At 41.9% G+C, this 131,357-nt stretch overlaps 1 long non-coding RNA gene and 1 pseudogene across 1 annotated transcript; one reads left to right on the forward strand and one right to left on the reverse strand.

Moving 5' to 3' along the window:
* The first annotated feature begins 80,780 nt into the window (after positions 1 to 80,780).
* Positions 80,781 to 120,305, forward strand: LOC123457441. The gene is made up of 3 exons (XR_006635016.1): positions 80,781 to 80,895; positions 117,152 to 117,216; positions 120,268 to 120,305. It is a non-coding gene; the product is annotated as an uncharacterized LOC123457441 (long non-coding RNA).
* Positions 119,396 to 119,739, reverse strand: LOC123457440 (annotated as a pseudogene).
* Positions 120,306 to 131,357: the final 11,052 nt, after the last annotated feature.

Here is a 131,357-nt window from a genome sequence, read left to right on the forward strand (position 1 = left end):
ACACCACAGAAATATGTGGTTTTCTGTATAATGTTTGTCTTTCTCTGTATTTCACTGGGTGTCCCAATCTCTAAGTTTACTTTTCCAGTAAAAATTGGTATTGGTGAAGTGTTGGTCAATGTATGTGAAAGAAGCTCTGGCATAGAATTGGAAAAACAAGAAAATGAGTCAGAGATAATTGTTTTCCTTAAAGGCCTTAAAGAAAGTCAGGCATGGAGTACAGTACACTTAGTAGAAAAGAATAAACCTCCTGGAACAATGTAAAAATTGTTCTATGACTAATTTTTCTAAATGGTGGCAATTGCAATTGACTCTTTACCAGGAATCCTTACAGAAAAACAACCGAAGTCAGAAATAGTTCAATCGGGGAGACCAAAGTCTAAGTATTGGAGGGACATGAAAAGGAAAATTCAAAATAAATAAAGGACAAATGGATCTACTGGATTGGTGATTAATGATGGGAAACCACATTTGTGGTTGTTTTGCCTCTCACCTTTAATATAGTAATTGAAAGTAAAAGTTCAGGAAATCACAAGTGCTTGACCACACATACATGGGGAAAGTGTGAAAATAGTTAATCATTATAGGGGCCTGAAGTCTTTACTTGAGGTGAATAATTATGGGATTGTTTGATAAAAAGGAATAACAGAATGTTTCTATGAATTCTGTGAAATTGTACCTTTCTTGAAGTTTGTTCTTACATGACGTGATCAGAAAATAAAAGACTGAGGCTAAGAGCTGTGGCAGCAGAGAAGCAGAGAAGCAGAGAAATACAGAAGTATGGAAGCATAGAAACAGGGAAAAACAGAACAGAGGGAAAAAAAACAACAAAAAAATAGAAGAGAAAAAAATAGAAAAATAGAAAAAGAAAAAAAATAGAAACAGAGAAAGAGGCAGAGAGAAAAAGATGAAAAAACCTCAGCTGCCCTCAGGATTAGCCTGTCATCTTGCACCAGAACTTGACTTCGAGTCGTTATTTCACCGCTCCCTTTCACACCTCTCTTTGGGGACCCTCCTTCAAGGCAGGGCTGGACCCCAGCACTCACAAGAAGAACTGGAGATGACTTTTTCAGAGACATCTTCAGGAACCTTGAGTTGCAAAGGTATGCAGTCATCACATTTGTTTTTGTCTCAGCGTGCTTCAGTGCAAAAGGCTGTGTGAAAGGCAAGCTTATTTTCGGCTGTCTATGGCTCATCAGCTGCTCTCACCCCAGGATCTTTCACAAGATATTTCTTTTTTGTGGAGAAAAAAATAAGATGGTTTAATGGTGTCACTCTCCAAAGTCTTGTGTTCTCAGACCTCAGCCTAGGCTGCACTAGCTTCTGTCAGAACCCCAGCAGTTGGATATAGAAGAGACATGCACATATATATGTATACACACACACATACACGTATAGATAGATAGATAGATAGATAGATAGATAGATAGATAGATAGATAGATAGATACATTTATAGATACATCCATCCATCTATCTATCTATCTATCTATCTATCTATCTATCTATCTATCTAGTATTTTAGAGAGCAAGACAGAGAAACAGAGAGAGAGAGAGTGGGTGCACTAGAGCCTCCAGCCACTGCAAACAAACTCCAGACGCATGCACCACTTTGTGCATTTGGCTTATGTGAGTACAGGGGAATTGAGGTTGGGCCCTTAGGCTTTGCAGACAAGCACCTTAATCATCTCTCCAGCTCACATACATATACTTTTGTTCAAGGAATATCAACTTGTAGGAGAATAAGGCATCCTCTGAAATGTATGCATTGCACATTTATTTATTGCTTCTGAATGTGTGTTATGAATATACATGTTCATGTGTAGGGGTACACATGTGTGTGTGGAAGCCACAGGTCAATGGTGTCTTCTTCAACCACTTATGTTAGGATACAGTGTCTCTCACTAAACCTGGAGCTCACCAGTTAGGCTACACTGTCTGGACAGCAGGTATGGAGGGATTCCCTGTGTCCAACTCTCCCAGAGCTGGGATGATGGGTATGTACCACCATGCCTGGCTTTTACATGGGTACTGGGAATTGGAACTCAGGTCCTTGAGCTACCAACTGTGCCATCTCCCAAGCCCCAAATGTCTGCATATCTTTCTAAAAACTTTTTTTTTAATTTGAGAGAGAGTGAAAGAGGGAGAGAGAGAGAGAGAGAGAGAGAGAGAGAGAGAGAGAGAGAGAGAGAGAGAATGGGCATGCTGGGGGCTCTTCAGCCACTGCAAGCAAACTCAAGACACATGAACCACTTGTGTATCTGTCTTTACATGGATACTGGGGAGTTGAACCTAAGTCCTTTGGCTTTGGAGGCAAATACCTTAACTGCCAAGCCATCTCTCCAGCCCTGTTTGCATATCTTTAACTTGGTGGGCAGTGCCTGCAAAACCTAGCCAAGAAGTTTTGGTTGTGCCCAGTGTTCATAGATGAGATATTGATGTGTGTGTGTGTGTGTGTGTGTGTGTGTGTGTGTGTGTGTATGCACATGTGTGTGAAGATGAATGCACCCCAAGTATATGCATCTGGCTGTCCTTTATCTTTCTTCCATCTTATTTCCCTGAAACAGTCTCTCACTGGACCTGAAGCTCCTCATGTTTTACTTAGACCAGCTGACCAGGGGCCCACAGTGGTCTTCCCGTCTCCATGGTCCTTGGTGCTAGGGCAACCGCCATGCACAGCCAGGCCTGGCTTTTCACATGCATGCTGGGTATCTGAACTCAGGTCCTCATACTTGCATGGCAAGAGCACATACCTTCTGATCCACCTCCAGAGACCATGTATAAATTACTTATGACATAAAAAGCAGAAAAGGCACAAGAGAGATGGCTCAGTGCTTAAGACACTTGCCTGGAAAGTCTAGGGACTGGGGTTTGATTCCCCAGTACTAATCTAAAGCCATATGCACAAAGTGACGCATGCATCTGGAGTTCTGGATATCTGGATACCCTGACATGCCAATTCTCTCTGCCTATCACTCTTTTACCTCTCTCTACTTGCAAATAAGTTTAAAAATATATTTTAGGGGATGGAAAAATGGCTTAGCAGTTAAGGCACTTGCCTGCAAATCCCAAGGACCCAGGTTTGACTCCTCAGTACCCATGTAAAGCCAGATTAACAAAGTGGCACATATATCTGGAGTTCATTTACAGTGACTGGGGGCCCTGGCACACCCACTCTGCTTTCTACCTCCCTGTGCTTGCAAATAAATAAAAATCGTTTTCTCTCTCTATGTGTCTGTCTGCCTATCTCTCTCTCTCTCTCCCTCTCAAATGAAAATTAACTATTCAAAAAGGGTGAGGGGGGTGGGGTTTGGAGAGACAGCTTAACTGCTAAGGCGCTTGCCTGAGAAGAAGCCTAAGGACCCAGGTTCAATCTCTTTTCCATACTCACAAAGGTGAGGCAAGCGCAAGAGCGCACATGCCCACTAGGTGGCGGAAGCGTCTGGAGTTCCAATGCACTGGCTGGGACCCTGGTGTTCCAATTCTCTCCCTCTCTCTCTCTAAAATAAAAAATAAAAATAAAAATAAAAATTAGCTTAAAGAAACAGAAAAATTCGTTCTCTAAAGGCCACAAGTTTGAACACAGTGTGTGATCTTTCTGAAGATGGTATGAGAGAGTCCTTCCTTGACTGTAGTTCTTGTTAACACCTGTATTTGGTATAAAACTGATTTTTTTTCATTTGATTTTGAATTATCAGATACTAATTTGGAATAAGGTAAGGCTATATTAAAGCATTTGAAGATCCTTAAAACCATCATATCTGTGGTGGTTGGATTCAGGTGTCCCCCATAAACTTAGGTGTTCTGAATGCTAGGTTCCCAGCTGATGGAGATTTGGGAATTAATGCCTCCTAGAGGGAGTGTATTGTTGGGGGCCGGCTTATGGGTATTAAAGCCAGTTTCCCCTTGCCAGTGTTTGGCACACCCTCCTGTTGCTGTGGTCCACCTTATGTTGGCCAGGGGGTGATGTCCACCCTCTGCTCATGCCATCGTTTTCCCCTGCCATCATGGAGCATCCCCTCCAGCCTGTAAGCCAAAATAAATCTCTTTTTCCCAGAAGCTGTTCTTGGTTGGGTGATTTCTAACAGCAATGCGAACCAGACTGCAACAATATCTGAAAACGTTTTCCTACCATTTAGCAGTGGAACCATGTACCTCTTGGGTATTTTGAGGTATTTACTATTAACTAAATGTATAAAGGTTTTAGGTTTACGTAAGAGTGGTGAGGGTTGCCAGCATTGACTACAGTGGGGTTTACTGTAGATTTTACTTGGGAGAAGGTAAGTATGAAGCAATCTGTAGTCACTATTGTGGTGACAAGATTGTACGCGTACAGATTCAAGAGTCCAGCTTCGAAATTATAAAGCCGCTGGTAAAATTATTGCTGAGGTTTTTGTTTTGTTTCTTTCTTTTTTTTTTTTTCGTTTTCTGTTGCCAACAGAAAATTGCTTTGCCACTAATGGAGAATTCATGCCTTTCAAGCATTTTATTTTATTTTATGTTTAAGTTTTTTGTTTATTTTTATTTATTTGACAGCGACAAACAGAGAAAGAGGCAGAGAGACAGACAGAATGGGCGCAACAGGGCCTCCAGCCACTGCAAATGAACTCCAGATGCATGCGCCACCTTGTGCATCTGGTTTACATGGGTACTGGGGAATCGAGCCTTGAACCAGGGTCCTTAGGCTTCACAAGTAAGCAATTAACCGCTAGGCCATCTCTCCAGCCCTGTTTCCAGCATTTTAAGTGATGATATTTATAAACCTAGTTTGACTGAGTGTGGTGGCGCACGCCTTTAATCCCAGCACTTTGGAGGCAGAGGTAGGAGGATTGCTGTGAGTTCAAGGCCACCCTGAAACTACATAGTGAATTCCAGGTCAGCCTGGACTAGTGCGAGACTCTACCTCATAAAACCAAAACCAAAAAAAATAAATAAATAAATAAAAAATAAAAATAGTATAAATGTGTTTTGGAAGAATTGTTTAAATTCTTTTTCCTAATTTTCTTTCACTTCAGAATACATTCTTTCAAGTAACTTGTAGTAATGACTGTGTTGCCTTCAATTCTGGAGTATGGTAGCTATGATAGAGATTAACTATTTGGTCATATTGAAGCCTACACGGAGCTTGCTGGTTTTTTGTTTTGTTTTTTTTTTTGTTTGTTTGTTTGTTTTGTTTTCCTTCAGTGATAAAAATAAAATACAGAATTTGAAAAAAAAATCTGCAGAGACAACTGTTCTCCTCAGAGCCAAGAACAATAAACAATCACAGAAATTAGAACAAGAGAGGAGAGAGAAAGGATAACAGGATCAGGAAGTGAGGACAGGTACCCCAAGATTCACCTCAGGGGTGTGCATGAGACTATCTGCTGACTCCCCTTCTTTTGTAGCTGTCACTGGATATTGTCGTCTGTCTGAAACCTAAGCTCTGTACTGCTTCTGTGAAAGTTGTTGTTGTTTTGTTGTTTTTTTCCCTATACTCCTCCTTCTTCTAACCTGTCTTCCTCCCTCTCTTCTCCTCCCCCCTTTCCTTTGCCTGCAGGAGGTGGGTCCTCCAGCCTGTCCCGTACCAGGCATGCCCCCACGAAGGGTTTGTTGCTGTATGGCTGCCTGCCAAGTCCACAGAGAGGTGTCCCAGTCCCAAGCTCCACTCAAAGGAGATGATCTCCACTTTCCGAGGAAGCTGTTAGGGCCTAGGGCAGTGTTCCCAGAACTTCTTCACATCTGCTGCTGGCCTAAGATGGCAATGGTTAGAGCAAATGTCTGGTGGACAAGCAAGGAGAGAGATGATGAGTGTTAGGCCCAGAAAAACTACAGTGTGTGCCTCCATGGCATCTCTTCTCACCGTGGGCAGAGAGACTGGCACAGCTACCCCATCTCATCCTGCACTAGTACCCACCCATTCAGTCCAACCTCAGGAGCACACATGTTGAAAGATATAAGTATCAGGAAGGAGTAAGGCACCTCATAGATATCTTTCAGCTTTTGTGAGAGTAAATACCACAGAAAATATGCTGATCATAATGATTATGGGAAAGTTGTGAGACTTAATGGTGACTTTATTATTTATTTATTATTTAAAATTTATTTGAGACAGAGAATGGACACACCAGCACCTCGAGCCACTACAACCAAACTCCAGATGCACGTGCCATCTTGTGCATCTGGCTTACATGGGTACTAGGGAACAGAACCTGGTTCCTTAGGCTTCGGAGGCAAGCACTGCTAAGTCATCTCCCATGATTTCACCAAAAATGATGTTGGACTAATAGGAAACAAACTCAAAAGCAATATGGGGGGAGGGTGGAGAAATGGCTTAACAGCTAAGGTGCTTGCCTGAAAAGCATAAGGATCCAGGTTTGATTCCCCAGTACTCACATAAGCCAGATGCACAAGGTGGCACATGAGTCTAGAGTTTATTTGCACTGGTTAGAGGCCCTGAAGCACCCACACCCACTCTCTGTTTCTCTCCTTCCTTCCTTGAAAGAAAAATAAATACTAGAAAAAATGAAATATATGTCTCCAGAAAAGCAATGAATTAGGAAGTTACAGTCTCTTGACTCCAGTGTTATTTTCCAACATATTTCTCTGTAACATGAAACTAATTAAATGTGATGTGCGCTGTTCTGGTAAAAGTAGGTGGCTTTATCTCCATCTAATCAAAATTTTGGGGGCTTTGAAATAAAAGACAAATACATTCTACTCTAATATATTGATATGTATTCAAGCAGATTGAAAGTTAATTTTCTGGGCTAGTGAGACAGCTCAGTTGTTAAACGTTCTTGCTTGCAAAGCCTAACAGCCTGGATTTGATTCCCCAATACTCAGGTAAAGCCAGAGGCACAAAATGGCACATGTGGCTGGAGTTTGTTTGCAATGGCAGAAGGCTCTGAGTATGGTCTCTCTCTCCCTTGAAAATACATAAATATATATACACATATATAATTTTTTTTGTTGTTTTTTGAGGTAGGGTCTCACTCTAGTTCAGACTGACCTGGAATTCACTATGTAGTCTCAGAGTGGCCTTGAACTCATGACGATTCTCCTACCTTTACCTCCCACTTGCGCCACTACGCCCGGCTCACATAAACTTTTATTTATTTATTTATTTATTTATTTATTTTTTTTTTTTGGTTTTTCAAAGTAGGGTCTCTCTCTGGTCCAGGCTGACCTGGAATTGACTATGTAGTCTCAGGGTGGCCTCGAACTCATGGAGATCCACCTACCTCTGACTCCCAAGTGCTGGGATTAAAGGTGTTCAACCACCCCATTCTGGGCAAATATTTTTTTAAAAAAGAAAGTTTTCTGGGTTGAGTAGGAATGACTCCTTTATATATTATTTATGTATGAGTGTACCAGGGTCTTTTATAACTGCAACCAAACTCCAGACCGATGTGCTATTTTGTGCATCTGGCATGATGTGGGTACCATGGAACTGTGGAATTGAACCCCGGCCATCAGGCTTTGCATGGAAGTGAGTCATCTCCTTGGCGCTCCAAAGTGAAAACACATTTTATTTAACACAGTAGTTGCATCCATTTTGTGAGAAGGGCCTGGTGTGTTGCAGACTTGTATTTCTGAGACATTCACAGCATGAAAGGGCTGGTGCAGGTTAGGCTCCTGAATTTTAGCAAGTTATCACTTCTAATCAGTTGGGATGTGGGGAACATATACCCACACTGGTGGCCTCGTTGCTACTCATATTTATTTATTTACTTGACAGAGAGGGAGAAAGAGGTCAAGAGAGAGAAGGACTGGGCCCACCAGGGACTGCAGCTGTTGCAATTGAACTCCAGATGCATGTACCACCTTGTGCATCTGGCTTAAGTGGGTACTGAGGAATCACACCTGGGTCCTTAGGCTTCACAGGCAAGCACTTTAACCACTGAGCCACATCTCCAGCCCATGAATTTTGATCTTTTCCTGGATGCATGATGTACAGTGTGATCTATGTGGATATGGGTCAGGACAAGTGAAACTCAGATGCCAGGGATAGCCAGCTCAAACTTGGTGAGACCTCTAATCTGATGTAAAGATGTGACAACCAGATGTCCACTCTCACCCCCATGATGAAACTCTCTCTTGGCACTGTAACCCAGAAATAACCCCTTTCCTCCCATAAACTGCTTCTGTAAGGGTAGTTTATACCACCAACAAGAAGGCATCTGCTACAGTCATCTGTGCTCAGAGATGCCATGGTAGAAGGAGGGATAAGAATGGACAGGTCAAGAGCTTGAGTCATGACTCAGCAGTTAAGGTGGTTGCCTGTAAAGCCTACGGAAACAGGTTTGATTCCCCAGTACCCATGTAAAGCCAGATGCACAAGGTGGCACATGTGTCTGAAGTTTGTTTGCAGTGGCTAAGAGCCCTGGCACACCCATATTCTCTCTCCTTAGAAAGAAAGAAAGAAAGAAAGAAAGAAAGAAAGAAAGAAAGAAAGAAAGAAAGAAAGAAAGAAAGAAAGAAAGAAAGACGGCTGTGTGTGGTGGCACATGCCTTTAATCCCAGCACTCAGCACTCGGGAGGCAGAGGTAGGGAGATTGCTGTGAGTTTGAGGCTAGCCTGAGACCTACATACTGAGTTCCAGGTCAGCTAGAGTGAGACCTTACCTCATTTAAAAAAAGACAATTTGCCCTTGAAGTGATTGGTCAAAAAAATAAATCCCTATTTATCATCTTATGTGTATACATGAGGGGAAATGAATATGTGTTGTATAGACTACACATTTGTGCAATGTCCTAAGTTTCACTAAACAACCCAACCATTCCTGTCCTTAGGGGTAGGTTCCTCACTCTGCCTAATTTCATAGAAAGTGCCCCAGGAAACTTCTGGAATCTCAACATTGCTGGAACTGGCTCTTTCCCTGTGGAGTGTATTCTATGCTTTGACTCTCATTTATTTATCTATTTATTTAGTTTTAGAGTGAGAGCACAAAAGAGAGACAATTGGTGAGCCAGGGCCTCAGCTACTGTGATCAAACTCCAGATGCTTGCACCACTCAGTAGGCATTTGCAACTTTGTACTTGCCTCACCTTTGTGTGTCTGGCTTATGTGGGATCTGAAGAGTGAAACATGGGTCCCTAAGCTTTGCAGACAAGCACCTTAACCACTAAGCAATCTCTCCAGTCCACTTTTATTTGTTTTTAAAAAATAAAAAAAATTGAGAGAGACAATGAGTATGGATGAGCCAGACCCTCCTGCCACTGCAAATGAACTCCACTTTGTGTGCCATTTTCTGTATTGGCTTAAATGGGTATAGGGGAATCAAACTCAGACCTGCAAGCTTTGCAAGCAAGTGCCCATAGCCACTGAACCGTCTCTACAGACCCATGAAAATTTAAAAATATTTTTTAAGTTTTATTATTTCTTCCCGTCTATTGATTTTTGGTTTGCCTTGGTCTTCTTTTTCCAAGGCTTTAAGGTGAAGCATTTAGTCGTTTACTTGCGACCTTTCTAATTTCTTTTTAATTATGTTTTTTAATTTTATTTATTTATTTATTTGAGAGCGACAGACACAGAGAGAAAGACAGATAGAGGGAGAAAGAGGGAATGGGCGCGCCAGGGCTTCCAGCCTCTGCAAATGAACTCCAGATGTGTCCACCCCCTTGTGCATCGGGCTAACATGGGACCTGGGGAACCGAGCCTCGAACTGGGGTCCTTAGGCTTCACAGGCAAGCGCTTAACCACTAAGCTATCTCTCTTGTCCCTTTCTAATTTCTTAATATAGGCACTTAAAGCTATGAATTTACCTCTTAGAACTGCCTTCATTGTGTCCCAGAGATTTTGGTATGTCGTGTTCTCATTATTGTTTGACTCTATAAATTTTTTGATTTCCTTCTTGATTTCTTCATTGACCCATTCATCATTTAGTAGTGTATTGTTTAGTTTCCATGATTTTGTGTGTGGTCTATAGCCTTTCTTGCTACTGATTTGTAGTTTAATTCCATTGTGGTCAGATAGAATGCAAGGAATTATTTCAATTTTCCTGAATTTGTTAAGATTTGCTTTGTGTCCTAATATATGGTCTATTTTAGAGAATGTTCCATGTGCTGCTGAAAAGAATGTATATTCTGCAGCCTTTGGATGAAATGTCCTGTATATATTTTATATCTGCTAGGTCCATTCCTCTATGACCTCATTTAGTCCAGATGCCTCTCTGTTTATTTTTTCCCAGGATGACCTGTCAATTGATGAGAGTGGGGTGTTAAAGTCACCCATCACCACTGTGTTTGGTGTTATCTGTGACCTTAGTTCTAATAGTGTTTGTTTGATGAATTTGGGAGCCCCCATGTTAGGTGCATATATGGTTAGGATTGTAATGTCCTCCTGTTGGAGTGTGCCATTAATCAATATAAAGTCACTTTCCATATCTTTCTTGACCAACGTTGGACTGAAGTCTACCTTGTCAGATATTAGGATGGCAACCCCTGCTTGTTTTCTAGGCCCATTTGCTTGAAACACCATTTTCCAACCTTTCACCCTAAGATAATGTCTATCCTTTGTAGAAAGGTGAGTTTCTTGGAGACAATAAATTGTAGGATCCTGCTTTTTAACCCAGTCTGAAAACCTATGTCTTTTGGTTGGGGCATTGAGGCCATTGATATTAAGAGATATTATTGAAAAGTGTGTATTTATGTTTGCCATTTTTTTTGTGGTTCCAGTCCTACCTTTAATATCTTGTGTTAACTGGTATTTGAGTATTGTTTGTTTTTTACAGGTTCCTTATATGTGTGCTTTTCCTTTTCTTCAGCATGGAGGATTCTTTCAAGTATTTTCTGTAGAGGTGGTTTTGTCTTCAAATTCTCCTTTTGCCTGCTTTTGTCATGGAATGTCCTTATTTCTCTGTCTATTTGAATGGATAGCTTTGCAGGATAAAGTAACCTTGGTTGACAGTTGTTATCTTTCAGAACTTGGAATACGTCACTCCAAGACCTTCTGTCTTTTAAAGTTTGTGTTGAATAATCTGCTGTAATCCTGATGGGCTTGCCTTTGTAGGTAACTTGATTTTTCTCTCTAACTGCTTTCAGTAATTTTTCTTTGGTTTGTGTGTTTGGTAGTTTGATTTTAATATGGTGAGCAGAGGCTCTTTCCAAGTTTTGTCTGGCTGGGGTTCTAAAGGCTTCCTGTATCTGCATTGGCACCTCTTTCCCAATTTGGGGGAAATTTTCTTCTGTGATTTTGTTGAAGATGCCTACTATGCCTTTGGAGTGAAATTCTTCTCCTTGTACTATGCCCTGAATTCTTATATTGGATCTTTTCATAGTGTCCCAAATATCTTGAAATTCCCATTCATACTTTTCTATTAGTTTGTCTTTCTCTTTTTGGACTGTAATTAGATCTGTCACCTGGTCTTCTAGCTTCGATATTCTGTCCTCTCCTTCATCTGGTTTTTCCTACGGCTCAAGCCAAGCCTGGAGGCTTTCTAGTGCACCTCCACCACAGTCAGCAGACCTTCCAGGGCCACTTTTGCTAGCCTGTGTGGGCTCTGGATGCTCTGGATCTCTTCTACTTCTCCACTGACATTTCAATTTCCTATACACCTTACTTTGTAGTAGAAGTGTGTATTTTGCTGAGTTTTTTTGGTATTCCCCCCTCCCCACCTCCTGGGCTGCTTTGGCGTGGTACCTATGCCACCATCTTAACCAGAAGTCTTTTTTAAGCTTTTATTTATTTATTTGCAAGCAGAGAGAGTGAGAGAGAGAAGAGAAGAGAAGAGAAGAGAAGAGAAGAGAAGAGAAGAGAGAAGAGAAGACAAGAGAAAACTAAAACAAAATCCACCCTCTGAGTCCTCTTTTGGGGTAAAAAGGATATGCTTTATGGTAAGAAGTTGTTCTGTGACTTACATTACTATTGACTTCACTGCAGGATGGATGCTGGGGCTCTAAGGACTCATCTTCTCTCTCTCTCTCTCTCTCTCTCTCTCTCTCTCTCTCTCTCTCTCTCTCTCTCTCTCAGCATCAGCAGGAGGCTTTTCTATTTTTGGCCTCGGTCTTCAGCATCTGAAAGCAGGGCTGTTTTCATCTTCAGTGGGAAAGAATCTGGTCAAGGCAAGGGAAACTCAGAGGAAAACAGCAAGGTCCTGAGTCTACTTGATTTACATAATCTCCTACCTAAATGGAACTCAGTAGGACTCCCAAGAAGCCCTTGGAGGAAAGCTTGGTGTTGAAGCTAGTTTTTTAAGGACCCGGAGATTCAAATACATTGGTCCTCTCAGATCCACTTTGAACTACATGTTGCCTTTAATGAAGTTACAAATGGCTTAGACATTCTCTGATCCCTTAGTATGCAGTTCCTTTGGAGAGAGGAGGCTTGGGTTTTCAAACAAGCTAAAGATGAGAAGCCACAATTGATCATTTAAAGTTTTCTGAAGGTCTGAGAAAGAAAATTGTTTCCTAAGTCTAAAAAGTTAGAAGAGGGCTGGAGAGGCCTTGATGGTTAAGGTGCTTGCCTGCAAACCCTAAGGACCCAGATTTGGTTCCCCAGGACCCCCGTAAGCCAGATGCACAAGATGCCACATATGTCTGGAGTTCATTTGCAGTATCTGGAAGCCCTGGCACACCCATTCTCTCCCTCTCTATCTGCCTCTTTCTTTCAAATAAATAAATAAAATGTATTTTTTTCTTTTTTAATTTAGAAGAGCAAGGACAACTGTGCATTGAAAATAAGCACTCTGAAAATTAAAAGCACATTTTACCTGTCTGTTTTCATCTAACATGTTAGGTAGCATCTTCACTTTGCAAATGTCCATGCTGGTAAGAAGTCTTGCTATGTGTTGTGTGGCATGAAAGTATTAATAAGTCTGAGGGGAGTGTGTTCCCAAAAGGGTTCAGGAGTCACAAAAGTTATGGTACATGCTGGCCCTGGAATAGGTTTTTAATACAAGAGGAGATCCCTCTGAGTTGTAACTAACTTTCCAAACCACAGCCTGGTAAGGTCACCTAAGGCACAGGAACCTTTGTCCCATGCTACACAGAAACCATTGCCTCCAAGTCATGCAAACAGGTCTATAGTTAAGTAGTCAAAGCCTGGTATGGTGGCACACACCTTTAATCTCAGAACTCTGGAGACAGAAGTAGGAGGATTGCCATGAGTCTGAGGCCAGGCTGAGACTACATCGTGAATCCGCGCCCCCGCCCACACCTTTGACCAGAGATAAAGAGAACAGCTCCAGGTTTTTTTCTTATTTTTAGGTTTTAACAATTTCGTAACTATATATAATATAGTTTCAACTTATTTCCTAATTATTGCCCTCTTTTACCCCCTTCCCCTCCCACTAACATCCATTTCTTTTCTTACCAACTCCATCTCAGTTTTATACCTTCCTCCCCCACAACTATTGAGTTAACTGAAGGTTTCTTGTATGATCATGGGTGGGAGGTGATGGACTGTGTCATGGGAATTTTACCAGTGGGTACACGACTGATGAACCTGATTCCCTGTCTCCCAGACAACCATTAGCTTCTGAGGGAGATAAGAAGTCTCCTGGCAGGTGTGGTGATGCACTTGAATCCCAGCACTTGGGAGGCAGAGGTAGGAGGATCACCATCCATGTCAGTATGAGTTCAAGGCCACCCTGAGACTACATAGTGAATCACAGGTCAGCCTGGACTAGAGTGAGACCCTACCTCAAAACACATTAAGTATATATTGATATTTAAAATGATAATAATAAATAAATAAAAGCAAGGGGAAAAAACCCTGGTATGTCCATTTGTATTCCTCTCTTCTAGCCAGCTTCAGATAGATAGATAGCACCTCCTAGTTAATTATATTCCCCTTGATGCACCGCATAAAACCAGAACTTATTCTCCTATCAAGAACTTGCTTTTCAGGCCGGGCGTGGTGGGGCACACCTTTAATCCCAGCACTTGGGAGGCAGAGGTAGGAGTATTGCTGTGAGTTCAAGGCCACCCTGAGACTACATAGTGAGTTCCAGGTCAGCCTGGACTAGAGTGAGACTCTACCTCGAACCCCCCCCCAAAAAAAAAAATTGCTTTTCAGCTGGGCGTGGTGGCACATGCCTTTAATCCCAGCACTCGAGAGGCAGGAGGACTGCCATGAATTCGAGGCCACTCTGAGACTTTGTAGTGAATTCCAGGTCTGCCTGGGCTACAGCAAGAACCTACCTTGAAAAACCAACAAAACAAGCAAAACAAAACAAAAAAAGAACGTGCTTTTGAGCCTGGCCTGGTGGCACACTCCTTTAATCCTAGCACTTGGGAGACAGAGGTAAGAGGATTGCCATAAATTTGAGGCCACCCTGAGATGACATAGTGAATTCCAGGTCAGCCTGGGCTAGAGTGAGACCCTGACTTGAAACCACCCCCTCCAAAAAGGAATTTACTATTAATTACACAGTGAAAGGTATGATGAGTTAGCTGGTAGTAAAACTTGGGGCTTTGAATAAATTTGCATCACCTTGTTTTTTTCTCAATATATTTTCCATTTGAATTAACTTCATCCAAATCATAAGGTTATGGCCAAACAATATTTTCATGTATTCAGAGACACAATTAGTTTTTACTGGGCAAACAGAACATAATTGACTAGGTAGCTATGGTGCTAAATTGAAGGATCTTAATATTTTGGGGGGGTGGTCTGGTTTTCTGTGCTTAACTAGTGTTGCTGAAAATAAATTTCAGCTGTATAATTCTCCTTCTCTGTGAGTTTATCTATTTTGGACCTTGCCTGTCTCCCAGGGGATCTGCTAATGAGCCACCTATTGGGAACCTGCAGTAGAAATGACTTCTCACGAACAATATATAGCTCTCAGCCCTTCCTCATGGCTGTAGGTGTACAGGTTTCCCCATTTACACAGAGATGAGTATTACTGGAGGCATGTGAGTTTTATGGATCAATACAAATGTTACAGAGTTAATCTGAGAGCATTCTTTACTGTTTTGCTTTGTTTTCTTTCTTTCTTTTTGTTTTACTTTTCAAGGTGGGCTCTTACTTTAGCCCAGACTACTCTGGAATTCACTCTGTAGTCTCAGGGTGGCCTCTATTTTACAGTAATCCTCCTACCTCTACCTACCAAGTGCTGAGATTACAGGCATAGCCACCATGCTGACAGACAGCATTCTTTTCCATCTGTCCTTATATCTCTGTTGTCAATATCTGTTTGTCAATGAAGCATCCATAACCCCAGTACTCATTACTTATGGATCATCTATATATCTGCATATGCATGTACCTATCATGCATTGATCTGCCTCCTTAACTACATATCCTCTGTGCATCTGGCTGTAAGTGGGTACAGGGGAATTGAACCCAGGTCTACTGTTGCATTTAAAAAAATATTTTATTTAAGAAAGAGAGAGAAAGAGAGGAGAGAATGGACACACCAGGGCCAATAGCCACTGTAAATAAACTCTAGAAACATGTGCCACCTTGAGCATTTGACTTTACATGAGTTCTGGGGAATCAAAACTGGGTCCTTAGTCTTTACAGGCAAGTACTTTAACTGCTGAGCCATCTCTCCAACAACAGGACTTGTGCACATTTGTTTTGTAAATTTTGCTTCTTTTCATTAAACCTCAGGTAGAACTGGAGAAATGGATCCTTTTATTTATTAATTTATTTATTTATGCATTTATTTATTTATTTACAAAGATGACTTTGATATCCCAGGACATATGTGCACAAATCCTGATTAGCGATGCCAGATTTTAGTCAGCCATGATGATCACATCATCAGTGTCACTGGAACATTCCAAATGTTATGAGAACAGCTGGCCTTCCCCGTTGTACTGCCAAGAATTTAATACTTTGACTAAAGTCTCAGGATGTGTGGCTCTGTCATAGTGTCTTCCTACAGTGTGAAAAACCCTTCCAAACTGCTAATCTTGCCAGGTGTTTTATGCCAGCAATAAGAAAATAACCACAGCCGGGCATAGTGGTGCACTCCTTTGACCCCAGCACCCACCCATGTAAAGGCAGATACACAAAGTGGCACATGCATCTGGAGTGCATTTGCAATGGCAAAAAAAAGCCCTGAAAAACACATTTCTTTCTCTCTCTCTCTTCCTTTTTATTATTGAGAACTTCCATAGTTATGGAAAATAATTCCCTCCTTTCACTTTCCCCTTCACAACTCCACTGTCCATCATATCCTCTCCCTCCCTCAGTCTCTCTTTTATTTTGATGTCATCATCTTTTCGTCCTATTATGAGGGTCTTGTGTAGTTAGTGTCAGGCACTGCAAGGCCATGGATATTCAGGACAATTTGTGTCTGGAAGAGTACATTGTATGGAGTGCTACCTTCCTTTGGCTCTTACATGCTTTCCACCATCTCTGTGACAGTGGGTCCTGAGCCTTGGAAGTTGAGATAGAGATGTTTCAGTCAGTTCTGAGCCCTCCTCTGCAACTTCTTCTCATCACTATGATACTTTCTGAGACATCCCAGAGGTCATGACCATCTGAAAAGAGAAGCTTCTCCATCCAAAAGTGGAGAGATGGCTTAGTGGTTAAGGTGCATGCCTGCGAAGCTGAAGAACCCAGGTTCATTTATCTAGGTCCCATGTAAGCCAGGTGTAGATGGTGGCACATGCATATGGGGTTTGTTTATTGTAGCTGGAGGGCCTGGCGTGACTATTCAAACTCTATCTCTCTGTCTCTAATAAATAAATAAAAATGAATCTTTTTTTTTTTTTAAAGTATCTCTCCCTTAGAAATCACCAGTGAAGATACCCAACAGTGGATGCTGCAAGCCTTATATTTGGCCAGACACGCCAAATAAGCCAATGGGTGCAATGGTGACACATCTGGTATTGGGAAACCAACTGTCCTATAATTTGACTGGAGGCCTGTTCCATAGGAGGGAGTATATCCCTGATACAGAAAACCTACAACAGGGTAGTCATGAGCCCTAGGAGTGTAACGACTGCTGCTGTCTGGCTAAAAGTATATACTATGCTCATCAAATTGCCCAGTAAGCACTTCTCTTAATGTTCATAGCTATATATTAAGGCTACTCTCACTTTTGGTTTTCTTCTCAGATGGCAATGAGCTTGGGATGACGTAGAAGGCACCATGGTGCTAAGAAGAAGTGACAGAGGAATGCTCAGCACTGAAATATCTCAGTCACACCTTCCATGGCTCAGGGTCCATTGCGGAAGAGGTGGCAGAAAGAATGTAAGAGGCAAAGGAAGGGTAGGAGTCCTTACAACGTGCTCCTCCAGACACAAAATAGCCTGGATATCCATGACCTCACAGTGCCTGACACTACCTACACAAGATCATCATAAGAACAGGAAAAGATTATGACATCAAAATAAAAGAGAGACTGATTTAGAGGGTGAGGGGATATGATGGAGAGTAGAGTTTCAAAGGGGAAAATTGGGGGAATGACAGGAATTACCATGGTGTTGCAGTCAAGTTCACATTGCTGGTAGAAATCACCCAACCAAGAGAAGCTTCAGGGAAAATAAAGATTTATTTTGGCTTACTGGCTCGAGGGGAAGCTCCATGATGGGAGGGGAAAATGATGGTATGAGCAGAGGGTGGACATCATTCTCTGGCCAACATAAGGTGAACAATAGCAATGGAAAGTGTGCCAAACACTGGCAAGGGGAAACTGGCTATAACACCCATAAGCATGCCCCCAACAATACACTCCCTCCAGGAGGCATTAATTTCCAAATCTCCATCAGCTGGGAACCTAGCATTCAGAACACTTAAGTTTATGGGGAACAATGGAATCAAACCACCACACATGGGATATTGTTTACAATCATGAGTTGTCAATAAAAATATTTTAAAAATTGTATCTCTCTCTAATCTCTTTAATTAAATAATTAAAAGTAAATGATGTACCTGAGAATGAAATCCAGGTTGTCCACACACACATGTACCCTCATAGGCACATGCAATCACCCACACATGGACACACACATGAACATATAGAAGTAAAAGTAAATAAACAAATCTGGAGAGATTGCTCAGTGGTTAAAGTGCTTCCTTGCAAGTCTGACTGCCTAGGTTCGATTCCCCAGTACCCATGTAAAGCCAGATGTACAAAGTAGCACATACGTCTCAAGTTTGTTTGCAAGGGCAAGAGGCCCTGACACATCCATTCTCTTTCTCTCCCACTCTTAATCTATCTCTAATTAATTAATTGAAGATGACTGGCATTCCTGAGAATGTAAGCCGGGTTGTCCACACTCACATAGGCACATGTACCCTAATACACAGACATACCCACACATGAACACACACATGCACATATAAAATAGGACTGGAGAGATGGCTTAGCAGTTAAGGAACTTGCCTGCAAAGCTGAAGGACCCAGGTTCAATTCCCCAGAACCCATGTAAGCCAGATGCATTTGGTGGTCCATGCTTCCAGAGTTCGTTTGCTTGTTTGCAGAGGCTGGAGGCCCTTGGTGTACCCATTATCTCTCTCTCATAAATAAGTCAAAAAATAAAAATAAATAAAAATATTAAAAAGTAAAATAATAAAAAGCAAATAAAATGAACTAAACATATAACTGAATTGAGGATGTATCTACAGCCCCACCCCACCCCCTAGATGGAGATACAAGTCATCCTCTCCCACCCTTCCTGTAATCCCATCATGTCCTCCATCAGCTTCTGGTTCCCGGTACATAGTCTAGATCCACCAGGAACTGCTGGTGACACTCGGCTGCTGTCATTATCATTAAGGACAATGAAATAAGCTTTGCACACCATATGATCATGGCAACTGATCACACACACACACACAGGCACGCACGCGCATGTGCACCCCCCCCCCAAATGGTACAGGAGCCGGTGGCTCCTTCTGAGATCAAACAAGGAAAACCCACAACTGAGAACAACACAGGCCCTGGGATCTTTGGTTAGTTTATAATTATGTTTACATGCTGTGTGTGTGCACGCACATGTGTGTATGCATATGTATACAAACACATTTGAGTGAGCAAACACATGTGAGTGCACAAGCATGTGTGTGGGAGGTTAGAAGGTGACATCATGCATCTTCCTGTATCAGTTCTCCACTTTTTAAAATTTAAAAAAAATATTTTAAGCCAGGTGTGTTGGCACACGGCTTTAATCCCAGCACTAGGGAGGCAGAGGTAGGAGTATTGCCGTGAGCTCAAGGCCACGCTGAGACTACATAGTTAATTCCAGATCATCCTGGACCAGAGTGAGACCCTACCTCAAAAAACAAACAAACAAAACTTCATTTATTTGAGAGGCAGAGGCAGATACATATCTGTATCTATAGAGAGAGACAGAGAGAGAAAATGGGCTCGCCAGGGCCTTCAGCCTCTGTAAACAAACTCCAGATACATGTGCCACCTTGTGCATCTGGCTTATGTGGATACTGGGAAAATTGAACGTTGGTCCTTTGGCTTTGCTGACAAGTGCCTTAACCATTAAGCCATCTCAGCAAACCTAATTATATGTATATTTTTTTTTATTTGATGGGGGAGATGGAGAGAGAGAGAGAGAGAATTTATGCACCAGGGCCTCCAGCTACTGCAAATGAACTCCAGGCTAAACTGTCAATGAATTAACACGCCAATGCAATGAACAGACCATTCTTGAAGGAAGAAATATAAATGACCAACCTTTTCGAAAACTGGTCATCATCCTTAGCCATCAGGAAACGCAAATTAAAACCACTTTGAGGTTCCATCTCATCCCAGACAGAATGGTTATCCTCAAGAAAAGTAATGATAAGCTGGCGAGATTGCTCAGTGGTTAAGGTACTTCCTTGTAAAACCTAAAGACCAGGATTCGATTTCCCAGTACCCATGTAAAGCTGGATGCACAAAGCGGTGCTTGCATCTAGAGTTCATTTGCAGTGGCTGGAGACACTGGCACACCCATTCTCATATTCTCTCTCTCTGTCTCTGCTTGCAAATAAATTTAAAAAATTTTCTAAAGAAATTAATAAATGCTGGTGAGGGCATAAGGAAAGGGAATTCTCATTCAGTGTTTGGTGGACTGTAAACTGGCACAGGGACTGTGGAAATCAGTGTGGCAGTGTCTCAAAAAGCTAAAACATGATCTACCCTATGACCCCACCATACCACTTCCAGGGCACACACCCATTTGATTCCATCCTTTGACAGATGTTGGCATGTCCATGTTCACTGCTCTCTCTGTTCCCAATGGTTGGGAAAAGGAATCAACCCAGATACTGGTCTGCTCATGAATGGACTATGACAGTGTTGTGGACATACATACACAAAGGCATTCTGCTCAGCTGTAAATAAAAATAAAGTTATGGAACATGCATGAAAATGGATGGAATTGGAAAAAAATATACTAAGTGGGGTAGCCCCAGGCCCAGAAAGACAAAAATTACATGTTATCTCTCATATGCAGATCCTAAATTTTAATATCCATATATATGTAAATAAGGAGATGTGAGAGCAGGTATAGGCAGTGATAGTAAATAGGAAAACACACACACACACACACACACACACACACACACACACACACACACATACACGTGTTTACAAATGTGGGTGAGGCCCAAAGGGCATGTGTGGCATGAGAACATTATGGGAGAGGGAAAAATAGGGGAAGAACATGGAGAAGGGGGAGGAGCCACATAAAAGCAAATTTTTGTTCAAAAACTATCATAATGAAACCCAATTCTTTGTATGTTAATAAAAACATAGACTATTTAAAAAATTTAAATAAGGGGTTGGGGCTATGGCTCAGTAGTTAAAAGTGCTTGGCCAAAGTGGGTTCAATTCCACAGTCACCTAAGTAAAGCCAAACTGGCATTTGCTTCATTTGCTTGCAGTAGCGAGAGACCCTGGCATAAACACACACACACACACACACACACACACACACACACACACACACACATAAATAATTGATTTTAAAAAATAAATAGGCTGGGCCAGGTATGGTGGCATACACATTTAATTCCAGCACTCGGGAGGCAGAGGTAGGAGGATCGCCATGAGTTTGAGGCCACCCTGAGACTACATAGTTAATTCCAGGTCAGCCTGGAGCAGACTGAGGGCTGGGCATGGTGGTGCACGCCTTTAATCTGGAGGCTGAGCTCCTGGGGAAAGGGGAAATGAACAAAACACATTTGCTCATGGAGACATGCACAAGCATTGACTTTGTAAAATAAATATCCAGCCGGGCTTGGTGGTGCACGCTTTTAACCCCAGCACTCAGGAGGCAGAGGTAGATGGATCATGGCCGTGAGTTCGAGGCCAGCCTGTGACTACAGAGTGAATTCCAGTCCGCCTGGGCTAAAGCAGGATCCTACTTGGGTAAAAATATTTCCTGTGAAGTGCTATGAGGCGAGGCACAATGTAACGAGAGGGGGTGCTGCCTGTGGTGCTGTGACGGGTCATGAGACAGCAGGAGAAAGGGGTTTGGACGGCTTTTCACGCAGTGTGGGCTGACGTCATGTGAGCTCTGTGGGAGAGGCAAATTATACCTTTCCCATTACTTCTTGAACTTTCTCTTGCACAGTATGGAAGATGAAGTTTGCCCCTTTCTAGTAGATACACGATGGTGTTTAATATTTTATTTTTATGTATTTATTTGAGAGAGAGCAAGAGGTCGGGGGGAGAGAAAATTGGTATTCTAGAGCCTCCAGCCATCGCAAACAAACTCCAGACATATGCACTACTTTGTGCATCTGGCTTACGAGGCTACTGGAGACTCGAACATGGGTCCTTAGTCTTCACAGGCAATTGCCTTAACTACTGAATCATCTCCCCAGCCCAAAGCATGGTTGTCATAAAAGGCAGTGTACAGAGTGTCTACCCAAGGTCCAGCTCCTGGCACCCTGCCTCATTTGCAAGCCCTGGTACTGTTTTTCTACATCAGTGAAGCTTGGCCAGGTTCCTTGCAACAGGGCTCCTCTCAAGGCCTGAATGCTAACAGGCAGTTGCTTCTCTGGCTCTGAGTCCTGTCTAGGCTGTGTGTAATGGGTGTCTGGAGGCCCCACATATAGGCTGTGTTCACATCCCCCAGTCAACTATGATCTCTAATTAGTTAATTTATTTATTTATGAGTGAGAAAGAGGCAGAGAGAAAAAGATTGAAAGAGAGTGAGATCACCACGGCATCTCTAGCCACTGCAAACGAACTCCAGACAGACATGCCACCTGTGCATCTGGCTTACATGGGTACTGGGGAATCAAACCTGGGTCCTTAGGCTTTGCAGGCAAGTGCCCTAACCATTGTGCCATCACTCTAGCCCCCATTTGCTTTTGAGGAATGGTCATGGCAGCCAAGAGTGATCAAGTCAATCCAGTGACATGGCATTTGACTCAGCACGTTCTTATTGTGGCAGGCTCATCTACATGACTCAAGATTAAATCTTGATTGAACATATAAAATTAAAAAGTGGGTGTGAGGAGGTGGATCCATCAGTAAAATCACTTTCTTTAAAGCATGAAGACCTGAGTCCAATTCCCAGCACCCATGTAAAAGGGGCTGGAAATAGCTCAGTGGTTATGGTACTTGCCTGCAATGTCTAAGAACCTGGGTTTGATTCCCAGGAACCTATGTAAAGCTGGATGCTCCAAGTGGCACATGCATCTGGAGTTTGTTTGCAGCGGCTGGAGGCCCCAGTGTGCCCATTCTCTCTGTTTGTCTCTTCTTTCTCTCTGCTTTTTTTTTTTTTTTAAGCCATGCATGGACACATGCTGTAAATACCAGTACTGAGGACAGGCAGATAGGAGGATGGCTGAGGGTCCCTGGTCAGCCAGTCTAACCAAAAACAAGGAACTCCAGTTTCAGTGGTGGACTCTTTCATAGGGGACTAAGATGGAAGAGGAATGGAGGTAGATACCTGACTTCTTCCTCTGGCCTCTGTGTTTGTGCACTTGGGGTGCATGCATATATGTGTACACCCCACACACACACACGCACATACACACACACACACCATAAAGCTATTTTAAAATACTCTTAACTTAGGGGATCAGCATGGCTTCAGAATTGAAGCAAGGCACTGCACCAAAACAGGAGGGGAGATGGCAAGTGGTCTGAAACCACAGTGGCAAATATTTTACATAACAAAGTTCTCCATGCTAGGCACACAACTTTAATCCCAGCACTGGGGAGGCAGAGGTAGGGTGATAGCTGTGAGTTCAAGGTAAGCCTGAGACTACATACTGAATTCGAGGTCAGCCTGGGCTAGAGTGAGACCTTACCTTGACAAACCAAAAAAAGAAAGAAAGAAAGAAAAAAAGAAAGATAGAAAGGAAGGAAGGAAGGAAGGAAGGAAGGAAGGAAGGAAGGAAGGAAGGAAGGAAAGCAAGTTCCCCAGGACATTTGTGTTGTCCTAATGTATAGCCATATGGGAATACTGGAAAGATAAGAGATGCTTCTCAGCAGGGGTAGGAGGGAGAGGAGAGGGGACGCACATCTTTAATAACTCAGCATACCGAATTAGGAGGAGGGCTGTAAGTTTGAGGCCAGACTGGCCTACAGAGTGGGTTTTAGTACAGCCTGAGCTAGGGTGAGACTCTGCTTCAATAAACAACAAGCCCTTCCCCGCCCCCAGTGAAAGCAGTGGTGGGCAATGAGAGATGGCTAAGCTTGCCTGTGGAGCCTAAGGACCCAGGTTCGACTCCCCAGTACCCATGTAAGCCAGGTGCAGAGTTGGCACATAAGTCTGGATTTGTTTGCAGTGGTTGTAGGCCCTAGTGTGCACATTCTCTCTTTCTAATGAGTAACAATAAAAAAGCAATCACTGAGGCAGACATGGAGGTGAACACCCATCAGCAGGCTCCTCAAGCCATGTAGAATTTGTTGGCATAATCCCTGGGTATAAAGAAAGCTTCTTGCTTTGATGTTTCATGATGAGTTTGCTAAAATTCCTGAATATGTTGCACCCTTCCATTCCACAGCAACACCATTTCAACCAGCTGGGCATCCTGGAGGGGGTTCTTGTGGTATCAATTTATGTATGTATGATCAATCAGGTATCCATTATCTAGCTATCTACCTACCTTTCCATCCATATACTTATCACCTATCCTTCATTGATCTACCTAATTATCTGTCCATCTCTCCAGCCATATGTCCTCTATTAATATAATCTATGTAAGTATAGAAATATTTATGTATCCTCCCTTCCTTCCATCCGTGCATTATCAACCTATCATACACTTATTTATCCATTTTGCTTGTATTATTTTCTCCTTCCTTGCTGGAAAAAAAAAAAAAAACTAACAAAAATCAAGGCTGGACAGCCGTGCATAGCAGAGCATACCTTTAATCCCAGCACGCAGAAGGCAGAGGTAGGAGGGCTGCCATGAGTTTGAGACCACCCTGAGATTACATAGTGAGTTCAGCCTAGGGTAGAGGGAGATCCTACCTCGAAAAACAAAGAGAAAACAAAACAAAAAATCAGGGCTGGAGAGACAGCTCAATGGTTAAGGTGCTTGCCTGTAAAGCCTGACAACCCAGGTTCAATTCCTCAGTACCCATGAAAAGCCAGATGCACGAACTAGTGCATGAGTCTGGAAGCTCACCTGCAGCAGCTGGAGGTCCTGGTGGGCCAATTCCCTGTCTGGCTGGCTGTCTCATACTCTCTTTCTTCGGGCAAATAAGCAAATACAATAAAATAAAAATTTTAAGGCTGGAGAGATGGCTTAGTGGTTAAGGCACTTGCCTGCAAAGCCAAAGGACCCATGTAAGTCAGATGCACAGGTGGTACATGCATCTGGAGTTCGTTTGCGGTGGCTAGAGGCCCTGGTGCAGCCATTCTCCCTCCCTCTCTCTCTCTCATAAACAAAAATAAAATATTTTTAAAATAAAGTTTTAAAACTCAGCTTAAAGAAGGAAGGGTTTATTTCAGTTTACAGTTCTAGGTTATAGTCATCATGGCAGGGAAGGAATGGTGGCAGGAGCTTGAGGAATCTGGTGCCATTCAGTGCACAGTGGGGAAGCAGAGAGAGAGGAATGCTGGTGTCCAGCCAGCTGTCTCTTTTTTATATATAGTCCATAACCCTGGCATATGGAATGGTGCCATCCACAGAGAGGGTGGGTTTTCCCACCTCAATTAACTGAAAATAATTTCATCATACATGTAACTCATGTATTATCTGTTCTCCAACATCAATTTTTGTCTATCATCCATCTTCTTTCCTTCCTTTATTCTTTTAATACACATATATATTTTTCAGGGACAGAACTGGCGCTCCAAGGCCCCAGCCACTTCAATAGAACGCCAGACTCTTCCGCCACCTACTGGTAATGTACGACCTTGCAATTGCCTCATCTTTGTGCTTCTGGCTTACATGGCATTTGGAGAATCAAACATGGGTCCTTAGGCTTCACAGATAAGTGCCCTAACCACTAAGTCATGTCTTCAGCCTCTTTTTTTTGGAGGTGGAGTTCAAGGTAGGGTCTTGCTCTAGCCCAAACTAACCTGGAATTCACTCGGTAGTCTCAGGCTGGCCTCACACTCATGGAAATCATCCTATCCTGCCTCTGCCTTCTGAGTGCTGAGAATAAAGGCATGTGCCACCACACCCAGCTCTATGTATCTGTCATCCATCTGTGTATCTTCTGTCATCTATTCATCTATATATACAGAACCATCCACTTCTACAACATGGGACTATTCCCCTGCCCTCAATCTTTTGGGTGATGGGGTGGAGATTAAGGTAGGGTCTCACTCTAACCCAGGCTGACCTTTAATTCACTATGTAGTCCCATGGTGGCCTCAAACTTATGGTGATCTTTCTACATCTGCCTCCCAAGTGCTGGTATTAAAGGTGTGTTCCACCATGTTTGGCTCCTCATTTCTTTTTTCTAATCTTCAAAATCAAATTTCTGAACACAGGGCCATGAAATGCAAAATAAAACAGCTTGTATTCAAGGGGCCAACATTCTGCTGCTTATGAAAACCTGCAACATCCAACTGTTTTTTTTTTTTTTAAATGTATTACATCCACAGGTTGAGCTTTCTAGCCTAATCAGATGGGGGTTTGGATTTACCAGGAAAGAAATCCTTCTTTAGAAACAAGGGAAGTTTTTAGGTGCCAAATACAACAACCTACTGGCGAAGTAAACAAGGTCATGCTTTGAGACCCTGGTATTTTAAATACAGTGAAATTCATCTCTTGTTTTTTTTTAATTTACTTTATTTTTTTATCTTTTTGGTTTTTTGAGGCAGGGTCTTGCTCTAATTAAAGCTGACCTGCAATTCACTATGTAGTCTCAAGGTGGCCTTGAACTCACAGAGATCCTCCTTTCTCTGCCTCCCAAGTGCTGGGATTAAAGGTGTGCACCACCGCATCCAGCTATCTCTTGTTATTTTTTTAGTATTTTTATTTTACTTATTTGAGAGAGAAAAACAGAGGTAGGAGAGAGTGAATGGGTTTGTCAGGGAGAAAGAATGGGCATGCCAGGACCTCCAGCTGCTTCAAACAAACTCCAGAGGCATGTGCCACCTTGGGCAACTGGTTTACGACATCCTGGGGAACCGAACTTGGGACCTTTGGCCTTGCAGGCAAACACCCTAAGCACTAAGCAATCTCTAACCCTCATGTCTTATTTTGAAATTATTTGGCTAAGAGATAAACGCTTCCCTAAAATGACATAAACTCCTAGTTGCAAACTGCTCATCCTGTGTATGGAACTTGAATAATTAGTGATTGATTTTTACTGTGCTGAAATAAAGTCTAAAACTTTCTGTAAGATAGACATTTTCCTTAAATAAGGGAAACACTTCAACTTTTTTTTTTCAAGGTAGGGTGTCAATCTAGCCCCAGGCTGACCTGGAACTCACTATGTAGTCTCAGGCTGGCTTTGAACTCATAGTGATTCTCCTACCTCTGCCTCCCAAATTCTGGGATTACAGTCATGTGCCACCACACCTGGCTTCAAGGATCCTTCTATCTCAGCCTCCTGTGTGCTGGGACTAAAGGTCTGCACCAACCCCAGCTCACTGTTTCTAAAATATATTTTTATTTTATTTATTTGAGAGAAAAAAAATGCAGATATATATAGAGAGTGGGTACACCAAGGCTGCAAATAAATTCCAGATACATGGGCCACCATTGCTTGATTTCTGAGGTGCAGCTGGAATTCACTATGTAGTCTAAGGCTGTCCTCAAACTCACAGTAATCCTTCTACCTCTGCCAAAATTAAAGGTGTGTGCCACCACACCTGGCACAAGAGAAGGCGAATAAATGGGCACACTAGGTCCTCTAGCCACTGCAAACAAACTCCAGATGCAGGTGTCAACTTGTGCATCTGGGGAATCAAACTGGGTACTTAGGCTTTGCAAGCAAGCATCTTAAGCAGGGAGTCATCTCTTCAGCCCCTTCCTTTGGCTTTTGATTTGACCACTGGATAATCATTTTCAAGTGGGCACTGTGATGTAGTTTTTAAGATAATCCACACCTCAGCTTGCTCCTTGGGCAAAGGAACATACACAGATCTGGAAGTCACTTAAGGGAGACACATTTATTTCTCAGAGTCCTGGAGGCTGAAATCTACCACTGGTGCATCCTAATTTCTACTCATAAGGAGCATTTTGAAGTATGTATAGGATCATGAACTCACTCAGGTAAATGTAAACTGTAGACAATAGGAATGATCATAATTCTTCAGCCTTATGTGATCCACAAACAAATCAAAGATGGGTAAGAGATACAAATGTTTTTTATCTTTTAGTTATTTATTTGATAGAAAGAGGAAGGGTGTGAACACACCAGGGTCTCCAGTGACTGCAAATGAACTTCAGATGCATGTGGCACTTTGTGCATCTGGCTTACGTGGGTCCTGGGGAACTGAAACTGGGTCCTTTGGCTTTGCAGGCAAGCACCTTAACCACTAAGCCATCTCTTCAACTCTGGCTTAGAATTTAAATGCTGTCCAGACAAGTATGAATAGCCAGCACTCACATAAAAACTGTGTGTGATAGCAAACATCAGAATCCCAGAACTGGGGAGGCAGAGACAGAAGGATCCCTGGTCTAGTTGGTCAGCTAGCCTAGCTGAATCAGTGAGCTTCAAGCTCCATGACAGACCTTGTCTCAAAGAATAAGGTGGAGAGTGAATACAACACCTGACTTTGACAACCGGCTGCCACATTTACCTGTACACAGCACCCTAAAACACACATGTGTGCCCACATGCATATGAATGCATACACATGCTAAAAATAACAAAAAGATGTTAAGGTGATTACCTGCAAAGTCTAAGGACCTAGGTTCAATTCCCCAGTATCCACGTAAAGCGAGATGCACAAGATGGTGAATGTATCTGGAGTTCATTTGCAGTGACTGGAGGCCCTGGCATACCCATCCCCTCTCTCTCTCTCTCTGTCTGCCCTTCTCTCTCTAATAAATAATTTGGTGCACATGCATCTGGAGTTCACAGAGACTGGATGCCCTAGTGGAAAGGCAGACACACACACACACACACACACACACACACACACACACACACACACACATGCTCTGTTTCCTTCCTGTACAGAATAACATGCAAAATGCCTTGTGACAAGGAAATGCGGTGACTATCTTGTGTGTATGTCTCTCTCTCTCTCTCTCTCTCTCTCTCTCTCTCTCTCTGTGTGTGTGTGTGTGTGTGTGTTTTGTATGTGTATGTTTTGCTTTCTGGGATACAGAGTCAGTGAGCAAATAGATTGCAGTGACATATTTATGAAGGACTCAGAAACTAAATGATGCCACGACAGGCTTCAGTAGAGTGCTGCCCTGGTTAGGCCTAAGTTACAAGTTCAGCTTAAACAAAGAAACTAAGGGGCAGCTGCCCTGCCCCCTGCCCAGGACACCAGAGACTGGCCAAAGACTTGACCCTCCTACCTCCCTGTCTCAGCCAATCAAAATACATACAAATGTTATTTACTGTTTGTTGCTTACTTACCTAGCTCCCGCCGGCCAACCTTGCCGCCAATGTCCTAAGAAATTCACCAATCATGTACCCATTCCCTACTTCTTTGTTCAAATCCCTATAAAAAACCTGGACCCTGCTGCTTGGGGCTCTTGTACAGACCCACTGCATTGGTAAAGTCAAGAGACCGAGCTTAAGCCCCAAATTAAGCTCATTGCCCTTGCATACACGTTTAGTTCTCCTTGGTGGTCACCGGGGGTGCTGAGAACTGTGCATAACATTTGGGGGCTCATCCGGATCTCTGATATCCTCAGAGACTGCTGAGGACCACCAACACGTGGAGCTCAGGTTGCCGGCTGGTAAGTGTGCTTCTGTCTTGTGCTTCTGTGTTTTGTCTTTCCTGAAAACTTGTCCTTCGCTCTTCTGTTCATTAGAAAATAGTGGTTGGGGTGGACGCGCCCCTAGAGGCAACTTTGTTTGAATGGCGAGTCCTGGGTGCCCCAGGCTCACCAGAAGGGGATTTTGCATGGCAAGTCCTGGGTGCCCCAGGCTGACCAGAAGGGGATTCTATCCCTTTGGTAGATTTGCAGAGGCAACGCGGATTGCACCACAGAAGGGCGAGAGCCCATTGTCTCAATTTGTTTTGTAGTCACTGGCCAGCTGAACTCTTTTGCTGTCTCTTTGTTCTGTTCTTTGTTGGAATTATTGTTTGTGTGATTGGACTGATGGGACAGACGCAGACTACCCCACTTTCTTTAGTGACAGACCATTTTCAAGACATTAAATTTAGAGCTCCTAGACTTACCATAAAGAAAAAAAAAAGTAAACTCATTGTTCTCTGCAGGAACAAATGGCCCACCTTTAACGTGGGTTGTCCACTAGAGAGCACCTTCCACCTACTGATCATACAGCAAGTCCAGAAAAACATCTTCCAAGAACCTCATGGCCATGCAGATCACAATCTTTATATCCTGGTTTGGTGGGCTCTGGTGGAAGACCCCCCCTTTTTTTTCCCCTTCAGGTACTCGGAATCCTTGGTCCCCCAGCAGTAGTCTGGGCCATTACCTCCATGTGTACTAGACAGACCCCTAGAGAGTGCCCCGCCCAGCTGCAACAGCGCACCAAAAAGCGGCAAGAAAAAGAAAGTGTCAACTTTGTTACTTTTGTTAGCATAAACATAATTGCTGAATTTATGTTCTAAGTTAACTTCACTTTCATAGAGGATTATTAAAAACAACAAAATTCTCTCTAAAGTGGTAATTTATAATGTGTCAGATATTAAAAAGTATTGTAATGTACTTAAAAGGAGAAAGCAACTGACCTGACTTCTAGGCCAGCCTGCCTCAAAATAGCAACAATATTTGCCTTAGTTTAGTGTCTTATTGGTATTAATGACATAAAATTGGCTTTAAACTACTTACTTGTTAGTGAGTAATAGGATTAATTAATTTAATGTAGTTTTTTATAATAGCCTTATAAAAAAGATGGTTAATAAGGGGATGAGATAAACTGATTAAAGGAACTGGGAAGGAATTTTTCAATGTTGGAACATAGAATGCTTGTTAAAAATGCTTTTTGAATCAACTTACCTAGAAAATCATTTGCAACATGTAGATTTTGTAGGATTTGAGCAGCTATTTGAATCACACTGAAAAGCAATTCTGCTACCATTAACTTAGTCTACGGTTCACTGAAAATGGCAAAAGTGATTTTCTTTGAATGCCATACTTATTTTAGCTTAAAAGCATTTCTTGTAAAGTTGCTTCTGTTTTCACAACCGGAGGGTTCTGACAGCAAATTAAGAGGCCAAGGATTTGATGAAAGAGTGGCTAATTTCCAGTCTCAACGTGGAATTTAAAACAAATTAGTGATTTTAAGACTACTCACTCCTAAATTTAAACACATCATCTTTATAACAATTGGGCATACTAGCAAAATATTTTTTAAATTTAAATTTAATTTATTTATTTGGGAGATAGAAAGGGAGAGAGAAAGTGGGCCCACTAGGGCTTTCAGCCACTGTAAACGAACTCCAGATGCATGCACCACCTTGTGCATCTGGCTAATGTGGGTCCTGGGAAATTGAGCCTGGGTCCTTTGGCTTTGCAGGCAAATGCCTTAACCGCTAAGCCATCTCTCCAGCCCCAAAATAATGTTTATTGGATTTAAAGTAAAGGGATGTATTTAAAACATGGAAGAGGAAACTTAGTGAAAGGCTGTTTCTTTAGCTCAGTCTCTAATTAAGAGGCAGATTATTGGATTGTGCCAAAATATAAATAAAATACTTGTACTTGCAAAAAAAAAAATGCTTTTTGAGTGGTACTTAAATAAAAATGTTAAAATATGTGGATAAAGATGTGAGTATGTAGGAAAGAATTTTCAGGCTAAACCTAAATGCCATGCCTAAAGTTAGAGATTTTTCAACTGTTTACAGACTTTCAAGGATACTCTAAAAGTTTTATATTAGACACAGGTGATGCCTATGCTAGGTGGGTCACAAAGTCATAAGTACAGATGTAATTGGAGGTTTAACCAGGTTAAACATAGACAAGAGTCTATCACCTTGTGTTTTGCAAATGGGTAAATTTACTATGTAAAAACAAACAACTTCAGAATAGAATAAGAAATGTCAGGATGCTTATCTCTCTGCTCTGTAATTTCATTTTACTCTTGCTTTCCAATATATGCTACTTAAATTCATAAAAAGCTGGACTCTTAAAAAAAATGGATGGAACCCCCTTTATCTCAGACCCCATGCAAGTTTAAGCCATGTGACCCCCAGACTCTGACTGAGACAAAATGGGCAATTGTCTCTGACAAGCAAAATAAGGAGTACAGCATATAACTGTGGTTCTCTTTAGTTCTTCTCTTTTAAATACCTAAAGTCACATCTGTTAGATAAAATTTCTCACTAGACAAAATGTTAAATAGGTAAACTGAGTCAAGGTTATGATCAGGTTATAAAGTCCTTACATAAGACAAGCATCAGACTTACCTAATGTGTATATCAGGGGAAGGGCCCCTTCACTGAAACATTTAATTGGATTAAATCTAATGTTTACCTGATGTCAAGGTTTTAATCAATGCAGAAACTGAGTCTTATGATAAGGCCTCACTCATTAGCAGGTCACTGATGCTAATTTGTTATGATTTAAAGGTTATAAAATGGCTTTAAGACTCTCTCAGTAAAGAAAATTAGGTTCCTCTTTTCATCAAGGTTTTAACTATTCTTAAGATATAGGCTCACATAGAAATGGTTAATTTCCAAAGGTGAAGTACTCATACCTAAAGACATTGTGACTTTACAGATAGCTTCTGTCTTATTTATGCTAATTCTATTGAATGGTCATAACTAGTAATAAAAATTGTTTTATGTTAATAAAAATTTCTGTGGTACATAAAATCAATAGCTATCAAATTCAAGCCCAAATCATTGGTTGTCAAATAATATTTTTTCTTTCAAAAAGATTTATCAAGGTTATATTTATATTCACCTAGTTGTTTTGGCTCAGAAAAGACCAGATTCTACTTTGGTGTGTGTAAAGTAACTGTCTCAGTTTTGGCATCTTAAGTCCAGTGCTTATGACAAAATTAATTCTTAAGACATATTCCTTACTTTAGGGTACAGCCTCATGCTCAAACAATGGTCCTCATCTGAGGAAAAATATATATATACACATTCAAGCTCCATGGTTCTGTTTCCAATGTTCTCTGGGTAATTTGTACCCACACAGGTATCTGAACTAATCAAAGATGTTTTCAAACACAGGTGCTAAGACCTTACACTGTCTTACTTGTTGTTTTCTGATAATTTCTAGGTTAAATTAGTTAAGTTTATAAATCAACTGGTACTGTTTTCAAGACTGGTAACAGGTTCTGCCTATAGTTAAAAATGTTAGATATTTAAAATGTAATATATGCTTACTTTCTATACTTCAGATATATGGCTTATGCTGCCACAGTACAACAAAAATTTTAAAGATAGAACAAAATGATTTTAGAAGCCCTTGTGCCATTCTTTAACTAAGTCTATTTCAGTAATCAAATGTGCTCTATATGTACATACATCCAGGCTGGTGTAACTTCCTTTCTAAGTGTGTTAATTACCTATGTAGAAGCCAAAGCCAGTTGGAATCATCAGAGCAAGAGGTGCCAATATTTTGTCCTGTGCTCCCAGGTCATGGGGCCACTGGAGATGATGGGACACTTCTACACTGACCCCCTGGTAAGTCACCTGTCTTCCTGAGCAGGGAGGATATGGAGACCCAAACCAAAATGGTGTATAGTCTAAAACAGGAAAGTCACAATTGAGGAGCAGTCAGTCCTCCTGACTTCCCAAAGAAGGAAAAACTACTTGGCCAGCATGGCCCTGACTCATCCTAACAGACAAAAGATACCAGTAAGCTATGGGGCTACTCCTGTGTCCCTAAAGTCTTTTTGGAGAGCCATTAGTGACCTCCAAAACTAATCCTTAATTAAATGTGGCTATCTACATGGTCTTAAACACTCAGAGAGAAATGTATAACTAAAGATTAAAAAATACCTTACATATATGAATGGCCTATTAAGTAACAAGAGCTTTCCAAGAGGGGAAACAAACATTAAGACACCTTTTCCCCATAGTTTTAACTCTATAATAAAGAAAAACAAGTATAGATGTTCAAGGGTTATTTTTAAATCTAAAATATGTAAATAATTTGGAAGGCTGGGTGTCGCTATCACCGTGAGACACTGGAACCCTGCTGGAAGGGACCCTATGTCTTTTTTTTTTTTTTTGGTTTTTGGTTTTTTGAGGTAGGCTCTCACTCTAGCCCATGCTGACCTAGAATTCACTATGGACTCTCAGGGTGGCCGAACTCACAGCGATCCTCCTACCTCTGCCTCCCAAGGGCTGAGATTAAGGGCGTGCACCATCACACCCGGCTGGGACCCTACGTCTTCATCCTGACCACACCTACTGCTTTGAAGATGGACAGAATTGCCATTTGGATTCATCATGCTCACATCCGACCAGCAGATCCACTGGCTGAACCTCAGGACTATCAGCCACAATGGAAACACAGCACCCCACTGCAGCACCCCACTCAAGCTTCAACTCAAATGCTCCTGATCCTGACTGTGCTCCTAACTATGTATTGTGGCAGCTACTCCCCACTAAATTTATAATCTGACCTGGATAATAACCAACACTGCCACGGGGGATATTCTTGCCCCACAGGGAACCTGGTTTCCTGATTTGATCTTCGACCTCCATCAACTAGTGGGTGACTCATGGGACTCTGTGGTGAATCAGGAAATTTCTTATTTCTCTGTATGCCCTGGGCACTTAGGGAAAGCAAGAATCAAAGGGGGCTGTGGGGGATCTGAAGCCTTCTTCTGTGCTGGCTGGCAATGTGTGTCTACTGGAACCTGCATACTAGGGGGACCTTATCACCATGGCACTGAACCAGACCAGGGACCAAAATGGACCATGTTACCTCCCTCCCTTGAAAGGAAATGAGACCTGTAATTTTGTTCCCTTCAAGTTTACAGAAAAGGGGAGATAGGTGTCCTGGGATAATGGAAAGACCTGGGGAATAAGACTGTATGTTACAGGTATGGTCAAGGTGCCTTATGTACTGTCTGGTTGGTGACAACATTTCCCAGTGCAGGCCTGGTAGGGGCAAGAACAGGCATTGCAGCACTCACCCTTCAAGAAAACATCAAGTATAGACTTAGACATTCAGCGGCTGAATTACTCACTTAGAGAAAAATGTAGATTCCTTAACTGAAGTTGTATTACAGAATAGATGGGGATTGGGCTTTTTATTCCTCCAGCAAGGGGGACTATATGTGGCCTTAAGGGAAAAACATTGTTTTTATATCAACCATGCAGGTATAATTAAAGATTCAAGGGTGAAGGTACGAGAAAATTTTTTTTTAAATGCTGATAGAGGATGGTTTGGGTCATGGTTCAGTCATTCCCATGGTTAACAACTCTACTGTCTGCTTTAGCAGGGCCATAACTTTTATTTTCGTTGCTAATCACAATAGGACCTTACATTATTAATAGATTAGTTACTTTTGTTAGGGAACACATTAATACAGTACAGCTTATGGTTTTAAGATCACAGTATATACCATTAGACTCCACTCACTAATTCAATTGGGATCCAAGACTGGCTCCTCATGGTACAAAGAGAGGGAGGAATGAAGGACCCAGAAGCTAAATGATGCCATGACAGGCTTCAGTAGAGTGCTGCCCTGGTTAGGCCTAAGTTACAAGTTCAGCTTAAACAAAGGAACTAAGGGGCAGCTGCCCTGCCCCCTGCCCAGGATACCTGAGACTGGCCAAAGACTTGACCCTTCTACTTCCCTGTCTCGGCCAATTGAAATACATACAAATGTTATTTACTGCTTATTGCTTAGCTACCTAGCTCCTGCCTGCCACCTTGCCGCCAATGTCCTAAGAAATCAACCAATCATGTACCCATTCCTTACTTCTTTGTTCAAATCCCTATAAAAACCCTGCCCCCCTGCTGCTCGGGGTTCATGTACAGACCCAGTGCATTGTTGAAGTCATGATACCGGGCTTAAGCCCAAAAATAAAGCTCCTTGCCCTTGCATATGCATTTGGTTCTCCTTGGTCACTGGGGGTGCTGAGAACTGGGCATAACAATTTAGAGCTGGTACACAAAGTTTCTATGACCCAGTGATGAGTTTCTGATAAAACTACCTGGCCTGCCAAAAGATTATTCACACACCAGGGCTGGCCAAAGTGATGATGTGACATGGTATTTGAGATCCTGGAAGGAAAGGTGTAGTGTGTGTCTCAGCCTCTCAGGGAGCAGCCCTGGTGTGACAGCCACTCAACACTGCTAAGTTGGATGACTATTACTAGTTTCTGTTTGTCTGCCATGAAGATCCCAAGCTAGGACACAAAGTACCTTCTGGAGCTATTGACTCTAACTAATCTTGTTCAAAGGATGCCTTGTGATTTCTGTTTCCTCTTTGAAGAGCAACATTGAGGTAGCTGGTGAGTGAGAATTAATCAAACAGAGGGAATCACTGTGTCTGAGCTGTGGGGAGATAGTTTTCACCTCTCCCTCCAAGTGGGCAACTAATGTGTGGTTTCTACATTTTTTTCAGCAGTCTTACATTAAAAGAAATAGGGCGATTTATCTAGCAAGTTTTCTTGTGTTCTTGTCCTGAAACAAAGTAGTTTTAGGGAAACAAAGCAATTATCACCTTCTCTTTCGATTGAGATGAAAGTAATTTCTTTTTCTCAGGATTAAAATAGTAGTTTGAAGACCAGCGTGGTGCCACATGCCTTTAATCCCAGCACTAGGGAGGCAGAGGTAGGAGAATTGCTGTGAGTTCAAGGCCACCTTGAGACTACACAATGAATTCTAGGTCAGCCCAGGGTACAGCAAAACCTTATCTTATCAAACCAAAAAAAAAAAAAAAGTAGTTTTAAAAAGTAGGCTTGGTTCATAATAATAATAATAAAAGAATATTAAGCTGGCTAACGCAAGGATATCTCTAAGTAAGTGAACACATACAGTTGAATTTCTGTGACAGCTTATGCAGATAGAAAATGAATTCCTTAACCTTACATATCACAATATTAGAATCACCTCCTCTGAATTGGAAATAATAAATGAATGTAAATAAGGTGTATTTGCCATGTGCTGTAGCCCATGAAAGACTGGTGTTCTAATTTTCATTGGTTTTTCTAAAAAAAAATTTTTTTTTGAGAAGGGATAAGTACTACTATTTCTTTTTACTTTTCCATTTAGGAATCTTCAATATATGTACATTATGTACAACATATATACATATAAATATACAGATTCCAAATCTATTAGGAAAGCCTGGGGAATTGAACTTGGGACCTTAGGCTGTTCAGGCAAATGCCTTAACCACTAAGGCACCTCTCCAGCCCTTATGTGGTATGTTAAATTCTGTCGAGGGGTGAGTGTGATGTTTGCCTTTCTAATATTCCCCGGGAAAAAGGAGGTTTTGTCTGTCTTTCAATGACCTCTCAACCTAATGTCTTCCATGGCACCTACTACTACATTCTTTAATTTTTTTTTATGTTTTTAATTATTTGTCTGTTTGACAGACAGACTATGTGTGTGCCATGGCCTCTTGATGCTACAAATGAACTCTAGATGCATGTGCCACTTTGTGTATCTGGTTTTATGTGGGTACCTTGGAATCAAACTTTGGCCACCTGGCTTTGCAAGCAAATGCCTTTAACTGAAGAGTTCCCATGCCCTGCTTTTTCATAGGTGCTGGGAACCGAGCTCAGGTCCTCATGCTTATACAGCAAGCACTCTTACCCATGAGCCACCTTGCCAGTCCCTGTGTTGCAATTTTTTAAAGTCCGGATTCCACACTAAGGCCTTATTTGGTTAAGAACACAAACCTGTTTTGATGAACATGAGGACTGTAGTAATTCCAGCTTAAGAATGGGACATATATTCCAAGTCCCCAAGTGGATATCTGTATCCTTATAGTAAACTGTTTTCTTCCTATGGACAAAGACCATTATTATTATTATTATGGTTATTATTAATTATTTTGGTTAGTTGAGGTAGAGTCTCACTGGAGTCCAGGCTGACCTGGAATTCATTATGTAGTCTTAGGCTGACCTTGAGCTCATGGTGATCCTTGTACTTCTGCCTCCTGAGTACTGGGATTAAAGGCATGTACCACCACACCCCACTACAAAGACTTATAATATTTGATTTATGACATACACACAGCTGGATCACCAGCAATGAAGAATCATGACATTGGGCTGGAGAGATGGTTTAGCAGTTAAGGTGCTTGCCTGCAAGCCTAAGGACTCATGTTCAAATCTCTAGCTGTCACATAAGCCATGCCCACAATGATGCAAATGTGCAAAGTCACACATGTGCACTAAGAGTGACATGCTTCTGGAGTTCAATTTAAATGGCTGGAGGCCCTGGTTTGCCTATCCTCTCTCTCAGTCTTGCATAAAAAAGAAAGTCTGTTGGGCTTGACTGAAAAGAAAAATTTTTAAAGGAATAATGGAACAGAACAATTATAAGAGTGCACTTCAGAGTTCACTAAATGGCTTGGTAGGTAACAGGGTTGCCGCGTGACTATGAGGAACTGAGTTTGAATCCCCAGTATCCACATAGAAGCCAAGCACATTGCTGTGTGCCAGTAATCCTAGTATAAGAGAGACACACAAGACAGATCCCTAAGGCTTTCAGTGGCTCCTCTAGCTGAGTTGGTGAGCTCTAGGTTCAGAGAGAGATCCTGCCTCAAAGACACAGGGAAAGTGGGCTGGTGAGAAGGTTCAGCAGTTAAGGCACTTGCCAGCAAAGCCAAAGGACCAGGTTTGATTCCTCAAAACCCACATAACCCATGATGCACAAGATGGCACATGCATCTGGCGTTCATTTGCAGTGACTAGAGGCCCTGGTGCACCCATTATTTCTGTCTCAAAGAAATAAATTAATTAAATTAAATATTAAAAAAGGAAAAGGAGCTGGGCATGGTGGCACATGTCTTTAATCCCAGCACTGGGGAGGCAAAGGTAGGAGGATTTCCATGAATTCAAGGCCACCCTGAAGCTACATAGTGAATTCCGGATCAGCCTGAGTTAGAGTAAAACCCCACCTCAGAAAAAAACAGGGAAGAGGGGAAAGGGAAAGGGAAAGCACCCAACATTCACTCTGCCCCCCATGACATACATGCACACAATGCATGAACACATGCATAAACACATATACATGCATCCATACCCACACACGTGCACAACACATGCACATACACACCACACATACCTGTGTGCAAAATACACACATGTGCACAACACACGCACACTCACAAAGCATCTAATCTAATCAAAAACACATGGATGTATCCTTTCTGTGTCTAGGAAGTTGTCAAGACAAATACTGGTATTCGCAGCCCAAGGTTGTCTATTACTGCAACCACAGGAAGTGACAACATGGATAATGACTGAGCAGCTACTGTACATCTAGGCCCAGGTTTCTCAGTGTTCGTACTGTGGATATTTGGAGGTGGATAATTAATTTCCCTTTGTGTGCATTTTGGAATATTTGCATTGCTGGACATTAATATGCACAGCTGCCTTCCTACTGGCACACCTCAAAATGCCTTCAGGCTGATGTTCCTTGTAAGGCAAAGTGCCCACTGGCTGGTTACCACTGGCTAGGAAAAGTTGGTCACAGTAAATGATGGAAATATTAGAGTAGGGGTGTCCACTGTAGCACAGTTGACAGTGGAGGTCCCTACCACACTGTGTTGTTAAGAATCAATCTCTGAATTAGAGGTTACTTACCAGGAGCAAGGTCTCCAATGATATATAGAAAATCCACTCTTTTTTTTTTTTGAGAAAGTTGCATGTGGATGTATATATGGTATGCATATGTGTGTGCATGCATGTGTGCAGGTGCCAGTACACGTGTGTGTGGAGAGCAGGGGTTGACCTTGGTGTCTTAGTTGATTGTCACACAAGGTTTCTGATTTAAACCCAGTGCTCACTGAGGCTGCTAGTTCAGTTAGCCAGCTTGCCCTGGGGATCCTCCTGTCTCCTCTTCCCCGGTGCTGGGATTACAGGCATATTTACACAGGGGATCTGGAGCTCAACTCAAGTCCTCACACTTGCATGGTCAGTGCTGTATCCCTCAAGCCATTTCCCCAGCCCCAATCCACTCATTTTTTTAAAGTTATTTATTTATTTCAAGCATAGAGAGATAGACAGAGAGAAAACTCCAGATGCATGTGCCAGTTTGTGCACCTGGCACATGTGGGTACTGGGGAATTGAACCTGGGTCCTTAGGCTTTGCAGGCAAGCACCTTAACTGCTGAGCCATCTCTCCAGCCTTGCACTCATTTTTACCATGAACTATTGGGCAGGAACAAATAGGTCTCCAGCCTGTGGCAGAGGAGAGGATAGCACAAAGGTCTTGGTATTAGTAACCTCTCTACTCACTGGATGTGATAACCAAAACTAACACCAGACATCACCAACAGTCCCAAAGGGAGGAAGGGGGTTATAAAGAGTGATGTGTTGAAAATTACTGAGTTAAACTTGTGTGGTCACATTTCTGTCCCTTTGTGTGCTAATGAATATTTTATAGAAATCAGTTTTTCCTATTTCAATTCATTTGGTTATCTGGCCTTTTCTGCCTTGTGATGTGGGCATTCTCATTTTTTTGTTAAAAATATTATTAAAAGAGAAGGGGGAGAGAGAATAGGAGGAACTGGGCCTCCAGCCACTGCAAACAAATTCCAGACATGTGTGCCACCTTGTGCATTTGGCTTATGTTGGTAGTGGGGAATTGAGCCTGGGTCATTAGGCTTTGAAGACAAGTGCTTTCACCACTAAGCCATTTCTCCAGCCCACGTGGGCATTCTAGACATCTGTTTTATAGGTAGGAAAGCCAAGCCCAAGCATGGATAGATAATGTTAGAGAGCAAAGTTTTTTGTTTTTTTTTTTTCGAGGTAGGGTCTCACTCTAGCCCAGGCTCACCTGGAATTCACTAGGAGTCTCAGGGTGGCCTCGAACTCCTGGTGATCCTCCTATCTCTGCCTCCCAAGTGCTGGGATTAAAGGCATGTGCCACCACGCCCGGTTTAGAGGCAAAGTTTTATTTCTAGCCTACCATACTTCCAAATATCATGTACCTGACTTACCCAGAGTTTGCTGATGCCATCGGCTTCCTTTGGCATATTGGGTCACATCAAGTACTTTTAAATATTACTAGGTAGCATAACCACAGTTAGAAATATGCAATGGCATCCAGGAACTCTGTCACTTGCAAATGAGTCTGGCTGACAAATGAATGCATTCAGTTTGGAGGTTAGAGTCAGAGCTGCATAGAACACATAGGTTGGAAGACTGAGAAAGTCTTTACTTGGAAGGGCAGATGGTGAGTGCTACTTTGCTCAGGGATAGAAAGGGATTCTTTTACTTGTTTGTTTGTTCTTGTTATTTTGTGGTAGAATCTCCTTCCAGCTTAGTCTGACCTGGGGTTGCTGAGATTTCCATGGGAACCCATGGCCACAGACACCCTAGGCAAATGTTCTACAGCTCCACTCCCCACCTCTCACAGGAGGATTATACCCAGCTTCTTTACTACTGACCTATATCCTTGCCCTTGCGTCTCACTATGTATCCCAGATGGGCCCTGAACTGGTCATCTTCATGTTCACTTGCCTGAGCAACTAAGATGAAAGGTCTGAACCATTAGGCCTTGTTCTCAATATCCTGCCGTTTTCAATGACATCTACCAAGCACTTCCCAGATTACAAGATTCCATTTGAGGCCAAAGACATCATAGAAAACCCTTTCCATTGATGAATCCCCTTAGATCTTGGTTCCTCACAGATTTGGGACATGAGTACTAGGATCTTTTTTAATCAAGATAGGAACTGAGGCTGAAGATGACTAAGTGATGTACCTGTCAGAAGATGGAGCAGGATGGGACCTTTCCCCCTGGGGTCCAGGAGATTACCTGCTTCTAGCTACCACAGCTTCCAGGAGTAGGACCTGCATCGGGTCCTGAGTGAAGGAGACTGATGTCACTTGGAACTCTGGGGGAAATTGTGGGGCTTAAGCAGGCTCAGTAATAAAGATCAGATTAGAGAGCTGAGCCACACCCCATGCACTTACGGTATCTTTCAGTGCCAGTTATACAAGGTCCTGTTAAGGACCTATGCACATTTTCCATTATTTATGTTACTGTGGGAACGTCAAAAATTCCAGGTCCCCAAGCTGAGGACGTTGCATAGATTCTGTCTTAAGCAGAGTCTTCTTTGTGGCTTCTGTAACCAGCAGCCACATTTGACAGGTCCTACAGCCCTGCAAAGTACCTTCTCATCCCCTGTGGATGGATTTCCTTCTCACTCTTGCCCCATGATACCAAGAGATGAGTTGGTCTAGGCCATTGTCAACGGGGTGTCCCAGGTGCCAAAGATGCAAGTGGGAACCTCATACACTGACTGGGTGACTCTAGATTGAGATGCTATGGGAAGTGCCTCTGTAGGCCCAGAAGTCTGCCTCACAGCCTTGGATAACATTATAGAAGAGGAAGTAGACATGTTCACCTCCACAAAGCTCCACCTGCCTTCTCTCACACCCCCATAGGGGGAGGCTCTGAAAGGCTGTGGATCCATCCTCAAAACCTGAACAGAAACATCACTTTCCTTGGTCACCAGCCTATTGCTGGGTGGGGAGGGAACATCTCATCACCCAGGGTCACCCAAAATCCAGTGATGCTTAGAAGGGATAGTTTGAGCCTAGCTCAGGTGTTGATCCAACCTCTAGGGTCCAAAGCAGGCTCTCACTGGGCTCTCTGCTTCTCTGCTCCACTAGAACATTCCCCCATGTTAACTTACTATTTGTCATTGCCACAGGACTTGATCTCCATGGTCAGTCCAAAGGAATGCACTATAGCTAGCTATGGCCATGTCCCATTCAGACATCCCAAGACAAGCTGGTCATTCCTGTTCCCAGCTTTGCCTCCATCCATTCTGCTAACAACCGGCTTTCTTCTGTCCCTTCAGCCTGGCTCTCATCAGCATCTCTGTCTCTATGCTGACCTGTTGGTCCTTCTCCATCTCAGCATCCATGAGCCTCCTGGAGACTGCAGTCCTCCCCTTCCCCACCTTTCTTCCTCTCAGTTCTCCTCTCTTGGTCCAATTCCTACTTCACTAGAGTGTTTTCTAGTATCCTCCACTGAGGGGATGAGAATGACTTAGTAGTGGAGCAGCTGTTTAGAATCCCCCAATGAGATGTCGTGGACATGGCTCAGCAGCAGAGGGTTTGTTTAGAATCTACCCATGAGGGACCGAGGGTGTGTCTCAGCCTGCTTAGAATCCCCCATTGAGGGGCTGGGGCATGGTAGAGTACTTGATTATTTGTGCAAGGCAGTTGGTTCTATGCTCAACATAAGAAGAAGAGAACCAAATGGAGAATGAGGAAGAAGAAAAGATTCTAATGTCCACCATGGGCTTTAATACCCAAGATATCCCTTATATTATTGTGGAAACTGAGGCACAGAGAGAGGAAGGCGCTTGTACAAGATTTCCTGGGGTCTGTGCTGATAGCAGGTGACCTAACAACTCTTATCCAGACCCTTTCTTGGTCCTGCTGCTCCTCCCCCACTCACTGTGGACCTGGGACGTCCCACCACATCATAGGGTCAGAGGTGTGTGTTTTCCCCCATCATATAGGACCAACTAGTTGTGGCCACTAATTAATGGCTAGGGATTTGGGTTTGTTTCTTTGTTTTGTTTCATTGAGAAAGGGTCTCATGTAGCCCTAGAAGACATCAAAATCAATATGTAGCTGAGAATGACCTTGAATTCCTTATCCACTTCCTGAGTGTTAGGATTACACACACGAGCCACCACACCTGCCTTAGTGGTTAGGTTTGGATGAGCATTAGTGGCTCAGTGCTATGAATCTATCTGAGTGCCCAGCTCCAGGTTGGCATCATTCCCACTTGGTCCCCTTCAGACCCAGTACACCCAGGTACTAGACAGGATACCTCAACTTAGCATACAGTTTCCATTCCTTTCCTGAGGCACCATTAATAAGAGAAATGGGATGTAACCACCCTCTGTGGACATCCAGGGTGTCCAGATCCTCACATGCGATTGAGTTTGGATGACCCTGTCTCCCCCACCTGGCTGGGTCAGAGCTCTCTGTGTCTTCCCAACAGGGTGGGTCAAGGTCTTCTATGCCTCCCCCACCAGACTGGGTAGGTACGTCTCCTCTGTGTCTGCCTCATTACATTGGGTCAGGGCCTTCTGTGTCTCTCCCATCCAAATGGGAGCCCCTGGAAGCACAGCATGGCTTCTCTGAGCAGGTGTTAGGAAGCTGTCCTCAACCCAGCAGCTCAGGCCAGGTGGAGTTGGCCCAGGGCTCCAGGCCCTCCCAGGTAGACCAAGCAGAAGAGTCGGGGGCTCTAACCCCTGACTAGAATGGTGCACTGGTCTTGATCAAGACTGAGTGGGGGTCTCGGCCTGCAAATCCACAGTACCCCTCTTTTCATCAACTAGCTGAAAATTCCACTTTCTGAAGAGGCCCTACTACTGTGACTGGCCCCTCAGCTCCCTGAGGACCAGGCACTGGACTCTAGCTCTGGCACAGCTGTAGGACACTCACATCACCCAGTAGCACCCTCCCCCCTCCCTCTGCTCTGAGCACTGTTAGTGCCTGCATCCTGTCTTCTTGCCATTGTGGGGCATCTCATGGTAAAATTTCTTTATTCTAATTAGGGCAAGACAGTGCCCACCCCAGCCTGCTGCCCTCCTGGCTGCTAGCCTCTCCCACCAGCATCGCACACAACCCTGACCCAGTTTGTGTACCAAGCTCAGCTGGATTCCAGACTGCATGTCCCTGAAAAACTATAGAGAAGCTGCTGTATTGTAGTTCCCACTAAGGCTCTGGGTCACTACTCCAGCTTAGCCAAAGCCTGACAGGAACATCAAAAACCTTAAGCTTCTACTTTCCCATCCACAAAACAGGCTCAGGGCCTTCAGAGAGGAAAAAAAAAATACTCTCCTCTTCCTATGAATATCCCAAAGGGTCCCAACTAAACTCCTGTTCTCCTCTAGTACACAACTCATATTAGAACAGAAGGTGGTGCCTCCTTATAGGCTATGCTCACAGCTCCTCAATGGGGGATTCTATGCAGACACACTTCCATTGAGCCACACCCCAGCCCTTCAGTGCAGGAGTCAAGGCAAGGACTCTGCCACCCAGCCACACCACACTCCCTCAGTGGGGTTTTTTTCTAGGCAAGAGCTGTATAACTGTGTCAAACCTCAGCCCCTCACTGGGGAATTTAGGCAAGTGCTGTACTGCTGAGCCACACCCCAGCTCCTCTCTGGGAGATTCTAGACAAGCATCCTACAGAAATATTAAGGTGTAAACAGAAACTCAGACTACACAGGATCACCCTGCAGTGTGTGGGAGTCCAGATTTTGATCTCCAGGGCCAGTCAGGGGCACCTTGAGGGCAGAGTGACCACACTGCCTACCTCACTGTACAGCTACAGCCTAGTCTGACCCTTCCTTTCAATCAGAAATGTCCAACTTGGAGATGACTATGCAGAGGATGACCCAGAGTCAGGAGAGAAAGAGAACAGAGATGGCCCCATTTTCTAGCCCCAGACAGTATATTGAGTCCCAGGAGAATGTTAGTGGCTCCATTACATATATTTTTTAAACATTTTATTTATTTGGGAGAGAAAGAATGGGCATGCCAGAGTATCCAGCCACTGCAATTGAACTCCACACACACATGCACCCACCTTGTGCATCTGGCTTACTTGGATCCTTGGGAATCAGACCTAGGTTCTTTGGTTTCACAGGCAAGTATATAAATCACTAAGCCACCTCTCCATCCCAGAAACTGATTTTCTTTTACATTGTTATGTACTCCAACCTAGGGAGGCAGTATAAACTGTTTTTTCCCTTGGCTTTTCAATGTAGGCTTTTGCTGTTGCCCAGGTTGACCTGGAATTCACTATGTAGTCTCAGGTTGGCCTTGAACTCATTGCAATCCTTCTACCTCTGCCTCCAAATGCTGGGATTAAAGGTATGCGCCAACATACCTGGCTTTAATTTTTTTTTTTTTTGCATCTATCCAGCCCAAGCTTATTAATTCACATGAAAATGGATGACTCACAAGCTTCATCCTCACTATAATTATTCAATTTGCATATGTTGCGTATAATGTAACAATATTTTCCATCCTACAGATCAAACCCAGACATATATACTAGGCAAATGCTTTACCATTGAGATTTGTCCTTAGTCGACTAAGTATTTTCATAATCAAGTAACTCTGACTTTTCTTGGGTGACCTTTAATTTTTGTTTTATTGACAACTTCCATACTTACAGACAATAAGCCATGATATCATATCCCCTCCCTCTCTCCATTAGTCTCTCTTTTATTTATTTATTTATTTAGTTTTTGTTTTTTTCTAGGTAGGGTCTCACTCTAGCCCAGGTTGACCTGGAATTCGCTTTGTATTATCAGGGTGGCCTCCAACTCACGGTGATCTTTCTACCTCTGCCTCCTGAGTGCTGGGATTAAAGGTGTGTGCACCACCACACCTGGCTTAGTCTCTCTTTTATCTTGATGTCATTGTCTTTTTCTCCTACAGTTATTTTTTTCTTGGGGCACTTGGAACAACTATCATGACCTCTGTCAGCATGCTCAGACTCCATATTGGTAAACACAGCTCTTTGGTCCTTTCACTAGGGCTGTGGTGACTACAGAACTGGACAAGGTAACTTGTCTGGCAGTGGACTCAGTCAGCCACAGTGGTTTTCAGAACCGATTTCCCTGATAGCACTTCTTTGCCTGTCACTCACCATCAACAAGGGGGCAGAGAGGCAAAAGAGGCAGGTAGATAAGGGAAATAAGTTGGGTGTGATGGTGTGTGTCTTTTTTTTCTCATTGCTCAGGAGGCTGAGGTAGGTGGAAATTGATGCAGGGCCTGGGATGATGTATGCTTTCAGGGCATGGTGTCTGGGGATCAGGGCCCCATAGGGAGACATGTCTACTCCCTCTTCCTAGACCCTCCCCAGCCTCCTGAGAGCCTCCCTTACTCTAAAGTTTCTCCCTAAACATGGTCAGGAAGACTGTGAGGTTGATGGGACCTGGGACCTCCTTCACCATAGCATCCACCTCCTCATTTTTGACAATGATGCAACCTGGAGGAGGGAGGTGAGGCAGGAGTATGATGGGCGCAGAAGAACACTCAGCTCACAAGCCCATCAATCAGTGCCCCACCTTGGTATGTCCCCAGCCACCTATTCCTGATTGATGGCCTGCATACAGCAACACCTCCCCTCCCCAACTCCCAACCTCAAGTTTTCCCCACTACTACCTCATCCAGCCAGTGCAGGAAAGGTGTCCCTCACATCCTCCTTGTCAATGAAGCCATTCTGATTCTGGCCCATGATGGTGAAGTCCTGACAGAGACATGGGTCCTGAGCAGCCATGATCTACCCAGTCTAGATGGCGGATCCCCAATGGTGTTCACCTGACATCTGCTGCCAAAAGAACCTCATTTCAGGCTCCTCCTTCCCCTAGCTCTGTGATCCACTCTCTCTGAGTGTTTACTGTAATTCTGCATGCTGGGAGGCTCCACACTTAGCCCCTCATTTCAAAACCACATCAACCCAGAGAGGGAAGCTGAGACTCAGAGAGGGAAAGGCCTTACCTGAGGCCACATGACATACAAAGAGGGGGCAGGAAGTCACATCTCCAGGCAAGGTGACATGTCATGATGGCCAAGGAGAATGAGGCCAACATGTGCAGCCCCTGAGGTCTCCTTGAATAATTTTCTTTTAGAAATATTTTTATTCATTTATTTGCAAGGGAGAGAGAGATAATGGGTGTAGCAGGGTGCACGAGGGCCTCTTGCCACTGCAAACAAACTCCTGACACATAAGACACTTCGTGCATATGGCTCCATGTGGATACTGGGGACTTGAACCCAGGCCTTCAGGCTTTGCAAGCAAGCACCTTAACTGCTGAGCTATCTCTCCAGACCTCCTTGATTAATTTTCATCTGTTCTGGTAATCCCCTCAAAGCTCCTCTCAGCCTCTTTAAACTCCTGGTTCTGAGTCTGAATGAATATTGCAAAGATACTGGAGCAGGCTCCACCTTCAGCTCTCTTCCAGGCTCTTCTTGGTACCTGTAGGGGACCAGCTGCCACTTTCACAATAGGTCAGCCAGAACCAGAGCCAGGACTCAAGTCCCAAAGTATCACGATGCTGGCTGACAGCCCTTCCCTCCTGATGCCCACAGAAATGCCATCGGCAGTTTTTTCTCACTGCCCTGAACTCACCAAACAGGCTAGACTGGCTGGCCATTCAGGCCCAGGGACTCTCCTATCTCACCTCCCCAGTGCTAGGATTACAAGCCTGCAGCATCACACTTGGCTCTTGTATTGGGTTCTGGGGATGAAACTCAGGTCCTTAGGCTTACAAGGCAAACAGTACCCAATGAGCCTAGTCCCCCAAAACATTCATTTTTTGGGGGGGGGCAAGTCTTCCTTTACACATCCCAGGCTGGCTTTGAAATTTTGATGCTCCTTGTCTCTGCTTCCAGAGTGCTGGGATAACAGGTATCACTGCGCCTATCTGCACTCCCGGCCCCCTCCTCTAAGAAGTCTTTCTGGATCCCAGAATTCAGGTTTCACCTACACCACACATGAAGCTATGCCTCCCATGTCTCTAGACTGACTTCCTGCTTCAAGATGTTTCTTAAAAAATATCCTGTTAATTCACCAAGTGCATTGTCTCCAGAGCCCACTGAGGGACTTTTCCCTAGAAATCATCATTCCAGCCTGCAGCCTTCAACAGTGAGAGAGGAATGTCTGGGATCAGCGCCCTCATCCCAGCCAGCAATGTCCTCCCTGGCCAAGCCCTGTCTAGTTTCCTCAGCAGGGGCTTTCCCCAAATTCCCCACTTCCACCAAAGCACCTGTGTGGTCTTCCCACTCACTTCTACTCCCCTTCACTTCCCTCAGACTCGGGTCTGGTAGGAGCAGCAGTGCCCAGCTACTTGTAATTAGCCTTTACTGGGTGATTTGTCTCTGCTATTCCTTTGAAAGGGGGCTGACAGGGCAGCCAAGGTCATGACATTAGAATGTTCTAAAGCTTCTGCACTATATATAAATGCCTTCAGATCTCATAAAGATAAAAACTTCCCTGTGAGTTTCATCTCTTGTAATTATATATAATGTAATTATACATACAACATAAATATACATTCCACACTGATTTAAAAGAATCACTTCTGTTGGTGAGATATTTTACTTGTTTCTCATGGCTGCTTTCCATCTCATTACTCCCAAAACACCACAGCACACTTTTCCATCCCAGCTTTTCATGTCTATCTCTTGACTTCCTGTGTGCCAGAACTTGGCAAGGGAGGAAGGCAATATTTTCAACCTGACTGCAGAAAGGAAACATGAGATGCAGTCCTCACCAGGCTTCTGAACTCCCAGTAAGCCAAGGATAAAGGGAGGAAGGGAAGAAAAGGGGAAAGGAAGGAAAGAAGAAAGGAAGGAAAAGAGATGGAAAGGGAGGAGAAGAATAGGAAGAAAGGGAGGAAAAGAGGGAGAAAGGGTGACAAGTGGCACGACACAAGTGTGAAGAAGGAGGAGCAAAGTGAGGGGAAGAATGGGAAGAAGGAGAGAAAGGAAGGAAGGAGTAAGGGAAAGAAGAAAGAATGGGAGAAAGAAGAGGAGTTAAAAGAGAAAGAATGGAAGGAAGGAAGAAAGGGAAGAAGGAAGAAAGGAAGGAAGGAAGGACAAGGGAAAGAGGAAAGGTCGGAAGAACTCTGGTCTGAGCACAGTCAATCCCTGTAGGCTGACCACAGTGCTGTCAGGCACAGAAAGTGGGCCTTGTGGGATCTTGTGGCTCCAGGAGTCACACCATCACACCAGGCCTCCTCAGGCCCCAGGAGTCCCCACACCTGTTCTGTGGGTAAGTGGGGCGGGGGTGGGGAGGTTGGGCAAGCTCTGTGAGCTGCAAAGCTTCTGCTTTATTATAGCTGCAAGCTAGGTACCAGGAACCCCTGCATCTGCTCTCTTGGGATGTGTGGGGTGGGGCACAGGCTCTGTGAGCTGCAAAGTCCCTGCTTCAGCACAGCTGCACCCCAGTGTCCATGCAAAAGACACAGCTGTCACCTCAAAAGGGGATTAGAGATGGTTTAGTCTAGGGCCAAATATGAGTGACCATGGCCCAGGAACACAGATTTAGGTTACCCAAACTTCCACGTTCAAATGTGTGAACAGTTTCATGAAGCTTTTATAATTTCATAAATCAGGTCATATATCAGGCGCTTTTCAAACACGTTGTTTGACCATCAGGTTGTCGAGTTTTAGCAAAGCAGGGACATCTGATGCTATCTGAAGACATTCGTAGCCCGTGGGTGGGTGGAAGCTGGCGGTCTGTCAGTGCACACAGCGGCACCTCAGGTCTCAGGAGCCCCTGCATCTGCTCTCGGAGTGTTAGCGGGGCGCACAAGCTCTGTCAGCCGCAAAGTCCCTGCTCGCGGCACCCCACTCACCTTCTGCCAGCCGCCCCCCCCACCGGTGGACGGCCCCGGCCTCCCCCGTGGCGGGCTCGTGGAACCTTCCGCGACGTCACAACGCGGCGCCGCTCGCAGCCCCCCGCGGGGAAGTTGTAGCTTTGAAAAGGCGGGAGCCCGCGTTCTTTCTCCTGAGCCTCTTCTCGGCAGCGCGGGGCGGCGGCGGCGGCGGCGGCGGCAGGGGCGTGTCTGAGGCCCGGGGAAGCGCTCAGCAAACCGTGGACTGAAAGGCGGGCGGCGTGAGCGGTGCGGAGGAGGCGGCGGAGTGCCTTGTCCTGAGGCCGCCCTGCGGCTCGGCGGAGGCGGCGGCCACGGCGGGTCTGTGCGCGCGCGGGAGCCGCGCTCCGCGGCAGGTAGGAGGACCGCGCCGGGCCGCGGGACCCAGGGGACCCCGTGAGGCGCTGCGAGGAACCCAGGGGATGCGCTGGCCGCAGCCCACACCCAGCTCCGGAGCTCCGCCCTGGAACATGAATCCATCCACACAGACCACTGAGGTGTACACACACTCGCAGAGAGAGAGAGGGAGAGACAGGGAGAGAGAGAGAGAGAGAGGGAGAGACAGGGAGAGAGAGAGAGAGAGAGGGAGAGACAGGGAGAGAGAGAGAGAGAGAGAGGGAGGGAGGGAGGGAGGGTGGGAGAGAGAGAGAGAGAGAGAGAGAGAATCCTCCTCCCCCCAAAAGCTGGGTGAGAGGGAGAGACAGGGAGAGAGAGGGAGGGAGGGAGGGAGAGAGAGAGAGAGAGAGAGAGAGAGAGAGAGAATCCTCCTCCCCCCAAAAGCTGGGTGCGGTGCACTCCTGTAACCCCAGTGGGAGGCTCAGGTAGGAGGGTTAAGGGTTGAGGGAAAGTCTGGATCATATAGAGACTTTGTGTCAAAACACAAGAGCAAACAGAAAAGGAGATTGGGAGATCAAGGAAGAAGGGAAAGAAAGAGGAAAGGGAGACAGGGAGAAAAACGGGAAAAAGGAAAGAGGGAAAACAGGAGAAAAGGAAGGAAGGAAAATGAGTGGCAAGGGGAGAATGGAAGGAAAAGGGAAGAAGAATGGGAAGAAAGAAGAAAAGGAAGGCAGGAGTGAAGGAAGGAGGGAAAGAGGAATGGAGGTAAGGGGGCAGAGTGGGAGAGAAAGAAGGGAGAAGAAAGAGAAACAAAAGATGAGAAAGGGAGGACGAAAGGAAGGAAGAGCAAGGGAAGCAGGGCAGGGCTGCAGAACCCAGGCCTGAGGGCAGTCAGTGCCTGTGGGTTGACTATGGTGCTGTCAGGCACACACAGTGGGCATGTGCGATCTTCTGGCCAGGAGTCACCTGGTCCCATGAGGCCTCCTCAGGTCCCAGGAGTCCTGTATCTGCTCTGTGGGTTGGTGGGAGGAAAGTTCCCTGTGAGCTGCAAAGTCCCTGCTTCAGTACAGCTGCCATCCCACTCCCCTCTGCAAGCTGCCCTCCATTTAGGAATGGTGGATAGCTCTGACCCCCTTCCCATGCCCAGGGCAGGTGGAACAGCCCGTGACGTCACCATGCTGCAGCTCTACTAGGACATTGGGTAAATGGTAAACTTAAAGGTAGGGAGGTGCAAATGGTGAGGAGGTAGCAGCAGGGTTCATTTTCTTAGGCCTCTGTTTGGTGAGATGGTGGTGGAGGAGGCGACCATGGTGATCTGCTTGCAAAACCAGGCAGCATCAGGTAGGAGGTTCCAGAGGGGCATGTGAGCTCCCCAGTGGCACTGCGAGGACACCTGGTGACAGGCCTGGCCACAGTCCAAAGCCAGCTCCAGTGTGCCACCCACAAGTGTCTTCACCTCTCCATGCCGATTTTCTAATCACAGTATGATGTGCTTACAGACACTGTCTTCATTTTCCTGTGTATATGGACAGAAAGTAAAAATCAACAGTGTTAGGTACTTAATGCTAGCAGGAAGTCTTTCCCACTTTGATACCATGGAGCATGCCTCCTGTTTTTTCTTCCAGTAGTTTAAGAGTTTCAGGTCTTACATTGAGGTCTTTAGTCCATTTGGACTTAATTTTTGTGTATGGCAAAATGAGTGGGTCTAGTTTCATTTTTCTACATATGGTCCAATTTGACCAGCACCATTTGTTGAAGATGCTGTCTTTTCTCCAGTCTATATTATTGGCATCTTTGTCAAAGATCAAGCAGCTGTAGTTACTTGACCTCAGGTCTGGGTCTTCAGTTCTGCTCCATCGGTTTATGTTTCTGTTTTCATTCCATTACCATGCTGTTTTTGTCACTATGGCTTTGTAACATAGCTTTAGATTGGTTATGGTGATACTGCCAGAGGTGTCCCTCCCCCCCCACCACCAAGGACATGTTTGGATATCTGAGGCCTTCTGACATTCTATGTGAATTTTGACATCATTTTTTCAAACTCTGTCAAGAATAATGCTGGGACTTTAGTGATACTGCATTAAATTTATATATAGCATTTGTAGAATTGCCACTTTCACAATATTAATTTAACCTATCCATGAGCATGGGAGGTCTTTCCATCTTCTCAAGTCCTCCTTGATTTCTTCTTGAGTTTTATATTTCTATTATATAGGACTTTCACATCCTTAATTAGTGTTATTTAATTTTTTGTTGTTGTTGATATTGAAAATGGGACAACATCACTGATTGCTTTCTCTGTATATTTGTCCTTTGAATATAGAAAACCTACTGATTTTTGTGCATTGATTTTATACCCTGCCATATACTAAAGGAATTTATCACTTTTAGAAGTTTTGAGATGGAAACTATTGGGTCACATATATAGGATCATGTCATCTGCAAATAGAGCTAACTTAGCTTCTTCCTTTTCAATTAGAATCCTTTTATTTCTTTCTCCTGTCTCAATTGCTGGGCTAGTACTTCTAGTACTGTGTTGAAGAGCAGTGGTGAGAGTGGGCACCCCTGTCTTTTTCCTGATCTCAGTGGGAACTCCTTGAGTTTTTCCCCATTAAGTATTATTTGGGCTTCAGGAGCTTTATATACAGCCTATATTGTGTTGATATATAAACCCTCCCTGCCTTTTCTTTCCAGTGTTTTGATCATGAAGTGGTGGTGTATTTTGTCAAAGGCCTTCTGTGCATCGATTGCAGATGATGTGGTTCTTACGGTTCAGTTTATTTATATGGTGTATTATGTTGTCTGATTTCCGTATGTGTAACCATCACTGCATCCCTGGGATGAAGCCTCCTTAGTTCAGGTGGATAATGCTTTTGATATGTTGTTGAATTTTGTTTTCAGGGATTTTGTTCAGGATCTTCGCATCTAAGATCATTAGGGATATAGATAGGCCTTGTAGTTTTCGTTCCTTGTTTCATTTTTGTCTAATTTTGGTATAGGGCGATGAAATGCTTCATAAAAGGAGTCAGGAAGGGTTCCCTGGTCTCCAATCATGTGGAGCAGTTTGAGAAAAATTGGTTTCAGTTCTTCAGTGAAGGTTTGCTAGAATTCATCTGAGAAGCCATCTGGTCCAGGAATTTTCTTTGATGGAGGGTTTTGATTACCTTGTCAGTCTCCATGGATGTGAAACATTTGTTCAGGAGATTAACCTGCTGAGTTTACTTTTGGTAGGTGGTAAGTGCCTAGGAATCCCTCCATTTCTTCAGATTATTCAATTTTGTGGAGGAGAGGTTTTGGTATTATGACCTGAGGATTCTTCCAATTTCATTGATGATTGTTGTGACCTCTCCTTTTTCATCTCTGATTTTGTTACTTTGAGACTTCTCTTTTTCTAGCTTGATGAAATTGTCAGGGGTTTGTCAATCTTGTTTGTTTTTTCAAAGTACCAGCTCTTTGTTCCATTGATTTCTAAAATTATTTTCTTCATTTCCAATGCACCAATTTTTCTCTAATCTTGAATATTTCTTTCTATCTGGAGCTCTTTGAGTTGGATTCTTGTTTTTTCCACTGGGTTTAGGTGGGCAGTCAGGTCACTAATTTGGTTTCTCTCTGTCTTTGTAATGAAGGCATAACTGCCTTCATTGTGTCCCATAGTTTTGGTAGGTTGTATTTTCATTATCATTCAGTTCTAGGAATTTTACAATTTCTTTTTTTATTTCTTCCATGACCCATTCATTGTCTAGAAGTATGTTGTTTAGTCTCCAGGAGTGGGTGGAGTTCTTGATGTGACTCTTGTTTTGAATTCTAGCATTAAAGTATTGTGGTCTGACATGATGCAGGAAGTTACTTCAGTTTTCCTGTATTTATGAAGGCATATGTTATGGCCCAATATATGGTCAATTTTGGAGAAGGTCCCATGGGCTGCTGAGAAGAATGTGTATTCTGTAGAGTTGGGGTGAAAAGTTCTGTAGATATCCATTAGGTCTAGTTGATCTATGATGTTGTTGAGCCATGTCCATCTGCACACTGTCCATTCAGGGAACCGAGACTGGGGAGGTATGATGAGTTAGGAGACAGGGGTCTAGCCTACTCATTACACTCTGCTGTGCCCGCGCACACACTGTCCACACAGGGAAAACAGACCAGAGAGGCCAGAAGACAGGGGTCTCCCCATTATCTCTTAATCAGTATGATGCAAGGAAGTGGATAGTCCAGCCTTCTCTGAGCCCTGAAATTCTTCTGCACTCTGACTGTGTTTTCTTGCCTGTTCCATCAGATTGAGGCTTGGGTTTGTCTTTAGGTTGTTCACTTGGTAGCCAGTTGGAATTGTTCATCATCTTCTCTGACATAATCAAATCAAAGTCACAGTATGCCAGACATTTCCATGTGGCCCCTGTGCTTCTCCTTGAACTGGTCTGGTATTTCCAACAAAATTGTACAAACTTGTTGCTGGGCTTGATCTCAAGAGGAATGAGTTTGCTTTAACCATTCAACATGCAATTTGCATGTCATGCCCAAAACAAAATCTGACTTAAATTGTCAATCGGGTGAAAAGAATGCTAAGTGCACTAGCATGGACACAAGAAAGAATCTGAAATTCTCATGGGAAAATATGTGTTGATATTTCATTTTCATTTTTTAATCTTGTGGTGCTGGGATATCAAACCCCAGTTTTTATCTCAAGTGCATGATAAATACTTACTCTGAGCCAAATATGTGAGCTGATGGCCTGGGAACAGGTCTAGGTTCCATCAAATATGATGTTTTAACAGGGTAAATTTTTCAGATTTTTTTGTTTCATTTAAGCCTGGTCTCATTCTAGCCCTGGCTGACTTGGAAGTCAACCTATAAACCAAGAAAGCCTCCAACTTACAGTGATCTTTCTAGTTTGGCATTTTTGTGCTGGGAGTAAAAATGTGGATCAACCTACCTGACTCATGCAATATTTGTAGTAATATAATGAGAAAGTTATAAATCTAGGCATTTTACGTATGTTCTTGGAAACATCAAGTAGGAGTTTTTAAAGCAGAGAAGTCTGCTAGAGTCCTCAGATGTTTTGTGATGCCATTCTTACCCCAGGCATTGGTGGAAACTAAGATGTTTGTTTGAACATTCCAATAAAGTTTTAAATATATTTGACAACTTCTATACTTACAGACAACAAACCACGACATTTCCCTCCCTTCTCCTGCTTTCTCCTTCATAACTCTGTTCTCCATCATATCCCCTCCCTCTCTCTATTAGACTCTCTTTTAATTTAATGTCATCACCTTTTTCTCCTATTATGAGGATCTTGTATAGGTATTGCTAGGCACTGCAAGGTCTTGGATATGGAGGCCAATTTCTGTCCGGACAGTTGTATGTAAGGAATTGTACCCTTCCTTTGGCTCTTACATTCTTTCTACCACATCTTCCGCAATGGACCCTGAGCCTTGGAGGGTGTGAGATGTTTCAGTGCTGGACACCATCCCTTCCTCTCAGCACTATGTTGCCTTTTGGGTCATCCCAGTGGTCATCACCATCTGAAATGAGAAGCTTCTCTTTTGGGGTGTTTTCCAATCTCACTAATGCTGAGTGCCCACTGGGATCACTCGGTGGTGTGCTGTGGAGCTGGGGCTCTGATCAGCTGTGCTGCCACTGAGGGCTGAATGCTGGAGGTTGGCAGTACTGATGGTGGGGATGGGCAAGCTCACACTTCTGGAGTCACTCAAGCACTTCCACCTCTATCACTTTCAGTAGCTCCTTAGTTGATCTCAGTTGTCTTTTCTTCAGATTTCTTAACTTTGCAAGGAAGCTGATGAAGTTGAAAAATCCCCTTGTTTGGTCTCTGTTGCTGCTTGGCGCTCCTGGTGGGGTGGGCCCAATATGAATTTTACATGATGGTAATGAGTATGTTAGATCAAGTGGTGAGGTAGGCTATAAGTACCTATTTATGAGACTTAAGGTCACCCAAGAAAATTCCCTTTTTTTTTAATCCCATCAAGTTAAATTAGGGTTTCTTGCATGATCATGGGTGGAGGGTGATTTAACAGAATGGGCAACTTACCAGCAGGTACACAACTGATGAACATGACTCCCCTTTCCCAGCAATCATTAGGTGCAATTAGCTTCTCTAGAAGTGTGGAGTCACATGTATCCTTCCCTCATGAAGGTGGGGCATTCACAGGCTCAATCTTTGCAGGAAATTAAAGCTGCTATGCATTCATGGGTGTAATGACTATGTGTATCCAAAGACAGTGTTTCACAGCCCTCCTCCCCATGACACAGGAATCTCTGTAAGACTCAGGAAGCAAGAGAAACCATGCTCAGGAAGTGGACAACATCCGAAAGTCAGAAAGCTCCTAAAATCCACAAGGTTCACAAGTTCCCTCCACAAGGTTATATAAACAGTAACAATTTCCAGAAAGAGGAGCCATTCCAAATGGTAAACCCTCTTCATGTTTTAAAAGTATCTCCAGGGATGCTGCTTTCATGAGTTGTCCCCCATGGGAGGGTGGAACTTTTACTGATGCAGGTATTTTTCAGTCATCCATAGGCCTGTACATATCTCCTCATCCATATTCCTCTAAATAACCCCAGTAAACTCACTGGGTCACTGGGCTGGACTTGAATGGCATTATTTCTTTATTCTGTCATTGGCACCTTATTTGGGGTGAATAAATATTTGATCACACCTCTCCAGAAGTTGATGGAATGATAGTTTGGCTGTACTATGGAGATGTGTATATTTTTACAGGACGTTGCCCAAGACTAAGGAGAAAAGGAGAATATTCCCTTGCCTTTCTTTTCTTGCTGTGCAGCCCTTGGTGTACACCTTTGGTCTCCCTGACAGCTGTGTCCAGTGTGCAGGAAGTAATAATGTCAGAACACTTGATGTTCTGTACACTCACCAAGGCTTGTGCTGCCAGCCTAAATGCTTTCTCTCTCCCAAACACAAAATATTTTTCCTCTTTTGGAGCTAAATTGGAGTAACTGTCAGTGTTTATCCTCTGTTACTGGCTGTCATACCCAGGGTCTGTTGTATACTAAGCAAGTTCTTTTGTACTGAGCTACACCATCAGGTCTTTGTTTTTCTTAGAGATGAGGTTTAATTATGTATCACTGGCTGGGACTGCAACTCAGGATGCTCCTACCTCAGCCTCTACTGGAATTACAGGTGTGCACCATGATGCTCTTCTCTCTCTGACATATACTCTTGTTTTTTAAAATCTTTATTTACAAAGAGAAAGAATGGGAATGCCAGGATCTCTAGTGACTGCAAATGAACTCCAAATGCACATGCCCTTTTGTACATCTGGCTTTATATGGGCACAAGGGTATTGAACCTGGGTTTTCAGACTTGGTAGGCAAGTGTCTTAACCAGTAAACTATCTCTCCAGTCCATATATTTAAATATCTTACTTATTTATTTATAAGAGAGGGGGAGGGAGGAAGATTGAGAGAGAGAATGGACACACCAGGGTCTCTAGCCACTGAAAATGAATGCCTTCAGATGTATGCACAACTGTGGTGGTTTTATTTTGGTGTCCCCAATAAACTTAGGTGTTCTGAATGCTAGGTTCCCAGCTGATGGAGGTTTGTGAATTAACATCCCCTGGAGGTAGTATATTGATGGGGGAAGGCTTATGGGTGTTATAAGTAGTTTCCCCTTGTCAATGTTTGGCACACTGTCCTGTTGCTGTTATCCTCCTGATGTTGGCAAGGAGGTGATGTCTACCCTCTGCTCATGACGTCATTTTCTCCTGTTAGCATGGAGCTTCCCCTTGAGTCTGTTAGCCACAATAACCCCTCCTTTTCCCCACAAGCTGCTCTTGGTTGGGTGTTTTCTGCCAGCAATACAAACCTTACTAAAACAGCCACTTTGTGTATCTGGCTTATGTGGGTACTGGAGAAATAAACCAGGGTCCTTATAGGCTTCACAGAAAAGCACTGTAATTGGTAAGCCATCTCTCCAGCCACACTACATCTATTCCTATACATGATGGTGATTAGTCATGGCATGTGAGATTTCAGGTAGTTCATACGTACTTCAGTTTATGTCATTATGTTAAAAATGATATCAGACTTATTTTTTAAATCATATTAAAAGTGGAAACTTCTGGATCTTGGGATATATAAGCATCTGTCGTGGTTTGATTCAGGTGTTCCACATAAACTTAGGTGTTCTGAATGCTTGGTTGTCAGCTTTTGGAGATTTGGAAACTTAACACCTCCTGGAGGCAATATATTGTTGGGGGAGGGTTTATGGTAGTTATAGCCATTTTCCCCTTGCCAGTGTTTGGCACACTCTCTTGTTGCTATTGTCCACATTATGTTGGCCAGAGGATGATGTCCACCCTCTGCTTATGCCATACTTTTCTCTACCATTGTGGAGCATCACCTTGAGTCTGTAAGCCAAAATAAACCATTTTTCCCAAAAGCTGCTCTTGGTTGGGTGCTTTCTACCAACAATAAGAACATGACTGCAACAGCATCACAACCATCTATCTCCCAAAGAGGAACTGTATAAATGTGCAATTTTTGCACACCTTTGCCAACACTTTATTTAAGTTGGTTTTTCAAGGTTGAGTCTCGGTTCAGCCCAGGCTGGCCTAGAATTCACTATGTAGTCACAGTGATCCTCCTTTCTTAGCTTCCTAATTGTTGGGATTAAATTCATGTGCCAACATGTATGATCATTTTTCTATTTTTGTTTTGTCCTTTTTTCTAATGATGGGGTCAGTTTTTTAATTTTATTTATTGGAGAGAGCAAAATAGCAACCGAGCAAATGAAAGAGAGAGAGGGAGGCATGTCAGGGTCCCCAGCCACTGCAAATGAACTCCAGATACATGTGCCACCTTGTGCATCTGGCTTATGTGGGTTCTGCAGAATTGAAACTGGGTCCTTTGACTTTGCAGACAAGTGCATTAACTGCTATGTGATCTCTCCACCCCTGGTATTAGTTTTTACTAAAAAATGGACACAACTAGTATTGAAGAATGTATTTGTAGTTCCAATATGCCTACAGTCATTTGTATTTACAACCACAGTACCAGGGAACATCCATGCATATCATACATAGGAGCCATGAAGGACAGCCTGCAGAGTGCACTATTGAGTGCAGGACTGTTCACAGGCCTGCCAGAGAGGATGGAGGGTTGAGAAAGAGAACCCAAGAACAAGAAGAGTGCCAGGGTGGAACAGTGCATGCATTGATCACTTATTGTTTGACAATATAATCTATATATAGTCATCCTTGCTTTCACAGGTAAGGAAGGTTTGAGACGGGACTCAGTTGCTAGAGTGCTTGACTAGCATTGCCCGAAGCTCTGGATTCCATCCCCAGTACTGCGTAAACCAGGTGGTGTGCACGCCTGTGATCATAGCACTCTGCAGGTGGAGGCAGGAGGACCAGAAGTCCAAGACTATCCTAGGCTAAATAATGAATTTGAGGGCAGAATGATTTACATGAGACCTGGTTTATAAAGGAAGGAGGAAAAGAAGGAAGGAAGGAAAGGAAGGAGACAAAGATGAGGAAAGAGTGAGAATGTTTAAGTAACTCCTAGAATTATACTCATTGGTTATCCAAGATGCACTTGCATAGAATTAGGCACAGTTGCCAGAATCCGAACCCAGAGCCTCTATCTCAGCCCCTATACTGTTGCCCTTTCCTGTGTTATAGCATCATAGTTCCCATTGAAGGCGCAGCAGTAATAGGGCTGAATAGGAACAGGCATATTGAATCTTTCTGCTCCCACTGCCTCCTCTTATGGACAATACTTCTGCAGGTGGACAGGAAAACTGTTCTTGTGATTACTTTGTAAAACAGCTTGGTGGATGATTCTGTTAGAGCAAAGAACAGTCAATATCCTGGTTGGGCTGTGAGGATAAGACCTGTATGTATCTCCATATCCAGCCCACTCTCTCAAGGCCTGGAGTACCTACAGTGAGCCTGTCCCAGAAGTCACAGTTCAGGGTCCCCTTCTCTTCTAGCAGAGATCTCATGTTGCTGGAAACCTCTCCCCTTTTTACTGGCTGCTCCCTTTTTTGCAATCTTTGCTGGCTGGCTGCTGCCTGTAATTGTTGTTAAACTTTGTGGGTCTTGTCAATGTATGTATGGGAAGCAAACATCAGGGACGCTGTGGCTCACAGTGTATTTTCTTGTTGTTAGCACAGTATCCTATATAAGATCAGTTTAAGAGAGGAAGAATGTACTTCAGTGTACAGTTACAGGTTACAGAACATCATAGCAAGGAAGGCACCATGGCAGGCTCTCCAGGCAGTTGGTTTCATCCAGTCCTCAGCGAAGAAGCAGAGTTTGGGGAGTGCTGTGTGTGCAGCTAGCTTTCCCCCTTTATAGTCTGCTGACCCAGCCCATGTCGTGGTGCTGCCCACAGTCAGGGGGGTTCTCTTATGGGGTATTATGCTCTTCCCTGCTACAGTTCCCACTCCACTTCGTTGGCCAGAGCAGAACGTTCTTTCCCATGTTCTCATTTTGAACTGGATTCTCTTGAAAGATAGACAATTTTCCATGAGCCCAGGGGGAGTCTCTGATCTGTGCTCCCTTTTATGGGACTGGGGTTACAGATTTTCCTGGACATTCCCAGCTGTTTATGTAAAGATCTGGCAATACAAATGTGAACTGTATGCCCTTCTGTATCCTCATGTTTGCATAGAAAGTGCACATAGAATAGAAAAAAATGGATTAAATAAGGGTTTAACTCAAAAAAGAAACTTTAGAAGGCTGGTGAAATGGCTCAGTGGGTAAAGAGCCCACAAATAGCAGTAGTGAGCATGTGTAATTTCACAGTGCCTACTGCAAAAGGGATGTGGATACATGAGAATCCTTTGAAAGCTCAGCAACCAGCTTGCTGGTGAGTGCGGTGGTGAACAATGGGGTCCTGGTACAGAGAAGATCTAACACAAGACTTGACAGGGAAGATTGTCCTCTAGCCCTTCCCCCACCCACACACACACTGTGGTTCATGTACCCCAGTTCACTCAGCAGTCTGATTGGAATGGTTATGTTCATCATCACAGCTGTGGACAACATGAACATAATTGCTTAGCTCTAAATCCTTAGTGATTGGTACACAGAACAAATCTATGCTGGGTATGTATGAATGAATGAGATACTTCATAGGTTAGCGAACCTTTTGATAGTGTAGCTTATGAAAGAATTAACACTTCAGAGCTGAAGAATTGAGTTCCACAAAAATTCTTATAAAATTTAAGTAACCATAAGAGTTTTTGTGTTGGGCCTCATTCGTATTCATCCTTGTCTATAGTTGGACAAGTCTTAAAGAGGGAAAATCTGCTTGATGGACACAGTTGAGTTGTTACTGCCGTCATAGGTGTACAGAATAATGAAAATGTACGAGGCATTGGAGTGGTGAGGCGGGCGTAGTTCCTGTGTGTTTATTTCAGTCATGTTACAGTGAATAAAAATTGTAGTGGAGAGTGGCTATCAAAACCAGCATCTTTGAATTCAGAGGTAGGAACTTGACTCCAGATGATAAAGAAAAGAAAAGAATGTGAATAGGAGTAAGAAGAAAAGAAGAGAGCTTGATAAAAAAAACATAAGTTACATTTAGAGAACGTCCATACCCCTTCATCATACTGACACATGTGCATTGTTTACTGCTGTGAGGGTTCATGTATTAAATTATCCTCGAGGTTTCTTATGGAGAACATCCATTATTTGATGAGAGGTGAGGGTGCCTACATCTTATTTATCACACTGTTCCTTACTTGTAAGGTTTTCTCCAACATCATATACAATATTATTAAATGTCATACATCCAAATTCCCCATGCTCTTTTTTTTTTTTTTTTTTGAGGTAGTATCTCGCTTTAGCCTAGGCTAACCTGTAATTCACTATGTAGTTTCTGGCTGGCCTCACACATCATTCCTCCTACCTCTGCTTCCCAAGTGCTGGGATTAAAGTTTGTACCACCATGCCTGGCCAGGGTCCCTGTGGCTAGGTATTTCTGGAATGTCCTTGGGTAGAGCATTTCCAGAAATCGAGGGGTGTGCTATAGTTAAGCAAGCATGGATACAGAAGCAAAAATAGCACATTAGTCAGCTAGTTTCTCATCTGAGCTGGGCCTGGGCTTTTTATTTGCTCAAAATGGCTATCTGTTTTAAAATGGCAGTACTGTTGTCTAGCTATTAAGTGAAGTTACAGAAGCCAGATGTAGCATGTTATTTTTGGTCTCTCATTTCCCCTTCTCTATGTACTCTGGGGACCTATTTAGGATCCCTATTTGGGAGTAGAAATATTTCTGTTTCTATGTTAGTGGTCAAGGGTTGGTAGGAGTAATTTCTTTGGACCATTAATTGAATGGTGCCCAATCTTTGTTTCATGAATTGTATTAGTCTATTGAGAATACAAGGGCCAAAGGTAAGCAGCAGTAGCAGAATGAGCAGAGGCCCTAGGAGGGTTGATATTAGGGTAGTAAGCCAGAGGTAGCTATTATACCATGACTCAAACCATCCTTTCTGGGCCTGTCATTCCCGTCAGTGTTTTTCTAGCCCTTCTCTAACCTTAGTCATGCTATCCTTTATGCGACCAGAGTGATCTCTATCAAAGCAACATTGTTCTCCTAGGGCAGCGCACAGTCCTCCCTGCTGAAGGAACAACATATCTAAGCCTCATCTATTTTGTAGGCTCACCTCTGCTAATGAGCTCAGGGAGTCCTGCCAATGACTTTAGTACTGAGTTTGGTCCTAAAGCAACACCTGGTCTGGTGTAGGTCTGACCCAACGAGTAAAGTCGGAGTCCCCAAGCTCTCTGTTTTCCTCAGTTTTTATCTTTCTTTCCTTTGTCAGTAAACTTTATGGAGATGGGGTTACAAAGAAAAGAGGAGCATCTTCCCTGGCAGGGGTTTTTACTCAGTTGGGTTTGGGTCATTTGTGACATCTGGATTAGGTCATCATGGTCGGGAGGGTCCCAGGATATGGTGCCTGTGGATTCACAACCCCAGGCCTTACAATAATAGTCGTCAGCTCCCCCACATTTATATGTTTGTTTCTCAGTCCTTCCTGATCTGGGACAGACTTAAAATTGTGTCTTTAGCAAGGCAGCCCTTTTCATTACGTGGCTCCACCCAGGGCTTCTCGGTGACCAGGAGAGCTTGAGATGACATCCATGGCCTGGTTTAGGCCATTCAGGTCTGCCTCCTGTTTCTAGATCATAGTCCCCTATATCCCAAGATCCTGCCACTAATCAGCAGAGATTGAACTGCAATTCTGGCCACCAGGTTCACAGGGGGTGTTTTCCTGTTGTTTGGTTGCCGTATTTTCTGTCTTCCAGGTAAGTCTACAGGTTCATGTGGGGTAGCATACCCATCCCAGCAAAGAAGGCAAACAATTAGGAGCATCAGGAGGCTGGAAGTTGGGAGGTGACATCTCAGTGGAGGCGGAGTCTGAGTGGATCCTCTAGGTAAGGGTGGCTTGTCCATGTGTCTCCAGTTTTCCAGGCAAATTGCCTTTACTTGTGCCCAGTGGATCCATGACGTGATGCCGTCTACCTTTATGGCCATGGGAGTGGTCATCAGCACGATGTAGGGATCCTTCCATCTGGGCTGTAGAGTTCTCTGCTGGCGTCTCCTGACAAGGACTTTGTTAAGTTTTGTCCCAAGGTTAGCTTGTCTGTGTCCTTGACTAAAAGGGCCGCAGTGGGTATACTTATCAAGCACGGGGGCCAACCTGCCACAACAGTATCCAGTTTCTTTGATAGGTAGGCATCAGGATGCTGCCAGGGTCCTAAGCTTTGGGTAAGGACTCCCTTTGCTATCCCGTTATCTTCTACAAAAAGCAGAAATGGCTTAGTCATGTCAGGGAGGCTTAAGGCAGGGGCTTCTAAAATGCATACTGTTAAGTCTTTAAAGGCTTGTTGGTGATGATCTGTCCATTGTAAAGGTTGGTTTTCCTTGGTGTCTTCATATAGAGGTTTTTCCAGTTCCACAAATCGGGGGATCCACAGACGTCAGAAGCCCACTGTACCAAGAAATTCTCTCACTTGTCTTGCTGAGGTCGGCATTGGGACCTGGGGGGCAGTTTCTTTTCATGCATCTGATAGCCAGTGTTGGCCATCCTGGAGAATATATCCCAGGTAGGTCATCTGCTGTCTGCAGACCTGAGCTTTTTGGGCAGATGCATGGTATCCCAATTCACCCAGAGTCTGCAAGAGGTCTCTGGTCCTCGCCAGGCATGTCTCTTGGTCAGTAGGTCCTATTAATAGATCATCTACATACTGTAATAAAGTCAGTCCTGTGTTACGTACTTGGAAGTCTGATAGGTCTTCATGTAAGGCCTCATCAAAGATGGTAGGGGAATTTTTGAATCCCTGGGGCAATCAAATCTAAGTGAGTTGACCGTTAATTCCAGTGTCTGGATCATGCCACTCAAAGGCAAAATATGATTGACTATGTGGGGCCAAGGGTAGGCTAAAAAAGGCATCTTTTAAGTCCAAGATGTATACCAATTTAGTTCAGGCATTAGACTCCCCAGTAGGGTATAGGGGTTAGGCACTGTAGGGTGGATGTTCATTACTCTTTATTAACTTCTCTTAAGTCCTGTACCGGGTGATAGTCATTTGAATTGGGCTTTTTTTTACTGGTAGGAGGGGGGTATTCCAAGCTGACTGGACTGTCCTCAAGATCCCTGATTGAAGAAGCCTCCTGATGTGGGGAGTAATTCCTTGTTTGGCCTCTAATGGCATGGGGTACTGGCGAACCTGACTGGCGTGCTTCCAGGTTTTAGTTCTATCAGTATGGGGGGCCTATGTTGTGCCCATCCCATTCCGCCTGTCTCTGTCCAAGCCTGTGGGTAGTCAGTCATCCAGGAAGGGTCCAAGGATTCTGGGCCTTTGGCGCACTTTTGGAAAAGTGTATATTCTTCTCTCAGGTTAGTGGTCATAAGGACTTGTATCAGAGTGTCTCTCATTGTTGAGACTTTTGCTTCCTGTTCTGAGAATGAAATTTGAGCTTTCATTTTGGACAACAAATTACGTCCCAATAGTGGGTATGGGAACTCGGTATCACTAAGAAGGAGTGGGTTACTTGGTTGATGCCTAAATTATTTAACAGCCCTTTGAGTTGTCCATTAATAGGGTTTTGTACCCGTGGCCCCTTGGACCCATGCGGTTTTCTTAGTCATAGGTCCTTCTGCTTGTAATAACACAGAATTTTCAGCCCATATCAACCATAAAGGCTGTGTTTTCCCCCTCCACTTCAAGGGTTACCCTGGGCTCAGGGAGGGGGGGCAAGCCCCATCTCCCTCAGTCACTGTCTTCCTGTGTAGATGCCAGGATGTTTGCCTGCTGTTTTTTCTTGGGGCAATCCCTTATCCAATGTTCTTCTCCCTTACAATAAGCACATTGATTCTTTCCTAACTTAGGTCTTGCAACGGTATTGTTTCCCTTTTGATAGATGGTTTCTTTGGTGGTAGGATTTCCCGTGGCCATCAGGATTTCCTTAAGTTCTTTATGGTGCTTCATCTGTTGTAACTCTAAAATCTTAGTTAAACTTTTTTCCTGTCTTTTTTCTCATTTATATAGTTTTCTTCTGAATTTTCTCTCCTATCAAAAACTTTTTCTTCCACTGCAACTTGTTCTCTAATGTTCTTTTCTCCTAGTCTCTCTAGGGACTGTAATTTCTTTTTAATGTGAGGAGCAGCATGATTGATAAAGGCAAATATAACAGCAGTGTCTGCCTCCCCTGACTCAGGATCATAGGGAGTGTATCTATGAAAGGCTTCCTGAAGTCTCTCCAGGTATGCTGGGCTCCCCCGGCAGGTAGTGCTGAGCAAGAACCAGGCACGCTGGTTCCTTCCAAAGGGTTAAGGAAGAGGGTAAATGTCGGATGACTCAGAGCGTCTCCTAGTCACCAGAGAAAAACCACAGTGAGTCGGGAATCTTGTCGAAGCAGGAACTCGCTTTTTTGTTACAGGCTGTTGTCTATATAATGTTGAGATTGAAGGCAGGGATTCTAGGATGGGGGGAGAGATAAGGGCCAATAGTAAACTGTGACTATTGAAATGATAATTCCAACTCCTACGCAGAGATAGCAGGCAAGAAGCCATTAGGCATCTTGCTGAGTCCTAGCTGGCCAGAGACAGGTCGCCAAACTTTAGCTAGACTCAGGAAGTTCCACTAGGCCTCACGCCCGGGCCTTTCAAGGCCCAACACAGGTAAGCAGCTGGACTCTCATCAGGTCTCTGTGTAATGTCATATACCTTAGACATATTAGCAGGCTTTCTTGCAGCTGCTCTGAGACCTGCCAGTAGAGTCTGGTGATAGACTAGGAGTCTCTCCTTACCTTGTGCCATGTTGTAATCCCAAGTGGGGTGGGTAGTTGGGAAGTAACTATCAATAATAGCTTGGTCTGGGGTGGGGTCTCCCAATGGCCCTGGTATGAATTTGCGGGCATTTTCAATGATTCTGTTCTGCTCCTTGGTGGTGAATAGGACGTGTAGGAGCTGCTGACAGTTGTCCCAGGTGGGATGGTGGTTAAAAAGCAGTTTCTGATAGATTAATCAATCCCCTAGGGTTCTCAGAGAAGGGAGCATTCTGAGAACACCAATTGTACAAGTCACTAGTGGCAAAGGGCCAATAGTGGAAGGGCTGGTTTCCATCTGCATCAATGGGTCTGGCTGGATGGAGTGGCAGAGCCACGGAGATATCTGGGATTTGTAGGGTGGCTGCCCTTTGGCTCCATGTGGCCTTTGCTGAACGCTCTGGGTTGGGAGGAGGAGAGGCAAGGTCCTGTGCTTCTGCCTGAGGTTAGGGAGGAGGCAGACAAGTGTGGGGGGGATGTCTGCTTCTTCAGTGACCCCCACAAGAATTGGTGCTGAGGCTTCAGCAGTGGGCTTGGTGTCTCTTTTGGGGGTAACTGCCAGCACCTGTAAAGGAGGGGGCAAGAAAGGGAGGAAAGACTTCACCCAGGGGAGAGAGAGGCTCTTCTATCAGGTTCCTCCACGTCACAATATAAGGGATTTGATCATGGTGTCCATTCCTAGGGTGAAAAACAAGTTTTTCAACCTCAAGTGTAATATTTAGATGAAAGGTCCCCTCTGGTGGCCATCCTACATTGAAGGTAGGCCATTGAGGGGAGCAAAATGTAATCCATCTGTCTTTTTTAACATTTACCCCATTGTTATGGGCAACTGATTTGAGGTCCTTCCAGTGTATGAGGCAGAATCCGAAAGGGGGAAGGAATCTGTCCCATGTTATTGAGTCAGGGGAGGAATGTCCATAGGATTAGGGCAATGACAAGACACACAAGTATTACACAGACACACAGGGCCCAAAAAGTAGATGTGTATGCTGCAGAGTCAGATTCAGATCCGTAATGTCTGAATCCTTAGTAGATGGCTCAATAATGCCAAATGTGGTACAGCTGGAAGCAGGTCTCCTCAGCAGGTTTGCTGTGTCCTCTGGGACAGAGCCCCCACTCAGATGAGGGGGCAGGATGTCTCGTGCCTCCTTCAGGTCTGTCTTTATGGCACATCCACCAGGACATATGACCTGATTAGAAAACAGATGCGGCTAGCCAACAAAGTGAAAGTAAAAAGAGTGCTCAAGTTCAAAACTTACCCGACTGGTCGGAGAAGAAACCTTCGGGGTCTTGGGTTTGTTGGGGGCCTCTGGGGATACTGGATGAGCCCCCAAAATGATGTGCCAAGACCCCTGTCCAGGAGCCAAGACCCCCCCCCCCGTCACCCAGGAGTCACCCATGGAACCACCACAGAAGCCAAGACACTTGAATGTAAAAGCAGCAGGTTTCTTTATTGCTTAGGCCTGGGCTCAGTCTACACAGTCCGGTACAGCAGTAGTGAGGGAGAGAGCCCCTACCCTCAGAGGGAAGGGGTTTATAAAGGAAAAAAGACTGCTGAAGTTACATCATATTGCGACTTTTAAAATGATTGGTTCTAAGAGGGTGCACAGGAATTCTAGAGAGGGCATGTGACTCTTTGATTACATCTATTTGTACTGTTATCTTGGAGCTTGCATAATTATTGCCTCCCAAGTGCTGGGATTAAAGGCATGCACCACCAAGCCCAGCAATGTCCTGAAGTTTTTAAAAGACTTTAAATGTTAGCCAAGCATGGTGGTGCATGCCTTTAATCCAGCACTGTCATTTTTGTGCAGAAGCCCTTCTAGTTTGTTCCAGTCCAATTTCAGTATATGTGCTGCTGAAGCAAGCACTCCTGCCTTATCTTACAAAGCAAACCTGTGAAATGGTAACTGGATTCTGACCTTACCTTTCCTGAAGAACAGGCCTAAGCCTTTGGGCTTTCCTGGTTTTCCCTGTGGACAGGGCTGAAAGCTTTTCATTGAGTGACAGAGTTCAGAGTGGAAGGCTCTGTATATTCAGGGACAGATGAATAAGGTATTCAACCCACACCTTCTCAGGGGGCATATGACCTATGCTTCTCTGGGTGTTTCTGTTCTTCTGGATATTAGCCTCTCAATCCTTTCCCTGGTTTATGGTTACCCCATGCTTTCTCTGTTTGTGTGTTGGGAGGGGGGCAGTGTCTGACTCTATAGCCAAGATTGATCTGGAACTCCCAGCCCAGACTTGCATGAGGATTGCAGCAATCTTCTTATGTCTGCCCTCCATGTACTGAGGTTTGTACACATGGTCCATCTACCTGACCCTTTTTGTTCCTCATATCTGTCTCTGTCTCTCTGTTCTCGTTGCTTATGTGTATGAACATCAGTGTGGAGCTCTGTTTTGGAATGTACTTTTGCTGGTTGGGATCCCACTCAAATAAATGCTTAACACTGAATGCAAAAATTGAAGAATATTGGGTCAGTTGTGCTTATTGGTCTCACCTCTTCCTGCCTCCTTCCTGATCTTCCTGAATGTTCCCCCATCTGTGCCCTGTTAAGGTGAAACAGGGGAGAGGACCAAGACCTTGGTTCAATCTCACTTCCAAACTAGGCATGGTTCTGCAGGTTCATAGCCCAGCCCTTCTGGAGGTTAAGGAGAGAGAACCACAAGTTACAGACCAGCCTTGGTGTAGAGATATTTTAAGGCTAACTGGGGTACCACCTGAAACTCTTCTCTCAAATAAACAACATAAAAAATTGTATAAATTTCACTAGTATAACTGTAATTGGGTAGAGTTAGTGACTGGACCCCTGAAAATATTTTTTAAAAAAGGGGTCAGGAAAGTCTGCACTTTATAGAAATCAAGAATATCTGACTTCTTATCTCTTGGTAGTACTCTAAAACTATTTTTCCATAAATAACCAGGACCCTTTCTGGAAGGCAGATCTTTTATAGGATATAAACGCTGTGGTTGGTCAAGTTCAGTGCCAGGTACTTTGTATCTAGTCTGTTCCTGAGACAGCCCCTAGCCTTAATGAACCAGCTGTTCCTCTGGTTCACCTGAGCCAGAAGACAGCCCATCACCCTAGCTGTTATTCTCCACATGGGCACCCTTTACCCTTCCAGCTCCCCACATGGCAGAAGCTCCTTGAACTTTCTTTTCTTTTCATTCCATGTTTTTTCCAGTTCTTCCCCCCTTCCCCCCCCCCCCCGCTACATATTATCTCCATCCATGTGGGTGCCTTTCTTTGGCTCTGTACTTTCCTCAATAAATATAAATGTAATGTAATGTAACAGTTATCTTTCTGTCTTTTTTATTTTTTATTTATTTATTTTTTTTTGCAAGAGAGTGAGAACAAGAGTGTGTGAGAGGGAGTTGGCATGCCAGGGCCTCCAGCCAGTGCAGTTGAACTCCAGATGCTTGTGCCACCTTTTGTGCATGTGAGACCTTGAATGCTTTCGTTACCTTGTGTGTCTGGCTTATGTGAAAGCTGGAGAGTTGAACATGGGTCCTCAGGCTTCACAGACAAGTGCCATAACCACTAAGCCGTCTCTCCAATCACTTAGTCATTTTTGTTTAATTCTTTGATTAAAATTAGAAGCAAACCTAGGGCTTGGTGTTCAAGGACTTGAATGGACCAGTAACATCCTGTTACAGAGCATATATTTAACATGGTCCTTGCCTTGGGTTAATTCTCATCAAGTCTTACTGGCATCTCAGACAGTGCATTTCTCACTCTTAAATTAATTTTTTTCTCTTTTTATATATTTAATTTTTTTATGAGAAAGAGAGAGAATGGGCTTATTAGGGCCTCTAGCCATTGCCAGTAAACTCCAAATGCATGTGTCACTTTGTGTATTTGGCTTGCCCTGGGTCCTGGGGAATAGAACCTGGGTCCTTTACCTTTGCAGGCAAGTGCCTTAAACTGTTAAGCCATCTCTCCAGCCCTAGAGTGATGCTCCTACCTGATGGCCTGTGTGGTAAACAACAGCTTAACAAGTGTAAGGAGCTTCTTAGTAAAGAGCAGAGCTGCTTTGGGGTCCCCCAGCCCTACTCTAGGACTCTGGAACCTAGAATATGAATGGAATAAAGGGTGGTGGTGGTGGGGGGGGGTTAACGTGTTATATAGTAAGGGAAACTGATGCCAGGAGTTGGGTATTTGTTGGGTGAGTTCTCCATTGCTTGCCACCATAGGAAAATGGGCCAATTTCTTGATTATCACAGGTTCCATAAGTCTGTGTCTTTACTATGCATATTGGGTTCTAAAAAAAATGGGTGAGGTATTGGCCAATGGTGCTCCCCAGTCTCTGAGGATAGATGAGAGCCTAAGTGGTCTGTAGATGGAGGATATGTGTGAACAATACAGGCCTTATAGGTATAAGGAAGAAGTCATGGTGGGAAGGTGGATTTGAGAGATGAATGAGTTACCAAAGGTGAGAGGGCAGTGCCTAAAGAAGGTGATTTCTTCAGCTAGGATTTGACTCACTGTGAGAGCATGTGAGAGTCAAGGTGATTAGTCAGTTGTCTGATAGCAGAGAGTTCAGGGAGATCTTTCTGAAAAAGAGAATATTTGGAGGGGATCTGAGACTAATGTCCCATTATCAGGAAGGAGGGTTGTTTTATGTAGGAAGGGTGAAATCATAACCTATGGAAAGGGTAAGGCGAAAGAAAGAGGGAAAAGTTGAGCGGACATGTTAAAGGATGTTTTTCCCTCCATCTTTTCCCCGTTTCCTTTTATTTTTTTTTAGGCAGTTTCTCACTCTATGGGCAAGAATGTCCTGGAACCAATTAGGTAGCCCAGGCTTGCCTAAAGCTTTCAGCAATCCTCTGCCTCCTGCCTTCCAAGTACTGAGATTTACACACATGAGCCCCAGCCTCCAGCTACCTGACACTTTTCCCTCTTGGTGTGGTTTGATTCAGGTATCCCCCATAAACAGGTGTTCTGGATGCTAGGTTCCCAGCTGATGGAGATTTGGAAAATAATGCCTCCTGGAAGTAGTATATTGTTGGGGGCAGGATTATGAGTTTTATAGCCGTTTCCCCTGGCCAGGGTTTGGCACATTCCCCCTGTAATCCTGGAGCTTCCTCTAGAGCCTGTAAGCCAAAACATACTTTTTTCCCCCACAAATCTTCTCCTGGTCAGGTGATTTCTGTCAGCAATATGAAGCTGACTGCAACAGTAAATGTGGTACTGAGGGAGTGGGATTGCTGCTAGACACCTGTCTCTGTGTCTTTGGCCTTTTGGAGCTGGTTTTCAAGAGGAATGTGAAGGATTTGAAACATTGGCCTAAGAGACACCTTGTAGTGCTGTAAATACAGCTTAATGGAATATATGGGTCAGAGTGGGGGACCCAGAGACCTGGTGGTAGGGTGAAGAGAGGAGCCTGAAGACTGTGTGGTCTTCGAGGCAGGTGGCTGGCATGGTGCTGACCCATAGACCATGCACAATAATGGAGGAAGGGATATTTATTGAAGCTTACAGGTCCTGGGGAAGTTCCATAATGTTAGAAGAAGCTGGGCTGCCTTCACAGGTCCAAGCAGAGAGAGAGAAGCACAAGCCAACAGTCAAAAACCACACAGCACACTTCAGGAACTCCAGATAAATGTAGGCACTTTGAATATCTTTACATTGGAATTTCAAATCCACCTCTACACCTTAGGGCTGACTGTAAGGTCTGCCCAGTGACACCTCCTCCAGCCAGGTGGCTGCAGATCCAAACTACAAACTAACACAACACTGAATATATTGGGGGGGGGTGTGTATTCAAACTACCACAAACATCAGGTACATATGGTCTAATCATGCAACCTCAAACTTGTCCTCCTGCCTCAGTCTACTAAGTTCTTTTCTATAGGCATGCACAGTCACTCAAATTCCTTTCACTATTTTTTTACTAGTATTTTGAATATGTATTCCTCCCTCTTTGTTGACCTCACAATTTCTTATAGGTACTTGAGCTTTTTAGGTCATGCATAGCAGCATCTATGGGCTCCAATTCTAAGCTGGGAGGATAGATGTGTAACACAGAGCTTTCCAGGCATGTGTAAAGCCCTGGGTTCAATCCTCAGCAAGAAAAGAAAGAAAAATAAATTGATATTGGCCCTTTGCATTCATTTTTTAATCATTATTTTGAATTATGTATGTTTCTCATTTTTTGAGATTAATTTTTCATTTTTGAGATTCTGTTGTTTCAAGAAGGATATTCCTTTCAAAAAATAGTTGTGTGTGAGGGGTGGATTGAGTGGGTACACCAGGGTTTTTTTGCCAATCCAGTGGAAATGGGAACCCAGATACTTGTGCCACTTTTTGTATCAGGATGGAGATTTGAGCCTTGGTCAGTAGGCTTTGCAAGCATGTGCATGTAACCACTGAGCCATCTCCATAGCCCCTTCATCATGAAGATTCTTCAGTATAACTGTCTTTTTCTACAAGCATGTGGTGTTTCATAGTGCAGTGACAGTACAGTTTGGTCTTTTTACCTTGTGTGTTATGGAGACATTAGCAGTTTTACCCACTGTGGGTTTTAAAAAATTTATCATCTCTTTTCACATCTCATGGTCCCCATTCTAGTTTTGTGAACTATACAAATACCATTCACATCGACACAGGCACAAAGAATAAAAGCTAGGGTCTACATATTTGGGAAACACATGCAATGCTAATTCTGTGAGTCTGAGTCACATCACTTTAGAAAAGTTCCAGATCTCTGCCATCTTTTTAACTGTATCCATTTTTAATTTTTACAAAACTTTAAAAAAAATCTCAGTTATAATCATAGGCAAATGTTCTCAGATGACACATCATCAAAGTAAATATATACATAACAATAATTCCATCATTCAACAGGCTAAGGAAGAGATTAGCATGTTTACAGGCAGCCTGGGCTACATAGCAAGACCTTGTTTTTAAATAAAAATGAAAACCAAAGTAGCTGTACCAACAAGCATGTAAGAGCATTGTCTATCACCTGCATAATAAGAACATGGAAATCATACCATCAAAACAAAAGAGGGACTAGGTGGAAAGAAGGGATTCAGTGGGGAGGGGATTTGAGAGGGGAAAAGGAGAGTATTGGGGTGGCTTATGGTCATGGTATATAGTTTATATTTATGGAAATTGTTAATAAAAAGTTAAAACATTGTTTGTCTTTAGACAAATACATACAAGTACTGCAGTGTGGTCACTAGCACAGTTAAAATGTAAAAGATTAAGGACTGGCATGGATGTGTAGAAGTCTAACTTCCCATATACTGATAGGAGTGCAAAATGGTGAAGCCAGTTTGGAAAAGTTTATAGTTCATTGAAATGTGACCTAAGTTTGTAACCCTGAAATTACATTTATAGATAATCATGTAAATATTCAAGCCCTCACCAAAAAAGTGTATCTTCACACTAACACCGGAAGTGTTTTGTTTGTAGCATATTTCTAGATGCCCCAAACAGGAAGCAACACAAATGTCTATGAACCTGGCTTACCACCTCTTAGTCACAGGTTCTTTCCTGTTCTGTTCTTAGGGGGAAGGGCAGACTAGAATCAGTTAGGATCCCTAGATATAAATAAGAACTTGGGCAATAAAGGAGCCAGCTATTTATGCAAGTATCAATATGGATGACTCTTTAAAAAATGACTTTTTTAATGTCTTATTTTTATTTATTTATTGGCAACTTCCATAAGTATAGATTATAAACCATGATAATTTCCTCCCCTTCCCACTTCTCCCATCACAACTCTACTCTCCATTATATTCCTTCCCTCTCTCAATTATTCTCTCATTTATTTTGATGAGATCATCTTTTCCTCCTATTATGATGGTCTTGTGTAGGTAGTGTCAGGCACTGTGAAGTCATGGTTATTCAGGCCATTTTGTGTCTGAAGGAATGCATTATAAGGAGTCCTACCCTTCCTTTAGTTCTTAATGCCACCTCTTCCACAATGGACTCTTGAGTCTTGGAAGGTGTGATAGAGATGTTTGAGTGGTGAGTATTCCTCTGAACCTTCTTCTCAACACTATGGTACCTTTTAAGTCATCCCAGAGGTCACTGCCATCTGAAAAGAGATGCTTCTCTAACCAAAAGTGAGAGTAGATGGAGCGATGCCTTAGCAGTTAAGGTGCTTGCCTGTGAAGTCTAAGAACCCAGGTTCAATTCTCCCAGTTGCACATTAGCTAGATGCACAAGACGGCACATACATCTGGAGTTGGTTTGCAGTGGCCAGAGGCCCTGCTGTGCCCTTTTCTTTTCTTTTCTTTTCTTTTCTTTTCTTTTCTTTTCTTTTCTTTTCTTTTCTTTTCTTTTCTTTTCTTTTCAATATTTTACTTATTTATTTGATAAAGAAAGAAGGAGAGAGCAAGTGAGAGAGAATGGATACACCAGGGCTTCCAGCTACTGCAAATGAATCCAGACACTTGCGCCCCCTTGTGCATCTGGCTAATGTGGGTCCTGGGGAATTGAACCTGGGTCCTTTGGCTTTGCATGCAAGCAGCTTAAGTGTTAAGCCATCCTTCCAGCCTTGGCATGTCCTTTTCTTTCCCCTCTCTCCTGTCCCCTCTTTCTGTCATGAATAAAATACAATATACTTTTTCAATGAGAGCAGCATTAATTTGTGGGTCTGAACATTAACAGAGGGTCTATGAGGCAGTTTGGTAAGCATAATATATACATTTAGCCAGACACCAGCTGACATTATGCCACTAGAGCTCAGGACTTTCCCTCTCATAGGTTTTCATTATCAGATACACTCTCCTGTGGAGTGGTTAGAGAGTGATTGGTTACCCTATCAACAGACATGCCACTGTTGCACCCATTGGCTCATTTGGTCTGCCTACTTTATCTAGTTATTTAGTTTATCAATACTGGTGACTTCTCTCTCTTCCATGGATCTGCATGCAGTGTAATTCTTTTCCAGTATTCTGTCAGCTGGTCTACATAGAGGAGGTTTTCAGCTCAGCTCCAGAAGGATTTCTCAGTGACTGTAGCCCAAGCATGTGGAGTCTCCAGCAACAGGGTTTTACCACTTTTACCTGCTAGGAAACTAAGAGATTCAACAATGGCCTGTAATGTGTTGGGGGGCATCAAGGACCTCTCTGGTCAACAACTTAATGGAAGGTATCTCATCTCTGGCACTGACATTTTTCTAGTAACAGTCTGTGTCTTCTCGGTATGTATTGTCCAGCGAAGTAGGTTTCCATATGACTTATTCATACCCTGTGTTACAGTCAGGTTTACATTGCTCTTAGAAATCACCTGGCCAAGAACAGCTTATGGGGGGAAAAGTGTTTACTTTGGGTTAAAGACTGGGAAGTTCCATCATGGCAGGGGAAAATGATGGCATGAGCAGAGGGTGGACATCACTCCCTGGCCAACCTCAGGTGTACAACAAAGACAAGACAGTGTACCAAACTCTAGAAAGGGGGGAAACTGGGTATAAGACCCATAAGCCTTTCCCCAAGAATGCACACCTCCAAGAGATGTTAATTCCCAAATCTCCATCAGCTGGGAACTTAAGTTAAAAATGCCTAAGATTATGGGGGGGGGAGCACCTGGATCAAACTACCACATCCTCTAAGATTTTGATCAACCCTCTGCCACCTTTCTTTCACTCAATTACTTCCCCTGACATCACTTAGGTCTTTCCAACCCCCATTAAGCTGTTCTTCTACTTACATATATACAATACCTTCCCTTTAGGTCCCCTTCTCCTCCCTTCCTTCTATCCCCTTTCTAGCTTTGTGGCCTCTACTACCGAGTTTTATTGCAACTTACATATAAGCACAGACATTTCTAGCTAGGAACCACATATGAGAGAATACATGTGGGGCTTGGCTTTCTGGTCCTGTGTTACGTCACTTAGTATATTCATTTCCAGATTCATCCATTTTCCTGAAAATTCCATAATTTCAGTTTTCTTTACAACTGAATAGAACTCCAGTGTATGAATGTACCACATCATTATTAGCTACTCATTAGTGGAAGGACATCTAGGCTGGTTCCATTTCCTAGCTATTGTGAATATTGGCAATAAACATGGATGTTCAAGTAGCTCCAAGGTATAGTGTGATGAGTACTTTGGTTATATGGCTAAGGGTGGTATAGATGGGTCATGTGGTAAGTCTATTTTTAGCTCTCTCAGTATCCTCCACACTGATTTCCACAATAGCTGTACCGGATTACATTTCCACCAATAGTTTAGAAGGGTTCCACTTTTCCCACATTCTCACCAGCTTTTATTGTCATTTGTTTTCTTGATGGTAGGCATTCTGACAGAAGTGAGATATAATTTCAAGGTAGTATTTATTTATTTATTTATTTATGAGAGGGAAAGAGGCAGAGAGAGGGGGGAGAAAGAGAGCGAGAGAGAATGGGCATGCTGCCAGGACTTCCAGCCACTGCAAATGAACTCCAGGTGCACATGCCACTTGTGCATATGGCTTATGTGGGTACTGGGGGAGTGAACCGAGATTTTCTGGCTTTGCAGGCAATCACTTTAACCCCTAATCCATCTCTCCAGTCCTCAAGGTAGTTTTAATTTGAAAATCCCTGATGGCTAAGGATGTAGAACACTTTTATATGTTTATATGCCATCTGTGTTTCTTCTGAGAACTCTTTCCTTAGTTCCATAGCCCATCTTTTAATTGGGTTGTTGGATTTCTTAGTATTTAGTTTTTTGAGTTCTTTGTATATCCTGGATAATAATTCCCTGTCTGATGTATAGATGGCAAAAGTTTTTTCCCATTCTGTAGGTTGCCTCTTTGCTCTATTCACAGTGTCCTTTGCTGTACAAGAGTTTTATAAATCATGAGTTCCAGTTGTTGATTAGTGGTTTTATTTCCTGAGCTACTGGGTTATATTCAGAAAGTTGTTGACTATGTCAATATGTTGAACTCCAGATGCATGCATCACTTTGTGCATCTTGCTTATGTGGGTCTTAGATAATCAAATTTGGGGCCTTTGGCTTTGCAGGCAAGTACCTTAACCAATAAATATCCCCACCCACCCCCAGCCCCATATTTCCTAACAAAACCCATGCAAATTTATGAAATATTCTCCTAAAGAACATCATGGATGTTGTCACTTATACAAGAATAAATTTGTGGTATATGTGTAGTAGTGAATTTTTAGAATATATAGATCAGGTTGTGTTTATAAAGGCAGGGTGGGTAATTGTTCACAGATGCTATGTTCAATAATGGGGATTGCCCAATTAAAATATTTGGCAAGGGTTTATTGGGAAGGTTGGTTGAAGGATGGGTCAAAATGATGCCTACAGTGTATGACCTGGAATCAGTTGCTATTCATTAAAGAAGAACACACTCTTTTTTTTTTTTTTTTGGACATTTTTATTTATTTATTTATTTGAGAGTGACAGAGAGAGAGAGAGAGGGAGGGAGGGAGAGAGGGAGAGAAAATGGGCGTGCCAGGGCCTCCAGCCACTGTAAACGAACTCCAGATGCATGCACCCCCTTGTGCATCTGGCTAAAGTGGGTTCTGGGGATTGAGCCTCGAACCGGGGTCCTTAGGCTTCACAGGCAAGTGCTTAACCACCAAGCCATCTCTCCAGCCTGAGAACACACTCTTTTATAATGGTAGATGAATTTCATTATCTGACCACACTATCCAACTATATAATAATTCAATATTTAAATGCTGAGTAGTATTGGGGAAAACACTATCTTTTAAAAACTTCTTTATTTGTAACTGCCCCAAATATGTCCATTGTACTATAAAAATCCTCTCCCACCACCCTCTATTTTCCTTCTCCAAATCCAATCTACATTGGTTCCCTTCTTTTTTTTTTACAATTAGTTTCTTTTCTTGTTGTCACTTATGTTCCACCTATTATGCATGTTTTGTGTAGATAGCATCAGCCATTGTAAGGGCATAAATGTCAAGGGAAATTTTTGTCAAAAATTTTGTCACTTACTATTTATTTATTTATTTGGATTTTAGGCATAGGGTCTCTGTCTAGCCCAAGCTTATTTAGAATTCACTGTGTAGTCTCAAGTTGCCCTCAATCTCATGGTGATCCTCCTAACTTTGCAACTCTGGTGTTGGGATTAAAGACATGTACCACCACACCCAGCTCTCACAATTCTTAATTCACCTCTTTCACAATGGTCCTTGAACCTTGGAGTAGGTAATAGTGATGTCTCATTTAGTACTGAACATTCTTCTGTCAATATTCAGCAATTTGGTGGGTTTTTTTTTTGTTGTTGTTGGTTTTTTGAGGTAGAGTCTCACAGTAGTCCAGGCTGACCTGGAATTCACTCTGTTGTCTCAGGGTGGCCTTGGACTCACAACGATCCTCCTACCTCTGCTTCCCAAGTGCTAGGATTAAAGGCATGTGCCACCATGCCCGGCAGTTTGGTGTGTTTTGAATCAACCCAGTGGTATTCACCATCTGAAAAAAGAGGCTTCTGTAGCCAAAAGTAAGAGTGCCAGTAATATACAGGTATCAACATATTTAGAGATCATTGTAGTTGGCATGATTTATCAAATTGACAATACAAGTAGTTCTTCTCTAAGTCTTATGACCTGTCATGGTGGTTTGATTCAAGTGTCCCTCATAACCTTAGGTATACTGAATGCTTGTGTCCCAAACTGGTGGCAACTTGTCAATTGAAGCCTTCTGGAGGCATTGTATTCTTAGAGCCACCTTCCCCTTGCCAGTGTTTGGCAGACTCTGCTCTTGTTATTTTCCATTGGATGTTGTCCAGGAGGTGATTTCTACCCTCTGCTCACTACATTATTTTCCGCAGTCATCTTGGAGCTTCCTCTTGAGTCTGTAAGCCAAAAATAAACCTTTTCTTTCCCCAACAAGATGCTTTTGGTTGACTGGTTTCCCCCAGCTACATAAAACTGATGGCAACACCTCTTCAGCTATGGACTTTTGATTAAGTATTCAATACCAGGCAGAAATTCCCTCTTATGGAGTAGGCCTCAAGTCTAATCAGAGAGAAGTTGGTTTCCCCCATAACAGGCATAGCATTATTGTACCAGTTAATACATTTGACATGGTTGAACATCAGTACAACTTGCGTGGTTCACTGCGTGTTAACACCATTGATTATTTTTCTCTCCTAACAGGTTCATATCTCTTTCTAGTCTATTGATAGCCAGCTAATGGGGAGGAGGCTTCCAGCTTTGCGGCAGCTTGATTTCTCAGTGTCCTGTGTCTCATGCATGTGGAGTCTTTAGCAGTAGGGTCTTACCATCTGGTTATTTATGGATAACCAAGAGTCTTAGCAATGTCTGAAGTATTGTGGCCTCAGTGGAATTTATGGCTAACACTCAGTGGAAGACAACCCACTCTGCGCTGAACTTTTTCAATAACAATGTATTGCTTCTGGTTACAACAATATATATATCGATAAGTACTTCTGCTCAAACACTATATAACTATATATATTACTAGCAAGCAAAGAAGTAGATTTTAAACATCATTTATCTGTTAGTAAACCGTTACAATTCAAGAGAAGAGAAATAAGTACCAGTTTATTAGCACTGACATTTGTAACATATATTTGAGCCAAGATGTTTCAGATTATGTGTGTTCTCTGGATTGGAGTTATATGGCATAGTGGCATACACAGTAGAATGTGCTTGTATGGGTTCCCAACATAACCTACAGTGAAGTTGACTGATGCAACATGATAATTTGGTGTCAAAACATGATGAATTCAATGCTTATAATATATTTGATTCTGAATTAATATTGGTTATTGCTTGCTCATAATCCTATAATGTTTGCCATATTTATTATGATGCTAATATTGATGATAATACTCTATATGGAGTCAAAATCCACAACTTTTTCAAGAGTTTATATTCCACTGTTAGTGTTAGTAATTGACCCCTTGGCCTTGCATCTTCTGGGCAGGCAGTGTGCCACAATGTTATGCCACAAGCCCTAGCAAATGCCTTTTATTCTCTTGTATTTTCATTAAAAAAAAAAAAAAAAACAAAAAACAACCAAAAACAGTTTTCTTGAATCACTACAGCACTACAGTAAAGATACAGTTACTAAATTTGTCTTGAGTCTTTTCTTCCATAATATATCATATAAACTTTGTGCTTATTGAATAAGTCCCTGCAAAGTTACATATAGAAGAGTGAAGTCCAATTTTCTAGTACCTCTTTTGTATTCCTGGGTTGAAGAGAAATATCTCGTTATAGGAGTTGGTGTCATTTGAAGACATAGCTGTGGAGTTCACCTTGCAAGAATGACAGCACTTGGATGTTGTTCAGCAAAACCTGTACAGAGATGTGATGCTGGAGAACTACAGCAGCCTGATATTCTTGGGTGAATTACACTCCTGTGAGTCTCTGAGTGGCAGTTATTTTCTTTTTGATGTATAAGTATAGTTATGATCACTAATGTTTAGTATTGTTTTGATATTGTACCCTTAAACTGACCTACTTAATGGAAAATATTATATAGAACAATGTGGCTTTGAAGTACATACATATATCATGACCAGAGTCTGTCAGATCAAACATTGCTTATGTGGGGAACACTTAAAAATTCTTGTAGCTATTTTGAAATACTAATATAAATGTTACCAGATGCATACCAACTTACGATGACACTCTGCAATATAAGTTATTTCTTCTAAATGCACCCACTTAATTCTAACCCTGCTCATTCGATCCCATTTCTCCTGCCCATTTTCCTTATTTATTTATTTATTTATTTATTTATTTATTTATTTATTTGAGAGCGACAGACACAGAGAGAAAGACAGGTAGAGGGAGAGAGAGAGAATGGGCACGCCAGGGCTTCCAGCCTCTGCAAACGAACTCCAGACGCGTGCGCCCCCTTGTGCATCTGGCTAACGTGGGACCTGGGGAACCGAGCCTTGAACCGGGGTCCTTAGGCTTCACAGGCAAGCGCTTAACCGCTAAGCCATCTCTCCAGCCCCCATTTTCCATATTTTAATTAAATGTTTTATTTTTAATTCAATTTTGTCAACATGGACTTGTAAGTATAATGAAAACATGCAGGATTTTGCTTTCTTGTTTGTCATATTTCATTTATATCCCATGAATGTACTGGATAGAAGTGAAATAACATCTATTTGCTCTACTTATAAAGGGATTTAATAACCCAAAGAAAAATCATAAATCCCACCTTGGTGGATGAGTTCGTTGGGTTACTTAGAAAGCAAAGACTCCTTTGATAAACATTTGTACTGGCCAAAAAAAAAAATAAATAAATAAATCAAAATCCTAATCTGTTTTTATCCCTATCTACACATTCCCAGTGGGAATATCAAGTGAGAAATTTATGGCATTTATTTCTGGTTGTTGAGTATAGTCTATTTGCAATATCATAGGCCTATGTAGCTGTTGCAGCATTCTTTTTTTCTTATTGTGCAAAGCATGATGGCTCACATTTTTTATTATTTTCTTGGAGGGGAGAGAGACAAAGTGTGTGTGTGTGTGTGTGTGTGTGTGTGTGTGTGTGTGTGTGTGTATTAGAGAGAGAGAGAGAGGGAGAGAGAGAGAGGTAGGGGTAGGTGCCAGGGCTTCTAGCCACTGCAAATGAACTCCAGATGCATGTGTCTCCTTGTGTATTTGGCTTATCTGGGTCTTGAACAATTGAATTGGGATCATTTGCTTTGTAGGAAAATGCCTTAACCAGTAAGCCATCTATCCATCCAAGCATTCTTGATTTTATTGGTATGACTGTTTTGAAAGTCTCTTGGAGGTCAATAGAGCTGTTTTGATTTAAGATGATGATAGTCTTTTTAAAACCAGAGGAAATAGCTATATTACTTCACACAATATCCTACACTTTGTTCATACTACAGTTTTTAAAGTTTTCTTTTGGAGACTGGATCTCAGTCTATCCTAGGTTACCCTATAGTGCATTCTGTAGCCAAGGCTGTCTTGAACATCTTATTGATTCTCCTACCTCAGGTTTCCACTTGTTTGTGGTAAAGGAGTGTGCTATCAAACCTGACTACATTTCTCCTTAGAGTCTTTTTTTCCTATATAGCCATTTGACATATAAAGAAGGACATATTTCTAGTCTCTCTTGTGATTTGTGTGGACTTCATTTACTACCTTTATATATCTTAGGCTAGGACTTTATTTATTTTGTATTATCAACTGAATCTAGTGGTTCATGCATCCAGGAAAAGTGCTTTACACCAAGCTGTTATTCATCACTAATACTTCACTTGTAGTAGAGTGGTGGATAAGTACATCATTTTTTTTCTTTTTAAATTTTTATTAACATTTTCCATGATTATAAAAAAAAAATCCCATGGTAATTCCCCCCCCCCACACTTTCCCCTTTGAAATTCCATTCTCCATCATATTACCTCCCCAACTCAATCATTGTAATTACATATATACAATATCAACCTATTAAGTATCCTCCTCCCTTCCTTTCTCCACCCTTTATGTCTCCTTTTCAACTTACTGGCCTCTGCTACTAAGTATTTTCATTCTCACACAGAAGCCCAGTCATCTGTAGCTAGGATCCACATATGAGAGAGAACATGTGGCGCTTGGCTTTCTGGGCCTGGGTTACCTCACTTAGTATAATCCTTTCCAGGTCCATCCATTTTTCTGCAAATTTCATAACTTCATTTTTCTTTACTGTTGAGTAGAACTCCATTGTATAAATGTGCCACATCTTCATTATCCACTCATCAGTTGAGGGACATCTAGGCTGGTTCCATTTCCCAGCTATTATAAATTGAGCAGCAATAAACATGGTTGAGCACGTACTTCTAAGGAAATGAGATGAGTCCTTAGGATATATGCCTGGGAGTGCTATAGCTGGGTCATATGGTAGATTAAACTTTAGCTGTTTTAGGAACCTCCACACTGATTTCCACAATGGCTGGACCAGATTGCATTCCCACCAGCAGTGTAGAAGGGTTCCTCTTTTTCTACATCCCCGCCAACATTTCTGATCATTTGTTTTCATGATGGTGGCCAATCTGACAGGAGTGAGATGGAATCTCAATGTAGTTTTAATCTGCATTTCCCTGATGACTAGTGATGTAGAACATTTTTTTAGATGCTTATACATCATTCCTTTTTTAGAGAAAATAATTTCAGTGATGCCCAGTCAGAATTATAGAGGACATCTGTTATACATAACATTATTTGTTACTTTATAGTCCTGTGTTGATTCATTGAAATGTTTTATTTTTATTTATATGCTTCATTTGCATGTATGTGTGTGTGCACATGTGTGCATTTGTGTGAGCATGCACTCATGTGCCTTAATCAGTGGCTCTCCAGATTATTTATATTTTATTTATTTTAGTCTGGAACTTTTTACTTTCTTTAAGGTGATTCTTATAAACCCAGAGGCCATTGCTTCCTTATATGCTTTGCAATTTCTTAATTTTTCTGAGGTATTTTAAAATAGTAATACAATCTTTGGCTCTGATTTATCAATTTAGTTTGTGAATCCTCTTTTTAGAAAATTATTTATTTATTTGAGACAGAGAGGGGAGAATAGGCAGAGAGACAGAGAAAATATGTGTGCTTGGGCCTCCAACCACTCCCTACAAACTCCAAATGCATGCACCACCTACAACATCTAGCTTACATGGCTACTAGGGAATCCTAATTATTTCTTTTCGCTTTCTAGACAAGTGTGTTGACCCCTAAGATATCTCTCCAGGCCCCCCTTTACCTTTATTATTCATTTCTTTAGTTGAATTCTTTTTTATTTATTTATTTTTTTGCTTTATTTATTTATTTTTATCTTTTCACTATTTGTATTAACATTTTCCATGATTATAAAAATTATTCTATGGTAATACCCTGCTCCCCCACACTTTCCCCTTTGAAATTCCATTCTCCATCATATTACCTCCCCATCTCAATCATTCTACTTACATACATACAATACCAACCTATTAAGTACACCCCTCCTTTCCTTTCTCTTCCCTTTATAGTTGAATTCTTTTCCCACAATCTTTCTGTAGTGTTCCTTTTACGACTACTCTCTTTTCCATTTATCAGTAATGTTAGTTGTTGTCTTTGTAGCTTCACTATGTTCCCCTTTCATTATGCTCTATTTATTTAATGTCCTTTTAAAATAATTGTTGAAGCCTTTTTTCCAGAATGTATGAGGCTGAGGGAGAAGGACCTTTGGTTACAGCATCTGTTCTTGGTCAACCTAGGCTAGAGTGAGTCCATATCTTGTAAAACTCCCACCACCGCCACCCCCGAAAAAAGGAAAAAAAAAAAAAAATCTTATTCTATATCATGCTGTTCAATGTCACTTGAGAGAAACATTTTCAATGTCACTGCGGGGAAATATTCCAGTTAATGAATACCAGGAGTACAACCTTTCTCTAAGCTTACTTTGCAGTTTACCTAATAGATATCAGTTGTATAAATGCAGCTGTTATCTTACAAGAGTTCACTTGATATAATATTTGAGAAAATTTATACCTTATTTCCCAATTACAGGGAACTGTATGACCAAACCAGATTTGATCTTTAAGTTGGAGCATGGATTTGCACCATCGAGTGTAGTAGAAGGCTCAATTCAGAGGCTTCCAGGCAAGTAAATGCATACTGTGTAACATAGGTCAAATAGATGAGAACTCATCGTGAATTGTCATGATAAACAGTGTTACTGTGAATCTGACACCTGTTATGATATGGGGAAAGCTCTACTCTTATTTGTGACATTGAAGAAATTTTTTTTATATATTATAAAATTTAATTCCCTGTATAGGTGATCTTGGACAAAATGCTTAGAAGATACATCTTATTGCAGAAAGATATTCAAATATATATTTCTATAATGGTGATTGTGCTTATAGTGCTGACCCAAATAAAGTATTTAACATATTTATAATCCCCTGTGAAATTTGGAAGTAAATAAGAGAGCATCATGGATTCCATGATAAGGTTTTAGAACCCTTTTATGCAATGTACATGAGAAGACTGTAGGTGACAGAAGGATATTAGATTTGTGAAATATAGGAAGTATATCAGGGATTTAGTAAAAGACAAAAGATTAATACGATCTGAAGAGAAACCAGAGTTTATGTATCAGGGATTTAGAACGAGCATTTGTGATTGAGAAAAGAAAATATGAATCACAGTACAACAAAATATAAGAAATAGTCCATTTTCATTTTATAGATTAGAATACAATATAAAGCCACAGGCACAACATCAGATCACACAGTGCAATGAGCTCTCTTGCCAAAAGAGTGGTATATGTACCATTTCTAGAGATCCAGATCAGTATGGCTGTTACTCAATCTTCAACAGCAGCCTCACTATAGAGAAATGCTTGAAGTAAACATCTGAAGATTTTGGAATGTGAAAACATGGATAATCCAGAGTGTCTGTACACATTAAGTATTTACATGTGTGAGATGGACACAAGAAGGAATACTCAATCTGACAGGGCCAATTGGAGAATTACTGATTAACTTTTATATTGAGGAGGCTTATTAGGGAAATTTTGTTGGTGTTAGCCTTCATGGTGAAGAATAAATCATATTGTTTATTGATGTTGAAAATATAGGGAATGTTCAGCCTATATTGTTCATTTTGTTTTGCCTTTATACATTCATTACAGATCATATTTTTAGTTGCAACATCAATCTGAAAATTATGAGCCCAATTCAATAATGTAGTGACTTACCATATGTAGTTGATTGTTGCTTGGGTACTTAAATCCCTGAATTGACGTAAGAGTCCTCTATTCTGTTTTTGTTTTTTTTTCCACTGTCTGATACACAATGGTGATATCTTGTCGTTTTGCTTGTGTGTGCAATAAATGTAGTGCTCTGCCTATTCTATCAATCTCAATGGCTTCTAGTAGCTTTTATATGAAGATGCATATGTATTTAGGTGCAGACTTGCCATTGACTTTTATCATGTGTCTGTCCATCAGTGCCTATACACCACCAATTTCAATAGTGAACAAGGAATGACTACACTGGTCTATAGTTGGAACACCATTACTTCTGTCCACAAAACTTGGAGAAAAGAATATATATGTTCTCAAAATTGTTCTTTTCTCTTTCTTTTCAACTATTCTTCTACATGGATAGCTTTCTTTTCACTTTATTCCATACTGTGATGTTTTCCGTATTCATATTTTAATACTCTTATTTTAATTACTATCATTTTGCTTTCATATTCCAATGTGATTTGCTTTTGTTCTTTCTCATGCAGCTGTTTTCTTGGCTATCTTCCTCCTCTTTATCTCCTTCATTCAGAATAACAATGATTGAAAACAGTGTTCTTCGATGATTATTAGATATCAGTAATTGAAACATATAAAGTCATCATGTCCACAGTCAGTATTAAACCCAACATTAGCTGTTGAGATGACTCAGTGGATAAAGCAATTTTTGTATAATCATGAATTAAGATCCCCAAAATTAACCAGAACACTGAATATCCCTCAAGTCACATATGCCAGAATCATTGCATACACAGTAGTTTACAACAGATGGCATTTTCAAACAAGGTTAAAGGCAATGACTGTCTCCAAAACTTGAACTGTTATTAGCAAATATACATTTGGTAACACATACCCAAGCTCAGAAACACACATCCACATATAATCATGTAAGATTTAAAAAAAAAAAAAAAACAACAAAAAACTAAAAACCTATCATGAGTATGTTCCATGGAGAAATGTGGTAGTGGAGAGACTAGAAATATAAGCAAAACATGTTGTTGTAGTAGAATCTTTGTAATGAATCAAACATCTGTAGAGGAAAATATCCAGTCAACATGTGGTAAGTTATGTGTAAACACTTAGGCAAGGAAGTGCAACTGGAAAACTTGTCTTCATACCCAATAGGTTATTTCAGTAAAAACAAACAAATCATTGAATAAAGCTAATCTACATGAGAATTACTTTGTTCAGAAAAATTAGTCCATATCTTATTGAATAGGCAAGAAATTTTTAAAAAAATAGCAAAAAGTAGTCTCATTTAAAGGTCTTTAATAAGTTCTGTGAATATAGGAAAGCATTTGCTGAGCTTGCACTTTGTTATATAAAATATGCCTCAACGTAAGGAAGCTATCATAGTGAAAACTAGTAGTATTATAATTATTGTGGGCTATATTATACCTTACAAAATACAAGGAAGCCCTCATGCATCAAATTTTTGTTTACTGTTTGGAATGTAATAAACTTCTTTGTATTTCTCACAATTAAAAAGTCAACAGAAATTGCACTGGACAAAGATTGATGATTTTAAGCAATTCCAGAATGCTGTTTTCCACAACATACATCAAACTTGGAATCAAGGAACAAATACAGGTGAGAAGCTGTATGAATGTGGGACAGCCTTGATCTCCAAGTCACATTTCACTGTGCATCAGAGAACTCATGCAGTTGAGAAACCTTATCAATGTGGAAAAGCTTACCTTACCAAGTCACATATCACTGCCCGTCATCAAACTCACACAGATGATAAACCATATGAATGTAATGAATGTGGGAAAGCCTATATTTGCAAGTCATATCTCATGAAGCATCACAGAACTCACACTGGTAAAAAGCCATGTAAATGTACTGACTGTGGGAATGCCTTCATGTACAAGCCACAATTTACTATGCATCAGAGAACTCACACAGGTGAGAAGCCATACAAATGTACTGAATGTGGGAAAACCTTTATGTGCAAGTCAAATCTCACTACACATCAGAGAACTCACACAGGTGAGAAGCCATATGAATGTACTGAATGTGGGAAAGCCTTTATATGCAAGTCAAATCTCACTGAGCATCAGAGAACTCACACAGGTGCAAAGCCATTTGAATGTACTGAATGTGGGAAATCCTTTATGTGCAAGTCATATCTCACTAAGCATCACAGAACTCACACTGGTGAAAAGCCATACGAATGTAGTGACTGTGGGAAAGCCTTCATGTTCAAGTCAAATATCTCTAAGCATCAGAAAACTCACACAGGTGAAAAGCCATTTGAATGTACTGAATGTGGGAAAGCCTTTATGTCCAAGTCACATCTCAGGGAGCATCAGAGAACTCACACAGCTGAAAAGGCACATGAATGTACTGAATGTAGGAAAACATTTTTGTATAAGTCCCAACTCACTATGCATCAGAGGACTCACACAGGTGAGAAGTTGTATAATTGTACTGAATGTGGGAAAGCCTTTATGTACAAGTCAAATCTTACCACACATCAGAGAACTCACACAGGCGAAGAGCCATATGAATGTATTGAATGTGGGAAAGCCTTTGTATCTCACCAAGCATCATAGGACACACACGTGAAAAGCCACATGAATTTACTGAATATGGAAAAACCTTCATGTATAAGTCACAACTCACTATGCATTTGAACTAACAGAGGTGAAAAGTCATGTGAATATAATGAATGTAGGAAAACCTTCATGTTCACGACACAACTCACTATGCATCACATAGAACTCACACAGGTGGGTAGCCATACGAATGCATTGAATGTGGGAAAGCCCTCATGTCCAAATCAAATTTCACTATCAGAGAACTCACATAGGTGAAAATCCATATGACTGCACTGAATGTGGAAAAGCCTTTATCTGTAAGTCAAATCTCAGTACACATCAGAGAATTCATACAGGTGAGAAACCATATGAATATACTGACTAGGAAGTCCTCCATGGCCAAGTCACATTGAGCATCAGAAACTTAAACAGGTGAGAGGCCATATGAATGTATTCGTGTCAAGGTGAGAAGGCACGTGAATGTGGTAAAGCCTTCATGTCCTAGTCAAATATCCCCATATATCAAAATAACTCATAAAGGTGAAGAGTATCATGAGTGTACTGAATATGTGAAAACCTTCCTGTCCAAATCAAATCAAGTCAAGGCAAGTAAAATCTCAACACACATCAGAGAACTCACAGAGTTGTGAAGCCATATAAATATACTTAAATGTGGGAAAGTCTTCACCTGTAAGTCACAGCTCACTCACCATCTGAGAACTCATGCAGGTGAGGAACCATTTAAATGCACTGGATGTTGCAAATCCTTCATCTGCAAGTTACAGCTCACTATACATTGTAGAACTCATACAGGTGAGAAGAGACATATCAATGTAATAAGTGTCTGAGGATTGTAATCCTGACACATTTTAGAACAGTAGGAGTAGCAATGGTCATTCTGAGAGTAGGAGAGGTCTGTAATAACAAGGCTCAAAATTAATAAATTTTCAGCCTTCTCAGTTAAGATGTTGTGTTTTTGAGTTTGAGATGTATCGTATTTCTGAAAGACTATGGAAACTTTTACAACAGACATATGTAGTCACAAAGTGTTCATGGGTTTATGTTGAATTCTCCAGTACCTAAATGAAGGCAGATGCTGTGTGTCAGATGGATCTGGAATTTGTTTGCAGTAGGTAGAGGCCTTGTATACCTCTTCTCTGTCTCTCTATTCTTACAAATAAAAAAGTAACTTAAAGAATATTTTAAAATGCCAGTTGTGGTTGTTTATATGTATACTTCCAGCAAAAGGAAGGTCAGTAGGAATTGCAGATCTGAGTATTTAGTTTTTTTTTTTATTTACTTTAAAAAAAGTAATTAGTTTTGTACTCAGCGAATACAATCAATTTGGTACCATTGTTAGCCTCATCCATGTGCTAACCGCTCCCGCTGGCCCCTACTTGTTGAGGCATATGGGTCATGCATTCTGGGGTTAGCCCACAGTTATGGATAGGATAAATGTCTCTGCATATCATGACCCAACATGTGGTTCTGACATTCTTTTCACCCCCCCTTCCGCAAAATTTCCCTGAGCCACGTTGGGTTGATTTTTGGTTTCTTCAATGATGAGTTGTTGGGGGCCTCTGGGTATCTGGATTTCTGATTTGGTAAGAGTTGATTTTTCTCTGTGTTGATCTTCACCCTTGTGCTGGTTCCTGGTTCACCATGAAAACTGCACCCTGTGCCAGCCTGCAGCACAAGAGTTGAAACAGACCCTGAAGGAGGGAGTGGGAATGAACTGAAACAAGAACACAAGGAATGGAGCCAAGACAAGTTCTGATCAAGGCTCAGGTTTATTCAGGCAGACGCAAGCTTATATACAGAAGATAAAACTTTCATGACAATGCCAACATGCCTAAGGTTAGCTTCACTAGGGCCACATGGTAATGCCTCTGTGTCTGGCGCCTTCTTCACCTAGGCTGTATGTTAAATAATGCCTTTGTGTTAAGCAAAGACCACATGCAGCTCCCAAAGTCACAGGGCAGCTGCAGCTCCAAACATCTCCCCCTTCTTTATTTATTAAATGAAGTGACTGTGCTTGTCTTAGGTTGGCAGAGGCCATAGAACATCCTTACCCGTCATAGGACAAACATATTATCAATACGTGCCCTGTCTTAGGCTGGATGCCTCTTGGGTCCTGAAAGGCCTAGGCGTGAGGCCTAGTGGAACTTCCTGAGCCTAGCTAAAGTTTGGCGACCTGACTCTGGCCAGCTATGACTCAGCAGGATGCCTAAGGGCTTCTGGCCTGCTACTTCCTCGTGGTAATTATAATTACCATTTCAATAGTTAAAGTTTACTATTGGCCCTTACCTCTTCTCCCACCCTAAAATCCCTGCCTTTGTCCCCAACATGATATAAGCAACTGCTCAGAGTAATAAAGCGAGTTGTTCCTGCATTGCAAAGACTCCCGACTCAGTGTGGTTTTTCTCTGGTGGCCAGGAGAGGTTTCTGAGTCGTCTGACGCTCATCATCCCCTCAACCTCTAGGGAGGAACCAGCAGGCCTGATCCTTCCCTCGGCACTACCTGTGCGGGAAGGAGCCCCGCATCTGGTGCCTAACGTGCGGCTCTGGGACCCCGACAGACTAGTGCACCCCGTGAGAGGCAGTCATTGAGGAGGTAATCGGTATTTGCGGGTGAGCGTACCCTCATAAGTTATGAGGTAGTTTTCCTATTTACTGCAGTAAACTTTGCTTCTACAACCTGTACTTACTTGTCGACATCTCTTCGTTCCCTTTCTCTTTCCCTTCACCTTCGGTTTGCCATGGCTTTTGTATTTCTAAAGGCTTGTGCTTCTCTCTCTCTCTACTTGGGCCTGTAAAGGCAGGCCAGCTTTTTCTGCCATTATGGGACTTCCCCTGGATCTATAAGCTTCAGTAAATATTCCTTCCTCCATAACTGTACCTGGTCTGGAAGTTTATCTCAGCAAACCTAAAGCTGTCTAATGAACTGAGATGAACCTGACCATGTGGATGTTAATCTTTTGGAACCTTTATTTTAAAGAAATAGACATAAACTTAATGCTTACAACTAAATGTGTCTTCTGGAGTGATAAGCCAAATTTTATGGACTATTCTGATGAAAGTTTAAAAATTCTAAGTACAGACAGCATTAAACTTCGAGGCTTAGCTTACAAGCTTTCTAAGAGGAAAGAAAGACTACAGGGAACTTCATTGGAACTAGGCTACTGGCATAAGGGCTGGCTGCGTCCTGCTGCCCAGGCCCAAAGAGTTTATTCAAGGTTAAATTTGTAATAGACTGATATGCTTTGCTAGAGATATTGGATTAAAAAATTTAATATTTGTTTTTTCTTTGTTTTGGTTTTTCGAGGTAGGATTTCACTCTAGCCCAGGCTGACCTGGAATTCCATAAGAAGCCTCAGGGTTGCCTAAAACTCATGGTAATCCTCCTACCTCTACCTCCCGAGTGCTGGGATTAAAGGCGTACACCACCACGCCCAGCTGAGATTTAAGATTTTAATCTAAAACACCTCAAGCAAGTTACAGGCACTGAGACAAATTTTAGGTTATGACGGTCTAATTTACATTGTTTTAGTCTCTCTTTGCTATGCCTTATACCAGATGAAAATGTTTACTCTGTGCCTTTATATGTTAGGTGTTTAACTTGTTTAATTTTACAAATCTCAATATCTTATATTGGTCAAGACTGTGGAGACCTTTAAAATTAAACTGAGTACAGTTTATAATATATGATAGTTATAAATCTATTGGGAGCCAGGGGCAAAATTTGGTAATTTAAATAGATGGCCCCCTCCTGGCAGCTTGTGCCTGGCCCTCCCCTACTGGGAGTTGGCGGACAATCCACTTCCTGGGAGACTGCCACGTGGCTCCCTTGGACTGACCCAGGTGGAGACAAGGGAAAAGTCCGCCCTCTCGTGGTGACTGGGCTCACCGCTAACTTACTAGGGCAAGACATCCTTGGAGATGCCGAGGCTTTCATCACTACTGACCATAAGGCCTTTTATAGTGATTTGTTAAATAAAAAAAAAATATCAACAATGGTTTAAGGAAGGGAGGGAATGTCATCCTAATTACTCCAATGAACACCCCCAATTCTAAGGGCCACTGCCCAGCCCCCCCCCATTTAAAATCCAGTGGAGACTGGGGGACCCTATATGGGTTGAGCAGTGGCCTCTCCCTTCTTCTAAGTTATACCAACTCCACATACTTATTGATCAACAGTTGGAGGCTAGACATATCCGTCCCTCCACTAGTCCCTGGAACTCTCCTGTCTTTGTCATAAAAAAGCCTAATGGGTCCTGGAGATTTTTACATGATTTAAGAAAGATCAATGAACGCATGATCCCCTTTGGAACCCCCCAGAGGGGACTTCCATGGATTCCAGCTATTCCCAATATATACCATATTACTATCATTGACATTAAAGATTGCTTCTTCTCTATCCCTCTCCATCCAGGAGACATGGAAAAATTTGCATTCTCTGTACCCGCTATTAACTTTTGTGGCCCAGATAGGAGATTTGAATGGACTGTCTTACCTCAGGGCATGGCCAATAGCCCACCCATTTGTCAATATTACCTGTCATCCATTTTCTCTTCTCTTTTCAATCTCCCCAATACCCTGTTTTATATCTACATGGATGATATTATTCTTGGGTGCCTAGATTCCTCCACACTTCAGGACCTTACCCATCAATGTCTATCCTTCATACTCACGGCTTTAAAGTAGCTCCTGAAAAAGTTCAAACTGTGCCTCCCTTTAAGATCTTGGGCTCGACCCTTACTCTAGATACAGTTTCACCTGTTAAGCCACAACTTTATATTCAGGATTCTTACACCTTGCCTCAACTCCAGAAGCTCTTGGGAGATGAGGCCTTGGATACCCATAACTACTGAAGAGCTGTCCCCTTTGTTTGACCTCCTAAAGGATCTTAACTTCTCCTCTCAGGTAATTTTGTCCCCTTGTCATCAACAAATTTTTTATAAGGTACAACAGGCTATAAATACTGCGACCTTAAAGAGGTTCAATCCTAATTTTCCCATCTCCGTCTACATTTTCTCTGGGGAAACAAGTACTGCACTGTTGGCCCAGGAAGGTGAGCCCATCCAGTGGATCCACCTCTCAATTGGTGGGATCCCCAGAGTTTATTCTATAACCAACCAGGTTGCTGATTGCATTATCAAGGGCAGAGACACCTCTGTCCGGTTGTTTGGCACAGAACCTCACCTTATTGTCACTCCCTTTAAGATAACTGATTTCACCTGGCTTCAGAGAAATAATAACAGAGTTGCTACGGCTCTTGAGGGGTTTCTAGGTAAAATTGATTGCCATTATGGCCCCCACAAATGGATGAGTTCTTTCTCCAGGTTAGAATGGAAGCCCCCCAGGCTTTTTCTGTCTCAACCTAACCCTGACTTTCTTACTGTGTTTACCGATGGAGGGCACCTGGGGGCTTCCCTAGTCATTTACCCTCCTTTAAAACAGAAAAAAGAGCCTATCCCCATAGAGTCACTCTCCCATGAGGTTGAGGGGTCAGCACAATTCAAAGAACTATTTGCTGTCGTTCTAGCTTTAGACACTATTCAAGAGCCATTTAACTTATTTTCTGACAGCCTTTATGTTGTTAATTTATTACCCAACCTGGTTGAGGCCCATATTAGATTGGACTCCAACCCTATATCTCCTTTGATGATTCAAGCTCGTTCCCTACTCAAACAAAGAATCAATCCCATTTTTCTTCAACATCTCAGGGGTCATCAAAACTTACTGGGATTTCTCTCTCAAGGAAACAATTTGGCTGATAAAATGGCTTCTATGCCTCAATGTAATACTATTACAGAAGCTACACACTTCCACTTATTGACCCATGTCAACTGGAGAGGTCTCAAGCACAGGTTTCCACAGGTACCAGTCAAGAACCTTAAAAAAATTGTCCGGACTTGTAAGTCCTGTCAGCCTTTCCTCCAAGTACCCCCCCTTCAAAATATAGGAAGCAATCCTTGAGGGCTCCGCCCTAATCATCTTTGGCAAATTGATGTCACACACTATTCTCCATTTGGAAAGCTTAAATATATCTTTCTTTCAGTCGATACCTTCTCCCGCACCTGCTGGGCATCGGCACATGCTGGGGAAAAATCTAAACATGCCATTAGTCATATGCTTCAATGTTTTGCCACTCTTGGGCTACCTGATCAAATAAAAACAGGTAATGGCCCCTGCTTCATAAGCAAGGCCTTTATAGATTTTCTCCAGACCTGGAAAATTTCACATTCCACAGGCATCCCATACAACCCCCAGGGCCAAGCTACAGTTGAAAGATATAATCAAACTCTCAAGTCTCAATTACAAAAACAAAAGGGGGAATCCTTACCCCCACATGACCAACTAAAAAAGGCATTATTTACCCTAAACATTTTAAACTTTTCTAAAGAAAATAAACAATTATCCCCTTTTCAAAAACATTGGTCCTCATCTGTTACCTACAGTTCTATCTGGGTAAGATGGAGGGACCCATTGACTGGGGCCTGGAGAGGGCCTGATCTGCTCCTCACAGCAGGGAGAGGGTTTGGATGTGTCTTCCCTTAAGATGAAAAAAGACCCATTTGGGTACCAGCGAGGGACCTAAAATATTTGTCTGAACAAGGGGCACTGACAATCACTTCTCTAGGGAGTGTCCCACTCCTGAGGACTGTTCCTAAAATGGTCCTTTACCCTGCTAAATTAAATAACTCCCTCCCTTGTGGAGGATTGCTGGCTTTGCCTCCAATCTGGGCCTCTCTGGCTGCTTGCAGTACAGTTGTCCATACAACCTTAAAAAGCTGCTCAGCCACCTTCCCCATCCCCGTCCAGCTTTTTCCAATGTTTCCTCTGGGCATTTGGGCCCTTCCTTCTCCTAATAATTCCAGTATAGATGTGAGATACATTCATATTTCCTTCTGTAATTTTAACAAAACTGAGCCCAGTGCTCAACGCTGCCCGCCTTCTGGAATGGCTTATGTTTGCGGAGGCAAAATGGCCTGTAACTTTCTGCCCAGCAATTGGATGGGCCCTTGTGCCCCAGCCACCTTAATCCCAGATGTAGATATCATTCCTGGAAGCTAGATTCCTTGGCTAAGGTAGTCCTACAAAACAGGAGCGGACTAGACCTACTAACAGCCGAAAAGAGAGGCATATGTTTGTTTTTACAGGAAAAATGCTGCTTTTATGCCAGTAAATCAGTAATCGTCTAGGACAAGATTAAGAGGCCCCAGGAAGACATGGAGAGGAGGCGACAGGACCCCCAAGACAACCTGCTACAGATGGGCTTACATGACTTCTTACCCTACCTCCTCCCTCTACCTGAACCCCTCCCCATCCTTCTCCTTCTTCTTCTCCTTCTTCTCCTTCTCCTTCTTCTCCTTCCCCTCCTCCTTATCCTCACTGTCAGGCCTTGTGTAATTAACAAAATTACACAATTTATTCACCAGCGGCTAGAGGTAATAAAACCTCATCAGGTCGAGATATCACAGGCTGACAACTCAGAAATTATGTTCCTCAGATGACCCACTGCCACCTCCCCTGCCCTCCATGTGACCAATGACGGGTAAGATCCCCAGAGGAGGACAACCTAAGACAGGCCGTGGAGTGGCTCACTGAGCTAAACACCTGGTACTCAATGACGGGTAAGATCCCAAGAGGGGGACAACCTAAGACAGGGGCCACGGTGACTAATGCTCTTACAAAAACAAAAGGGGGAGATGTTGGGCCCTGAAAGGCCTAGGCGTGAGGCCTAGTGGAACTTCCTGAGCCTAGCTAAAGTTTGGCGACCCTGTCTCTGGCCAGCTATGACTCAGCAGGATGCCTAAGGGCTTCTGGCCTGCTACTTCCTCGTGGTAATTATAATTACCATTTCAATAGTTAAAGTTTACTATTGGCCCTTATCTCTTCTCCCACCCTAAAATCCCCGACTTCGTCCCCAACATGATATAAGCAACTGCTCAGAGTAATAAAGCGAGTTGCTCCTGCATTGCAAAGACTCCCGACTCAGTGTGGTTTTTTTCCGGTGGCCAGGAGAGGTTTCTGAGTCGTCTGACGCTCATCATCCCCTCAACCCCTAGGGAGGAACCAGCAGGCCTGATCCTTCCCTCGGCACTACCTGTGCGGGAAGGAGCCCCGCATCTGGTGCCTAACGTGCGGCTCTGGGACCCCGACAGACTAGTGCACCCCGTGAGAGGCAGTCATTGAGGAGGTAATCGGTGTTTGCGGGTGAGCGTACCCTCATAAGTTATGAGGTAGTTTTCCTATTTACTGCACTAAACTTTGCTTCTACAACCTGTACTTACTTGTCGACATCTCTTCGTTCCCTTTCTCTTTCCCTTCACCTTTGGTTTGCCATGGCTTTTGTATTTCTAAAGGCTTGTGCTTCTCTCTCTCTCTCTACTTGGGCCTGTAAAGGCAGGCCAGCTTTTTCTGCCATTATGGGACTTTTTATGGCATCTTTTGAGACACAACCATCTTTAATTTTAATAAGATCTATTGGTCACTTTAAAATTCATATTTATGTTTTTGGTGTTTTATTCAAGGCAACTTTGACTAAGATAAATACTTAAAGTTCTGTACTGTTTTGATAAATGTTTGTAATATTAGCTCTTACATTGAGGCATGTGATCAATTTTGAGCCAGTTTTTTTTCATTTAGAAGGCCATTTGGTGTAGTCATTGTTCTTTGTTTTGAAATACAAATTTTAAAATCAATTGTCAATCTCTGAGAAAATCTGTCTAGTTGATATAATGATAAGTCTAGGCCCATTAATTTGTGATCTGTGAATAAGGAACTTTAAATATCACTTGTTAATAACACAAGTTTTCTCTTTCCTGATGGTTCAGAACAGTGCAGTGTTAAGCAGGCGTAATAATAGTAGACTTTATTCCTTATTCCCAATTTTAGAGAAAAACCACTGTCTTTTGTGGCTAAGACCATAATGTGACCTCTGTTGGAATCTTGCAAATTCCTGATCAGATTGAGGACTCTCTCATATTCCCAGTTTTCTTGGATTTTTTTTTGAAATAAAGGATTGTGGATAGTGTGAACTTTCATCTTTTAATTGATGGACTCACTTTTGAAATTCATTTTATATTAAATTTCATACATGTAAATCATGTAATTTGATCATAACTCCTCTTCCTCCACTTTTCTGGTCACCTTCCCCATTCCCATTTTACTGAAATTCTTGTTATTCCTAAGTTCTTTGTCTGTCTCTCTCTCTCTATTTTTGAGGCAGCATGTCACTGCAGCCCAGGCTGACCTAACACTCACTCAGTAGTCCCAGCTGGACTCAAAAGTCACAGCAACCTCTACCTTCACAGTTCCAGGGTTAAAAGCATGTGCCACCATGACCTGCTTTTTACCTCCTATTTATATGTCTTTTTTCCTAATGTGTGAACACATGTGAGTTTGATTAGGTTTCCTTGTTTGAGTAAATCATTATTTACAAGAGCATGTGCAATATACTAGTGTCTACATAACTGAAGATAATGTCTCCGGCTTCCTCCAGCAACCATAACATGCTAGTGGCTCCCCAGAAAGGGATGGAAGCCTCATGTCCTCCTCCATGATCCTTGGCAGAAAGTTCTTGGGTCCAGTGGTATGAAAGTCTTCTTCAAATGATAGAAGTCATTGTGAGGTCATGAATGCAATAGTGCTATCATATTTGAAATATACAGTGAAACTTGTTAATGTTATTATTGAGATGATGGTGTGGTATTTGTCCTTCATCATGTTAATGTTGTGGACTAACTGTAGTAATGTATTTTTACAATATGATTAACTAACCTTCATTCATGGAGTAAATTTCACTTAGTCATGAAAGGACAATATTGACCTTATATGATTAGTTGGTAAATTTCCACATTATGTTCATTATTTGTAGAATTTTCTGGATGTGATTGTGTACACCTTTAATCCTAGAACCTGCGAGGCAGATTTAGAAGGACCATCAGTCTGAGACCAACCTATGACTATATAGTGAATTTCAGGTCAGTCTGGGCTAGAGAAAGACCCTACCTTGTGGGGAAAACAAAACCTTTGGAAAGATTGATATTATTCTTATTTAGATTGTTGATAAATTCCAGTATGCAGCACACTTGATTTAGGGGTTTTATAAGTAGGAAACTTTTAATTTTATATGTGAAAACTAGTACTTTAAAATATGTTTGCACAAATGTACAAAGTATTCATAACAGTTTCAACAGTTGTAATGTATCACATGACTGTTGTATCATGTTAAAGCCAGCAAATTGGTATTGGTGCACATACAGAATCTATTTAATTTCTGAGCTTATTTGTGTATATGCAATTTTAGTTGTGATGATTCACATGACCATCACACAATCAAGATTTCAGACCTGGATCATTACTTCCAAAACCCTTTTGTGCTTGACTGCAATAGTCACACTCACTACTTTGAGAAAATTTTAATTGCTATATTCACATCTTACAAGATAAACAACACTTTCTTCTGAATAACATTTTAGAATTTTGTGTCTTGTTAGGATGTTTCCATTTCAACTTGTTTTTCAATTTTTTTTGGGGGGGGGGAATCATTTGTTTTTCATTGAAAAGCATTTTAAGCCGGGCGTGGTGGCGCACACCTTTAATCCCAGCACTCAGGAGGCAGAGGTAGGAGGATCACCATGAGTTCAAGGCCACCCTGAAATGACAGTTAATTCTAGGTCAGCCTGGACCAGAGTGAGACCCTACCTTGAAAAACCAAAAAAAAAAAAAAAAAAGTATTTTAATTGCTGTATGGTTGGTTGCCCTATTCTTTCTGTCATTTGTGATCCTCAAAATTAGTGTTTTTGTCATTTTTCTTGATTAAATTAGCTATTGTCAATATTGTTTCAGGTTTTCAAAGAATTAATTTTACTTTCATTGATATTTTCCTCTCTGCTTCTTCCTCTAATTTCTATTACATTCCTTGTTATGTTAAAGCAACGAAACCGGAAGTGACCACTGACTCAAATATTTGGCCAAATTGAAATCAGCTGTATTGTGCACTAGGTAGTCGGCCACTGACTGTCTCAACCAAAAATAGGTTTAATAGGGCAGTCCTAAGCATGAGAGAAGTGAAGCTTTGATACCTCAAAAACTGCAAGTTTGGGATTTCTGATAGGGAATTTAGCAAACAATACAGAAGCAGATAGCAGTGTAAGATTACTTGGCATAACATTTTGGAAGGTTACGATTCAAGGCACAATCAGGGGTGGGGAGTAACTCAGATTCACTGAAGGGGTAGGGCACGGCCAGGGTGTGGAGAATTTCAGGCAGGTTCATAGTATAGTCAGACCAAACAGAAACTTAGGTTTTAGAAGAAACAGAAATGAACTTATTTTGACCTAGTAACAAGATGGCTCCCAACCCTAAAATGGAGTCAGACAGGTTCAGCAGTTATTCCCCTCAATCTACATAGACGGGATTTAGTTTCTCAGGTTTCTAGATTCTTATATTGAAATTATAGTGTATTGATTTGAAATGTTCTTTCTAATAAGTTTTTCAAACTACAATGGTGTATCTTTATTGTGTGAATAGATAAATTTAGCATGCTTTCCACCCCCCCCCCCCAAGTAGGGCTTCACTCTGGATCACACTCACCTGGAATTCATTCTGTATCCTCAGGTTGTCCTCAAACTCATGGCTCATGTTTGGAAATGGATCAGACTTGTTTCCCAGCTCCAGCTATGGGTCCTGTTCCACTGAGGGGATCAGTTAGCCAAATCAAGAGCAGTTGGTTTCACACCATGGCTGTGTGCCACTATTACACTTGTGTGAGCATCACAACAGGCTATTTGCTATTCATTTGGTTAGACTATGAGTAGCTTTGGCAGATATTGGTTATTTTTGCCCAGTTGCTCATGTAGTCCCTTTTGGCACTAGACTCTTCCAGCGTCCAGCCATGTCACTCCAAGTTATCTGGCAATCACATATGGTGTCTACAGCAGTAGGGTCATATCACTAACCATTGGTGGGTCAAGTACTCTGACAGGAATATGTCATGCTTTTGGAGAACCTTGTAAGTCTCTTATCAAAAGTTCATTGTGAATGATAGCCACCAGATAATATTGGGAGTTACAGGTCAGTGCCCACTAAGAAAAGGAAGAAAAAGATAATTAATATAAAACTTAGGATAGAGAGAGAGAAAGAGAGAGAGAGAAGCTGTAGAAGTTTAAGGTCAGTCTTCATCATACCCTCTCCAGTGCCTATGGCTCAGGTGTTCCCTCTAAGGGCCTGGTGAAGGTTCAATCATTTGGTCTGCCTTTTACGTTGTAGGATTTTATGGTTCTTTTGCTGTTGGGTCTAGATTTGTGTCCCGCACCTCCTCCCTTGGCCTCCCCTAGCTCCCCACCCATCCTATTGTCTAGTCTTTGAGATGCTTCCTGGGTATGTTGGGATCTTGGGTATATTCAGGTTTAGTGCTGTAGATGAGCGAGACTATGTGGCGATTATCTTTCTGAGATTGTGTAAGTTCACTGAGAATTATCTGTTCCAGGTCAACCAGTTTTCTTCAAACTTCATTGTGTCTTTTTTTTTTTTTTTTTGTACTGCTGTGTATATTAAATTGTATAGATATACCACATCTTAAGTATCCATTCTTTTAGAGATGGACATCTGGGTTGATTCCAGCCCTTAGCTATGATGAATTGAGCCACTATAAACATGACTGAGCATATCTCTCTGGACTGAGGCTTGAAGGTTTTAGGGTACATGCCCACTAAGGGAATAACTGGGTCTGTTGGTAACTCTATAGTCAACCTTTTCAGGAGCCTCCATATTGCTTTCCAAAGTGGTTGTACCATCTTACATTCCCACCAACAGTGGATGAGGGTTCCTAATTCTCAAATCCTCACCCACATTTATTTTCATTTTTTTTTAATTTTAATTTTTTTATTAATTAGTTTTGTATTCAGCAAATATATTCAGTTTGGTACCATTATTAGGCTCATCTGTGACCTATCCTCTTCCCTTGTCCCCTCTTGTTGAGGTATATGGGTCATGTATTGTAGAGTTAGCCCATAGTTATGGGTAGGATAAATGTCTCTGCATATCATGACCCAATATGTGGCTTTGACATTCTTTCCGCCCCCTGTTCCACAAAATTTCCCTGAGTTATGTTGGGTTCATGTTTGGTCTGCTTCAGTGATGAGGTGTTAGGGGCCTCTGTATTTCTGATTTGGTAGGAATTGATTTTTCTCTGTGTTGATTTCCTTCCCCCTTGTGCTGGTACCTGGTACACCAAGAAGACAGCACTCTTGCTTCTTTCACCAATTTTTCTTAGTTTCAGCCAGGGCCCATTTGAGGTATGATGGGGTGGCTCTCTCCTTAGGATCTACATCTATCTGACAAAGAGAAGCAGGTTCTCCAATGGAGAGTAAGTTAGCACCAGGACAAATGAGATAACCCTTGCTTTGCTTTTAGAGAATTTGATAGGTGTAGGACATCTTGTAGCCCATGATTTATGGAAGCTTTATAATGGAGATTGGGTTTATGTTTGGATATGGTTCTGACTTCTTTCCCAGTCCCAGCTATGGGTCTCGTACCACTTAGGGGATCAGTTAGCCAAGTCAAGAGCAGTTGGTTTCCCACCATGGCTGTGTGCCACTATTGCACTTGTGTGGGCATCACAACAGGTTATTTGCTGCTAAGTAGGTTAGACCATGAGTTACTTAGGCAGATATTGGTCATTTTCCCCCAGTCGCCCATGTAGCACCTCTGGCATGAGACATGCTGACTGTCTGGGCACTGACTCTCTTCCATCTTCCAGCCATGCCATTCCATTTTATGGGCCAATCACATGGTGTCTTCCGAAGTAGGGTCTTACCACTAACCTTTGGTCTGTCATCAAGTTCCATTTGTTGTCTTTTTTGTTTTGTTTTTGATGTTAGCTATCCTTACTGGGTTAAGTTGGAATCTCATAGTTTTTTTAATTTGCATTTCCATGATGATTATGAATGATAGACATTTTCTTAAGTGTGTTTTTGCCGTTTGTATTTCTTCCTCTGTGAACTGCGTGTCCAAGTCTTTGCCCCATTTTGTAAGTAGGTTGTTTGACTTTTTATTGTTTAGGTTTTTGAGTTCTTTGTAGATTCTAAAGATTAGGCCTCTGTCAGTTGGATATTCAGCAAATATTTTTTCCCATTCTGTGGGTAACCTATTGGCTTTGCTTATTGTATGCTCGTGTGTAAAGGAAGTTTTCAGCTTCATTGGTTGGGTGGCTGTTTAAGATTGTGAGCTACTGGGGTTTTGTGTACTGTTTAAGATCCTGTGCTACTGGGCTTTGGCTTATGAAGTCATTTTCAATGTGTATCTCATGGAAAGTTTTTCTTGTATTTTGTTATAGAAATAACCAAGCTTGTGGTCTTATATTGAGGTCTTTGATCCATTTGGATTTGAGTGTTGTGCATGGTGAGATGTGTGGAACAAGTTTCAATTTCCTGCATATGGGTATCCAGTTGGTCCAGCACCATTTGTTGTAGATGCTCTCTTTTTTCCAGGCTATATTTTTAGGGCCTTTGTTAAATAGCAAAAATCTGTATTTGCTTATCCCAAAATCCATGTTCTCAATTTTATACTGTTGCTCTAAACTCCTGTTTTTATGTAAGTTCCATACTGTTTTTTTATTACTATGGCTTTGTAATATAGCTTTAGATCAGGTATGGTGATGCCCCCAGAGATTTTTTTTTTTTTTGCTGAGGATATGCTTGGATATACAAGGCCTTCTGCCTTTCCATATGAATTTTGAGATCATTTTTTTCTATCTCTGTGAAGAACAATGTTGGCATTTTAATTGGAATTGCATTAAATCTGTATATTGCCTTTGCTAGGATTGCCATCTTCACAATGGTAGTTCTACCTATCCAGGAGCATGGGAGGTCTTTCCATTTTCTCAAGTCTTCCTCATTTACTTTTTTCAGTGTTTTTATGTTTTCATTGTATAGATCTTTTACATCCTTAGTTAATGTTATTCCAAGATATACTATAGGGCTATGTTGAAGAGCAGAGGTGAGAGTGGACACCCCTTTATTGTTCCTGATCTCAATGGGAATTCCTCCAGTCTCTCTCCATTAAGTATTATTTGGGCCTTAGTAGCTTGTATAGTGCCTTTATTATGTTAAGATATGAACCAACCATGTCAATTCTCTCCAATGTTTTGATCATGAAGTGATGTTATATTTTGTCAAAGACCTTTTCTGCACCTATCTTAATGATCATGTGGTTTTTGTGTTTAACCTTGTTTATGTGGTGTATTACATTGACAGAATTATGTATGTTGAACCACCCCTGCGTTCCTTGGATGAATCCCATTTGACCAAGGTACATAATGCTTTTGTGTGTTTTGGGGGGGAAGGTTTTTATTACTTTTTTAATCTCAATGAGTGTGATAGGTTTGTTTAGGTGATTATTCTTCTCTGAGTGTAGCTTTAGTAGATGGTATGTGTCCAGGAATTTATCCATTTGCTCTATATTATCCAGTTATGTGGAGTAGAGGTATTTGAAATCAGTCCTGATGATTCTCCCAATTTCACTTATGTCTGTTGTGATCTCTCCTTTTTCATTTTGAATTTTGTTGATTTGAAGTGTCTTTTTTTGCTTGATCAAATTGGCCAGGGGATTGTCAATCTTGTTTATTGTTTCATATTTCCATTTGCTTAGAATACTGTTTTCTACCCTTTCACCCTGAGTAGGTGTCTGTCTTTAGTGGTGAGGTGGATTTTTTGAAGTCAGCAGATTGAGGGGTATAATTTTCTGATCCATCCTGTTAGCTTGTGTCTCTTGATAGTTGAATTAAGTCCATTGATATTTAGAGTAATGACTGTGAGGTTTCATTTGGTCCCTGCCATATTGTGCTGGCATATGTGGTTTGGTGTTTTCATACACTTTGAAGTTATTTGTGCCTTCTCTGATTGTAATTATTGTGATCTGCTTCTTGTAGTCATTTGTGTTTGATTATTTGAATCTTCTGTATGGAGAATTTACTGAAATACTCTGTATACATTTGGTTTTGTGTTCATATAATTGTAAAGCTGAGTTTTGTCATGGAAAGTTTATCTCTCACCATCAATTATGAGAGATACTTTTGGTTCGTAAAGTAATTTGGTTTGGAAACCATAGATTTTTAGTCTTTGCATTTTTCCTTTCCTGGCCTATCTGACTCTGAGTTTTCATTGAGAAGTCTGAAGTAATTCTGATGTGGTTACCTTGAAAAGTGATGTGCTGGTTTTCCCTAGCTGCTTTTAGTATTTTCTCTTTGGTGTCAATATGTAGTGTTAATGACAATATGTCTTGGACAGTTTCTCCTTTGTTCTAATATATTTGCAATTCTATTCACTTCTTGTATCTTGATGGGCCTTTCTTTTGAGACAGTGGGCAAGTTTTATTCAATTATTTTGTTTAGTAAGTTCTGCATGCCTTTGGTCTGTAGTTCTTCTCCTTCTGCTATGTCCATGATCTAGGTGTTCAGAAGTTTAAGCGTATTCCACAGTTCCTTCATCATCTGTTTACAGATATTTTTGACATATTGAAACTTTTGAATTCTCAATCTATTTCTTCTGTGTTGTCTTCTGGATTGGAGTTTCTATTCTCCACATGGCTGACTCTAGTTTTTGGAGCGTTTAATGAGTTTTGGGCTTGTTCAATTAGGTTTGTATTTTCTACTACTTTTCTTTGTGTAGTTTCTGTTCCTCTGTCAACCTTCCTTTCCACATCATTTTCTGATTTTCTTGATGCTTCTTGGAATTCATCCTTGCATTTCCTTATGTCTTCATTTAGCATCACCAGCTGATTTTTTAGTTCCTCTTTTTTTCTTTTTTTCACTCTCCTTCATATCTAAAACTGTCTTTGAACTCTTTCCATTTTCTTATCTATTAAGTCTTATCTTGTGATGGCATTGTCCACATGATTATCAGTTGTTTGTTGTTTTTCTGCAAGTTCTCCCAGTAGCTTGTTCAGGGTTGCATTGCTCATTGCTTCATTTTGGTGTTCTGATCCTAATGTCTCTTCTATGTTTTGAATAGAGACATTCATCATAGGATTAAGTGATCTCACTGGATTTACTTGCATATGATTTTTCATGTTATTTATTTTGCATTGTGGTCTGCCCGCCCACCACAGTGTATGGGCAGGGAGAGTTGGACTGTGGTCTCAATGAGTGGGGGAAGTGATGTCTTTTGGGGAAGCTGGCCTAAGTTAGCAGGAAGACAGACAGATGAACAGAGTGGTTCTGAGCTAACACATGAATGGGTGTATCAGCCTTAGCTCATGCACAGCAGCAAGCTGAAGCAGCCTGAGACCTGATGCCAATGTAGTCTGAGCTTGTACTTGGTGGAACCCCAAAGCAGCCTGAATTCATGCATGGCAGGGATTCCAAAGCAGCTTGAGCTCTTATGCATTGGCACACTGAAGCAGCCTGATGTCATGCACGGAGGTACACCAAAGTAGCCTAAACTCTCATGTGGCAGGACACTGGTACACTGAAAAAGCCTTAGCCTTTGTGTAGCAGGAGGCAGGCATGGAAGATGGGGGATTGGTCCTGAGCTGGAGCAGGCAGACAGGTAGAATGAGCCCAAGGTCACATGTTAGGTGGAATAGGACTGAACTCCTGCATCAACAGGCAGGCAACCATAGCAGTAAGCGGACAAAAGGGCAGAGCAGGCTAAGCTTATATGGCCATATGAACAGACTCCCCAGGGTCACACGTGGGTGGGTGTAGCAGGGCCATAACCGCTGTGCTGTGAGGCAAGTTGAACTATGCTGGCCAGGGTCCCCTGTCCTACAGTAAGTGTGGGAGTATCCTGAAGCTGGGACAATGGTTATGGCAGCTGCTTTGAGGGATTGGGGGACTGTTGGTGGACCTACAAGTGAGGGTACCAGTGATTCTCTTATTTTCCCCATCTGTGACCTCCCACTGGCAATCTTTTAGAGATTGCATTTTCATAAAACACCCAGTGAACCCTTAATGCCTTTCCTTGTTGTCTTACTTTCCCCGGGTGGTGAGGCACAGTTAGGCTGTCGCCTTTTGACTGAAAGTCCCCACGTCTGGCCTTTTTTTTTTTTTTTTTTTCATTCTGTTGAAATATTTCTTGGGCTGGAGGAATGGCCTGGTGGTCAAGGCACTTGCCTGCAAAGGCAAAGGACCCAGGTTTGGTTCCCCAAGATCCACATAAGCCAGATGCACAAGATGTCCATGTTTCTGGGGTTTGTTTGCAGTGTCTGGAGGCTCTGGCACAGCCATTCTCTCTCTCTCTCTTTTCCTCTTTCTTTCTGACAAATAAATAAAATATATTTAAAATTATTTTCTAATTTTGTAAATTTTACTACCTGTTGGTAGTTTTGGATTAAGTTACTATAGTTCCATGTAAAACTTAAGTCTGTTCATTAGTGTTGTATGTGTGTGTTTGTGTATTTGCTAGACCATTTGTGTGTACAAATGTTTGTTAAAATGCCTATGGAAAGCAGAGTACAATTGAAGGTGTAATCTGTCAGCTACCATGCTCATTTTTGACACAGTGTCTATTATTTGCCTGATGATCAGGTAGAAGTGGGGCTAGGGGTTCATCACTATTAAGGCTATGATGATTAACCATTGATTAATCTTTTTTCCCTTTTTTTTTTTTCTTTTCTGTTATTTTGATGTCTTCTCTCCCTCTTATTTCAACATCTTATCTTATTTCTTTACTTTTTTTCTTTGTGACCTAAGCTGGGCCTGAACTTGTAATGTAGTTGGGGAGGACTACAAAATCATGATCATCCTGCGTCCAACTCCTGAGTGTGGGAATTACAGGAGTGAGCCCCCACAGCCTGCAAAACATAGCTGTGGTTTGATAAGTTTCATTCCATGATTGGTGTAATGGGTAGTGTCAGCTGTGAATTTCACATGATTTAGAATCACCCTGGAAAAAAATGTCGGCATGACTGTCAGGGATTTTCTAGATTAGTATATTTGAAGAAAGAAGACCCACCCTACACGTGAATGAACCATTCAATGGACTGGGGTTCTGGACTGAATAAAAAGGAGAGAACCCTGAATATCAATTTTCTTTCTTTTATTTTTTATTTATTTATTTTTCTCAATTTTTATTAACAATTTTCATGATTTTAAAAAGTATCCCATGTTAATACCCCCCCCTACTTTTCCCTTTGAAATTCCATTCTCCATCATGTCCCCTCCCCATCTCAATCAGTCTTTTATTTTGATGTCATGGTCATTTCCTCCTCTTATGATGGTCTTGTGTAGGTAGTGTCAGGCACTATGAGGTCATGGATATCCAGGCCATTTTATGTCTGGAGGGAGCCCATTTTAAAGAGTCCTACCCTTCCTTTGGCTCTTACATTCTTTCCGAAACCTCTTCCGCATTACACCCTGAGCCTTGGAAGGTGTGATCTAGATGTTACTCATTACTCCAGTCAATTCTTTCCAGCACTATGATACCTTCTGAGTCATCCCAAGGTCACTGCCATCTGAAAAGAGAAGATTTTCTACCCAAAGTGAGAGTAACATTAATATAAGGGTATAAATATTAAGAGAAGTGCTTACTGGGCAGTTTGATAAGCATAGTATATACATTTTTTCAGACATCAGCAGATGTTACACCCCTAGGGCTCATGACTACCTCTGTTTTATCTTTTCAGTATCAGGGAAGTGTTTCCCCCCATGGAGTGGGTCTCCAATCCAATTGGAGGGCAGTTGGTTTCCACCATGACAGACGTGCCACTATTGCACCCTTTGGCTCATTTGGCCTTGCTGCCCATTATAAGGCTTGCCATGTCCACTGTGCAATATCTTCACTGGTGGTATCTCTTTCTCCCATTGAACTACGCTAGAATGGCTTCTTCCAGCCTGAATATCAATTTTCATCTCTTATTTCTGACTGTAGACTCTTTGGCCAGTTCTGCTTCATGCAGATATTATCCCACCATCATTTCATTATATTAACTTCATTCCAACCTGGGTGCAGGTGGCTGTAGAGTACAATAGACCAGGACCCATACCCCCCAAAGTACAATGATGTCAGTTCGCCCCTGTCATCCTAATATGAGGGCTCATATTCCTAAACATTACATGAACTTCCTCAACACAGTGCCATGTGCTCATGGTCATGCCATCTACATTCCTTGTATGCACAGAATTTTTTCTTTGGCGGGGGGATTTAAAGGTAGGGTCTTGCTCTAGCACAGGCTGACATGGAGTTCTTTATGTAATCTCAGGCTGGCCTCTACCTCACAGTGATCCTGCTACCTCTGCCTCCCAAGTGTTGAGACTAAATGTGTTCACCACCATTTCTGGTATTTACCTATTTCCTATAACATTCTTCTATCTACCTCCATGATGGAATTGTGTATTCTCCCTCCCTGACCCAATTCCATGCCTTGGGACTTTAGACAGGTGGTAGACAGTGCCAGATGTTATACCATAAGTCAACAATGAAAAAAAAATCAACAAAATAAAAGGGTATTTTCCCTGGGGATTGGAAGCTTGACTCAGAAGACTGTGATTGTTGTTAATTAATTTTATTGCAAATCAAACTTCCTGCCAACTACATGGCATCTGCAGTCAAAACTCGAGGTTGCTCTGTGCTCTGTACCATTGACAGAAGGTGTTCCAGACCCACTGCACTGGGAAGAGGCACTGGCTTGGCTGTTACTGAGATGCTTGGCTCTTTGACCACAGGACTTTCCTGAGATGCTATAGAAATACGTTGCTCCATGATGACAGGTGGTGGCTCAGTTGCTGCTGGCACAGGTGGCTGTGTGTTCACAGGCTGCACAGCATCTTCTTTTGGTGGCAGGTGGCCCTACTTGAAGAGCTTTTGTTATCATCCTGTGCCTACAGACAGAAAGGGGACTCATTGATGGAGGCAGCTCTAGAATTCAAAGTGGTATTAGTTTTCTCAAAATGATTGCATTTTCCCAATGGTGGATTACTAACAAGAGCACCTGGCTTTCTTAAAGATATGGATGCTGGGCATCTGGACTCAGTTCCTCATGCGTCCAAGTGCAGCACTTTACATACTAAGTCATTTCTCATCTTCCTAGTCACAGTACCCAGGCTTTCTGATGCTTTCTATATATACTTTAATTTAAATGTTCATTCTATTATTGTTTACTATTACATATCCAAACACATTTTCAAGTACTTTTCAGCTCCTTTTCTTATAAGATTTGAAAATATTTTCTTCTTTTCATTACTGAGCTTATTCTTTGTCTTTGGTGAAGCAATTTTTGATATGTCCTTTTTTTCAGTTTTACTGAAAGTTTGGATGATCTCACTTCTAGTCATTCTCTAGAGCATATAACAGAACATATAATTAGATATTATATGTAATGATATGTATTGTGTCTAGTTTTGTTTCTTCTTTGCTGAAAAGAATCTCTCAAAAATGATCAAATACCAAGATTCATTACATTTTGCTTCAAAAGCTTTTAGGCACACTGAAAGGGAATGTAATCACATAAAGTACATTTTACACCTTAATCCTATAATAAGAAAACACACAAAAGACTTTGTTGCTCAAATATGTTTGCTGAAGTGAAAAGTGGCAATTGTTTATTTTTGACCAGCTTTTTGCAGTCCGGTTCGCATTGCTGGTAGAAATCACCCAACCAAGAGCTGCTTCTGGGAAAAAGAGATTTATTTTGGCTTACAGGCTCGAGGGGAAGCTCCACGATGGCAGGGAAAAACGATGGCATGAGCAGAGGGTGGACATCACCCCTTGGCCAACATAAGGTGGACTACAGCAACAGGAGGGTGTGCCAAACACTGGCAAGGGGAAACTCGCTATAAAGCCCATAAGCCCACCCCCAACAATACACTCCCTCCAGGAGGCATTAATACCCAAATATCCATCAGCTGGGGAGCTAGCATTCACAACACCTAGGTTTATGGGGGACACCTGAGTCAAACCACCACACAGCTTTAGGGAGAAAAATATTGAGGAGAGGTCATTATGCTAGTTTGCATGAATGAGAGTTACCAACTCAACAAAAACTCCCTTAGAAATCCATAGAGAGATAGTTATCCATAAAAAAAAAAATACTGGGGGCACTGAGCTGGGCGTGGTGATGCACACCTTTAATTCTAGTATTCAGGAGGCTGAAATAAGAGGATTGACATGAGTTTGAGGCCACCTGAGAATAGAGTGAATTTCAGGTCAGCCTAGGCTAGAGTGACACTATCTCGAAAGCCCCTCCCCCCCAAAATAATAATATAAAAGGGAAATTAATGGGTGGGGGGCTGGAGAGATCACTCACTGGGTAAGAGCACTTGCTGATGAAGGCCTGATTTTGTCTGAGTTTGATTCTTAAGCACCCATGTAAATAGGTAGAAATAGCCACACTTGCATTGTAACACCAGATCAGTGGAGCGCAAATGCTGGAAAGTTACTGAGGATTTCTGATTAGCCAGTCTTCTTTTTTTGGGGGGGTGGGGGTTCGAGGTAGGGTTTCACTCTAGCTTGGGCTGAACTGGAATTTACTATGTATTCTCAGGGTGGCCTCAAACTCATGGTGATCCTCCTACCTCTGCCTCCTGAGTGCTGGGATTAAAGACCTGTACCACCATGCCCAGCTCTGATCAGCCAGTCTTACTGGAAGTGACAAAGTCCAGATCCACTGAGAATCTCCATATCAAGGAATCATGCATTTATTTCAGAGGTTTTTAGCTTCCAGGCAAGATAGTAGAGAAGGAGCCACCCCAGGGGGAAAACAAACAGAAAAATAACAAAATACACTTTTCTACAGAAAAGTGAAGGTGTATAAGAAATCATCAACCACAGCAGAGAAGTAGGAGAGATTCAGAGCTATTAGAAAACACAGAAGCAGGTAGAAGTGGCTCCAGCAGGTGTGTGGGTCTGTACAACCACTAGGCTCTGACTGAGCTGCAGGATAAACCAGGTGGAGGAATTTTCTACCCACAGAATCCTCCTTGCAATCTCCTGAAGGGTAAGACAGCACGAACCAGCTGAGCACCTCAAGAGGAAGAGGCTTACACGGACCAGCCACACAGGTGTGGTACAACTTCAGGCACCCTCCACAGCCTGTCCTTCTCCAACCTTCAGCACCAGTGCCACCAACCACTAGAGAACCACAGAAGGGAACTCAGCTAAAGAGCACCCAGCACCAGTGATCAGAACAGCAACCCATGGACCCAGCCAGCCTACCTGAGCCCACGGTTAAGGAAAGAGGGACCCAAGCAAGCACACAGCACAGCTGAGACCAAAGGGTAAAAGTGCTTACACACCACGTCAGTACCTTCCAAAAAATCTTGGTATATAAGCTGGGTGCTAATTGCACCTTCCATGTCAGGGAAGATTATGTGTTTGATCTGATGGATGGTCAAATTTGCCATTCTTAAATATTTTGGGGTTGTCATTTGTTGCTTTCTGATTTATAGTGCCTTTGTCTCTTTAATACCCACTCTTACGTAAGTACTCTATATTGGTTTTTATTGAATGTGTATATGTTGTTCAGTTGAATTTTAGAACTTGCTTGTATTTTGCTTCAGCCAACCTATTAGAATACTCATATAACAGGCAACCCAATATCTAGGGTCATGTTTCCTGTTACCCATAGAATCATATAAGAGCAACCTGGCACCTTAAGCTCTTACTGAGAAGATAAATAACATCAAATTTACACATCTAAGCATGCCACAGATAATTAGGAAACCCAAGTATCAAATCCCAAGAAGCAAAAATCTCTACATTATAATACAAGTAACACAGAAAAAGACAATAAAATTCCACCAAAAATTATACCTGAGAGAGGCTTCAAAAGAATGATAACTCTTTGAAGGACTCAAAGAAGACACAGGAATCCAGTTTAATGAGATAAGGATGTCAATACATGATATGAGTAAGGAAATAAAAAACTGAATTAAACAAATACTAGAAGTTAAAACCACAGTAAATCAAATTTAAAAAAAAAAGTCTCACCAGTAGAATGGTTGAAGGAGAGAACAGTATATCTAAACTAGAAAACCAACTGGTAGATATAGTATAGTCCAAGAAAGAGAAAGACAAGATAACAGAAAGGCATGAATGAGAATTTCATGATATTTAGGGACACTATGAAAAAGAGTCAAGAATAAGAAGTCACAGTATAGTAAAAGGAGAATAGTTTCACCTTAAGTGCATAGTAGGCATTTTCAACAAAATTGCAGAAGAAAGTTTTCCTCAAATTGGGAAGGAGATGCCAATGCAGATGTAACCCTAGTTGCTCATGAAATAAAACCTCAAAAATGAATGGAACCTCATGAAAGTACAAAGCTTTTGTACAGAAAAGGACATTGTGACTAGAACAAAGAGGCAAACTACAGAATGGAAGGAAATCTCTGCCATATATACATCTTACAGAAGGTTAATATATAGGATATGCAAAGAACTCAATAAAGTAATAAGAAGTTAAGCAAACCAATTAAAAATGGGCTAAGAAACTAACTAGAGTTCTCAAAAGAAGAAATACAGATGACATAAATGTCTAAAAGTGTTCTACATCCATAACCATCAGAGAAATGCAAATTAAACTGCTTTGAGATTTCATCTACTGTCAGAATGACTTTCAAGAAAACAAATGACAGTAAATGTTGGCAAGGATGTGGAAAAAGAGGAACACTTCTACACTTTTGATGGGAAGGTAATCTGGTACAGTCATTGTGGAAAAAAGTGTGGATGTTCCTGAGGCAGCTAAAAATAGATTTACCATATGAGCCAGCTATAGCACTGTTGGGAGATATTTCTCTAGAGATCTGGAAGACTCTAACCCTGAAATGAGACACGGACAGGTATTTGATGCAACTGACAACTTTATTCTGGAGCCACACAGTTTTTATAGAGAAATCAGAGGTATACATTACTATGTAAGCTGTTAAAAAAAATAAATATGCTTATGTTCTAAGTAAAAGGTGACCATGACCAGGGACTTCATAAGAAAACATTCCTGGGAAAAATGGGCATAAAGACTTAACAGGGAGATTCAGCTTCTTTTAAACAGCTGCCCAAGATTGTTGGTCTCTCGCCATCATCCTTGGAGGACCTTTTCAGGCATTCTCAAGTTAGCTTCACATCTCCCCCTTGTTAGTTTTAGTTTCAACACGGAGGCTGCAAGGGCAGTAGGAGTAACAGTGGTACTGATAAGGCATCAGAGATAGCAGAATCCTAAGGATAGCAGACCCACACAAGCAATCCAAATGAGTATAGGTAAATTATGTTGTAAATCTTGGATCCAATTAATGGGATTTAAGGGAGCAGTGATGTCAGCCAGATTATCAAAAAAAGATGAATCATTGGCTGGAGATATGGCTTAGAGGTTAAGTGCTTGCCTGTGAAGCCTAAGGATCTTGGTTCAAGGCTTGATTCCCCAGGACCCATGTAAGGCAGATGCACAAGGTGGCACATATGTCTAGAGATCTTCTGCAGTGGCTGGAGGCCCTGGTGTGCCCATTCTCTCTCTCTCTGCCTCTTTCTCTGTCTGTCACTCTCAAATAAATAACAACAAACAACTAAAAAGGATGAATCAAAGATATCAGGTAATGGTTTGGAAAAGTTATTGAAGATTCCTTTTTAAGTGCTTCAATATCTAAAGAATAATTGCCTCTAAGATCTAGCAGGTACCCTTTTATAAGAGACCAATATTCCATAGAAGAATTATATTCATAGATAGTAATGCAAAACTTTGTAAAATTCCAGTGACATTGTAAAGACAGCCTATATTTTGTTTCCATGAGTTGATCTCCTAACAAGGTAACAGTTTCTTGATGTTCCTGAATCATATGAAAAGTTTGTTGATCTAACTCTGCTTGTCTACTCCATAAAGAATGTAAATCCTCCTGAGACCACAGAGTGAATTTCAGGTCAGCCTGAGCCAGAGACCCTACATTGAAAAACAAAACAAAAAAAAAAAGAATGTCAATCCTTTTGCCAGGAAGAAATAAATTCATTATTTGTAATTGAATTGTTGAGATCAAATCCAGCTTACAGTTTCTACTGAGGTGATAGCAATTAATCTTTTTACTCAAGCAATGGTCCATTCAATAAATCTCTTTGTTCTAAGTTTAATATGTTGGTAGAGAATTGATAGAAATTCAGACTCAGACCAAGATTCAGTTATAGATACAGGGAGCCAAATAGTGGGCCTTTGTTGGTGGATAAGTAGAGAATGGATAGTTCTAGTAAAGGGCAAAGTATGATTAATGCACATATATAAAGAGCAGTTAATGCAAGAAGCTATCTTCTGAGTATTATTAAATATTAGTACACCAATGGCTAATGCATAAAGTGGCCATACACATGTCTGAATATGACCAGTTGTACAGAATGGAATAAATTTGTGGTTTTGTGGTATGAGCCAATCCTGAAGCAGTAGTGAATTTATATAAAGTGGCAGATAATTTCCAGATATACCATTGTTCAGGACTCAAAGAATTCAAAATTTGAGGTCTGGGGAGGGTGCCAAGGCACAACAACAAAAGGCCAGGATAGGACATCATCTTTTGCTACCCATAAGCCTAGTGTTGCTCCATTATGTTTGGTAACATTAAATTGAATAGAGGTATTATTACATATTAAATCTCCCTCATCTCCTTCTTCAGAACAATTTGTAAAGAACCCATGATGGCCCCAGTCTATGAAAGAATAATTATGGAAATTAGAGATTTTTCCTACATGACCCCTACAGCTCCAATGGGCTGGGAAAAAACTATGTTTCCCCCAGGAAGTCATTTCACAAGGTGTTTCAAGTGGCATAAAAGAATGTAAAGTAAAATTTGTTATATGAGAATAAGTAATATGTTCTATATCATTAGCTATAAAGGTGATGGGCTGGAGAGATGGCTAAGCAGTTAAGTGCTTGCCTGTGAAGCGTAAGGACCTCAGTTCGAGGCTCGATTCCCCAGGACCCACGTTAGCCAGATGCACAGGGTGAACACATCTGGAGTTCATTTGCAGTGTTTGGAGGCCCTGGCATACCCATTCTCTCTATCTGCCTCTTTCTCTGTCTGTCGCTCTCAAATAAATAAACATGAACAAAAAAATTAAAAAAAAAAATAAAAAGGTGACAGTAGAGAAAAATCTCAGAGCTTTTCTCAGCATTAAAACCCCACCACTCTGGATACAGATTAGCACATAACTTTCCTGCCCTAAAACATATAAGTAAAGTTCCAAAACCCAAGGAAATATTAATGCTTTTCCCTTCTTCTTGAGGGAATTGTGGTCCTTTATTTGTCCATGGAGAAGGAAAATTTTGTGTGTCATTAGTATAGACCACAGGTCCAGGGTGTGTCCAGTCAACAGTATGCAACAGGGGTGGATATGGAATATATGTCCAGCACCTACCCCAGACCAACTGGTAAGAATGGCCATCATAGCCAGTTAAAGTTTATCTGGAGTCTAAGGTGTTCCAGTAACATGAAGAGAGTTTCAGCCTGTTGTGACAGGTTCTTCATTTGAGCCAAGTTGGAAGCTTTCGAACATTCTCTCTCTTCCTTTTTCCTTGCAAAGTCATGGCTGCCATCCTTTCAGTTATCAGTTCCATCTGCACTTCTGGGGGTTCTAACTGTAAGCTTGTGAGTCCAGATGCACCACAGGCAACTCCAAATTTCCTCTCCATTATCTGTTAGAAGCATACCATATCCTCTGCCTAGGAGCTTAAGCATTCCTGGCTGCCAATAATTAAAAGCTTTATACCACACTGGAACATCTACTGCTTTAAATCCTGATTTAGCAGTGGAAAAAAATGTGTTTCTACCCTAGCTTTATATGGCTCTGAAGTAGGTAAAGTTAAAAAATTTAAAGTAAGTAAGGTAAAAGATAGAAAATCTTTTGGGGGAACTCCATAATTCCCCCTTATTTGTTCTAATAATAATTTCTTTAAAGTACTATGGGTTCTCTCTATGATTCCTTGTCCTTGAGGATTATAAGGAATTCCTGTAATATGCTTAAATTGCCATTCCTCCATAAATGGTTGAAACTTATGTGAGGTAAATGCAGGGCCATTATTCTGTTTTGAATTTAGGTGGAACTCCCATGACTGCAAAGGTTTGCAACAAAGCTGATATAGCAGCTTTAGTTGCTTTTTTTGGATGCAGCTGCCCATACAAAAGAAGAATATGTATCAACAACTAAAACATGAGGTACCAGGTATCATAAAATGAATAAAATCCATTTGCCAAATGGCATTTGGAAAGCTCCCTCAAGGGTTTGTCTCTGTTGGAGTAGTTTTTAAATGTAATGGAGGGCAAATACTACATTATTGTACAATTTGTTTTGCTTGAGACAGCAGTATAGGATAATGTACATGTAACCACTGAGCATTAATGTGTAAATGATAATGTTCATCTTTAGGTGAAGAAAAATAGCACCAGTAAATAATGAATCAGCCAATTCATTTCCAGCTGCTAATGGCCCAGGTAAGGAAGAATGTGATCAGATATGTGTGATGTACAAAGAAGTTGTTTCTGTTGAAGTTATGACTGTTGTATGTTAAATAAAGAAAACAACTCGGCCAGGACTGGAAATGTGAGCTGCAAATATATTAGGGAATAAGTGTGCACCATAAAAGGAGTCTGAGATAATGTTGCAAGGAGTTACTACACGTTGCAACAAGGACACTAGAGCAAACAACAGTCTTGTACCGACACATCGGGAGATTTCAAAGTTAATTTCAAATCAGCCCCAACAATAGCTTCCCTTTGCTTATTATCACCATCTATATAATATATGGGTACCTGGAGAGACTGTGTAGAGATCAATGAGTTAGTAATGAGTGGGATATGCTTTTAAAATTGCAATATTTTACCAGAAGGATGATGATTATCAATATTTCCAGAAAAATCAGGCAAAGCAATTTGTATTAAGGTAACAATTTGTAATGCTTCATTCAACTCTGTTTTAGACAAGGGGATTATAATTTCATGTGATTCATATCCTGTCAAGTGAACAATACGATGATGCCCTTGTAATATTTTTGCTATGTTATCTATATAAGATTCTATTCTCTTTGCTGCTTTAGAATGTAAATATATTCATTCAAGAGGGCCTTCATGCTGAGCTATGATCCCTGTAGCCCTATCAACAGTAGGACACACATATAAAAGGATAGGATTCTATGTGCTTAACAAAAGCGTGTTGTAATTTATTCTCTACTATAGTTAAGGCTTTTCTTGTTTCCAGAGTCAAATGTCCTGGGCTGTTTAAATCAGCTTCTCCTTCCAATAGCTTAAATAAAGAAGCTAATTGGTAATTTGGGATTCCAAGAGGTGGTCACAACCAATTAATGTCTCCCAATACTTTTTAAAAAATTATTAAGTGTGTTTAGCTGATCTTACCTAATACTCCCTTTTTGAGGTTTTAAAGTAGTTCTTTCCTTAATATGTTCTAAGTAAGTATAGAGGGTAGTACTAGGAAGAACAAGACCACATGTAAATTGTTGAATAGTAGAAGGAAAACAATATTCTTATATCTCTTCTTCTGGGGAGGCAAATAGTATATCATCCATATAATGTGTAATATATACTTCAGTAAACAATTTCCAGGATGGAGCTAAAGCAGTTGCAACATAATATTGACACATGGTAGGAGAATTAGCCATACCCTGAGGCAATACAGTCCATTGATATCATAACATAGGAGTTTGATTATTCAGAGAAGGGATGGAAAATGCAAAGCGCATCTTATCCTTGTTATGCAGTGGTGTTGTAATAAAAACACTGTTTTAAATCTACAATAATAATAGACCAGTTTTGTTTTTTTTTTTTTTAGTCATACCTGGAGAAGGAAGCCCAGCTTGCACTGTACCCATAGGGATCATAGTAGCATTAACATTCCTCAAATCAGTCAACACTCCATTTCCCAGATTTATTTTTAATAACAAACACAGGAGAATTCCAAGGAAATACAGAGGGTTCTATATGCCCTTTAGCTAATTGTTCAGAAACTAGATCTTGTAAAGCCTGTAATTTTACTTTTCTTTTTTGTTTTTAGATTTTTCAAAAGATTTATTTGTTACAGAATGGTTTGAGTCCACCAATGACCTAGACAGAGGATTTCTAGGCTTAAAAGGATTTTTGGTCACTTTATTTTTACAAGTCATGCAGCACTCAAGGCTTTTTTTCTTCTTCTTTTTCTGGGGGTAGAAGAGGAACCATTTATCATATCTAGGAGAGGTTAGCCAAGGAATCTACAGAGTCTAAAACTAGGGTAGAAAAGGAAAGAGACTGTTCTAAAATTCCTCACTTAGAAGGTCCTGAGTCAAAACCACATTCATCTGTTAAAAGAAATGTTTAGGTCATAACTATATGACTGATCTGACCTTGGACTTGGCTGGTGAAAATTTCCAGAGAGCCTATGAATGACAGGATATACGTCATTCAGTTGGTCAATTCTGGCATGTGTCCTACTTGGCTCCTGAAAATTTTATAAATATCTCTTAAATGCCAAACCTCCTGGTTCTCTAAACCTGATTGTCTTAATCTGACTCCCAATATACGTAGAGAAACCAAGTATGGATGTGAATTCATACAATGCAATCCACAGTGCAGCTGTGACTCTCGGGGTGGCTGTGCCCCAGAGGGGACAATGCAGGCAATATCAACCTGAAGAGGGTGTGAACCCAAGCAGCTGCTCGATGGGTTTTAAGGCACCACTCATTGGCCTCCAGCTCTTCCACCAAACCAGCCAGTTTTTCCATCCCAGCAACTTGCTGATCATGTTTCACCTGTTTAAGCATGGATGCCACTTGATAAGTGAAGATGGATTCGCTCAGAGCCATCTTCTAGTATCTCTCCAGCTCCTTTGGGATAGGTGGTAAGGGCTTTCTGTGGTGGGGCAAGGTCTGAGACGCTGAAACCAGATCCCGTGATGGAGGTTCCACTGACCCCACCAGCTGAGGAAGAGGAGAAAGAGGCAGCCATGTCCTCTTGCAGAATTCTCTCTTCACTCTGCCTCTTCAGTGATGGGACTAAAGGCGTGTGCCACCATGCCTGGCTGAGACTGACTCTGTCTCAGCAGCCGTGGCACGTTTCCTAACAGCGCCTCTCACCCCCAACAACCCCAGCGCTCCTCATTCCCTGCAAGGAGGACGGCGGCCATAATTTTTCTTTAGATAGGGGCCATTGAGATCTCCAAACAGGTTCATCAGTTTTCCAAGTATATTTTTTCATTTTTATCTTTGGTTTTTTTTTTTTTTTTTGAAATTGTTTTTTGTTTTTTTCTCAATTTTTATTAACAATTTCCATGATTATAAAAAAAAAAAAATCCCATGGTAATACCTTCCCTGGCCCCCCCCCACTTTCCCCTTTGAAATTCCATTCTCCATCATAGCCCCTCCCCATCTCAATCATTGTACTTACATATATACAACACCAACCTATCAAGTACTCTCCTCCCTTCCTTTCTCTTCCCTGTATATCTCCTTTTTAACTTACTGGCCTCTGCTACTAAGTATTTTCCTTCTCACGCAGAAGCCCAATCATCCGTAGCTAGGATCCACATATGAGGGAGAACATGTGGCGCTTGGCTTTCTGGGCCTGGGTTAAAAGGTGTGTATTTATGTTTGCCTCCCTTTGTTTTTTGTGGTTCTGGTTCTACCTTTGCACTCTAGTGTTAACTAGTAATTGAGTATTGCTTGTTTTTTCCAGGTTCCTTATATGAATGCTTTTCCTTCTCTTCGGCATGGAGGATTTCATGAAGTGAATGATTCATTTTTTTTTTTTTTTTTTTGATTTTTCAAGGTAGGGTCTCACTCTGGTCCAGGCTGACCTGGAATTAACTCTGTAGTCTCAGGGTGGCCTCGAACTCATGGCGATTGTCCTACCTCTGCCTCCTGAGTGCTGGGATTAAAGGCGTGTGCCACCACGCCCAGCTTGAATGATTCTTATCCAGCACAAATGGACAGTAAATTTGACTTTCTAAAGATACTTTTTGTATCATGTATGTTTTTGACATTTGGAGAAGATGGCACATTAATACAGATGGTTGTTGGAATTTCTTGCAATTTGATCTGTCCTGATGGAATGTTAACTTCAATAAAATTTCTAACATTTAAAAATAAAAAAAGAAACAGGATGAGAAATTTGTTGAGAAGTGTGTGTGTGTATGTATGCATGTATATGATTTTGTTTAGCTAAGGATCAAGTCAAGCTGGGAAAACTGGATATGTATCTGTAGAAGGATGAAAATAGATCCTTCTCTCTCTCCATGCACAAAGTCCAAATGGATTAAAGACCTTAACATCCAACCTGAAACTGCTAGAGGAAAAAGTAGGGGAAACCCTTCAACACACTGGTCTTGCCAAAGACTTTCTGAATATAACCCCAGTTGCTCAGGCATTAAAAACACAGATTAACCTCTGGGGCCTCATGAAATTACAAAGATTTTGTACAGCAAAGGACGGTGTGAATAAAGCAAAGAGGCAACCTACAGAATGGGAAAGAAAAAAATCTTTGCCAGCTATACATCTAATAGAGGATTAATGTCTAGGATATAAAAAGAACTCAAAAAATTAATAAGAAATCAAACAAGCCAATTAAAAAATGGGATATGGAATGAAATAGAGAGTTCTCAAAAGAAGAAACAAAGATGGCATATAAGCATCTGAAAAAAATGTTCTACATCCCTAGTCATCAGGGAAATGCAGATTAAAACTACCTTGAGATTCCATCTCCTGTCAGATTGACTACCATCATGAAAACAAATGACCATAAATGTTGGCAAGGATCTGGAAAAAGAGGAACTCTTCTACATTGTTGATGGGAATGCAATCTGGTCCAGCCATTGTGGAAATAGGTGTGGAGGTTCCTAAGACAGCTAAAAATAGATCTACCATATGACTGAGCTATAGCACTCCTAGGCATATATCCTAAGGACTCATCACCTTAGAGATACTTGCTCAACCATGTTTATTGCCAGTCAATTCACAATAGCAGGGAAATGGATCCAGCCTAGATGTCCCTCAACTGATGACTGGATAACAAAGACATGGCACATTTATACAATGGAGTTCTACTCGGCGGCAAAGAAAAATGAAGTTATGAAATTTGCAGGAAAATGGATGGATCTGGAAAGGGTTATACTAAGTGAGGTAACCCAGGCCCACAAAGCTAAGCATCACATGTTCTCTCTCATATGTGGATCCTAGCTAGAAATGATTGGACTTCTCTGTGAGTAGGAAGAAATCTCAGTAGCAAAGGTCAGTGAGCTACAAAAGAGATAAACAGGAAAGAGGAAGGAAAGGGGGTACTTAATGGGATGGTATTGTATATATGTAAGTAGAAGAATAGATTAATGAGGATTTAAAAAAGGCTCAAGTGAGGTCAGAGGAAGTGATTGAGTAAAGGAAAGGTGGAGGGAGGGCTAACCAAAATCTAAGAGGATATAAATAAATCAGATGGAAACCTACTTTTTCGGACAATAGAACACTCAGGAGCCATAGAATGTTGCTAGAAAATTCTCAGTGCCAAAGATGGGATAACTTCCAGAGAGTTGCTGGCCAGGGCTTGGTCCCCCAAAACATTATAGGCCATTGCCAAGGCACTTGGTTTCCCAACCAGAATAGATGGTAAGACTCTATTGCTAAAGACTCCTTACTTGGTGTGCAAGGACACTGAGAAATCCTCCTGGAACTGAGCCAATAACATCCTCCATGTAGACCAGCTGACAGCTAGAAGAAGCCATTCTGCATGTAGTTCAATGGGAGAAAGAGAAAACACCAATGGAGATACTCAATAGTGGACACTGCAAGCCTTATTTTTGGCCAGCCAGGCCAAATGAGCCAATGGGTGCAATAGTGGCATGTCTGTCATGTTGGAAACCAACTGCCCTCTAATTGGACTGGAGGCCCACTCCATGGGAGGGAATACATCCCTGATACTGAAAACTTAAAATAGGGGTAATCATGAGCCCCAGGGCTGTAACATCTGCTGCTGTGTGGCTAAATGTATATACTATGCTCATCAAACTTCCCAGTAAGCACTTCTCTTAATGTTCATACCTTTATATTAATGCTACTCTCACTTTTGGTAGAGAATCCTCTCTTTTCTGATGAAAATGACCTATGATGTCTCAGAAGGCATCATGGAGCTGGAAAAAAGTGACCAGAGTGCTCAGTCCTGCAGTATCTCTATCACAACTTCCAAGGCTCAGGGCCTATTGTGAAAGAGGTGGCGGAAGGAATGTAAGAGCCAAAGGAAGAGTAGGACTTCTTACAATGTGCTTCCCCTAGACACAAAGTGGCCTGGATATCCATGACCTCACAGTGCCTGACACTCCCTACACAAGACCATCATAATAGGAGGAAAAGATCATGACATCAAAATAAGAGCGAGTCTGATTGAGATTTTGAGGGGATAGGATGGAGATGAAGAGTGTAGTTTCAATGGGGAAAGTGCGGGAGGGAGCAATTACCATGGGGTATTTTTTATAATCATGGAAGTTGTTAATAAAAAAATTTTTTAAAAAGAAACAGGATTAGGAACTTGTGTGTGTGCATATGCATGTATGTGATTTCATTTAGTTAAGGATCAAGTCATCACAAAGCTGTCCACCTGAGAAGGCACTTTTGATGGAGCTCTTTAGTAGGAGTGGGAACCAATGCTGTATATAATTTCAATGGTGTGGTATCCTTTATGCTAGGGTTGATAAGAAATGATGTTGGGAGCTGGGCGTGGTGGCGCATACCTTTAATCCCAGCACTTGGGAGTCAGAGGTAGGTGGATCTCCTTGAGTTCGAGGCCACCCTGAGATTACATAGTAAATTCCAGGTTAGCCTGGGATGGAATGAGATCCTACCTCAAAAAAAAAAAAAAAAAAAAAGATGTTGGAGAACTGGGCTCCCCAGTTGTACTAGGTGCTAGGATTCCACACAAACAGATTTTATAAACATGAACACTCCCTTAGTCTCCATTTTTTCCTCTTCAGAACCTTCTATATGGAGTCTCACATAAACTAATATTCACATTTCCCATGTCCCATCTCTCGTTCCACATACAGTCTCTTCTTCCAGTTATCCAGATCAACACTTTGCTGGGTAGAATTTGCTTTCAGTCAATTGTGATTATTGATATGAGAAGAAGCACAAGAAAAGCCAGGTGGCCTTTCAGAGCAGAATATTCTGAGTCATCCTCAAACAAGGAAAGGGGACTTCTGAATACCAAGATCTAATGTGCAAGACATTTAAAAAAAAAAATTGTGGCAAGCCCAACACACTAGCCTTTTTTTTTTTAAATTTTTTTATTTATTTATTTGAGAGCAACAGACACAGAGAGAAAGACAGATAGAGGGAGAGAGAGAGAATGGGCGCGCCAGGGCTTCCAGCCTCTGCAAACGAACTCCAGACGCGTGCGCCCCCTTGTGCATCTGGCTAACGTGAGACCTGGGGAACCGAGCCTCGAACCGGGGTCCTTAGGCTTCACAGGCAAGCGCTTAACCACTAAGCCATCTCTCCAGCCCCACACTAGCCTTTTTTATGTGAGACAGCCAGAGAGAGAGAGAGAGAATTGGTGTGCCACTGCAAATGAACTCCAGACACACATGCCTGCTTATGTGCATGTGCCACCTTGCACTCCTTTGTCACTGTGTATTTGTTTTATGTGGTACCTGGGGAGTTGCAAGTGCATCCTCAGGCTTCACAGGCAAGTGCCTTAATCACTAAGCCATCTCCCCAGCCCCTAAGTTACAGGATTCAAGTGAGGCCCTGCAATCTCATTCCAGCCCTCAAAATGTCAGCTCTCCTAGTTTAGACAGAGTACTCAAAGTTCTCTAAAGTTTGGCTGCACTTATACTTAAATTTTGTACCTGAAATCAAGTGATTTCTAAAGGGGATATGAATCTCTATGTTACTATGGGGTTTATGACCTTCACACTTTCCCCTAACTTGATTATTAATCACTCTTTGTGTTAGTAATTTTAGTTCTCAGTCATACTGGATTTACAATGAACCTAGAAACACACCTTTGGGGTATTTTTGAGCTTATGGTAAATTAGGTAGAAGACCATTTTGTGGGTGGGCTTGGGTGCCAGATAGGAGAGAAAGGAGAAAAAGAGCTAAACACTTCCACTCATCTGCTTTATGACTATGTGTAATGTAACCAGCTGCCTCTCTCTTGCACCAAGATGAACTGAACCCTGAAATTTGTTGCCAATATAAACCCTTCATTAAATTGCTACGGTTAGGCTTTTATTTTGTCAAATAATGAGAAAAGTAACTAATAAAAAGAAGTGAAACTATTGCTAAGATAAACCTGATATGCAGTTCTTTGTGGTTTGATGTAGCCTTTGGAACTGGTCTGTGGGAGGAATGCAGAAAAGTTTGGAATTCTGAACTAGAGAAGCCCTACCATTTTATATGCAAAACAAATTGACTGTTCTTCTGAAAAGTTAGAATACCAGAACACTTAGAGAAATATGGGTATTCATGGTCCAGCTCACAAGGTTTCAGAGATTAAAAAGGAGTCTATGAAGAAGTGGCCTGGAGCACATGAATGTGATATTTTTGACAAATAATCTGAATTCATTTTCCCCTTGTCAGAGATTATGAGACAGACTCCAAAGTAATGAATGAATTTCCTTGGCCAAGGAAATTTCTAAACATTATCATATTCAGGATGTAGCATGGTACTATTTACTAATATTATTCAGATCTATAGCAAATGATAGAAAAAAAGATATGAAAAAAAGTTTGATGAGGAAATGTGACCACCTATGCAAACAATGGGGACCATAGTTGTGGATGAAGAGGTCCTGGCTGCATGTCAAGCTGGTACCAGGACTTGGCAGTATAATCCATATGGTGCTAGTTTTATAAGTATGAAGGATGGACAATTTGGGCAGACACAGAGTCTTGTACCATGGTTACAAAGAGAGTTAAGAACAGGATGTGTGTGGCAAGGAGGCCCTGAGAGAGCACTACATGAAGTAAAGTTTTACGGTAAGTTTCAATAGAGATCCCAGGATTTAGAGTGTCAGGATGATAGGAAATCCTCTGAGTGAAGGTACAGGCTGGGACAGAGACTCGGCTGCAATTGGCATAGCTGGAGAGCAGAGCCATATGGAGGCCCCAATGAGATATCCCCATGCCCAAACTCCTCAGTCACACTCTGGATTTCCCTGGTTACATTGGAAGTGTTCCCTGGAGATGTCCCAGGGCCCTTTCCCTCCAACTGAATATGGAGAGGTCTGGTATGACCTCAGACGCAAAACTGATTGAATCCTTCCAAGTTCTCTAGGAGATAACATTGTGCACTGATGTCAGTTCTGGTTTTAGGTGAAGAACAACAGGCCTTGGGAGGCACATTCCTGTGCCAGGGAAAAGAAGCCCCATGGGGAACCTTCTCTAGGTTAAGAAATACAGGCCTGGACTGGAGAGATAACTTAGTGGTTAAGGTGCTTGCCTGCAAAGCCAATGGCCCCAAGTTCATTTCCCCAGTACTAACATAATGTAGATGAACAAGGTGGCACATGTGTCTGGAATTCTTTTGCAGAGGCTGAAAGACCCTTATGTGCCCATTCTCTCTCTTTCTCTCTCTCTCCTTCCCTCTAAATAAATAAAAACAAAAATTATATAAAAAATGACAGGCCTTGTGGGGAACCTTCTTATGAGCTGGGAAGGACAGACCCTTCAGGAAACATTCCTTTGGGTGGGGGAGAAATGCTTGATGAGGAGCTGTCTTTTCTCCCGTCTTCGTTATTGGCACCTTCTCAAAGATCAAGCAGCTGTAGTTACTTGACCTAAGGAATGGGTCCTCAGTTCTGTTCTCCTTGTCTATTTCTGTTTTTATTCCGGTGTCATGCTGTTTTTGTCACTATGGCTTTGTAATGTACCTTTAGATCAGGTATAGTGACACCACCAGAGGTTTTTTGGGGAGAGGGCTGAGGATATGTTTGCATATCTGAGGACTTCTGCCATTCCATATTAATTTTGAGATCATTTTTTTCAATTTCTGTGAAGACTTATGCTGGTATTTTTATTGATACTGTGTTTAATCTGTATGTTGCTTTTGGGAGAATGGCCATTTTCACAATATTAATTCTACCTATCCAAAGCATGAGAGTTGTTTCCAGTTCTCCTTGATTTCTTTCTTAAATATTTTTATGTTTTCATTATGTAGGTATTTCACATCCTTGGTTAGTTTTATTCCTAACTATTTAATATTTTTGTGGCCATTGAAAATGGATCACCCTCACTGTTTCTTTCTCTGTATATTTGTCCTTTGCATATAGAAAGCCTACTGATTTTGTGCATTGATTTTGTATCTTGTCACTTTGTTGAAAGAATTTATCACCTTTAGTGGTTTTGAGATGGATACTTTCAGGCAGTGTGTGTGTGTGTGTGTGTGTGTGTATTCATGTGTTCTGCCAATAGAGCCAACTTGACTTCTTCCTTTCTAATTTGAATCCCTTTTTGTTCTTTCTCCTAATTTTATTGCTTGGGCAAGTAGTTCTAGTACTATGTTGAAGAGCAGTAGTGAGAGTTGGCACCCCTGTCTTGTTTCCAATCTCAGTGGGAACTCCTTGAGTTTTTCTCCATTAAGTATTATTTGGACTTTAGGAGCTTTATATACAGCCTTTATTGTGTTGAAATATAAACCCTGTAAGCCCATTCTCTCCATTATGTTGATCATGAGGTGGTGTTGTATTTTGTCCAAGACCTTTTTTGCATCACTTGAGATGATCATGTGGCTCTTATACTTCAGTTTATTTATGTGGTGCATTACATTAACCGATTTACATATGTCAAACCATCCCTGCATCCCTGGGATGAAGCCTGCTTAATCAAGGTGGATAAGGCTTTTGATGTGATGTTAAATTCAGTTTGCAAGGATTTTGTTTAGGATCTTTGCATCTAAGTTCATTAGAGATATAGGACTATAATTTTCATTCCTTGTTGCATCTCTGTCTGGTTTTGGTATTGTGGTGATGATTGCTTCATAAAAGGAAGAGCCCTGGTTTCCAATTATGTGTAACAGTTGGAGAAAAATTGTTTTTAGTTCTTCCATGAAAGTTTGATATAATTCAGCAGAAAATCCAACTGGTCCTGGACTTTGTTTTTGGGGCAGGATATTGATTACCTTTTCAATCTCCATGAATGTTATATGTTTGTTTGGGAGAATAATATTTTCTGAGTTTAGTTTTGGTAGCTGGTATATGTCAAGAAATCCATCCATTTATTCCAGATTATTTAATTTTGTAGAGTAGAGGTTTTAGAAGTATGGCTTGATGATTCTTCCAATTTCTTTGATGTCTGTGGTGATCTCTCCTTTTTCATTTCTGATTTTATTAATGTGATGCTCCTCTTTTTAATTTCTAGATCAATTAGGCCAGGGATTTCTGCTGAACTGGAATTCTCTCCCTCCCCCTCTCTTGCGGTTTGATTCAGGTGTTCCCATAAACTTAGGTGTTCTGAATGCTAGCTTCCCAGCTGATGGATATTTGGGAACTAACGCCTCTTGGAGGTGGTGTATTGTTCAGGACAGGCTTATGGGTGTTATAGCTAGTTTCCCCATGCCAAGGTTTGGCACACTCTCCTGTTGCTATGGTCCACCTTATGACAGCCAAGGGGTGATGTCCACCCTCTGCTCATTCCATCATTTTCCCTGCCATCATAGAGCTTCCCCCTTGACCCTGTAAGCCAAAATAAACCTCTTTCCCCCCAAAATTGCTCTTGGTTGGGTTATTTCTATCAGCAATGTGAATCTTACTGCAACAGTAAAGTGGTACTGAGGAGTGGGGTTGCTGCTAGACGCCTGACACTGTGACTGTCCTTTTGGAGCTGATTTTCAAGAGGAATGTGGAAGGATTTGAAACCTTGGCCTAAGATACATCTTGCAGTGCTGTCAGTACAGCTTGATGGACTATTCCAGTCAGAGTTGAAGGGCCTGAATGCAATAAGATCTATGGGCTGTGAGGTTTGGCTTATGAGGGTTTTTTGGGCTTATGAGACCTTTGCTTGGACTGGGCCAGTAGTTTGTGTGAGAAGCTTGTTGTTATGCCTGTGTCCTGAGAAGTTGTGCAGGGTTGCTTTGCATAGAAATGAGCTGGTGTGAGCAGAGGGATACAGCACAGAAAGAAAATACTTTGGGTGAACTGATGCACATTCAGCTGCAGTTGAGAAATTACCTTTGAGAATGGGTCAGTTGACCTGCACTGGGGAAGCAGAAAGAATGTAGACTCTTTTGGAGGGGACTGAGTACTCAAGAAGGGTCCTGTTCTTCAAAGTTTGCTTTATCCCCCCACCCCCCGGATTAACAAATTGGCACCCTACCTAGTATTGTGGAATATAAGAAATGCAGGAAAGAGAGGGCAATTGAGTTTGCAACATGGTCTTGTGTTTTGGAAATGGCCATGGGCAGTGTGAAGCAGGATTGCCTGTGTGGAGACCCAATGGAGCCATGAGGATGAACCATGCATTGCAATGGAGATGCTGGGACAATGAGATGTCTGCTATGGAAAGCTGCCAGCCCTGATGAAGTTTTCTAGGACCATGAGTAGCCTAGCTGGAGGGGTGGAATTGGAATGTCAGAAACTTATTGCTGGTTAGAATTATTGGACTTGGAGATTTGTCATTGACTAGAGTTGTTGGACTTGAAGCTACAGAGTTTGATGTTTTTCCTGGTTGTTTTAAAGCTTGTATTGTTTGAATATTTTTTGCTATTCCCAATGCCATCTTTTGCAGTGTGAATGTTTATTCTGTGCCATTGTGGGTTTTTGGAGGTTATTTTTTGGTATTATGGCTCAGTTAAAAGATCTTGGACTGTGGGAATGTTTGAACATCATTGGGATTGATAAAAACTATGGGGACTTTTAAAGTTAGATGGAATGCATTGTATTTTACATCATGTATGGATATCAGTTTATGGGGGCCAGGGGCAGAATGTGGTGGTTTGATTCAGGTGTCCCCCACAAACTTAATTGTTCTGAATGCTAGATTCTCAGCTGATGGGGATTGCGGAATTAATGCCTGCTGGAGGTAGTGTATTGGTGGGGGCGGCATATGTGTGTTGCGATGGTCTACCTTATGTTGTCCAGGAAGTGATATCCACCCTCTGCTCATGCCCTCATTTTCCCTGTCATCATGGAGCTTCACCCTAGAGCCTGTAAGCCAAAATATACCTTTCCCCTCCCCCCAAATCTTCTGGTCAGGTGATTTCTGTCAGCAATGTGAACCTGACTGCAACAGTAAATGTGGTACCAAGGAATGGGATTGCTGCTAGACACCTGACTCAAATGAAATTTTATCTCTGACAAGTCTAAGGTATGTACTATGATTTTATCACTCTCATTTTGTAGTCAACTCAACCAACTCTTCATTCTGGAATAAAATAAGGAACAAAAAAGCCTGGATTTAAAATTCCATATTAATTCCACTGCAAATACTTTCAACTTACAGCTAAAACAGCTGGCTTCAGAAAAGTCATGTGTGAGAATAAGACAAGCAAGATGGAGGACATTTGTTAGGTGAAGGTATAGGCAGGAAGAAGGAAGAGGCATATGATAAAGTTATTATGCTCACAATAATCCCAGGGTAGCATTGATGTTTGTATGTGCTAGAAACTGACTTAAGTTCTCAACACTTATTCACACATCCAATTCTCACAACAACGTTACTAGGTGATATTGTCAGCTCCATTATGAAGATGAGAAACCTGAGCCAAAGAGTGGGTCAGATGACTCCCTCCAGAGTGTAGAGCTCCATAGAAAAGGCATGGTAACATTTCATTCAATTCCAGCACCATGCAGGACTCTGAACCACTACATTTACCACAGGCTTTGTAAGGACCACTGCTGGCTATCCCATGTAGGACAGCCAGGCCACAGGATACAGGTGAGATGATTCTACTAATGTCTCCAAAAGCCTAGAGGAACTGAGTCTGGATCTTCTAAAGGCAACAGGGCCAATGGAGGACTGTACATCTAGAAACAACATGATCAGATTTGCATGTTAGGAACACTCTTGTATCTGTCAGCGATTCAGCCAAGGTTTTCTCAGGATCTGCTCTGTACTCACACTGTGGCAATAGGGAATGCAGCAAGTGGCCAAAGGCAGGAAGATTTCCTAGCAGAGTCAGAAAAAAGCACTTGGTCAAGAGGAAAGGAAGAGAAAACAAGGCAGAAGGCATTGAATGATGCAAGTCAAGACACAGAAAGCATCCAGAACACTACAAGATCAGCGTGTGGATAATCCACAAGAAAACAGTGCAGTGGGGGAGGGAGGAGGAAGGGCCAGCTTGCAAGGAAGACAGCAGACTTGGCTGTGGCTGTGTTGAGTACAGGGTAGCTTGTTCCAGCAGGTGATTAGAGCCTTGGATCCTGTACTTGCCTAGTCTCCAATCACTGTTTGAGTACCTACTCTATGCACAACCCCAGAAGCCCTGAAACATCCCTCATGCACACATTTCCTTCTGCTCACTGGATTATGATTCATGCTGCCGTTGGTTACAGTGGGTTCCCTGCCTGTACTGCTGAGATCCAAACACAAAAGCTTGAATGATTAACAAAGAAACTCCTTGACTACTGTGAAATATCCTTAAGTATTGCAGTGATGAACTCTTTTTAGTAA

Source organism: Jaculus jaculus, unplaced genomic scaffold, assembly GCF_020740685.1.
Source record: "Jaculus jaculus isolate mJacJac1 unplaced genomic scaffold, mJacJac1.mat.Y.cur mat_scaffold_48_1_805434_arrow_ctg1, whole genome shotgun sequence".
Classification (NCBI taxonomy): Eukaryota; Metazoa; Chordata; class Mammalia; order Rodentia; family Dipodidae; genus Jaculus; species Jaculus jaculus.